At 40.1% G+C, this 141,252-nt stretch overlaps 2 protein-coding genes across 4 annotated transcripts; one reads left to right on the forward strand and one right to left on the reverse strand.

Moving 5' to 3' along the window:
- The first annotated feature begins 2,288 nt into the window (after positions 1-2,288).
- On the forward strand, positions 2,289-55,717 carry camkvb (CaM kinase-like vesicle-associated b). Its single transcript, XM_086168453.1, has 11 exons — positions 2,289-2,428; positions 41,479-41,586; positions 41,796-41,927; positions 47,840-47,914; positions 48,538-48,676; positions 50,503-50,623; positions 50,749-50,824; positions 50,939-51,075; positions 51,215-51,293; positions 52,460-52,547; positions 53,019-55,717. The coding sequence occupies exons 2-11, from the start codon at positions 41,492-41,494 to the stop codon at positions 53,337-53,339; spliced, it is 1,263 nt and encodes a 420-aa protein (XP_086024579.1). The 5' UTR covers positions 2,289-2,428; positions 41,479-41,491; the 3' UTR covers positions 53,340-55,717.
- A 6,148-nt stretch (positions 55,718-61,865) lies between these two features.
- LOC147222154 (semaphorin-3F-like) lies at positions 61,866-121,300 on the reverse strand. Of its 3 annotated transcripts, XM_086167855.1 has the most exons (19): positions 120,912-121,300; positions 119,402-119,566; positions 83,258-83,418; positions 82,834-82,896; positions 82,261-82,380; positions 80,701-80,790; positions 78,986-79,079; positions 75,992-76,111; positions 75,714-75,853; positions 74,516-74,630; positions 69,013-69,082; positions 68,760-68,904; positions 68,276-68,498; positions 67,196-67,284; positions 67,004-67,045; positions 66,370-66,529; positions 65,934-66,014; positions 64,765-64,898; positions 61,866-63,019 (listed from the first exon to the last, which is right to left on the reverse strand). In XM_086167855.1, exons 2-19 carry the CDS (start codon positions 119,517-119,519, stop codon positions 62,567-62,569), a joined length of 2,418 nt encoding a protein of 805 aa, XP_086023981.1. In that variant the 5' UTR covers positions 119,520-119,566; positions 120,912-121,300; the 3' UTR covers positions 61,866-62,566. The 3 variants fall into 3 exon arrangements, with proteins under 3 accessions (XP_086023981.1, XP_086023982.1, XP_086023980.1); XM_086167856.1 differs by lacking the exon at positions 80,701-80,790; XM_086167854.1 differs by having other exon boundaries at positions 68,760-69,082.
- Between the last annotated feature and the right edge of the window lie 19,952 nt (positions 121,301-141,252).

Below are 141,252 nucleotides of genomic sequence, written 5' to 3' on the forward strand. Positions count from 1 at the left end.
TTCCAAGCACAACATTAAAAGACTGACAACCATAGCTACATTGTATATCACGGTGTAGCTATTGGCAAATAAAGATGGGATTTATCTACAAGTTTTGATTGTCCTTGTGATTTTTTACTTAAATGTGATAGTGTTTGACACAACTGGTCACACACACATTAATTCATTTAGTTGTCTAGCATGAAACATTTTACTTTGCGGAAAGTAGACTCAGAAGAACACTTCAATATTTGGGTTTTTAAATTTGTCATAGCATAATCGTGTCACCCCACTTGAGATGGTGTTTAAGTGAACGTCTAGTCTGGAAACTAATTTACTCGTTATTTGAACAACAAATAAACATAAAGTTTTGTAACTTTCAAGATAATCTTTATGCACTTGCCTGGTTGGAGCCATGGATCTTACTTAATAACAATGTATTGTGGAATACTTTTTGCAACGGGTTACAGTAAATATGATTTTACATGCACGATTTAGAAAGAAGTGTTGGGTATGTCAAACACAATGAAAAAAAAAAAACGTGCAATGCATTGCTGATAACATTTAAACGTAAAGATGAAATACATTTTTTTCCAAACCAGGAGACAGTGACAATAAAAAGCCCTCGACTTACCTTATAAAACTGGGTGGGGGATGGGTAGTGGAAATGATGTGAGCGTCATTTAGAAACATCTTGTACTATAACGGGGAGAGTAGATTACGGAATGGTGACAAACACCAGGACACAAACACATCACTGGGGAGGAACTAAATAAATGTTGGCGCCTTTTTTTTCCACAGAAATCCGACACAAATTTGACAAGCTGAAACAAGTAAACACAGGTGTTACTAACCACAGGCTTCTGTTTGGGAAAAGAGCCTTGATTAATATCATTAGTCACATCTGTGTTTACCTGTTGTCCCATACTGTGGGAAAAATTAAAACAATCAACATTCCTGCATGTAATTATATGAAACATGAAGCATTGGAGGTTTCACTACACTAGGAGGCACACTGGACAGATTGGTCAAATGTGATTTTTCCTCTTTTTGGTTGAGCCATGATTCTGACAAGTGGCATTATTTAGCAAAATGCAAAATGTCCTCCTGTGCTTGTTGCATTTTGCCCTTTTTTGCCAAACAGAAATTAAATGCATGAAATGCAAAGCACAGATTCACAGAATCCAGACTTAATGAAGATTGTCGGATATTGCTGGACTGTTAAAATGTTTAAGACGATGACATTGGAAAGCATTTACTAATTTCTTTATAGCAGTATTATGATGGGCGGCTCGGGTTCTCATGGGTTCCTGGTTCAATTCCGACTTGCGCAGTTTGCATGTTTTCCTCCACGTCTGCGTGAGATTCCTAAAGGTTCTCGGGATTCCTGCAACAGGTTACTGGAAAAATTGGGAAAAATGACCCATATATGTGAATGAGAGAGTGAATGTGTTGCTGCGATTGACTGGCTACCAGTCCAGGGTGAACCCCTCTTCTTGCACGATGGCGGCTGGGATGTGCTCCAGCATCCCCCACAACCCTGAGTAGGATAAGCGATAAACAATGGATGCTTGGATGGATAGAATAACCACGGGATGAGAGAGTAGAGATACATGCAAGGCACACACCGGTTGTCTCCAAAGCTTGGTAAATGTATGCATGGATAATATTATGATCATTCACTGCCAGGGTTGTCATATTTTACATATAATACTGACAGCATTAATGCATTGCTTCAACAACTATGCTTAAATCTGTGTCAAATGAAAGAAATTAAATCGAAATAAGTTGCTGCTTTTTCAGGACAAATATGATTTAATGTTAAATAATGAATTTGTGACATTCTTTATTTGTATTTGCTTTTGAATAGAAGACCCCTTTATGTTTCTGTAGTATGGAACTGTTAGATGTTCATGTCCAGCAGCAAACAAAAATATGTAATGATGATCTTTATATTTTTGAAACGCTTCAATTCGAATTATCTGACGAACCACTGCCATGATGGTAAAGGCGTGTGTCTTGGTTGACGCAGCAGCAGCAGCAGGATGTGATGGAAGGCACAGAACGGGTTCCTGCACGGAAACCCATCACGGCACCTTCATTCTGCAAACTCCGAGTGTCCAGTGGTTTGGAAGACGGACAGATACCTCGAATGCGTCTTTGCGCGCCGTCCTATCCGCTGTGCGCTCTGGACCCCCCACCCTCCTCCCCTCCTTCCCTCCCTCCCTTCCCGCGCTCTCCATCTCCGCGGAGCCTGACGCACTCAGACGCAGCAGATGGTTCGGTCCTACCGGCTGCAGGAGCGCAAGCATTTGGTTTTTAGAAGTACTTTGATTCTGTCAAACTTCACGGCTGACCAGCGCCTTTACGTGTGAGGGTCGCTCCAAGGACAAAAACTCGACTTTGACCGTCCCGGATCCAACGTTTGGAGGCGGAATTTTGTGCCAAGGTAAGTTAAGATTTTTCTCGATCATATATTTCTTTGGGTTTTAAAAAGTAGGCAAGGAATGGGAAGCAACAGTACAAATACAGGGATTTAAAGTACTTTTTTATCCGCTTGACGGTAAGTGATAAACGAGTATCTTACACGGTACTTGAATTAAGAACAATTGACTTATGGAACTGCGACCGTCTTTAAAAGAAATAGTGAAGCAAAACCTTTCTAGCGCATCCTTGAGTGAGTACCTGTCAGTTGTAAGAAGTTTTGCAATATTTCAGCCTCATTGCACCACAAAGGGTGTTTCTATACGTTCATAGTGGTGTGTTCCTGTTTCAACATTAATGAGCATTTGAATTATGAATAAGCAGAACGGAACGCATCTGACCACCTCATTACCATTAATACTTACTTTAAAAAATATGAAGAGTTTATACATTACAGCAGCTTATATCAGACACACAGACAAGTCAAATGTGCTGTGATTCAGTGGGGATGCTGATGCCACAGCGCTTAGTAATTGAGCATGAAATGGTGATGTTGGGGGGTAAAATCCATCAAAACAGAAACCTTTACTTGAAAAATTGGGAATAATTGGGAACAATCTCTTAGGTTTTGCTTCATTTAAAATGTGGATCAGGTTGACAGTACTTTAAAATAGATGTGAAGGTATGTGAAGGCAGTGGCTGGTAGACATCATTTAGTGAAATTGAAAATTGCACATTAGTTGAGGTTCAAGTGAGGTTTGCTGTGACTCAAATTACACACAAGTGTGATCTGCAATGGTGCTGCATTTATTGCATTTTGGAAAAAATAGAAACAGTCCATCCTTTTCATTAAGTACGGTTTTAAAATCACAAAGAATCAGTGGAGGGATTGGATTTTTTTCTGTGAAGATCCTTGAGATAGGAACACTATTGTTTCTGCAGGCGTGCACATTCCCTCCCTGAGATGTATACAAGAGCAAAGCTCTGATGTTTAGTTCGAGTCTTACATTAAGACTGGGAACAAGTTTTAACCTACTTTAACTTACTGTATTAACATTCTCATTAATCATAGAGTTGTCATCTTTTACTGTGCTGTATCATTTTGTGCAAGTTAGATTTCTGGAATATGACATGTGTATTCATAAATGTATTCAAACAACCCCCCCAAATGCCCCTCGGGGACAAATAAAGTTTTTCTTATTCTGAATCTGAAAATAAGCAGCCTGCAACCCAAAGTTGAATACTTGTAGTGTAATCCTTACCGTGCTATTAGAAACCTAATTTGTACCTTAACCCTGACACCACAACAGTTACATATACCAAGGTCCTACAGTTTTCCATCTTGAAACATTTCACATCCTGGAGCCGGGACTCGCTAAAGAAACCCCACTGGAGCCTGCCCTATATATAACCCCAAAACAATCCACTATAGATTGATGTCATCCATCTGTAAGTGATGTCCTTAAGGACCTTAGAGATGAGGGATGCACACTCGGGAGGAAGGGAGGCACAACCAATGAGCCTAATGTACTAATGATTTGCTCAGACCCATAAGACGTCCAGACTTGCAAGAGACCCCAGGTGGGCAGCAGCATCTTGAGGAAAGAGCAGCAGATTACCACATAACCTTGCTATTTGTACACAATTAGCTCCCCTGCCTCTGCTGCCTGAAATTTGTCAAGAAGGTAGATGTAAGTCTGTGTGAGCTGCTTTGCATCATGGAGAGATTAGGAAATATGAAAAATTTCTTTAAACTGAAAAACTAATTTTGGCATATCACAAATTTCAATGAGCGTACGCTTTTCTTTTTTTCATGCCTTTTCTTCTCAGTATGCTACACATATTATTATTAATATTATTATCATTTTTTATTTTTATTTTTATTTTTATTTTTATTTTTATTTTTATTTTTATTTTTATTTTTATTTTTATTATCATTGTTTTATTATTATTATTATTATCATCACTATTATTATTATTATTATTATCATTGTATTATTATTATTATTATTATTATTATTATTATCATTGTATTGTTGTTATTATTATTATTATTATTATTGTTGTTGTTGCTGTTGTTATTACATATAGTACAGGTAGCCCACCCCCTGAGAGTATGCTTTGTCTGAAGATTTAATACATTTATTCTCCTGCTTGCATGTTGCTTTGTTCATGCTGATATATATTTTTTTTACATTTTTTTATTTAGCCTCAGAGAGTCCCCCACTGCTAGGGCCATACCACAACATCACATCATCACAAGTGCGCTGAGAGTAACTTTGCTGCAATAGGTAGAATAGACTATATATCAAATCAACGTTTAGTGGAATGTTCTGAGAGATAGACTGAAGATTGTCCAGTGTTTACATTTTCTGTTTTAAGTGAAAGAAGTTTATTTTTCGAACAGATATATGGCATCCTTTTTACAGAAAGTGAGAAGTGCACATTTTGACACCAAAGCAGAAGAACAGTCACCGAGAGGAGACAGTGCTGCCAAGATGATTGGAGAGTCAGTGATGTTTCCCATTGGGGTTGCAGGTGTTGTGAGGAAATATAAAATGGTTGGATTTTTGAATGTGGAAACAAGTACATTTTTGATAATGAAAGTGAAAGTGAAGCTAACCTCCCTTAAGTGTGTAAGGAGGAGATGTGAAGAAATAAGATATGGATAGGCTCACAGCAGTTTGTGTGCTAAGTGTAGTCTGTGGATTTGAAGAAAAAATTCAAATGCTTGTGGAAACTCAGCCACTGCTGACCATGATGATTGTATTGACTGTATGTAAACTACATGTAAGGTAGACCTCGTAAATATAAATGATTGGCATGCATTTTTTTTCTCCCAGGTTAAGATGTAATTTAAAAATCTCCACAGAAAGAATTTAATGACGATCAGTCATGCAAATGGGTTCTGTATCGTAAATAAATCTGACACTCTTGTTGCAGTGCAAACCACATCTTTTAAGGTAGAAAAGTAAATCATGCAGATATGCAGCTATACATATCATCCCTCCACAATAAGCTGATTTATCGCTGAATATTTTGCTTCGCCAGTTTTATCGCTGCTGCTGCTGCTGCTGTTTACCCATCAAATGCTGGCAACGCTGTCCTCAAATTAATCTAGCAGCCAAGTTGAAATAAATGATGCCATGAAGTCCCAGAGTAACTGCAACAAGAAAGAGTATTTTTTTTAATTTTCTTGCACTCCATTTACTATGGATCAATACTCTGCCATGAATAGTGAGTGCGTATGAAAATGACGATGAGTAAAATGTCGGTTATGGTAGTGATATAATCCTGAACTGGAACCTGTAGCTGCACGTAGCTGCTATGAAATCCATGCTTTGGGAGCTTCATCATGCATTTCAGTGCAGGTTACTTATTATCATAATGCACTAGCAAGCTTTATTACTGCTCCTACACACCACAGCCATCAATAACAATATTTCTTGTTAATATAATTATGGGTAGACCTTTGCACTCAGGGATCCTCCCATTCTGTGGAGTTAAAGTACATTATCAACTGAATATTGTTATTCTGTGGGAAACAACTTGCACTGAAGTACTGGTAGCCACTCCTACCTCTGGAGGAAACATGACAGATGTTGGATGAATGTGTTCCTGATGTCAGCATATTTTCTCTGATAGTTATAATGAATTTTGTTGTTTTTGTTTGTAACTTCATGTTGTAATATCTTTCAAGACTTTCAAAGTTTTTTTTTAAACTTTCAAACAGCAAGAAAATGACAGAAAACAAACCAAAAAAAAAAAAAAACCAACAAAAAACAAACAAAAAACCTTCCTACTATATTTTCCATCAGCTTCCTCTCAGTGATGAAAGACTTGATTTAAATAGAAATTTCAGGGGTTATTTTTGGGGATGAAAACGTATCACTATGAGTGTCCGAGATCCTGTATGTACTCTATATTGACTAAATTACATATAAGCGGGTCCTATGTTCCATGCAGGTGCGCTGAAGTGGTACCCATTGTCTGGGTGAATGATGTCTAATCTCCATCCTCAAGGAATTCTCCAGTAATGTTTGTCATATTTTCAATTTAAACTCTATTTACCAACACACATTTCACTTTGCCTGTTGAACTGTAAAGGATTCTATGGATTCAAAGTGTTTATTGTCATGTGTGCAGTAGGGAAATGTGTTTTCACGCACGAAGAAGGTCTTACTTTGCTGTTCTTATTGAAGCCGGCAATTTGTCAGGGTGTAAGTAGAAAGAAGCAAAACCGGTAGATGAGTAAAGACAAAAAAAAAAAAAAACAGGTGAGGAAAGTACAAGTTACGAGTATTTTACAATGGCAATGCCTATAGATCAATCACCACAAAACCGCTAATATTGCATTGGTTTCTAAATTTTAGCCATTGTCAGACGGACAGCTCATGGATTCTGAGAATGACAACAATTCAAAACATTTTGTGATCAAAGTTCAAGCAATACATAGAAGCTGCCAGTGGAAATTACATTGTGTGGTGGATACACAGTGTCCCCTGTTCAAAAACTGACTTTTTGACAGGGGTTTATTTGGCTTTGCAAATTAGAAAAATTAATAAATTATTAATATTTGTGAAAACTTTTTCAAATCAAATTCAGCATTGGAAAATAATTTGATGGTGACTTTATACCTTCAAAATCCAAACAGATCAAGTCCGAAAATAGGAAATAGAGGGAAATGAAAAAGAAATGAATGGTAAAAGGACACTGACTAGCAGAAATCAAATAAAAAGGGGTTTTTCAAACCAAATTGCTCAGTCCTTTGTTGGTCAGTACCAACCACCACATCAACCTAACATCAGATTCTAGGTTCCTTTATGACGCAAAGACACAACCATGGAGCCTCGATTTGTCCCGATGGAAACCATTTGCGAGATTTTTGAGGGTTTTGATGTACTAATAATACTGAATAATTCATTAATTGCCCAATTTATTAAAAAAAGGTTACCGTACTTCTTTCTTGCAAAATTCTATAACTGCTGGCATAGTTGGATTTTGTAAAGACATTCATATCAGAAAATGTGTTAAATTGTGATATACACCACTGCCTAATGTGTGAAGGTATTCACATCCAAATGGAAGATGATCATGAAATGAGATGAGAACAACTTTATTTATCCCGAAGGAAATTGTTGTGCCAGCGTTTCAAGCAAAAACATAACAGTAATAGATAATAGTAGGAAGGAGGGAGAATAAGAAATACAATGAAATATAAAATGTCAAGGTTAAGGCTATCAAGTGTTTTAAGGTCTTAAGTACAAAGATTTGAAGATTCCCTGCGGCTCAGGGAAGAGGAATTAAAAAGTCTGATATCCTCATCAAATCTTGTCATGGCAACTGGACTGGATTTTTTTCTCTTGTGGACATTCTACGTCTCACCTGAGAGGCTTCTTCAGTTCTAGAATAGTTCTGTTTCCAGGAAAAGAATTGACAACAATTAACCATGAACTGGATGGCTGAGAACATTCATAGACATCATAATGTAAGATTTATTTTTTCCCATTGAGTGTCAATACCAAACCATTTTTACATTTACAGTTTTGCTGTTGACATTTCTAAATCGCAAGGCGAACTGCAGCTTAATGCATTATACTAAATATTGACAATTCCAGACTCTGAGACCTTCTGAGATGTTTCTCCTCTTATTAGAACTGTTCTTTTCAATCACTTCATTTTGTGAGTTGTGATGATAATACTTCTGCATCACTTGAAAATCTGACATCACTGCACATGTCTGATAGGCCGGGTCAGAGGGGCCTAAAGCAGGGGTGTTGTCCTTTGCCTCCTCTGGCCTTTTCCCAACTCCTCCTTTTCTACTGATTATAAGAATCAGGGTTCCAGTTAAAGAAAGTAAGTGCTGTCACGGCAGAAAAGAACAGTACTTTGTTTTGAGCACAAGTGACTCTGCCAGTCAGTCAGAAGAATTAGGTTGTTAAGGAATAAAGTGAAGCAATCTGTTTATTGGAATGAAATCTATGGCAGCACGATTGACTGAAAATGTCTATCAATGAAACAGATGGAATTGCAGTATACAGGACTGTCTCAGAAAATTAGGATATAGTGATATTCTGAAAAACAAAAATGACTTTTTCATGATATTCTAATATAGGATTTTTGAGTTTTCTTAAGATGTGAGCCATAATCAGCAAGATTAAAATAATAAAAGGCTTGCAATATTTCAATTGATTTGTAATGAATCCAGAATGTATGACATTTTTGTTTTGTCATTGCATTACAGAAGACAAAGAACTTTATCACAATATTCTAATTTTCTGAGACAGTCCTGTATAATAAGATGGTTACATACGGCTCCATGCAGTTTCAATGAGCTGGTCTGCCAGGCATCCACGAAGAGAAATTTTTAAGGGGAATTTTAAATGAAAATTGATTAATATTTCACCTTAGCATTGATTCAGACAGCCACTGTAGACATTTTCATCTGTGGTGGTGTTACAGTGGTCTTGAGCTTGCACATCATCTCCTTTCCACAGTGCATCAGAGGTAATGGACCTCCTACAGAAAGAGGAGCAGCCTCCTACTCTGTCTCTCATTCACAAAGTGGAGGAGGCATTGATGGTATTTATAATTACCACTGTTCATATTCAGATCTATAATCATATTTATGAAAATGTTTACACTTTTCCTATCAGCACATATCCAAATGCACTGCTAACAGCAAAGTAGGAATTTCACTATACAGGGAAATGTTTCTATACTGTGCATGTGACAATAAACACTTTGAATCTTGAATCATGAATAATTAATCTGTAAAACATTCTGATTTTTCCAGCAGACATAGGATGCGTTTTCCATGATATTTCAGTGTGTGAGGAAACTTCCTCGGTAACTATCTATGGATTAATAGATGTTTGTAGAGTAATTAAAACAATGTTGTTCAAGACTTAAGTTGCAATAACAATCATAATAAAAAGAAATTAAATAAAAGTGTACTTGCTCCAACCCTTTGCATAGACCATGAGAGCCATGTCATTAGATGTATTATCCTCTCTTCTATTTGGTGTTGAACGAGATAAGCTGATGAAGGACAGAGTGAATCTATTCTGCATTAAAGTAGCATGACAAGGTTGCTGTTCCATTACTATATATGATGTTGATATGCCAGGTTATAGCAGTTGGTTACTGGAGTGACGGTAGTCTTTTTCTCTTTTTGGCTTTTCCCTTCAAGGGTCGTTGCAGCGAATCAACCTTAACCATCTAACCCTATTCTCTGTATCCTCCTCTCTCACACCAACTACCTTCATATCCTCTCTCACTACATCCATAAATCTTCTCTTTGGTCTTCCTCTAGACCTCCTGCCTGGCAACTCCAATTCCAGCATCGGTCTACTAATATATTCATTATCCCTCCTCTAAATGACCGAACCATCTCAGTCTGGTTTCTCTGACCTTCTCGCCAAAACCTCTAACATGTGCTGTTCCTCCGATAGACTCATTCCTGATCCTATCCATCCTGGTCACTCCAAAAGAGACTCATAGCATCTTCATCTCAAGATTCAAAGCGTTTGTTTTCAGATGTACAGTGTAGAAACAAGTTTCCCTGTACAGTGAAATTCCCCTCTGTGACCTCTAGCTCTGCCTCCTGCCTTTTTGTCATTATTACTGTTTCTAGACCACACAGCATTGCTGGTTTCACCACTGTCTTGTACACCTTTCCTTTCATTCTGCCTGATAATCTTCTATCGCATAGTATCCCTGACACTTTTCTTCACCCATTCCAACTTTCTTGAACTCGTCTCTAAACCTCTCCGCTGTTCTAGACTGTTGACCCCAAGTACCTGAAATCCTCCAACTTCTTGATCTCCACTCGCTTTAGCCTTACCGTTCCACCTGGGGTCCTCTCATTCACACACGTACAATCTGTCTTGCTGCGACTAACCTGGTCCACGGAGATTCCTGTCTAACCTCATCTGTCAGCCTGTCCATCACCACTGTTAACAAGAAGGGGCTCAGAGATGATCCCTGATGAAGTCCCACCTCCACGTTGGACTTCTCTGTTACCCCGACAGCGAACACCACTGTATCACAGCTAGCATACATGTCCTGCACCAAACGAACATACTTCTCTGCTGCACCAGGCTTCCTTATACAACAACAGAGTTCCTCTCTTGGTAACCTGTCATATGCTTTTTCTAGGTCTACAAAAATGCAATGCAGTTCCCTCTTGCTTTCTCTGGCCTTCTCACTCTCTAAAATCCTGTTACCGCTGCCTCTCCTCGACACTCCCATATCTCCTCAGGTTGATCATCAGGACCAACTGCCTTTCCACTCTTCATCCAATGCCTTCCTCACTTCACTTTTTCTAATCTCTGCTACTTTGTGGTCTACAATAGTCACCACTTTCTTTCAGCCCTTCCCTCTTTTTTTATTCTCCTCATTCATCACTTCTTCAAAGTACTCTTTCCATATTCCTATCACTTTTCTAGCATCTGTCAATACATTTCCCTTTCTACCCTTTATCACCTGGACCTGCTATACATCCTTTCCATCACTATCTACCCAACCGAGCATGCAAGTAACCTTTGGCCCTTGTTTTGCTTTTGACACCTCTATCTTTACCTTACACTGAATCGCCCTGGACTCCTGTCTTTTCTCACCAGTCCCCTCAGTGTCCCACTTCCTCTTTGCTAACTGCTTTCTCTGTATATACTATTGCACTTCCACATTCCTCCACCAATTCTCCTTATCTACTTTCCTTCCAGGTGATACACCAAGTACTCGCCTACCTGTCTCCCTAACTTAACATTAGCTGTAGTTGTCCAGTCACCTGGAAACTCTCCCTGACCTCCCAGAGCCTTTCTCAACTCCTCCCTGAAAACCATCCAACAGTCCCTTTTCAGCTTCCACCACTTTTTCCTCTGCTCTGCCTTTGTCCTCTTGATCTTCCTTGTCACCAGAGTCATCCTACAAACCACCATCCTATGCTGCCTGGCTACACTCTCACCTACAACTACTTTGCAGTCACTGATCTCTTTCGGGTAACCTCGTCTATATGAGATGTAGTCTACCTGCGTGCTTCTACCTCTGCTCTTATAAGTTATAAGTTTAATGTTCCTATCTTTTCTGGAAAAGATTTCCATCCTTTTTGCAAAATCTCCCACATCTGTCCATCACCTCTTCATCCCCTCTTTTGCCCCTCTTTTGGGGATATACTGCATCACTTCATCTAACTCAGTCCAGAACTCCCATTGCACCTGCGGGGCATCACCACTAACAACATTGAGCATCACACCTTCAATTTCCAGTTTCAGACTCACAAGTCTATCTGACGATCTTTTAACCTCCAGAACATTCTTAACAAACTCCTCTGCAAGATAACTCCTACTCCATTTCTCTTCCTGTCAGTACCACAATAGCACAATTCAAGCTTCTAGCCTTACTACCTTTCTACCTGGTCCCCTGGACACACTGTATATCCACCTTCCTTCTCTGCATCATATCGACCAACTCTCTACCTTTTCTTCTCATAGTCCCGATATTCAAAGTCCCTACTGTCAGCCCCAGACTGCTGCTTTTCCTCTTCTTTCTCTGCTTCCGAACAAGCCATCCTCCTCTCCTTCTTTGATCCACAGTAGCCCAATTGCCACTGGTATCCTGTAGGTCATAGGTACCAGTGGCGGTTGTTGTTAACCCGAGCCTCGTCCAACTTGGTATGAGATTATTAGGTTTGATTTGTATGTTTGGTTTTGGCAAAAGTTTTACACCGGCTGCCCTTCCTGATGCAACCATCTACATTTATCTGGACTTGGGACCGGCTCAGGGAGACACTGGCTTGTGCCCCTCCGAGGCTCGCTCAGGGAGACACTGGCCCGTTATTCCTGTGGCTGCATTACTGGGGTGAGTGTAGTAGAGGTGTGAATTGTGTGACCCCTTCGTCATTACCTAACAAATCTCTAAATGAGCTTTAATATTAAAACAAGTGGATTGTTTTCAGACAAATAAGAAAAAGAGCTCTGTTTTCATTGGATTTTTAAGACAAGGACTTGTATTGATTTCTGAAAGGTGCAGTAGTGTAGGCAAAGAAAACAGGTTGAGGGAAAACTTTATTCAGAGCACTTTACTTCTCTGCATACCTTACAAAACGAAATAAATGGTAATGGATGTCTTTGTTTACTGATGCCATGGATTTATTAACACTAATAAGGTTGTAATACAACTGCAGGAGTACTTATACATTATACATTATGCATTACATATGCACGATAAATATCATTTAAAGCAAAGGCACAATGTGCACTCACTGCACTATCCTCTTGCCGAAGCCAGATGTCATGTAGATATTTGAGTGTTAAAGACTATGTTTTTGATTGTGTTGCATTATTAGATAGATGTGATTTGATGTGTACTTAGATAGTAAAATACAGTCTCAATCTTCTTCTCCTCCTTTTGGCTTTTCTCCTCCACAGTGAATCAACCTTCTCAATCTAACTACCTTCATATCCTCTCTCACTACGTCCATAAATCTTCTCTTTGGTCTTCCTCTAGACCTCCTGCCCGGCAGCTTCAATTCCAGCATCCGTCTACCAATATATTCACTATCCCTCCTCTGTAGATGAACGAACCATCTCAGTCTGGCTTCTCTGACCTTCTGGCCAAAACATCTAACATGTGCTATTTCTCGGATAGACTCATTCCTGATCCTATCCATCCTGGTCACTCCCAAAGAGAACCTTAGCATCTTCATCTCTGAAAATACATTCTCAATAATGTATTGAAAAAATTGAGATATAAAAAGAATACTTACAGTTTTATAAGAATAATCATCATTCATTCATTCAATTCATTCATTGCAGCTGACATTGGCCAAGAGGCAGGGTTGGACATGGACAGACCACCTGTCAGTCATGAGTCCACAATTCTGGATATGTTGTATATCAGCCAACAGCTTAACCTTTTTAGTATACAAATACTACAATCATTTTCCTGTTTATTTGTTAATTAAATTATTTTCATTGTTCTCATTTCTGTGTGCCGTGAATGGCAGCATTTCTAATTGCATTGTATTCAAAGCTTGCAAAGGCAATAAACAAATTCTCATTCCAATCCTAACTAGGGATACAAACTTGGAATCCTTTAATTATGCTCATGCTTGTTTTATTAAGACTTGGCATATTTCACAATTAATTTAAACCACAATTCTAACCCTTGTCAGCAGATAAAAGGAGGCGGGAAACTGCTGAGGAAACAGGTGGCAGACATGAATGAGAGGCATGGTGCTCCAACTAAACAACAAATATGATTCAGAACAAGTGCTGCTGCTGCTTGTCAGTGAAATACACAACAGTTATTTAATGATGTACCCTAGTGTTCTATCTCCTCTTCTTGAAAAACAGAAATAAATCTCTTGGAATCTTAAAAATATAGCATCCCCCTAAATATAGAAATATGCAGCACACGACATAGATCCTCTTCTTGCGTCTCTCTGCAATGAGCAACAGTACTGTACTATAATGCCACACTAAATGACTTTGTAACCAAGGCAACTAACAACGGGCGCATAGAAGGGTCAGATTTGCTGTTGAAGTGTGAAGAGGAAGCATTTCAGATTTTACACTAAGTAAATGGGCAATCTCTTTTGTACAACATTGTTATTATAAAATCAAAAAGACTCACGTGTTCAGTCACATACACAAACCATAGCTTTTCGCTGACAGACATTGCTCAATGTCTTTGAATAAATTTAGGTAAAGGTACAAATCTGGCAATAAATTAAATGCCAATTCAGAAACAAGTTTTGGGGCAGTGAGCGCCTCCATTTGCAACAAAATTCACACCTAATTCATTTATTTCATCCCCTCCCATCCCGATGATCCCTGTGTCACATGCACAGCATTACCTGGCTCATCACCAGGCCTGATGTCTCTGTGTTCAGTGTGAACCCATCTCGTCTCACTGACACACTTAGAACACATTCATTGTATGAATGCCGAGACAATATTGGAAAACAAAAGTATATTTAGGTACACACTGCTGCTATTGACTGGAGAAGAGAGCTCAGATAGGCTTTTTCATTCACGTAGGAGGAAAAGAAGCAAGAGTCTAACTGTGCTTAGATAGCTGGTTTCTGTTGTGCAGTGTGTTGTGCTTACTGCCACATTAACTTGGAGTATATGAGAAAGGCCAAACAAGGATCACAGGTCTTTCATTATGGGCTTTGAATGTTCTGGCTCCAGCTTTCACATTAATTATTGTATTGGGACTGAGCTAAAATCATGAATTATGAATCCTATGATATCCAAATTTACTGTAATTAATATTATAATTTAAAAACATCTTCCTATTTTTCAAATCATGGTATATCAGAGAATAGGCAATTTAAAATAGTTGGGAATTCCATACTAATTGTAATAATGGTAAAATAACAATTTATCAATTCCTGTGGGGAAATTCATTCTCTGCAATTAACCCATCATGGATGAACCATAAGCAGTAGGCATACTGTCGACCGGCGCCAGGGGAGCAGTTAGTTTCAGTGCCTTGCTCAACAAAACTTCCACACTAGGAGGAGCCGAGAATCAAACCAGAAATGTTCGGTTCCAAAAACGATTGCTCCACCTCCTGCACCTCGCGCCCCACAAAATGTCCTTTTGAATATTTTTATCCCCGTATTGGTCCTATTGTGCCCACACAGCTGCATTTATCCACAAACTACTGTAATATCCTTCTAATGGCTTGCACCAGAAATCCAACTTGAAAGTTTTAAAAATAGGCAAACAACACTGCCAGCCCCGGAATCATTAGTCACAGCAATTTAACCACAAGAGCCATTTAGTCTCTGAAGTGGAAATGTTGATGAAGTTATGCACTGTTGTTTCAGACAGGTCTAAAGAAAGAGAAAATATTGGTGAGCACAGAACTTTGAACATCTATCATTATGTAGGAATCAGAAAAACAACAAAACCAAACCAAAGAAAAAATAAACACTTTGATACTGTTATCACCATCACCATCATCATCCGAGCAGCTGCTAAATAAACCCTGCTGTGACACCTCTCACCTATTTTGATCTGCACTTAACATTGATGGCTCTTAAACATCGTTCCATGGTACCTTTATCTTATCTACTTTGTTTTTGTTTTGGCAAATAAGAAAATATTAAATTAATTAAAAAATACTAAACAGGTAGAAACATAGATGGCTGAAAAAATTAAATCTTGCAGGCATAAATGAAACAACGGATGCTCCTCTACTCTGATAGATTAGATAAAGACTACAACCATTTTAACACTACCCTCTGTACTAGCACTGACCACTTAGTTTTGTATTACGCAACTGGATAAACAATGAGGCATAACAATCTGACACCCAGCCATCATATAAGTAAACCTTCACTTCGATAAAGTATTATCAGAAATGGCAAGCCACAAACCTGTGCCATTATTGTTATTGTTATACAGTTTTGTCCTATTTGATCAATTTTGCAACAGCTATATAAAAACAATATTGAAAATCTTGAAACATATCTTCGTTTGTATAAAATAGTAAAAAAAAACTTTCGCTCATAGGCCGCCATTTTTGTTTACGTGGGAATTCTGTCTGGGTAGTGACCTCACGAGGTTGACACGGGGTTCAGTCCCATTCATTTTACTGTACGGTGCAAAAACATGTCATCTGTACAACTTTTCCCATTTGAACCTGAGAGATATTTGAGTGAGGAGGATAATACTGAAGGCAAAAGTCAAAATCAGCTTCAAAATGAAGACGAACAAAGACGCGAAGAGGCAAGAGTCGGCTAAAGTCACTTGTGTGTGTACGAGAACGACGTCTGTTGTAAGTAGCTTCACTTTTAGTCATCGGCTGCTCACCGTAGACGTACGGACTGCTGGGTTGACTGACTGGGTGACTTGTGGTCACAAGTCCTCTCGTCATCAGATGCTACTTCTGCAGTAGCGTCTTGTTGACATCTACATGGGAGAACATCCAGCATCTCGTGCCTCTGGCGTTCTTGGAGCGGGCTTCACTCGTTTCCTGATTACCTTTTGTATGATTGTGAAATAAGAATGTTGGCAGTTTAAAACTAGCAGCACCCATGAGCTCTTTCGGTAGCTTAGCTTGGCTAAATGCATCAAATGTATCCAGAGAGAAGCAGAAAAACACTTGAAGGTCCTTAAGAAGTTTTGTGAGTCCACAAGCAATTTTCCACTCCTTTCTCCTCTTCTTGTCCCTTGGAAAGCTGTGTAGACTTGCATCAGTCCCTTTATTTACTTTGGACTGGAAATTGTACCCAAAAGCAGCACAATCTGGCAATATTACCGTACATACCGAGCAAAAGTTAACACTAGCTGAAAGCCAACGCTAACAAGAGCAACCTCTACACATCATCAACCTAGCATGTATTACACTTGTAAAACAATGGATTCACATATGTGTTCTAAATTGCGATTTTTAAATAAATAACAATTCTTCGTTTTTTTGTTTTTTTTTTACAACACACTCTAGTATGTAAAGTATATTCAGTAAAGTATATTCATGCCTATAAGTCCTCCCAGGTGGGGTTCCCTTTAAATGTGAGGAAGTAAAACCAAAAAAATATAGTCATCAAAGTAAGTCTGAAAAGCAGCCAATACAAACTGGTAACAATTATTGTATGTATTGACGTAAGTAGAGCAAATGACTTCTGGTTTACTCAAGGTTAATAGAAAGTGTGTTTCCTGCACGGACTGTTTAAAGTCTCCCTTGCTACAGAGTGCAAGAGAGGGAAAACTTTGGACTAGGATCTCCTTCCATTTACAAAGGACAAATGTGATCACACCATGGGTGTGAAACATGCATGAATGCCTGCAGCAAGTTAAGCACTGGCTGAAAGGCAAATGAGATGACGTTCTTCGGGCAGCTTGGTGTTTGTGCAACAGGAAATGCAGCCAGCATGGGAATAGGGTTGGTTTGGCTCGGCTGAGGAGCAGGTGGGCCTGACTGGTGGGCAGGCGGTGCTGTGATTCCATTGGGACGATGAAGGCAATATGCAGGACAGCTCAGTGGGACTGTTGTGACAGCGGGCCACAGTCCACACACTCACCCGGTTTGAGGAGCGAAAGAGTGTCACTTCAACAGGCAAAGTTCTTTTCCACACCATGAATATGTCATCTCTTGCAGAGAGAGGCAGTTCTGTTCTGTTATTTCACCCATGTGACTACAGTGTAACCATGGAGACAAGGCTGTTATCTTACATTCATACTGTGTTCAAATTTTCAAGACACTGCAGTGGTTTTCAGTCCTCTCTTCTGACTTTGTTTTACAAAATATTATCCTGGTAATGGGTACCGCATCTGTTTACCTGTATACACATAAAAATACATCTTCAGGCAGAAAATCAGTGCCTCTTTCACGAAATGACACGAGCCTAATTTTCTACAACATTCTGTCAAGAGAGATTACGCATCCTTCATCCTGCTAGGTTTTCTCCCCTGGAGAGAATTAGATTACAAGGATTGTGAGGCTGTGAAGAATATTACTGAATACATTAAAATGCAGCATGTTTGTACAAAAGAAATGGAGGGAACTGAATTCAGCATTATCTATTATTCAAAAACATATTTTCATATGTAGCAAAATGCTGCAATTTCTATAATGTGGACAATCACCTTTTGAGAAATATCTAAGATACATTTTTTTTTCATAGTAAATAAAAACCAAACACCAACAATTCATCTTACCGATGTATTTAGCCTTTTTTTTTAATTCATAATATTTTAAATTGTAACACACCATCCAAGTGTTTGCATCCAAACATCGAGCAATATATATGCCTTTTTTAGTTTATTTCCTTCCTAAGAACTATTTGCTTATGTATTGTAGTTATATATAAAAATGGTACATATCTTCATAATCTTAACTTGAAAGAGATCCCCTTATGATCCCCAAGCATGAATAGGCATGGAAAAGGAAAAAATCTGAAATTTCCCCCAAATTAGAAAATAAAAGTAGCCACATTTTTTGCAAGATATTAAGTCAAATGAAAGTTGACTATCCATCTTGGTGTTGGAAACATAACCCCTTATTTGTGTTGTGTATTTGACTCACAGTTTATATTCTCATGGAGATGCTGTAGGGTTATAAAGTATATATAATTGGATTTTTTTGTCTGTTTTTCCCCAATCCTTCATCTCTGAAATCCATGCCTCAGTCTATGATTTACGCAGTGTGATGTAAAGCGTCAACCTGTGTCTTTGTCATCATTCACCCAAACCTTATTCACATTTGGTTCATCGATAATGAATGTGGGTCATATATTGTAATGGTTGTTAAATTTAAAAATCTAAGAAAATGAGCCTCACATATTGAACAGGAAAACAGCACCAGTTTGACCACCAACATTGCTTTTAGAAATATGATAAAAAGCCTTATAAATACTCAAACCCACACATAAACATGAGAGTAACCACTTGTTTGCAGATGTGATACTTTCTTTATGCTGTCACTCACAGCAGCGCCAGAGGAGAGTGTGACTGTCACATCAAAGTACTGTACTTTAGAATGATATTACAATTCTTGTCTGCAGCACCATGCATACTGATCAGCCTCATGTCTTGAAGGCATTGATTCATAAATAATCATACATTTTGAAATAATACATTTAATATTTGTGCATGCCAGGAATAGTATGTGAAAGATAATCTACAGCCAAAGAGATAATTTTAATACCATGAGGATCCACACTTGGAGAAAGGCATTGTGGCATTTCATTAAGAAAACACTTGATTGCAGCAATACTCTTCCTGTCTTTCTGTCTTGCAGGCTGTGCAACTGTGATATATGAGTGTGTCTGTATATATAGTATACTGCTCAAAAAAATAAAGGGAACACTTGAGCAAGACAATGTGACTGCAAGTCAATCACACTTCTGTGAAATCAAACTGTCCACTTAGGAAGCAACACTGATTCATTTTGACTTGTTTCAAGGACATTGCATCAAAGTTGGATCAACCTGTAGTGTGTTTTTCCATTTTAATTTTGAGTGTGACTCCAAATCCGGACCTCCATGGGTTAATACATTTGATTTCCAAGGATAATTTTTGTGTTATTTTGTTCAACTATGTACAAAGTATTTATAAGAATATTTCATACATTCAGATCTAGGATGTGTTATTTTAGTGTTCCCTTTATTGTGTATATATATGTATATATTTGTGCTGTATGTAAAAATTAATGTGACAAAATAAATCATTGTTGATGCATAGCTTTACTCTTCTTGTCAGAAGAACACATTGAATTTATTGGGATGTCTAATAGGGAAAAAGTCCAACATCGGAAATACAAAGAAACCCATCGGGCATAACCCGAAAAAACAACATGGATCTTCTAATCTCTGATCTCTTGTCGAAATTTTCTTGTCGTGGCAACTGGATTTGAATTTCTTCACCTAAAGACATCAGCCCTCATCTGAGAGGCTTCTACAGCCCTTCAGATGTGAGCTGACGAGGCGTCTCCCCTCTGTTTGATGCAGGTTTCAGGATATTCTCATGTCACCTCTAAGTGCAAATTAGTTGAGCTGCTCCCAAATGAGCAAAAGAGATGCCTATTTACAAGTATGTGGGGAAGGTTGGAAGTGACAACGGGCGGATAGTGGATAAATGCAACTTAATGTAACATAACGTAAAGTTACATAACACACACACACACACACACACACACACACACACACACACACATACACACTTTTGCAGTTTCCATCTTGGCACTCTTCTCTCCACATATATGTTGCACCTAGAAGTTGCTAACTCCAGACTTCTTCAAGCAACATTGCCTTCTTCTGTTATTTGTAAATCAACCGATTGCATTGCCTGCCTAGATTTGGAAGTTCAACGGGAGCTTAACTTGTTTAACTCGATCGATCTCAACTGCCTAGCAAACATTGTGATGAGCCTCCTTGTCTTGATATCCATAGTACCAATCTCTGGCTGTGCTTCTGATCGATAGGGAAAAAATGATTGACCACACTTTGTTCTTGCAATTCATTACCCACCTTATTCTGTGTTGTTATGTCACTGTGGCTGACATGGAATCTTGCTCATCCTGACTTGAATTCATGAATCCATGTATTCATGTACATTCATGTTTTCATGTATATTCCATGTAGTCGAGTTGAGAAAAGGTTGCTCCACTTAAGTATTTGTATTTGTAGGGACTCTTTGTAATGGTTTGTCCAGTGATCTGAGTTAAGATGTTGGGGGTGTTAAATGACTCTTATTGCCACAAACAAAGGATAAATCTTTGTGATCAGATACAATACAAATATAAATTGATTTATTAAAATGAAAAGTTTAAACAGTTCTATTTGGGGATCAGAATGTGTTTATTCACAACACTTTCTCTTTCCTCTGTATCAGTTGTTAGTTTAGTCATAGGAAGAGGGTGAAATGTTTTGTATGAGTGATAGATTCTCTGCTGCATTTTAAGGTAAGCTTAACGTGGAAATAATGTGGAAATAATTTCTTCTCCTTTAATAAACAGTTTGGATGAGACAGTAATCCATCAGAGTAATTATTTGTTAAATTAGTGAATCCCCATGGGGGCGGCACAGTGGCACAGTGGTTAGCGCTTCTGCATCACAGCTTGAAGGACCCTGGTTCAGTTTTGACAGGGGACCTTTCTGTGTGGAGTTTTCATGTTCTCCCTGTGTCTGCATGGGGTTTCCACTGGGGTTTCTGGTTTTCTCTCAAAGTGGAAAAATTGGGAAAATTTCCCAGAAGTGCGAATGAGAGAGCGAATGGTTGTCTATCTGCAAATGTGGCAAATGCTATTGACCGGCGAACAGTCCAGGGCGAACCCCGCCTCTCGCCCAATTGCAGCTGGGATTGGCTCTGGCATCCCCCCACGACCCTGAATGCAGGATAAGAGGTAGATGATGGATGCGTTGATGAGTTGATACCTATGGTTACAGAATGGTGGATACATATGGCATAGAGAAAGGTGGATATATAACATCAGGCTCACACAAAGTTCTTTAGAGAAAGGGTGGGAATAGGTGGACTCATCCCATCCTTATTGTTCAACATGAACATAACATAGGGTCCATTGAGTTGTCTCTTTGCACCATCGGCTTGCACATCACCGTAGTTAGCCACGAGCACAGTATATGGCTCAGACACTTTGTTCCTGTTATTACAAGATAAGGAGGTAGCAAAGATGATTTAGGAACAGTGTCTTCTCAGTGTTCTCTCAAGAAAAGTCCTTGAAAGGGTAATCTTCCATTACATACAATGTCACAAATCTAGATTCGCTTAATACCCTGTGATGTCAGTGAATATGTAGATAAAGCACAAGACAGCAAAGCACCACAAAATTAACACGAACAAACATGACATAATGCCATTGTTCCATTTTCTTGGCTTCGCTGTGAAGCAGCATTAGCACGAAACTTCTCTTTATTTTCACACCAACTCGTCAGACAACAACAGCTCTGCAGCAGTTTCTATCGCATCTAACAACCTTACAACACACATCTAACAATCCGTGGCACAGTGCCTTGGCCATGAAGTCCCTTCATGCTGCCGAGTTTTATTTGCTCTCTCTGAATAAAAGAGAATTTAAATGATTATGCGGATGGCTTTCAAGACCCAGCTTGGATAGGGAGCTACCAAAATCCACACTGATTAACATTTGAACAATAAGTAGGCCCTAGCGCGTTATTAAATTATTACTCCCCAATATGTAGAACTGCACTACTTGTGATGGTTTCAGCTGAAAAATGTCTTGAAACATGGAGGCTTGATATCTAATGTGCTTATTTTTTTTCTGCCAATACACATCAAATTTAGAGGATACACTGCCCTGCTTTGCAACCTCTACTGACTCACTTTCACAAGTAGCTGAACACCTGAGTTGCCACTGTTGCTCATTTAAAAGGGAGAGGCAGTGGGTTGTTTTCCTGACTATTTAGCATCCCATTCATTCATTCATTCATTCATTCATTCATTCATTCATTCATTCATTCTCTATGCCCGCTAATCCTCTACTCATGGTCTGGTTCTGGAGCTTATCCCAGCTGTTATTGGGAGAGAGGCAGGGCACACCTTAGGGCAGGTGTCAATCACAGAGCCATGTATAGACACACAGTACAAACATTCACCCTCCTTCACTTGGGGGCTGTTTACAGTCTTCACTTTACCTTCTGCATGTCTTTGGTTTGTTGGAGGAAACTGGTGAACCTGGAGGAAAAATCCATCCAGACACATTACCATATGTAAGACGAACGTGCAAACTCCACATAGCCCCCTATCAAAATCGAACCTGGGGCCTTCTTGCTCTTGGGCAGAAGCACAAACCACTATGCAATCTAGCTGCACATTTTATAACACTTTTGTACATTATATCCTCTATCATAAAGAATATCTAGATAGCTCTGAAACAAAGCCTGTCCATCTCTGGAGCTTCAGGCTATGTCAGGAGCAAAAACATCACTTAACCGTACAGATCTCCTTGACGTAAGCAAAGCCTTTGAACAGGGTCTTCATTCTAGCACACTCAGATTTGTTGTGCTGGACTGCAGGTCTTCCTTAATTTCAACATCAGGCACAAGGTACAACCACAACGATGGTTGTAGAGACACACTCAGCCTCCCACTGACAAAAGCATCCCTATTCTCTGAACAGTGAAAAGATGGCATTGAAAATCTCTACTCAGTGCAGATAGTGCTGTTCAAAGTGAATGTAGGCACCAACATAAAAAAAAAAAAAACAACACACATATACGTTGTGTAGTGAGAGCATTAACCATTATTCGTGTATTTTGCAGGAAGAAAATAAGACTTTTTGGTCAGAAAAATATACACTTATTCATTCTGTCCTCAGGCCTCTGCAAAAAAAAAAAAGGTGATAAGGTTCCCTTATCACAAAGATGATGTCAATACCAGAGTTTGTAGTCAGACCCTGTTGCATGCTGCCATGCCAGAGTGTCAGTCAGTCACCATACAGTAATCATTTTAAGATCTAATGTCAATGGACTAAAGAATCTTTAGAAAAGAAAACGTACTAAGCTCTCTGCCCCTTTTTATTTCACTACAGCAGCAGTAGCTCAAAGGGTTTACTTGTCCAGGGAAAAATCTCACTATTTATTTTAGACTGGCCCCAATGAGTATAAACATTCAGGGTTTACAAGTTATGTGTTCTTCTAAACAGCAGAGCTAGTGAGTGCCAGAGGGAATCAAAGAATTAGAATTTGGCTTTGTTTAGGCCGATCTTTTTTGATTATCTGACTGAATTTTCTGCACAATTGCAACTGGTGGAAAAATAGGGAGGGGGGTTATTTTGAGCTATTTGCAGTTTTATAATGTAAGACATCAGGGAGGCAATGAAATAATCTCTATAGGGGAGCTATGTATTTAGTGGGACAAAATGTATCCGTCAGATAAATACAAATCATAACTGAAAGAGTAAAATTTACAATATTTCTCTGAACTCTGAAGTCAAGCTGAAACCATTGTGTATTTACATCAAAGCTATTAGTCCATGAAGGTTTATAACCCCAAGTTTTCCTTTCACTGTTGTTTCACTTTACTTTTTATAACTGTAACTAATTTATTGTACAAAGCTAGGAGGATACAGGATAACAAACAATAATAGTAAATCACATAGCAACCATGTTCTTATCATCAGACTAAATTATCCATCATGGTGGGGTTTGGGACCTTCCTTCTTTCTTTCTTTCTTTCTTTCTTTCTTTCTTTCTTTCTTTCTTTCTTTCTTTCTTTCTTTCTTTCTGTCTTTCAGAAATAGTTAGTTACTGCGTCTTAAAGTGTGACTCATTGAAATGTAGGATAATATTGTGAACTGATTCCACTGCCTTGCTTAACATTGCAATTATGTAATACCTGATATGCAAAAATATAATCAAAGTGAATATCTATGTTGGATGAAATAGAGTTGGACTGTTGTAGCCTCAGGGTGCTTCTGCTGTGGTTCAGCAGAAGTGCAACACAATTTCCCTTAAGGTTGTCACCTGAAATCATTCACCCTGCACTGAGGCAGGATGCAGCATGTAGTATGTTATGGTGTTTTGCAGAGAAAAGATGGTGGATGCGTGGGGGAGTTTAACCCTCATATTATGTTAAAGGTCAATTTGACCCATTGAATCAATGGGTGAAATGGGTCAAATTGACCCTTAACATAATAAGAGGGTTAATACTTTGATAAAGAAACACCAACAAACAATACTAAACTTGGACATCTGTCATTGCCCATATATACCCGACTTGACCACGTCCCCCAGCCCTTAGTCCCATGTGTGAGGCCACACCCTTTAGTGTCTACCACACAGTCCCTTCAACACCCAAAAGGGACATAACTAGTCCCTCACGGAGGTCCTGATAATAATAATGTATAAATCCCCATGGGGAAAGTTGTTCTCTGCAACTAACCCATCATAGATGAACCATGAGCAATAGGCATGACAGCTGGCAGGGAAGCAGTTAGGGGTTCTGTGGCTTGCTCAACAACACTTTGGCACACAAGGAGCCGAGAATGTTCAGTTCCAAAGACAATTGCTCTACTTCCTGCACCACGTGATCAGCCTGCCGAAACAGCTGTGGTGTCCCTGGGTCCTAACAGCAGGAGGCACTGGGCACTGGACCTGCGGGGATGTTTCTGAAGGCCTGGGTGGAGGGCAACCCTGGCATGGAACCTGTAATGGAGACACAACTTCCCCCGCTACCCTGTGAGCCAGCTTCAACCGATTCAGCATGACACACTCTCTACGCCCACCCATGTCCAACACGAAAGTCATGGGGCCTGCCTCTAGCACCCGGAACGGCCCATCGTACGGGGGCTGCAGAGGCGAGTGATAGCGTCATGCCTAACCAACACAGAATGCGCCGACATGAGCTCTGCTGGCACAAAAGACTGGAAGAAACAGTTCTGGATGGGGCCCGAAAAATGTGAACCTAGGGGCGCAACAGGATCCGCAAACGGACGGGGAAGTGGAGTGGATCTCTGGAACTTGTAGCGACTGGCTGAGCACCAGCTCAGCAGGTGAGGTGTTGAGTTCGTCCTTAGGGGCGGAATGCAGCCCCAGGATGACCCAGGGCAAACAGTATATCCAGTCCGAAGTAAGGTCAAACAGCATGCCGAAATGGTCGACCCAAGAAGACAGAGAGGCCCAAGACACTTCCATGGCAGTTGTGGAGGACCACAGGACCACCTACAGCCACCTGGTGATTTGATCGACCACGGTGAGCGGGCGTGTAAAGCCCTGCGAAGGGGGTAGGGGACCCACCAGGTCAACATGGATGTGGTTGAAACGCCTGGCAGGAATTGGAAATGGCTCAAGGGCTGCTCTAACATGCCGGTGAATCTTGGTGCGCTGGCACGCCACACAAGCGGCCGCCCACTGTTTGACATCCTTACGGACACCAGGCCAGACAAAATTGACACACACAAGTGACAACCTCAGGGCGAGGACGTCAGCATTGCTGAGCTGGTCGCCGGCCATAACCACAAAATCCTGACATGGACAGGGCACACAAGAACCAGCGACAGACAATCTGCAACAGGGTTGGCCATCCCAGCCACGTGCCTAATGTCTGTGGCGAACTCGTGGTGAAACCTGTGGTGAAACCGCCGGAAGGTATTGCTGCTGGCGGCCCGACCACGGCTCAGCCACTCTTGACCTGGCGAAAGTCAACGACTTGTGGTCCACATACACCATGAAGGAGCAGCCCTCTAGAGGAAAGCAGAAGTGCTGCGTTGCCAACATCTCCCTGTCAAAAACGCTGTGTTTGTGTTCACTGTCCTGTACTTTTAGGCTAAGGAACACAAGAAGCTACCGGCATTCGCCAGCCGCTATTCAACTACAGCTCCCATGGGAAGGTCAGATGCATCGATCGTCAATGCTATAGGAGCTGTGGCCGCAGGATGGGTGAGGAGGACCGCATTAACTAGGGCCCACTTGGCCCTGTTGAAAGACAACCGCATCTTTAGCCTGTCAGGACCGTAATGACCTATAAAGCAGCAGAAGGAGGTGGGCAGCGTGAGGGGGGAACCAATTATAAAAATTAACCATGCCCAAGAACACCTTGAATGATGCCAGGCGAGGGAAATCAGACACGGCCTGCACTTTCAAGAGCAATGGAACTACACCCTGTGGTGAAATGCGGTCCCCCAAGAAATCAATAACCGTAAGACCCAACTGGCACTTAACCGGGTTGATAATGAGGCCATGCTCATCCAGACAGCAGCAACCTGAGTTGGGCGCTCCAGGTGCACAGCAGTCAACGGGCCGGCCACCAAAATATCATCACTATAAATGCAGACAAACGGGAGGTCTCGCAGCAAATAGAGTTGAACTTTTGTAACATCACATTGCTTCTGCTGTGGTTCAGCAGAAGTGCAACACAGTTTCCCTTAAGATTGTCACCTGAAATAGTTCATCCTGCACTGAAGCACAATGCAGCATTTGGTATGTTGTGGTGTTTTGCCAAGATAAGATGGCGGATGCGTGGAGGAATTTAATACTCTAATAAGGAAACACCAACAAACAACATTGAACTTGTACATTTGTGATTGCCCATATGTACCCGGTTTAACCATGCCCCCCAGCCCTTAGTCCCGTGGGTGAGAGGCCACATCCTTTAGTGCCTGCTGCAATGTTGGCTTTCATATGTGAACAATTTACAATCTCCTTTTACTTGTTTCTTGAACAGTCTTTCTTGAATTTCTCATATCTGTTTTGCTCCCTGAATTTTGAGGTCAGCAATCTGAGGTCACTTGCAATGTGTAAGAGCATGCCGTTAACTGAACTTGCTTTATTTGTCTTAAGACTGTCATATTTCACATAATGCGATGTTCTGCATGCAATTTAGGTTTCTGTATGTTGAGCCATCATGGAAATCCAATGAGTTTGGATGAGCAAAGGCTTCTGCTTCTGTGTAAAGAAGGAGTAGGTGTACTTGTTCGAACAAAACCTGAACAATTTCTAAGTCCCATGTACCAAAGAGCTGATAAAAGCTGAATGTATTAATATTATTGACATATACCTGATATTTGTTAAATAACAGGACTGAATTATGTTGGCTGATAAAGGCTGCTACATCTAAGTATTGTGTGGGAAGGTACAGACTGTTGTCGGTGAGAGTGGAGTTCTGTGACTTCTTCCATCCTAAAATAGCTGGTTTCTGAATATAAAGGTCTCATTGGACAATATAATTCACTTGTGTGGGTCCTTGAATTCTAAATGTGCTTACATGTTATCTGTCTATCTACACTTATGCAAGGTTCATGACTCAACAGAGAGAAACAACACAAGTCATCAAGTAAACTAAACAAGACCATTGGAAGTTGAGGTTGATATTTTTTTTGTAAAATTACCCAGGAAAGTCATAATAAACAAGTATTGCAGTGTATTCCACTTCTAACAAATTGAAGTCGGTAAAACTCCCATGTAGTTGTGTATAGTGGGAGCGGGGCACTGCTGACCTAAACTTGAGACATTGTAGATCGGTGGCAGGAATACTTCTGGGACCTCCTCAACCCAGTTGAAACGCTTTCCAATGAGGAAGCAGAGCCAGGGGATTTTTCAGCAGAAATGTCCTTTTCCAGGACTGAGGTTGCTGAAGCAGTCAAAAAGCTCTTCGGTAGAGGGGCTCCAGGGGTGGATGAGGCTCTGGATGCTGTAGGGCTGCTCTGGCTGACACGCTTCTGCTGCGTTGCGTGGATATTGGGGACTGAGCTGCTGGACTGGCAGACCGGGGTGGTGATCCCCCTTTTAAGAAAGGGGGGATCGGAGGGTGGTCTCTGACTAGAGGGGCATTATAGTCGTCAGCCTCCCTGGTACGGTTTATTCAGCAGGGCTGGAGAAGAGGGTCTACTGGGTCATGGAACATCAGATCCAGAAGGAGCTGTGTGGTTTTTGTCCTGGTCGTGGAAGAATGGACCAGCTCTACATCCTCTGCAGCGTCCTCAAGGGGGCATGGGAGTTTGCCCAACCAGTCTACATGTGTTTTGTGGATCTGGAGAAGGAATCCGACCGTGTCCTGAGGGCAGTTCTGTGGGGGGGTACTCTGGGAATATGGGGTACCAAACCCCGTTATACGGGCTGTTTGGTCCCTATATGATCGGTGTCAAAGCTTGGTCCGCATTGCCGGTTGTAAGTCGGACCCTTTTCCGGTAAGAGTTGGACTCTGCCAGGGCTGCCCTTTGTCACCAATTCTGTTCATAACTTTTAAGGACAGAATTTCTAGTCGCAGCCAAGGCGTCAAGGGGATCCGGTTGGTGGCCGCAGGATCGAGTCTCTGCTTTTTACAGATCATGTGGTTCTGTTGGCTTCATCAGGCCATGATCTCAAGCTCTCACTGGAATGGTTCGCAGCCAAGTGTGAAGTGGCCGGGATGAGGATCAGTGCCTCCGAATTCAAGACCGTGGTGCTCGACTGTAAACGGGTGGGATGCCCACTCTGGGTCGGAGAAGAAGTTCTGCCCCAAGTGGTGGAGTTCAAGTATCTCAGGATGGGGAGGCGGATTGCTGCGGCGTCTGCAGTGATGCAGACTCTGAACTGGTCTGTTGTGGTGAAGAGGGAGCTGAGACAAAAGACAAAGCCCTCAATTTACAGGTCAATCTAAGTTCCCACCCTCACCTGTGGTCACAAGCTGTGGGTAGTGACTTAAAGAACGAAATCGTGGATAACAGCGGCCGAAATGGGTTTCCTCTACTAGGAGGCCGGACTCTCCCTTAGAGATAGGGTTGGAAGTTCGGTCATCCGGGAGGAGCTCGGAATAGAGACGCTGCTCTTCCACATAGAGAGAAGTTGGATGAGGTGGCTCGGGCATCTAGTCAGGATGCCTCCTGGACGCCTCCCAGCGGAGGTATTCTGCGCATGTCCATCTGGGAGGAGACCGCCGGGAAGACCAAGGACACGCTGGGGAGACTATGTCTCCAGGCTGGCCTGGGAACGCCTCGGTGTCCCCTTAGAGGAGCTGGACCATGTTGCGAAGGAGAGGGAGATCTTGGGCTCACTGCGATGGCTGTTGCCCCCGCAACCCGACTCCAGATAAGCGGGAGAAGATGGATCATCCATGTGATTGGGAAACTGAGATTGACGGCCTATCCAAAACATAATCCTTTTTGGCACAGCTATATCTAGTGTAGGCTAAAAAGGTGAAAAATGAAAGACAGAGGCCAAATAGTAAGACATCATTACAAAGAAACAAATCATGGAAGTTTGGTACTAATTCATCACCTTCTCGACGTTTAGATCATCAACATAATGTTTTTTTCAAAGAGCAATTTTGATGACAAAACGTACTGCTCAGTAATGATATAAGCATATTTTGTAAACTTTTTTTATGCTGCAGCTGACTGGTTCTGTCCCACCTAATATCCTTGCTTTATCTATCATCATCATACATTGTCTGATTTGCATTGATAATAAAGGCATCCAAAATGAACTATAAGACCTCATGTTACAACTCACTGCACTCAGACACACTATCGTGCCTTGCATTAAAAATGACATAAAGGTACAGGACTTTTGACAGGACAGACAACCATTGGACTAAAAATAGAAAATGGTGAATTCATTACAAATAGGAGACGACATCGATGCTCTTGGTACATTGTTGTATATGGATTCATACTGTAATGTAAGTGTGCATGTGTGCATTCAAGCATGTATGTATGCTCACACACATGATTATCCCTCAGGATGAATTGTCTGTAGCTGTTTTATCAAAACAAGCTTCAAACATATGACCTCCATAAGAAAACCACTTATGTGCCATCTTACCTGATGAGTAATGTGGAGTTTAAATACAGTAAAAGCTGCCGAGGTCACACTAAGACACCCGCTGGAAACTTCACTCTGGGCCAACCTTGGATATGCAGCTGTGGGTGGACTGCATGACTAATCACACAATTTGGCTACTTCAGCGGGACTGCACTTTTCTTTTTTTTCTTGTTCAGCCTTTGGCAATGACATAATTCTCTTAATACTGGGGTATTTAATTACACGTATTACTAGTTTGTTCAAAATAGCCATTGCTCTGGCAAAATGTATTTTGGATGCAACGCTTATCACTGTTTTAAGACTGTAGTTTCCACTATCCAAATTCCAACACAAGCAATTTGCTCTACTGTAATAATAATTAATGATGAGTCTGTCAGATTATTGTCATAACTCATGTTTAGCTCCATCAATACAGTCCTTTTTGATCCAAAACAGAAAATAAAAGCCTTTCAGAGTTTAAGGTAATGGAATTGAAAGTCTTAATTATAAACATTTTCAAAAAAACCCACATATAGCTTATTTTAAATGATTGAAGCCTCAATCTTTCTGCTTGGCAAACCAATAGCCGCATCAGCTTATTCACTGTCCGGAATCACATAAATTATTGATGTGACAAAATCACAGCATCTCATTTGTTATGCTTTCGTGACATGCAGGTTAAAGAAACAAAATGGTGCACTCTTTTTTTCATGAACACATTTTGCTTCGTGGTAGTTTACATATTGCCATGCAGTAGATTTTTTGGATTTTTTCCCCTTTTGTCTTTGAGGCATTACAAAGGCATTACAAGTCTGAACACTGTATAATATCACAACTACACAGAAACAGTCCCAGTCTAAATTAACTGTCTCGTAAATGCTTTTGATGCATGAACTTAACCATACCTTTCCTTTCATAGCACATTACTTAACAGCTTTATTTTCCAGGGAATAACCATTAAAAGAAAGTTTTTTTAAGTACAAAACAGCAGTAGACTGAGCCCATTAAAGTGATGGTGTTGATGTTGACTGAATAGATTAGTAGCGGCGCTGCAGATCAGGAGAAAGTGGACCCGGTGCACTTTGGTTGTGTCGAGTGGCATGATATTTTCCTATTTCTAACAAAGCAGCCTCAACACCCAAACCTAACAAAGCAATTTGGTTGCTTCAAACCTAGATAAGTTGTGTATTTGCTTTAACTTGAGTGAAATATACAAGTATTCACTGCACAGAACCGCTAAGCTACCAGGACACAATAACTATTCAGGATACCGGCACAAAAACTGCGGCTCTGAAACTGTTGTCTCCAGGTCTGAGGCTTCATTTTATAGACAAGCAGACAATCTAATCCTGATTAACTTCTTAATAACATTGCCCCCCTTGTTGCTTTTGTGCCATTTTGTTAGTTACATCTTATCTGAATGCAGCGTTCGAAGGTTGTGGTCACTTTACATATTTTAGTGAAATAGGTTTATATAATGCACACAGGGAAAGCAAGTGTTTGCTTTGCAATAATGTCAACATAAACGCATCTGTTATTCTACTTGCTAATTAAGGCTGTGTTTTTGCTCCCCTCTCTGAGGTAAAGGTAAGGTGAGTGGCATCTTTTGAAAGAGCGGCTGATCGTCGTACTAACTGCGGAAATGAAGGCGTCTTTAATAGTAAAGGAAATGAGAACCTGCAGTCTCACCTTCCCTTCCGAGGCCGTTGTAGGAAAGAGCTGTAATTTGCCTCGTGATACTTGTAAAGTGTAAGGTTAAGCCTGCAGTGCTGTTACTCAAGTGATACGCTACAGAGTGCCTGCAAGCGTTCCTGTCAGAGAGGGATAGCGCGGGATGACAGAGGGAGGTGAAAGTTGAAAGAAGACTTAGGGTTTTCTCAAGCTCATAAAACTGCCGCCGAAGAAGCCCATGCAATTTGCCTGAGTCTGTGAAGAATGCAAACATTTTCCTCGTGCCCCGAGCTTACAAATTGTTCTGGATGAATGACAGCATTGTGAGAGCCGTGGTGATATTTTTCTTAAGCGACTGAATGATTGGGGGTCGTGGCCCCGAGTCGGAGCTAGAAAAAAGGATTGGATTGCAAAGCCTCCAATCCTCTGAGATGTCTGGCAAACAAATGAGAGATGTAATGGATTCTTGAGAGATTTGCTGCGTGTGAGGCGGACACCAATAAGCAGTGCAGCACGCTGAACTAGGATTAGATGAGAGCTGAAGAGGGAAGGCTGGTAATTATTACTGCATTGCCAGAGCTCCCATGCTTCTGCTCTTAGCACACTATATTGAAAGTGCTCTGGCACACAGCAATGCGCATATACATGAAACACAAACTGCAGCCCAGTGAGATGCACTGGGGATAAGGACACTTTTATCCATTAATTATTAATTCAATTTTGTGTGTGCTCACGCTTTATAAACATTTCCCTCTATCTTTATTCTTATTCTAGCCTATATGACACCTGCTGCTCATTGATGCATCTTTCCGTCTCTTTATTTAATTCCTATCTGTTTGCGCCCGACTCTTCTTCCCTCATTACCAACCTCTCAGCTTTTCTGCTAGTCCTGCAGAGGGTGAAAACAGCGAATCTAACACGGCGCTTTGGAACTTTAATTAGTGTGGTATAAAAGCCCTTGGGACGGCTCTCAGAAACTTTGTCAACATTTCCGAGAGGGCATTTTCCCCTTTAAGTCAAATGTAAAAGGACATTATTCCTGTAAGTAGCAGTAATGAGGCAGCGTGATGATGTTGCTCAATGATGTTTCTGTGCCCCCTGTGAGCTTGTGAGCAGCGCGTCCGCGAATATATTGAATTTGTATTGTTTACTGAGAAATTACTCTCACTTGCCAACTGTACAAGTAGATAAAACTGCAACAAATCTGTAAACGCTTAATCATTATAAATGTGATAGAGGAACCCTTCTCCCTACAATCCAATATAGATAAACAGCACCAAAAGTCACAACCTCAAAAAAAAAAGAAAAAAAATCATTAGCTGGCTCGATCTATACAACGTCAAGTTAGTGAGCAGCCCCAGTGATATGCTTTTGGGCATTGCACCTCATATAAATTACTGTCACCAGTTAAAGCAGCTCTGATCTTGTGCTCCTGGCAAGAGTATTGCATTCGATCACACCGCACTCATGAATAGATCTACTGAATAGCTACAGAAGTGTTTTTTTGTTTTTTCTTCTGAAAAAAAAAAAAAAAAATCACCCACACTTCTCTTAGTATGAGACTATAGCAAGTAATTAGTCCTTTTCACCAGTTCTAGTTTCACAGTGCGCTACCATCAGAGAATACTATTTATTGCCTTTCTGCTTCTTGTTATGCTAATATCATATTCAGTCTTTGAGCGGAAATACCTTGACCACACTTAAAAAGTACAGAATCACATGCAAAAGTACTGTAATCACTTCCAATCAATGTTTTGTCTTCTTAATCAAATCATATGACTACTAGTTACGATTTAAGATTCTATTCAACTGTTTCCCACAAGTAATAAAAACACACCAAATATCAAATAGAAAAGCTTATGCTATTGGCAGGTTATTTTTTTTCTTCAACAAGGAGAAACATATTCATTCATGCCAATGCAAGTCATTCAAGCAATTTTCATTTCTGTGCAGCTACACTCATTCTGGAAATCGTGTTCTCCTCCCACATAAGCCGTCTGATATTGTTTTCCTAAGAATTAATATAAAATCTATATCAATATTTTTTACTTAAACACTTTCCACAACCTGTTATCAAAGTGCTGTGTTCCATAGTGATTTTGCTATGAAAATATTTTCCAATTAGGATTGTGTTTGCTGACACAATGACCATTTTCTAATATCTGATGTTAAAAGACTACTGGACTGTCTAAGAAAATTAGAATATTGTGATAAAGTTCTTGATCCTCTGTAATGCAATTAAAAAAAAAACAAAAATCACTTTTCATGATATCCTAACATTTTGAGATAGAATTTTTAAGTTTTCTAAAGACGTAAGCCATAATCAGCAATATTAAAATAATAAAAAGCTTGCAGTATTTCAGTTGATTTGTAATGAACCAAGAATGTATGACATTTTTGTTTTTGTAATTGCATTACAGAAGATAAAGAAATGTATCACAATATTCTAATTTTCTGGAACAGTCCTGTATAACACCTGACAACTAGTCCCATGTGACTGAAATATAACAATTTGAGTTTGATGATTTGAAGTTTACGGTATCTAATCTGTTGTCCATTGGCTTTGGATTATGCTCTTTCGGTTGTATATTTATATTTTGTTGTGGCCCTGACATGAAACACAATGTACGGTTACTAATATTTATTGTCCTCTTGTTTCGCTCAACACAATTGAACTGTATTTACTGACAGAAACACTGTCACTGGCATGACGGATTAACTGCATCAATAACCATCTTTCCTCAAGCCCACTCTCCATTGAGTAAATCATAGCACTAATGGATTTTCTTGACCTCTTGGTTAAGCCCTCTCACCACAAGTTCACTCAGAGTCTGACAACTTTGATATTAATGGGATTTTATTGTTACTGCATAATAAGTAATTACAACCACTGGTGCGTTGACATATGCGTCACAGAGGGTCTTTGGAGGATGATAACTGCAATTGCAAAACTGCATATTATATTATCTAAAATAATGAGATTGTAGCGCTTTGGTCTCATTTGCATCAATACTGTCTTGACTCCATATGATTAAATAAAAGCCTGTTTGCCGGGTCTTCATTAATTTAATGCAGTGAAGATGAGTGTCCTGTTCGATTGCAATACATTAGAGGAAGGTTGCTTACTCCACTTGGACTTCTCTGGCAGTTGAGTTTGGATATAAGCCACCAAGCAATTTAGCGCTTCTGTGAAATAAATTTTTTAACGTCCCCTGATCACCAAAGGTTACCTCTGTACTGATTCCCTGAGCTCAGTTGTGACATGCACGTCCCCGAGCAGACACGTTTACTTTCGATGCCACTATTGTGCTCGCATGTCGCTGTGTTGTGCAGAAAATAGTGTTCTGGACCAGTACACATGAAAACTTCAAACATAATAAGTGAATTGACTGAAACAGATGCTCAGGGACTGAACTCACTTCCATTTGCTCGATTAATTCTAACAAAAACACCATGAATCAAAAAAAAATGCTCATAAAGGATAAATGAAACCAAGGTAACGGTAATGACAAGTGAAAAAAAATATACCACTGAGTTATTGTCAATTTAAGAGTTGATACTGCAGAGTAGAAAAGTTAATGGGACAATTAAAACTTTAGTGGTTTTGTAACCTGTTAGCATTTCATGGGCATGTTGTTGTAATTTAAATCACTTTAAGTGAATTTTCCCAATGCCATTGTGAGTCATAGTTAACAGGCTAACTAAAAATGCAATATTGATACAGTCGCTAAATTAAGAGTACCTTAAACACACATACTACAATTCAAACATTAGTAATGTAGTTGTTATTACAGCTATTAAATTCAACATTTGATGAGGTTTGAAATCAAGCATTGAAATTTAGCAGTGAAATACATTAATATTAAAATTATGTCAGTGTGTGTTTCCTCTGGGTTCTCTGGTTTCCTCCCAAAGTCCAAAAACTTGTAAAAGGTTAAGTGGGAAAAAATTGGGAAAATTGCCCAATATTGTGTAAAAGAGATAGTGAAAGGATGTTTGTCTCTATATGTGCCCCTCGGATTGACAGCCTGGATAGGCTCCAGTATGTCCTGCAAACCTAAGTGTAGGATAAGCAGTAGACAATGAATAAATGAACATAGGGATTTAACTGAAAATGTTAATAAATCATCATATAATGTATTCCACATTTACAAATGTATTTTTTTGCTTATTATAAGTAATTAATTCAATCATCAATTGATACATGTAATGAATTCAGTTATTATGTTATGTTTCTCAATTTCCCCTAATGTCATCTTTACTAAACATGTAATTTATTTTCATTCTGATCTCTCATATTGAGGAAAAGTGCAGGGATAAAGTTGTTAGTACTTTGAACCCAACCTCCATTGCTTTATATTGTTCAGTTTAAACCCTGTACAATGTAGGAATTAAAAACTAAAAATCATATCTACTGCTCCCCATTTAAGAATTGTACATATTCTGACTTTAAAACCAAAAAAAAAGAACAGCAATGGGAATGCAACCAATTCAAGCGAAGAGTCCATGCTGAACCTTTTAACCTCTGCTGCAAGCATGGTACAGTTCATTGAGTCCCACGAGAGGGCACTGAGAGTCAGTGTCAATTCTAAAACACACCAGAGTATGCTGGTGTGGCTTGAAGTGAAAAATCCCTTTTAAAGAGGTTTTGGCTCATAAGATTGCCCAGAAAGACCAAGAGATTTTATTCGTAATATTCAGCTTAACAAAAAAAAAAAAAAAAAAAGCAAGAAGCTGCCTTTCTTTTTGGTGCTGCAGTGCATTTTGGATCTGGATGTCCCTGTGGTGGGGAGCATGGGACTGTAATAGTATCTTTTTCACCCCAATTTTCTCTTCTCCTTCTCTGGAAGGAAACAGTTTAGGATTAAGAATACTGCTGCGCCAAACGTGCATGACGAGATATTAACACATAATGTACATTCCATGATGTGACTGTTCAAAATCCTCAAGTACTCTACTTGAAGCCTTCAATCAATGTCCAAACCTCCTAGGAGGTTGTGCAAAACAAGAATACACCGCAATGTATTTTAAAACCCCTTTAAAGCTTGTTCAAACTGAATTCCCTTTGCCAGGAACGAAGGGTTCTAACTTAGGTTGCATGAATCTTTCACACAGTCAAGTCAGTAAATCTTGCCTTTTTCCACTATCCTGATGGGACTTCTTTCACTGGCAGAGTCTAATCAGAACAGTACAAAAAAATAAAACAATTAAATATTATGATAATATAGGATGTTAAAAGTGAAAGTATATGCCTCATTTAAGGAAAGTTTTGGTGCTGGGTGAAGAATGTAGAGAACATATAGCATTAATCCAGGATAATCTGCGGTATTGTATTGCTACAGTGATACCCTGTGTTTATTTAAAGCCTTCCTCACTTTTAAGATCTCATTTTGCACTCAAGAAAGTGTGTTTGCCAAACCCAAGTTCAACATGTCGTGCTCACTGTGATCCTCCACTCCTCATTTTTTCTATTGGTTAAATGACGGTAGATTTCTTACCACCATTTAGACACAGCAGCTACTTTCTTTATTCCAAAAGGTAGCCCATCAATAATGACCTTATTTTTTCCTTTCAGTTGAAGGGAAAGAAAGATAGAAGTCTCTCAGTGAGTCCCACGAGATCAGCACGGACTCAGGAAAATTAATGTGAAAATGTTTTATTTCCTAATAGCTGAAGGTTCTGGAGGGGCCAAACAGTTCCATAGAGCTTGGTGAGCAAGTCGGATGAAGGGATAATATTTCCATATCAGTGTATTCTCATGACTTTGGGTGTGATTTATAAAGATTCATGTAAATCGCATCTTTGGTTTGTGCTTTTCATTTTCATTTTTTTTTTATTCTTAAAAATTCACTGGTGTGATTGCTTGAGACATTTTGATGAGTCAGAAACAGTGCATAGCTCATGATAGCCAGAGGAGAGAGCAGGCACATGGAGACACAGTTGCTTTGCCTCTCGTGTTCAGTGAGTTATGGTTCCAGTATAATAGGAATATTGGATGTTCAGTGATTTATAAGACAAATATACTATCCTGGGATTATCCCCTATTGTTGATTCCACAGTTCAAACTAAAAGTATTAGTATAATATTTTAGAATATATAATTATTATTCTTGTTGTTGTTGTTGTTGTTATTATTATTATCATATTGATATTAATATAATAACATATCATGTAAACTTTACTGAGTATGATTACTGAATAAATGTTTTGTAGGATAATGACAAATGTTTTTATTTGTCTTTCTCGCTTAATAAAACATGTTTTCCACATGATGTATACGCAATATGTTCACCTTCTCCATATTCATCTGATGCTATTTTCATAAATGTTTCTGTATTTAAAACAAAGAACTTTGTGTCATGTACTTGGAATTTATGCATTTTGCCAATCCGCTTCAAATGCATTTCTCTCTAAAAATGTTTATCAATCACTTAATTGATGAATAAATACATTTTAGATTTCAAGTTTTGTATTTATTAGTCATGACCAAAAAGTTAAATTAACGGGATGAGTGTTAGACGGCCATAGATCTTGTGTCACTTCCTCATACTGTTGCGGATAAATAGTTTATAAAGATTCAGATAAAGTTATTGAAATACACTAGAAGTTTGTTGTCTTCCATTCAGAACGGCATGCATGATTCATTCCTTGACACATTTAATTGATATTGCCATCTCCAAATTGGCCTACATATATTTAACATTTTCCTACTCCAATTTTCTTCCCTCCATTTGAAATGTGGAATTTATGCCATTTCAGTTTGCACTAAAGTGACATTAATTCTCAAAGCACACTTTGTTTTATTTTTACTAAGTTGTATGTGGAAAAAGTAAGAAAATAAAGGAGCGCAGCCTCATCTTGCTCTCATGTGGAAGCTTCTTGGGTAAAATTATAGTTGGTATTGCTGAGGCTCAGCACAGTTTAGGTTCACATCAGTAAATCACCAACAAGCCACAGTCAGCACCTCATTTAGTTGCTGAGCCAGAGGGGCATCACGAGGACAAATTCACAAGTTAAACATAAAATGAAAAAAATTCTAAAAAAACCAATGATGTTCTTTTCTGTCCAATTTTAATGTGGGATCAGTGTTTGCTCACACATGCAAACAGCTTATTTCCAGGAGTCTCAGGTAAAATAATCCTCTATTTTTTTTGCGTGGAAAAACTCTCGACACATTACAACTAAGGGATGCATGTAGCCTAATCCTCAGATTTGCCCAGAACAGGATCCTCAACACTTATTTTTTTCCTGCCATTTCAAAAAGCACCAGAAAACCCAATTTGCTCCTCACCTCACCAGGCACCATGCACTCTTTAGAAGCCCAAGATCCTTATCACAGTCAATCTTACACCCTGTAAATCTTCAATAGCTGTGCAGAAAATCCTTGGTGATATATCAGAGAGATGTACTTTGGTGCTGCTGTTTGACCCAGGCCACAAACTGAGCAATAAAACATCCCAGCTATTGATTGGCGCTCCCAAAGGACAGATAAGAAGAACAACAAGAGGTGATAATCCTTGCATGCTGGTAATGGTGGTCAGTCCAAATGGGCCCATTATAGAGACTCAGTGTGCTTATATGACCAGATTTTGCTCTGTATATCAAAAAAACTTCACTCACTCACGCTTTGTGGTTTTCACTGATCGTCTCCCATTTATTGGAAGTGCTTGTTTCTTCTTAACCCTTAATTTATTTTACAGGTACAAGGAAATTGATATTCTTATAAGCTTCCAAAAGCTTTTCCAAACCCCTAAAGTTGCCAGATATTTATTGCATTAATGATCAGATGTCATCATACTTAAGCTCTCCTCTGTTTTTATTTTCACCAAATGATTTCTCTTTTATTTTACAGTGCTATGTTTCTTCTTGGAGAATGTAAATGCTCAGCTATAATACATACTTTGCCCAAGCCTTGCTCCATCTACTAGGATTTCCAGGAGTAAACATTTAAATCCAGGCCCTGCAAACTGTATAACTTCAGTGATCCAGAGCATTTATCACAGAGATGTGTATATTGAGAGCCAGGAAAGGTCACCCACTCATACTGTCTACACAACACAGACTTACGCCTCAGATAAGGAAAGGCGGTTTGTCGAGAGCTCAATATTCTTGCAGCACTTTCAGACACATCGGAGAAGAGCCTTCTTCATTCAGCTTGGATTATGAGTCGGTTTGCAGAGTCACACCGAACAGATGGCCCTTCTTACGACATTTTACATCTCATGCTGAATGAGATTTATAGGGGGGCATCCGTCACACATACTCTCACTGCAGATGGATACTGGTGGGTTAGAAAATCTTTTACCATCCCAGTCCTCCAGAGAAAGTTTGGTTGTGTAATCTTTTTCACTGATTCTCACTTTCCCAAATCAAACAGCAGAACAGTCAACAGCTCAGGACAAATTTTGGAACTGCACCTTTTGATGTTATTCTGCATTACAGCACTTCTGCATGGATTGCATAAAATGCATTACAGCATAATATCTGTACAGGATGTATCCATCATTTCAAATTGTGCAAAAATGGAAACACATCTCTTGTAACTTTTATCATTTTGTCCTTTCTTTACCTTTCACTTCTTTACAGACAATGATGTTATTACTATCACAAGGTTGTAATCATAAATGGAAAGTATAATACTCATCCGAACAAATTAGGAGCATCATGCTTTTCACTGATTATTATGCAGTTATTGTTATTGTCATTGGAAGACTGTAAGACTCCTAATTGTAATAAATGGTCAAATAATGTAGAATTCATAATTAAACAACTCCTTGACCATTTCTCTTTGATATAACAGCCACACCTCATGGAGACTAGTTATGAAATTGAATAAACAGGGGATTGAACAACTTGGAATGAGATTAATGAAAAGAAAATAGCGCAAAAGATTTAGGATGTTACTGTCATGTGGATGTACTAAATATATGTGTTAATTATAGAAAAGTTCAGGTCCTTTATATATTGGTGTGTGTATCAATATAAGGGAAGGTGTGTGTGTGTGTATGTGTGTGTGTGTGTATGTGGGTGTGTGGGGGGGGGGTGTAATTATGTTAAATATTAAGTTGGTTGATTAAGTTGACTTGTCTATTATTATAAGGAAAAACAGACCTAACTATTTAACTCAATGATATATTGGTATCAGATAATTGTCTAGAAAATAGTGACTAAGAAAATTAAACTGGAGGTGACATTCATTTTTCTTTTCATTTATTTATTTACTTGTTCCGTTCTGTTTTGGTCCTTTATCTATAATGCTTGCTCCGGTCTTTCTAAGTAAAGACTATTTTTTTATTAACATGTGAGTGGTGCATTTATTGCAAAATTATCATGCAAAGCACACCTTGCCAAAGTATTTTGGCCAAATGAGAGGGAAAGCAACAGCTTAGTAATTGCCAATGTTCCTGAAGATTTTTAGTTAGAAAAACTCCCATTACACTTAAGAGAAATCGATGAATAAAGTGGGTTTTTCAAGACTATTTTATCGACATCTAAGGATTCTTCACAAGAACATTTTTCTCACTGCCTTGACAGAATACAGAAACTCTCCCTTACCGTGCTGCAAAGAATCTGGTGATTCTTTTATCTATACATGATGGCGAATTCTATTTATTTTTTTGTTGAATTAGGTATTAATTGGATGTTTTGGCAACTTTGGCACACTTCATCTGTTCCTCTGTTTGTCTTACAGGGCAGGAGTGGCCATGCCATTTGGCTGTTTAACCATCGGGGAAAAAAAGGATTATAACAATCCTTCAGATGTGACAGACAAATATGACATGGGTCAAATTGTTAAGTCGTGAGTATAAATCTATTAGTTCACATTATTTAAGCTTTTTATTACAATCTTTCCATCATGCTATTGTCATATATGTGTATGTATGTATATTGCCATCTATGGATATAATATATATATGTATAATATGTAATTAAAGTGTGTTTGTCAGTGTGCGTGTGTGTGTGAGACCTTGAAAATGCTCTTATATGATGTACAATTTATCCTATCAGGGAAGAATTCTGTGAGATATTCAGGGCCAAGGACAAAACAACGATGAGAATGTATACATGTAAAAAGTTCCTGAAAAAAGACGGAAGGAAAGTTCGCAAGGCCGCTAAAAACGAGATCCTCATCCTAAAAATGTGAGTTGTTTTATGGCGTCGTTATAATTTACGTTTATGTGGGGTCCTGTATGATTTGTTCTATGATGACACACTTCCTCAGCTTCCCTGTGATTATTCAATTCTCCCGTGTAATACCTACCAGCACTGTTAGAAAATTTGCCTGATGGCGAGAAGAAGTACTGAAGCATAACGAAGATGAAGCTGTAATTTCTTTTTTAAATAGCTGGTAACACCACACAATTATAACTGCATAATGTTTGAGCTGTAGTTAAGAATGATGTCATTAATCATCTATGAGTCATTGATTATTTTTTACATTTTTTTAATCTATAATTCCATTTAATGCTTTAAGCTCACTGTATTTTACTTTTTATGAAACATTTTTTCACCTTTGCTGTAAATCTATTACAAAGTAGACATTTATCAGCTGTCAGCGGTTCATAGAATCCTTCAGTAAATGGAGGTAAATGATTAATTAAATGTTTAGACGCACACACGCCCTCCTCTTTTGCCTTCATGCTGCACAGAACAAGTTTGAAAAGTTGGGTTGAGCCTTCATATCTATGCTAGTTTTAATAAGCCTATATGCAAGTTGTCCAGCTCAACTTTCAAGACATTTTCATTCTGAACTTGCATATGTGATTACTCTCATAATTCCTCCCGCTTTACCTCTCAAGCAAATAAGATATATTGCATTTTACCTCAACTATCCTCACATTAACTCCCTGGCCTTGGTTGACCACGTCTTCTTCTATAGTCCTGTATCATATGTTTTCATCCCCTAACAGAACCAACCCAAGTACAACATATCGATTGTTTGTGACTCAACATTAGATAGTACACATACCTTTTTTGAAGTACTGGTCATCCTTGTTGCGAGTACAGTATTTTGACATTGTCCCTAAATACTGCATTGAGTCTTTGAAGTCGGTTTAACATTATTACTCAAACGTCAACGTAAAGGTTAACAGTAATTACATGTGAGTAACACAGGAGCTCAGCTATACATTAAAAGGCCCACGACAGAAAGCCGAGATTAGGCCAAGAAGGTTCAGGAGTGCAGAGTATTAAATGTGCCATACCTTCAGTCTCTAATACATTTACTGACAAACTCACTAACGATTTCTGGTTTTTCATGTATAAGTTATTACACGTATAAATCCATCCATACATTTTCTTCCGCTTATCCTGCACTCAGGGTCGCGGGTGATGCTGGAGCCTATCCCAGCTATCAACATGCGAGAAGCGGGGTTCACCCTGGCCTGGTTGACAGTCAATCGCAGGGCCTACATATATAAATGTAAATCTCAATAAAATATTCATCCTTGACTTGCACTTCATATGACTCAATGACAGCCGCTCTAGTTTTTTTAATGGACCCAGACATTCTGAATCAAATTAATTAAATGTGAGCGTATGAATATCCCACATAGAAACTTAATTAAGATGTATAAACATTTTATTTGATGGCTTCATTTAATTTCAGTGACATGTATTGCACTGCTCATGAATTTTATAGTAACACATACACATTTAGGATACATTCAGGAATAAGTAGTAAATAGTAATTTTGGAATACTTAAGTGACGATTGATAAACTTCTCATACTATTAAGTGTTACCAATATGCCTATGGAAACACGGACTCATTTTCTGCTATAAACTATGACTTCAGAACCTCAAAACGACAATAAGCACTCATTTTGCAACATCTAATGTTGGGGGTGGGTAGGGTGTGGGGATAATAACATGGCTATGAATAATTGCTGGCAAAACATCAAATGAGTCTTAAATTGTTTAATATGGGAATTAGAAAATGAAAGAGACGGTGATTTGAATATCAATAGTGATTCTATTTAATGTTGTAATAATGAGAAGCAATAGGAATTTTCCTTTTTTTATTGACCTTAGTTTGACTTTCACTTTGTAAAATAGTCTGTGGGCTTAAAGGTCAATTTAGACTCAGGAAGTCAAGAGCTCAATTTGCAGCAAAGCTCTCATTAAAAGACCCATAGTTATACCCCTAACTGACCGATAACAGCGTTATTGCAAAGTGTAAATGACCTGTCGGGCCTCTGTTGCACCATGTAATTTTGATGCTACTAGAAACGGATGCTACTACTTGTGTACTAGAAAGTAGATGAAAATTTGGGGTTCAGAATGTTAACGGAAATTTTGTGTAATTTAATGACACTAATTTAGCGTAACACTACATCTATCATTTCACTGATAAACAACTGCTTTGGATTCAGACCCCAATGCAATCAGTGAAAAAAAAACAAAGCAAAATAAACTTTACTTTCCTACCAGTCAAATGGTCACCAACGCTTCATAATCGTTACACTATTATATGATTTTTTGACGTCACAGTTTTTTTAAGCAAATCTGAAATGCATTGTATTTTAAGTAGATATGGTCTGCAAAACCCCTCCTTGAGTTGCCATCTTACCATGTTGGAGGTGTTTGCGTGTCCCAGTGATCCTGAGAGCTATGTTTTCAGTGGCTTTATGTCCCTGAAAAGGTCAGCCAAGGCAAGCCGGTCCCAGGTGAGGCGCCAGAAAAAAGTGTGGCTCAGAAGTCCCTCAAGACGAAAACAAACATTGGACCTAGTATTCCCTTGCCCATGTGGGGGTCACCGGAGCCCTCCCTGGAGCCAGAGCAGGGGGCAGGGCTCAATGGCAAGCGCCTGACGGCTGGTCCTTCACCCATGGGCTTTGCTGGGTACAGCCCAAAGGAACAACCTGGGTCCCTCTTCCTGCGGGCTAGGACATTGAGTCAGTTGGGCCATTGTTCTGTGCTTCCATTGTCGAGGCGGCGGACTGGAGCTGCGGCTGTAAGGCGGTCGGTGCCTGTCGGGTTGGCAACCCTCGAAACCGCTGGTGGACTCCAGCAGTGAGGTATGCCGTCAAACTGAAGAAGGAGTCCTATCAGGCCTTTCTGGCCTGTGGGGCTCCGGAGGCAGCTGACAGGTGCTGGCAGGCCAAGCAGCATGCAGCTTCGATGGTTGCAGAGGCAAAAACTCAGGTGTGGAAGGAGTTCAGGGAGACCATGGAGAGCGAGTTCCAGTGGGCGTTAAGGAAATTCTGGTCCATCATCTGGCAGCTCAGGAGGGTGAAGCAGTGCTCCATCAACACTGTGTGCAGTGGGCACTACTGACCTTGTAGATCAGTGGCAGGACTACTTCCGAGGCCTCCTCAACCCTGTTGAAACACCTTCCAATAAGGAAGCAGCACTCTTCAGTAGCGGTAGCTCTTCAGTAGCAGGGGTGGATGAGTTCTGCCCTGGGTTCCTCAAAGCTCAGGATGCTGCAGGGCTGTCCTGACTGACACGTTTCTGCCGCATTGCATGGATGTCGGGGATAGTGCCGCTGGACTGGCGAACTGGGGCGGTGATCCCCCTTTTTAAAAACAGGGATTGGAGGGTGTTCTCCTACTACAGGGGGGTCACACTTCACCTTCACTGGTAAGGTCTATTCAGTGGTGCTGAAGAAGCGGGTCCCCTGGGTCGTTGAACCTCGGATGGAGGAAAAGCACTATGGTTTTTGTCCTGGTTGTGGAACAGTGGACTAGTTCTTAACCCTCGGCAGGGTCCTCAAGGGGGCATGGGAGTTTGCTCAACCAGTTTACGTGGGTTTTGTGGATCTGAAGAAGGCATTCGACCGTGTCCTGCAGGCAATCCTGTGGGAGGTGCTCTGGGACTATGGGGTACTTAACCAGGTCATACCGGCTGTTCGGTCCCTGTAAGTTGGACCCATTTCTGGTGAGAGTTGGACTCCGCCAGGGCTGCCCTTTGTCACCGATTCTGTCCATAACTTTTAAGGACAGAATTTCTAGACGCAGCCAAGGCATTAAGGGGATCAGGTTGGTGGCCGCAGGATTGACTCTGCTTTTTGTAGATGATATAGTTCTGTTGGCTCTGTTGGCTGATGCAGACTCTGTACTGGTCTGTCGTGGTGAAGAGGGAGCTGAGCTGGGCGAAGCTCTCAAGTTACCAATCCATGTGTTCCCACCCTCACCTATGGTCACGAGCTGTGGGTGGTTACTGAAAGAACAAGATTGCTGATACAAGCAAATGAAATGACTCTCCCTTAGAGATAGGATGAGAAATTCGGTCATCCTGGAGGAGCTTGGAGTAGAGCTGCTGCTCCTCCGCATAAAGAGGAGTCAGAAGAGGTGGCTCGGGCATCTGGTCAGGATGCTTCCCGGACAACTCCTGGGGTGGGTATTCCAGGCATGTCCATCTGGGAGGAGACCATGGGGAAGACCCAGGGCACGTTGGAGAGACCATGTCTGGCTGGCCAAGGAATGCCTCAGGGTCCCCCAGAGGAGCTGGATCATGTGGCGGGGGAGATGACTGGAGCTCACAGCTACGGCAGTTGCCACCCAACCCAACTCTGAATAAGCGGGGGACGATGGATGGATGGATGGATGGATGGATGGATGGATGGATGGATGGATGGATGGATGGTGTGCAAAAGATAAAGTCAATATTTATTTAAAGGGGAATAATCCCCGTTCATTTCAGAATAGTTCAAATGTTTACTATATGCCAAACATAAGCCACTCACTTCTCCCAGGAGGAAATCTCTGAACAGGATTGAAGAATAATGTCCTATTCTACTAGAATTAAACTGATATCCCTACAGCTACTGTTAATGTTTCCCATATAGATATTGGTAAATTTACCATGAAAGTGGTGGCAGTGGCAGGGTCAATAACTTGCAACCATGACCCTTCATTGTTCCCTTATATCTGAAATGGTTCATTAAATTACAGGAGTCTTGATTTATGTACAGGCAGTTTTCCATTTATATAGTAGCTCATGTTGAAGAGGAACCATGACAGATCAAGTTTTAATTTTTTTTCTTTATGGCTGCTTCTTATCTTAGCTCCTTTGACTACTAGTGTGACTTATTCAAGATTTTTAAATCTATATGCTTTGATGACCAACCATCAATCAAAATTTGATACAATACCACATGATACGGATGATTTGCAAATTACTTATTTGTGTTGTTAAACAATAATAGTGCAGTAGAATTGCCAGGATGATGCAAAACTGAATCCTATGAACACTCCTATCTAGCAGTTCAAAACTAAACAAAGATTATGGGATTCAGATCAAAATGTGATTTAGAGAAACAAGTAAATGCATTTACTCCAGGCAAAAAAAGGTCATTTAATCATGTGTTTACATGCCAATGTGTACAAAATGTTTGCAGAGGTAGTGATCGCTCCAACTCTATAGATACATTGCAGGAAAATTAGTTTTGCTTGGTTTTATTTTATCCTGCGATATATCAATATGAAGCATTTCAGTAGAATTTGAGCTGCACATGCTCTGGAAACCAGAGAGAATTCTGATGCTCTGAACCTGCAGTCTTTAAGAAAGAAACCCCAAAAGCCCAGCACACACCATCTGCTCATATCATGGATTGGGAGTATCTTGAAATTTTCCAAAATCCTACTTCTTGCCCTTAAAATACCACATGACTAAGGTTTGAAGTACATGTCTGATCACTTGAGCCATTCCAACCATGTTGACTGCTCAGCCCTGCTGGATTAGGATTAATGGTTGATCCAAGGATTCATACTGAAGATGGCGAAGCACCTCACAAACTGCCAAAATATGAAAGAAAATGCCAGATGATCTGAGACTGTGACACTCAATCATCTTTAAATACAAGCCAAAACATTATCTTTTGAGGTCTGCTCAGCTACTATATATTGATATAATTGGTTTCTGCATACCTAGATAATATTATACTTTTCTCATTTGGACTCCTTGTGCTCTGCTTCTGCTTGTTTGTTTGTTCATTTCAAATACAGCATTATTACATCACATTATAGAATAACTCAAATGTCTTGTCCTGCAAAAAAGAAAAAAAAAAAGTCCTGACATAATTCTGTCTGTTCTATTTGCTCCATGGAGGGTGAAGCATCCCAATATTCTTCAACTGGTGGATGTCTTTGAGACCAAGAAAGAGTACTTCCTCTTCCTTGAACTGTGAGTTCAGATGTCTGATGAGCTGTGGGAACACACTTTCTGCTTGCTTTTGCGGTTACTCTGGCCCACTGAACTATACAGTGTGTGTTGATTATAGACTCATGGGGAATGAGCTGTTGTAGCCTTAGGGGCTGTATATATATGAGAACAGCTCTGAACTCCACTCACTTGGTATTCATTTAGGATTTCTTGCTTACTGCTCTATTCTCATTAGCATGTGTTCTAGGGTAACACTATGCATCTTCAGTCATTTGCAAAATATACCGTACTCATCTCTTCCTCTGAGAAAAAAATGCTTTATCTGCTTAATTATTCTGGTTGTGAAGGAAATTATCACAAAGGAAAAAAAAAACATGGATTAAATAATAGTTTCCTGAGATGAGTGTGCAAAATTGGATTCTATGTCAATTTCCTTCAGGTTGCATGAGAAACCTTCACGGCTAGATAACGTTTCAGACATGGGGCTCATTTTATGGGACTGACTTACAGCATACTGCATGTCATCTATTTAACCAGTTGATGTTATTAAGCTAAACCACAGGAAACAAATCTTGAAATGATTTCAATATTCAGGTAATGTGGCATTGCATTAATAACCGAAATGCTTTTCTCTCCTTTTCCAGTGCGACAGGAAGAGAGGTATTTGACTGGATCCTGGACCAAGGCTACTACTCAGAGCGTGATACCAGCAACGTGGTACGCCAGGTACTGGAGGCTGTGGCTTATCTCCACTCCCTGCATATTGTTCACAGGAACCTCAAGGTAACGTGCTATAAGAGGGTATATCTGCATTTTCATGTTTCTGATTACCAACTGAAATTGTGAGATATGAGATAATGAATGAAAATATTGAACCTAATTGTTAAGAATTACATTACATTACATTACATTACATTACATTACATTACAGTGCATTTGACAGACGCTTTTATCCAAAGGGACTTAGAATAGAGGACATAGGGACTGCAAATACACCTGCAAATACACGATGCACAGAAAATATACAGAACAGTAAGCTTTGGTTAGTGAGGGTTTTTTTTTTTGGACAGAGACACACAAACGTACACACACACACACACTGCATAGCCTAACTTGCTGCCAACCTGATCTGGGGCATCAGCGCAGTAAAAAGTCCTGAAAGAGAAACATTTTTACCTTTTTCTTGAAGGTTGAGAGAGATGATGCTAGTCCTGTTGCTTCTGGGAGTTTGTTCCACCACTGAGATAGTAGAACTGAGAACAGTTTTGCCTGAGATCGCTTAGAGCGAGCAAAAGGTACTGCTAATAGGTTTGAATTAGAGGAACGCAGCTCTCTGTCGGGAACATAAGGTCTTATCGTTTCGGTCAGATATGCAGGACCTGTTCCTGAGGTGGTTTTGAATGCCAGGGTCAGGGCCTTGCGCTTGATTCTGGCAGCTACTGGTAGCCAGTGCAACTGGACGAACAGAGGTGTAACATGAGCCCTTTTGGGTTGAGTGAATACCAACCGTGCTGCAGCATTCTGTACCATCTGCAGTGGTTTTATTGCACAAGCAGGTAGTCCAGCTAGAAGGGAATTGCAGTAGTCCAGGCGGGAGATGACCATGGCCTGAACCTGAAGAATTATATTGCCTGCTTAGCAAATATAGGTCAGACCATTTAGCAGGTCCATTGCTGTAAATATATCTCTTCCAAAATGACTCGCAATTCAGCGGCAATATATCATCAGTGTCCAGTACACACATTTCTGAAGAAAGCAACTTCTGGGGCGTGAGAGTTTTCTCCTTCTCCTCACTGTGGTATGTTTTAGCTCCCAACCTGTGACCATAAATCTAGTCAACCATAGACCTGCCCTAACAGGTTGGTCTAATCAGCCAAAAAATGTGTTTTTATTTCTGGCCCCATGTCTGTTAAATACACATAGCAACCTAGCTGGTGATATGTTTATCATGCAACTTTGTGAGTTGATGATTGTTTTGGTGTAAACTAATATGTTCTCATGTCTCCCGAATTTGTACCTTTGTCCCTCTAAAAATGCCCACATTAACTTACTGAAAACTCCCCACCGTCTAGTCGAACTGAAGAAGCCTCTCAGATGAGAGGTGAAATGTCTTCAGGAGAAAAAAATTTAAAAAGTTGCCAAAAAGGACTAACCGTGACCAGGATGAGCCTTAATGTTTTCCTTTTTATGTCTACATGTCATTGCATACTTATAGAAAACTTGAAAAGATCCAGGTTCACCATGCAGCAGATGCACAGTGCACATGCACCTACTTTTATCCATGCATCTTTTCTTGTAGTGAAATACTGCAAACATGTCTTTTTAGGGGAACGTATACATCAGACCAGACAGACAAATAGACACTTATTGCAAATGCTTTGGTCGCTTTATTTTTTAAATCATGTGCTACCTCCCATTAATGACAATGTCTAAAATCTGTTCTAAAATCGATTAAGTTATTCGAGTTATTTAGTCTACACAGGAAAACTAAACATCTTTTAGCTGCTGTCACTTGTTTCTGTCCTAATCTGATTTGGTTCCAAATGAATAATCTGCAAAATTAACGTTGCATTTATTGTTTTTATTGTTAAAACATCATTTTTCCACAGTTGGAGAACTTGGTTTATTACAACCGCCTGAAACACTCTAAAATAGTAATCAGCGACTTCCACCTTGCCAAGCTGGAGAACGGACTAATCAAAGATCCCTGTGGGACACCGGAGTATCTGGGTGAGAACATTAGATTCAACAATTGTTGAATCGAATGCAAATTATCATAAAGAGTGGCAAGAACTTGTTTACCTTTTTTCTTTCCTTTTCTTTTTTCACTGTGTCAAGTCTCTGTGTCCCCTCAGCTCCGGAGGTTGTGGGTAGACAGCGGTACGGTCGACCAGTGGACTGCTGGGCAACTGGTGTTATTATGTACATTCTGTGAGTTTCTGGGACGGCTTAACATCACTAACTGGCATGATAGCTAATTTCCAGTGAAAGTATATTTTGTGCATACATTTTTGGGGTATTTGTTGACTCTTTTTACTTCCTCAGGCTGTCAGGGAACCCTCCTTTCTACGATGAAACGGACGACGATGATTATGAAAACCATGACAAGAACTTGTTCCGAAAGATCCTGGCAGGGGATTATGAGTTTGATTCTCCATATTGGGACGACATCTCTGATTCAGGTAAGCAAGTCGAAGGAATACGGCGACCCGCTTAGAAAAACATTTCCAAATATCAGCCTCTCCATAGAACTAGAAATAATGTTTTTGTTCCAATATATCAGTAGAATAAACCCTCATCCGTATGATGTTTTTCTGACAGCAAAAAGTCTGGTTGCACGTCTGATGGAGGTGGACCAAGACCAGAGACTGACAGCTCAGGAGGCTATAAACCATGAATGGTAGGCGGTAAAGCTTTAATACACTGAGTTGATGCATGCCATAAATCAAAGCAGTATTATCAGACTGTGGGAGCGGAATCGGGAAGACTGGATTATAGCAGACTGTTCCCTTTGTCTGACATGAGGGAAACATCCTGACCCACTTTAATAGCCTAATTTCTGTTAGCTGATTAGGCTGCAAGTTACTGTACCAACAAACCTGATACTTGGGTTGACATGAACCTGACAGTTCGGTTAAAGCTGCATATAAGCCACATTGCACGGTCATAGAAATTAAAATAAAAACGTGAAGTTGATACTGGAACGGTATAGAAACAGGGGTAGGTGAAATTGCTTGTAAAAGAAGAACAGATGTTATAGGAAGAGATGTCTAAAAGGATTTTTTTTTTTTTTGCATTTTGAATCTATTTACAATGCTAAAGACTCCTTGTGGTATCAAAGGTCTGTTCATATTGTTGCCCCCTGTACTGTTCAATTGTTTTCACCTCTGGATACAAAACGAAACTAAAGATATATATAATACAAGCTGGTACTCCCAAGATGCATTGAAAAGCATTCACGTAAAAAAATGAAAACATGAATAAAGAATGAAAGAGGAATTGTCAATATTTGCTGTAGCCAGTGCATTCGCAGGCAGGGAATTATTAGTGTTTCAGAGGAATGTTTTGATTTCTGGTGAAGGTTATGATCTGGTGATCTTCTTCTTATGTTAACCACATCTAATGACAAACTACCAGGCAGGTCTCCTCTGTGGTCTGCGGTGGAGAGCGGCACACGCATTGTGTTTGAGTGAAATCAAAATGTGGACGCACATTAATTTAACTAAATGAGCAAACATAAATACATTGATTTCAAAGCAAAAAAAGGCTGAATGTGACAGTGGCCCGAGGCTGTAAAATAAGTGGCGTTCAGTGAGGCAGAGACTTTTGAAACCACAGCAATTTAACCGCTATCATGGTATTCAAAATCTCACTCCCTATCTATATACAGATTGTTTCCTTTATGAGAAAGTAAGAAGGTTGGCTTATAAACCTTAAACTGCAGTCCAAGTCGGATAAACTCTCAGGCACAGAAATTTGTAAACTTTCTACTTTTTGTGAGTATTACAAAGACCTTTGCTGGAACTTTTACAATTATGTTCTGACTTTTCTCATTTCATTAAACAGGATCTCTGGCGGTGCAGCTTCAGATAAGAATATCAAAGAAAACGTGTGCGCACAAATAGAGAAGAACTTCGCCAGAGCTAAATGGAAGGTAAGATCCATTCCTTTTCACCTGAAAACGGAAACTGTAGTCAAACAAGGATGGCAATTACTGTAGTATTCTGTATCTGTGACCTCAGAGAGTTGAATGCTGAAGCTGAAGGGTAAGAAAAACAACTTTTGAATAATTTCACATAATACGAATTGTCGCCAGTTTAGCAATACGTGCGAACGACGACAATATACCATGAATAATAAAACACCACCTATTTCATACGAAGGGGATGATATTCAATTCTTGTAAAATAAAATGTGACCCATATGTACAGTATCCTTTGTCTGCAAGTTTCAACTAAAAAATTCATAATCATAAGGACATTTTGTTTTGACGGCAGATATCGGAACAGGTTCTGCCTATTCTGGGATTTTTTTTTTTCACCCGGTTGTGATTCATGATACAGAATATAAACACTTGTGAACTTGTGAACTGTGTCTGGTTACATCGTTCCGCTTCCTCCCATAGAAAGCCGTGCGTGTCACCACTATCATGAAGAGACTGAGAGCACCCGAGCAGACCGAATCCCGGGCAGCCGGCGCCCCAGCAGACCCTGCGGCTCCTCAGGCCGGCACCGAGCCCTCCGCTCTCCATTCTGCCCCACCCGAGGGTGGGGTGACAGAGATAAACCAACCTGCGCCCGAGGCTATAGACCGGGCGGTGGCCTTAACTGCGGAGCCACAACAGCCGAGCCCCGCACCCCAGGAGGCCGAACCCGCATCGCGTTGTAATGGAGATGCCTTAGCTGCTGTGGATGGTGGCGCCGCGGCTGGAGACGAGCAGGGTTAGAGACCATCGACCCTGCAGCTGTGACGTCTGCAGCCCCCGCCGATCCCTGTTACACTGTATATTAGCTGCTAGCATGGTGACACTGACTTTGCTTCTCCCTCACTTGCAGCATTAACGTCATCTCATGAAGGCTCTGTGCTACCTTTTCTGAGTGCTGAGTTGCATTGGCTTTCTTTATTCATGAGTTGTATCTTCTTTTTCACTGACCTTGTGGTGATATAGGTCAAGTTATATAAACCACATCTGTCTCTGCACATTTCAATTTAAGGGGCAGAACAGATTTGCTGTCAATCTGTAGCTTACAGCTACACTCTTCACGATAAGAGAATATAAATAGACAAAATTGTGCTGAAAACAGCTTTGATTCCTTATTAGTGAGCCAACTCGGGAAACTTCTATCCACTAGTCTCCCGATAACCGTATTTGCTTTTAAAATCCGAGGCAAAATTTGCTTCTTTAATTGTTTTCTCCGGAAATTTCGACGTTTACCTCCATGTACATGTGTTTGAGTGTAAACTGAGGTCGAAGAATATTCCTAAATGGAGGTTTGGTGGTGTTTAATGTCTGTCAAAATCTGTTACCGTGCATTAAACAATGCTGAGATGGTCACCGGGCATTTTCACAGCCAGCGTTGTTTTTTTGAACTCGGCAGCTTCATACATACACATAATCGGACGCTATGTTCCTATGTTAATTTCCTCCTCAGGAAAGAACCTCATAGCTGTATATTTAAAGACTCTGTAAATAGAGACCTTTGTAGAAGTAGCCTACACAGCATGTATTCTCAGTTTTTCCTGTTCATTTTTCATTAATAGCCACTTGGTAGATAAAGATGCGCCACCGCCAGCCTTGTCTGAATCTGCTCAAGCCGTGCGATGGCTGTTGTTTTCAAACATATAAAACTTGACACTGTCACTCGCTGCCGTAAGTGTGAAGTCATATAATCGGAGCTGTCCTCATAACATAGCAGTTCTATGCATCTAAATTAATTTGTAGCTTTACTGATTTAGACACATCACAGCAGACATTTGAATTTGTCCCATCAGCCAATTTTTTCTTGTCCATTCTAAATGTGCACACTTTGATACAATATTTGGTGGTAGGATATTTACTAAAACATTCTGCATATATCATAGTTATTTTGTCACTAACTACATTCAACAAAATGTGCATTAAATGACCACATGCGGCTTTCAAAGGACTTGAAATGATGCCACCACGGTTCATCTTTGACTTAGTAGTTTTGTTGTACATACTGAATAATGTACATGACATGAGTTCAGTTTTCTGATTAAGTACGTTTTAAATCTACCCATCGATTGACATTTCTCATTTTTTGACTCTTTCAGTCATTTCCGTAACTTTTGTTACTTATACTTGATGAACGCCAATAATTAAGCTTTCACGTTAGCGGTTCCTTTGAGCAGGAATAATGAGATAGAGAAGGATTTTTATGTAATCACTCAAGAAGCAACCGAGCAATATTCGACTGGCTGCAGAAACTGTGATTCTTGGTGTCATTTTGACAAACCATGTACCTGTAAGTGAAAGTCCGATTCTTTCCAGCTGTCCAGCCCAACAGGATCAATTAACTAACACGATGACTTTGTCAGCTTTGCGCTTGTGTGTGTGTGTGTGTGTCTATTGTCTTTGAGTCCCTATGAGATTTCCTGTTTACACACACACTCAAACACGGGTTTCCATTCCAAGCCAGCAGCCATATTGTCAGGATAATCAGATGATATAATTAAAGTGGAATATGTCATGGTTTGTCAACATTAATTTCATTTGAATTTACCCAAACTTTTGTCAAGACAGTTTAATGCACATATAATTTATATGTAAATTTACATTTCATACAAGGAGTGAAGGCTCTGGAGAAAATGTCTCGCCTTTGGAATCTGAAGTTTGACTTTGAGGTTAAAGACCTCTTTTACTTCTTTACATCGTCCTGAAATAGATTGGTAGCCACACCAATCGTTTAGCTTATATATTGTTTCTCACACTGTCTAAGGTAAATGTTTCGATTTTAACAAAATGCTATATGAGAAGAATATTGAAGATATTTTATGTGAATAGATTATTCCATGTTGTATGTTCTTTTTGTTTAGATAGCAAATAATTACTGTTACGTTTTGTTGCAATGCTTTTTTTTCTTTCTCTTTTTTTTTTTTCCCACCGAATTTCTCACTGTATTTAGTATCCCATTTCGGGTTATTTTGCCACGCTCTTACAGGTGTTTTTGTAGATGTGATGTTCGCCAGGACCAGTGGTCACCTTTGGGTCCTATTTTTATGCATTCGTGAGCTCTGTAACGTAGCTACTCCTTGACTGAGTTTATGACTTTGATGGAAATAAAAATCTAATTCACCTGTTTATTCTCTGTATTATCTGTGATCCTTTGCAGCTTTTCGGGAACCTTTTTGATTGGGAAAGCCATAAAACCCAAATATTTCTAAATATTTTTGACGTATAATGTATTAAATATGTCTTACTTTTAATGCGACTTCTGGTGCTGCGTGGATTTGTTCGAAGTGCCGCTTTATTTTTGACCGTTCCATCGATGCAATTTTAAAATTGCATATTAGTCATACCGCAGATCCAAATGCAAATTTCTCTGTCCAGGCAGCCTGGAGTGCACGGTAATCATCTTTTTTTTTTTTTTTTTTCGCCATCTTTTCTGTTACAAGGGTTATAAGCAGATAAACTAGTTGAAAAAAACATCTGATAAAATTAAGTTCGTCACCTTTACAATGACCCGCACGTGCTCGGGCGCTATCGGTTCCCGACCCGACCGACGGGTCAAAACTAATTTCTGTTTACTTGACACAGCATTATGAAGAAATATCACAAGTATTTGAAAATCAGTTCCAAACTGATTTTTTTTATTCAAGTCAAAATTGTCTGGGAGCCGTATGCCGTCACCGGAAGAGCCATAAATGGCTCGCTAGTCACAGGTTCCCGACCGCTGCTCTATGCTGAAAGCCCACATCGACGAGGTTGCTGCTTGTTTCGAAGCAACAGTGACACTGTCAGGGTTATTTTCCGTTATCGGGGAAGCTACCTCCTTCTGACCTGAGAAGAGCATCCGTGTTACAACCACTTCTCGCTTCTCCTCGCAGGGTGTGAATTTGTCTTGAAGAAACCCCTGCCGTGCCATTTGATGGCACTTATTGGATTCTCTTAAAGCAGAGGAAAGATAATGCAGAGAAAGCATTTTCAGCACCCCTGGGTTTAGACTGGCTTCCTTTGGGAACATCTCTCCCCCTTTCTTCCCACTGTAAAACCACACGCAGCCACCAGTACCATCATTGAGACTCAGGGGATCCTTATTGTCAGTGGATGACTTCATTAAGTGAGAAGTCTCTACTCCCCTCGCTCCCAACAATATCGATAAAAAAGAGAGATAAAAAGATTATGCACCACAGCGTTACCTTGCTGAAGGGGAGAGAATGATAAAACGGGACTGTCTCAGAAAATGATTGTGATAAAGTTCTTTATCTTCTGTAATGCAATTATAAAAAACAAAAATTACTTTTTCATGATAATCTAATATTTTGAGATTGGATTTTGAAGTTTTCTTAAGATGTGAGCCATAATCAGCAATATTAAAATAATAAAAGCTTGGAATATTTCAGTTGATTTGTAATGAATACAGAATGAATGACATTTTTGTTTCTGTAATTGCATTACAGAAGATAAATAACTTTATCACAATATTCTAATTTTCTGGGACAGTCCTGTATTTTTCTCGAACCAACGACAAATATCAGGGATAGCAGTACTTATCAAGAATCCGTTTATGTAGCACAATCAGTTTGAGAATATCAAGCCAGCAACAGTTCATTGTCCACAGCTGTTTGAAGGAAGCTAACATTATCGATGTTTCCATTTTCATGCAAACTTTCACGAGTCGAAATGATACGAACAAAATATTGCAGTTATGATAAAGTGCTGTTTTGTTTAGCACTTATCAGCTGGTGAGCAGCACTTAAAACAATGTTATTCATAAACATCTAAGTCTTATCTTTGAAACTCCAGTGATAACACACATCTGTAATTCTGCATTTTCAAACCAAAAAAAAAGGGATGAAGGTTATGTTCGCACTTGAAACAAACAGACAATAAACAGCACAAATATAAATATAATATGCATGCATTATTCTTTATATTCATAATATTTTTTATAACATGTTGCTCATTTGACGTAGGGTGGTGGATTTTCTGAATTATAGAAACGCAGTACATACATACAGTACCTTTATCTTGCCATCTGCTGGTTACAAATACACACTGCAGTGAGTGGGAGAGCACTTAACCATTGGAGGGCAGTATTGCTCTCGTTTCAGGACCTGATAGCTTTTAGTTGCATGCTTCTTTTTTTTTATTGTATTTTCAATGTGTTTATACAAATTTTCCTTTCTTATTTCTCTCTCGTACAGTTCCAAAGGAAGTATCTTCCCATTTACCGGAGTATACATAGTGTAAAGATATATTTCTTTGATGATTTTTTTACATTACTTTAAAACATCAGTAACACGAGTAATGTCCATGAATTAAAACCTCCTTGGTGATTTTCCAGCAAACTGATTAAACAAAAATTCCTTCACATCAAAGACTCAAAACGTATCAATAAACACATTAAATTATATTACAATTACAATACAAAATGAATTAAAAAAAAGAAACAGGTAATAACAAACGTTCTCTAAATTTTTCGCCTCAAATTTTAAGAAATGTCTTATGCTTTATGGTGAAAGTTTTGAATGCAAGTATCATATATATATATATATTGATTGATTGTCATGTATTAATCAAACTTGTGTACCTTAAATACCAGTAAATTACATAACTATACAACTTTTTTAAAGAAATGGTAACAGTACTTCATTTTTCATTTTTTCATTCATTTTTTTTTTTTTTTTTTAAGTAGATAATGTTACTGCTTCCTTCAACAATGCAATATGGATACTACATTACACGGCCTGGAAGTTCATCAAGTCCAGCATAGGATATTACATATATTGTGAATAAAGCATGAATAGAATCACTGATTTGAAATTGTAAATCTTTGTGACAATATATTCAAGCTACAGGGAGCTTTAGGATGATGCCACATTCCTCTTGACATTCTCTTTCATCCAATAAGTGTCCGACCGCTTGTTGTAAGACACCGATTCCTCGCTTTTTTTTTTTTGCTACTGCGCACGAGATCAGACTCAGCGATAAAACCGAGTCGGGTTTAACATCTGAATGGACCATTATGTCATATTATATTCCACTGTGGGGACAATATGGTTCTGTTGTGTGCCGCGACGAAATGATCAGATTCTGGAGGGCCAGTCGTGTGGGTGATCTGGAATTTGCCCCAACATACTGGTTGAAACCACATTCTGATTCCAACAAAGAGTCGGCTGGATTTGATATGACATTGTCCCACGCCTGCTTTGATGGATGATGTAAAAGATAAAGTGATAACAGTCAGTATGACCCAGAATGCTTTTGCCCTTCATTGAGGACCGTCCTCGTTTGTTCCACCGCTCCCTGGCAGGGATCAGATAAGAGGAGGGAACAGTGCGCCGTCTATACTGAAGAATGAAAGGTTCGCTAAAAACTGAGACGTCTGATGCCTGGGATGCCCTGATTGGGACGCCATCCGACCTGCTGCTGCTTTGTCCTGAGTCCAGGTTGAAAAGATGGGTAGGCATTTCAGACGTGAGATCATTTCCACAAAAAAAAAAAAAAAAACACAGGTCATCTCACGGTTTGAAAAATAAAGGTGTGTTAGAACTTCAAACTGATGGTTAAACAAGCTTTCTCTAAAGGAGGAGGATCGGTTCATCACTAGTATTTCAGTGTATTAAAGAGTTGAAATTATTTTGAACAATCGGAAGGTAATCGGAAAGTATTTTCATCATTACCATCTGTATCTTCCCAATGTTAGACGTAACAATAAATGAAAAATTAAGTTATTAGTATGTTGGTGATGTTTCGTTGGAGGGACACGGGATGATATTCAGAGACCATGTGGGGTTACATTGAAATATACAACGAAAAGCAAACATGCAAAATCTTTTTGCTATGTGTTTCCTCATATTCGTATCTTTGAAATATTTATGCTCCAAGGTCATGTTGGATTGGTTTTCATTTATAATTTAGCTCCTATGATTCATTTTGAAGAATAATCTCATCAAAGTCAGTCAAATGCGTGAATTTAATTAATGGTTGCTTATTAGGTTTTAATGACAAATAGCGGCTGCTAAAAATATGTAACTTTATGGCAATCACCAACTGATATAAATTAAATTAAATGTCAGGTTAATGTGAAGTCGCTGCAACTTAGAATGAAATATTTTGTCCCCAAATGCAGGACAAAAAGTGGAAACAAAAACAAATCCCTATTGGATGAATAGAATATTATGATCCCCACCTGGATGGAACAACATGCACTGAATTACATAAATACAGTTCCTGCAAACTGCTGCAAAGCCTCTGTGTCCTACACTTAAGCCTGGAGTCACGTCCATCTAAAGTCAGATGTCTGAAGTTCTTAAAGAATCGTCAATGTAGATCAATTGGAACAGGATAATAAATCAAAATGTAAAAAAAATAAACTTTAGGTTTTTACCTGGGAGACAGACAGAAGGTTTTGGTCCAAAACCCATTAACATGCATGTGTTGTCATGTCACTAATTTAGAATGAAGGGAAATTATCACACATGTCTTCTTTCATTAGCTTAAATTCCTATTTATCCTTTGCTTAGTACATTGAAAGAAAGTCTAATTTATTTCTGGAACTATTTCCATTCACCATATTCATACTTTTAAATTTGAGTTCACATTATTTATTTCTTTACGTTCCAGTTAAGGAGAGTTATTGAAACCTCACGGTATCAAGCACTGAATCCTTAAGTAGGTCTATTAATCAAACTGCAAGTTTAACTAAATAGGGACTCAATTTTAAAATCCAGAGTTATTATACTCTAGTGAAATGACTTTGCGCATTTGTTCAATTCATTATGACTGCAAATGTCATGTGTGTATTTTATACAAATTTGCATACATATCTCTTTAACAGATACAACTTTATTCCAAGGATCCAGAAGGTTCTGGGCAGAACATGGGACACATCCAGTATCAAGTCAATCACAATGAAGGGTGGGGAGCATTCCATTCTTATAAAATATAGAACTTTAATTTATTAGTCAGCAACAACAATGGAAAAGGAAGATAATAGTAATTTACACAATTCATTACAATAACACCACCTCTGTGCATTTTGTTTTTTTCATTTTTTTCATGAAATCTGATAATGGAAAAAAGTCCCAAACAAACAAAAACACTTAAAAACCAAAGACACGTTAAAAAAAACAAAACAAACTAAAAATTGTACAACCTTTCTTTGTATTTTTGCTGCATATACCTTTTTCTCGTCGCATGGAGACGTTCAGGATCCGCGATTGATTCCTGGATTGCAGACAAATCCCAAACTGTGGAGTAGATACAGCTACCCTTGTATGAATTATGGATGCATCTTCCCAGAGGTGTTCAAGATGGATATTATTGAGCCTAAGTAGAGACTACTCAAGCTGCTTTAAAATCGTGTTTTGTCAGAATAATTTCATCTGATTTCATTGTTTTATACTCTTACATACATGTGCTCCCTAAAGAAATACATACTGTACTGTTTTTTTAATAGTTAGCGTACTGGAGAATGAAAAATCTTATCTATAGAACCGTCACCATATTTAACAAAAAAAAAAGCATTTATTTATATTACTTCTATAAATAAATGATAATCTCCCATAATATGTGCCATTTATTCTCAGGAGAGAGCAGTTTACCTAATACTCTGATTTTGTTTGTGAAAAGATGCATCACGCTTGATACTGGGGTATGCTTAGGGCTATGCCTCCGTCCTCCCAATTTTCCTAACAGCTCTTAGCTCACGCTGAACACCCCAAAAATGACGGACAGGAAAAACGACCACACAGTACCTAGCAGAATTACAGTACAAATACAGGTTCATGCACACAATGAAAGCCAGCTTCCCAATATTTTGGTTAGTGTCACAACATTGTTACAATGCTCTGTTGTGTATATGGGCAAATATATATATATATTTTTCCCCACTCATGAATGTCAGAGGAAAGAAGAACAAAAGACGTCTTGTGCTCAGAACTGCCCCGAACCGGGCAACATAAACTAGGTTTGCTTTTCACAGAGGTCAACTATACCTCCATACATCTGGATGTGCTTTTGCATTTGGCTCCAGCCAATGTCCCTTGTAAGCAAAAGAAAAATGCCCCTTGTGCAAAACTTTGACCATTTATTGCACCTCACTCTCAGTTCAAAGGATGTTTGAATTTATAAAGAATCAAACCATTAATATTGACTATATTTCTTCTTTTAACTGGCCTGTGGTTATTTAGAGGAGAAGCTGCAGGGTTACTTGGGGTACAATTCAGATAAAAATCCCTTTTCCGCTCGTTATTAAGCGAGTCAAAATCTCCTTGATTCTTTCTTTTTTTTTTTTTTTTTTCTAATCCAGGTTCAAGCATTGCAGCGTTATTTTACAATCGGCCCTCCAAATAGAGCAGGAAATAGAAGAAACAAACGAAACGGGCTAGAAACAACCAATAGTAGTGTTTCGCCACGATAACTGGCACCATACAGATGGTCCCTTGCACATAAAAGTCTCTGTCCACATGCAGGTGTTCCTGGAATGTCCAGAAATGAAACAGTCCTGGCGCTGAGTCAAAGAAAAGAGAGAAATCCCATCACCCCTTATCCACAACTCTTTGCCCCATCATCGAAACAGCTTACATGCCTGATAACACATACGGAACGGTCTCCAAGGTCATATGGTGTTGACAGATGAGTGTTGTGTTGACAGTAACAGCGACAATAAAATTAACAACATCAATAATAACAATAATAATTGCCCCAAAGAGGCGAAGAGCATGTTTTTCATCTATAAGTACAAAGAAATCCACAGAATGATACTATGTACAACCTACAATAAATACTGCGTATCATATGCCTTACTGCTGGAGAGGATGTATGTGGGGGGGGGGGGTTTGTTTGTTTTTCTCAGTTTGCTCTTTTCTGGTTTCTGGATTTATTTACTTTTTTTTTTTCAGGTTTGCTTCGCTCAATGAGTCTCTTTTCCCCAGGCGGGGGGGAAGGGGTGCGTGAGGGTGTTTTGTGACACTACGACGGGCGCCTCATGTCTCTACTTCCACCTGCTCCTTGCTCTCCTCCCCTTCCCCGTGATGCCGACGGTTGCGGGGCTTCTTTTGCTCTTTGAGTTCCTTCAGGTCCTTGAGCTTGAGGGTCCCCAGCAGCGGGTCTCCAAATTGCCAGTAGTCTTGGCAGTACTGATTGATGAGGCTCATCTCTGGTTGGCTCAGGATGGTCAAGAGGTCTTTGTATTGACCTGCACTGGGTGTCCACTGGGTGCTGCCGGTGTGCAGCGAAGATGGCATTAGTCCTTCTCCACCCTCCACCAGCACGTTATTGACGGCCCGGCTTGACAGCACAACCAGTTGCAGCTTGACGAGCGTATGTTTGAAATTCTTCTCCGTCGCCGTACACTGATACATGCCGGAGTCAGAGGGCTGTAGAGAGCGCAGCAGGAGACCTTGCTCTGTCTTCAAAACCCGGCCGTCGGAACGCATCTGCAGGGACAAAGAGGGCAGCTCAGATTAATTATTCGGATTATAAGCTATTGCACGACAAATGCAGTTGGTGCTATTTTCAAAACATCGATTTTAATCCTTTTTTTAATGTATATTGCAAAGTTTTGCAGCATTATGATGGAAACTGCACATTTTTTCATTTACAACATTTCTTTAACTTTATTTCTTTTGCTTCTGCGTCATAAATTAGTGTTTTTCTAGCTGAATGGTTTTGTACATTTCTAGTATTCGGGACTTGCAGTTCTGATGCTTTGAATTTATTGACAATTTATTAACCTCGAATCAAATGATTCATTTTTTCACTAACCTTGACATATTCTGCCACACAGGTTAAATCACAATTTATCTTTATTTAAATAGAAAGAAAGCCCGTTCCTTGAGGTCACTGTCATTTTTATCATCTTGTGTAATATCTTCAGCGAGTTTTTAAAGTTTGTGCACTTGGTAACCACAGCAACAGTCATTAGCAGACAACTATCTAAGGCAACGTTCGGGGAACATTTATTAAAGATAAAGGGACATATGTTCACTGGCTTTAATTCCAAAATAGATTCAAGATAAATCAAAATGAATTTATTAGAAATAGAACAGAGGGTGGGTGATATGAGATATGAGATGAAAAATGAAAGTCCAACAGTCAGCATTTCAATAATATAACTCAATATTTAGAAAAATACATTTTTAAACTGCACACAGAAATGTTTTCATCCTGGACCAAGGAAAAATAAAAAAAAAATACATAAAGTTAATGTGAACTTATTCATTTTCAGGCTCTATAGATAATGAAGAGCCATGCGAAGGAACACACACACACACACACACACACACACACACACACACACACACACACACACACACACACACACATACACACAAACTGAAATTATTACTGATATACATTGACTGTCCAATTAAATTAAAAAATTCTGAACGTAGATAGATTCAAGGGTAGCCTTTTACCCATTATAAACCTGTATATGCAGTGTTTGCAGGCCTGCTCATTAGACTGATGTGGTATTCTGGCAGATTATATCACACGTGTGTGTGTGTGTGTGTGTGTGTGTGTAAGCGTGTGTGTGTGTGTACGCACATGCATGTTTGTGTGTGTGTGTGTGTGTGTGTCTATAAAGCTGTGATAAAAGAGTTGTTGATAATTTTCTTGCACTAAAATGGTATTAACCATACTTCAGCCTGTTTGTTGTTTTCACACAACCCGATAAGGTGACGATGGCTATTTCGCTAGTAATAAGACATGCGAGGAGGCAGCAACGCCTGCCTAAAATACAAGAGACCATCCAACAGAATAGTCGATAAAAGGGCATCGGCAACCCTATTCAGCTTCACAATGAAACTTTAACTAGGGGCTTGGAGCTGTACATCATAGCAAAGGGCTGTTTCAGCTCCCCTTTGTGGGTCCCTCTTTTGGGCCTGAGGACATCCACAAGTGTAAGTGAAAAACCAGATATCCCTCTTAAAGAGCCTGATTTGTTTGATCGTATTTACAGACAAATGGAAGGAATTACAAGTTGAGTTTGTTTTCAATAATGGTATCCATCTGTTCATGACAATAATGTACAGAGATAGACTGAAACATTGACTGATGACTGATGAGCCTCCACAGAGAACACATTCTTCACTGGGAAATCCTCATGTGTCAGCAAAGTTAAATCCTAAATTCTTATATAACCACAATATTGTGAGCAATACGCTCGGTGGCAGCTCACCTCTTTCCTGCGGTCACTGTTATCTCTCTGTAGATGCCATTTGATGACGGCGTGTGGCGAGCGGGCCTGACATTCTAGGAAGGTACTGCTCCCCTCCACCCCATACTGCACCATCTCCAGGGTGTTCTTATTGGCTGTGTGGCAGAGAAACAGGGATTTCCATGGCAACCAAACACTCATTACCATACACTCCTCCGGTCAGAATTCTCAGGTGTGGCAAATCAAAGGCCTTTTAGGAACAGCTTCTACATATTACCATAAAGCTGGCAGAATACAGTCATTACAGCACATAGCAGTGCATACCTTGAGCTACATTGAATACCGAGGAGAATCATTAAGGTATATCATTATATTCCACCCTTTTGAACCAACTTCTTTTTCTTCTCCTTTCGGTTTTTCCCTTCAGGGGTCGCCACGGTGAATCAGCCTTCTCCCTCTAACCCTATTCTCTGTATCCTCCTCTCTCACACCAATATAAACAAAACAAAATTTGTATATAACAAAATGTGATCTGATCAGAGGCGGGGCTAACACAATATCTCAATTTAAATTCACACTTTAAAGTCAGTATTGATTTGTTTTGGATTTTTTTCGGCAAATTAATTTAGTCTGTAGGTAAGTGGAAAGCCCAATTTAAAGTCCCATTAAACACCAAAACCATCACCTACACTTCAGAAATGTGAAATGTGATTCAGAAATCTTATCTTATCTTATCTTATCTTATCTTATCTTATCTTATCTTATCTTATCTTATCTTATCTTATCTTATCTTATCTTATCTTATCTTATCTTAACTTATTATTCACAGGTAAACCTAATATTCCTTCTAGACATAAATCAAACTAGGTCTACTGTGTCTTATTACTTTTTACATAGCATGTTTGCATTTAGAAGTGGAGAGTTAAAGGATTTTTTTTTTATATCCAGATGATAAATTAGCTTAGGAATGAATGTTTGAACAAAATCTCTTGGCAACCAAGAGAAATCTAAATGCAGTCCTGTTATATCTGGGACATCTCTATAAAATTCAGATACCAGAGCAACTTAAACAGCCCAAAGAGCCTATTTAAATAACAGAAAGTAAAGACAAAAGAAGGTTTTGATAATGACAATACAAGTTTTTCATTGTAAGATGCCAAGCATGGGGGGTTGAGGAACTCGCGTCTTACCATTGGAGTTGAAGCCTCTGCATTGGCGGATGGGGTTGCCATACTTGACGTCCTGCCTCCGGCTACGTCTAAAGGGGTCAGACCAGTATTGCCGAATAAGGAGAGAAAAAAAGGCATAAAGCAACTGCAAGCCATTCGAAGCCATTCAACATTATAACTCATCATCGAAATCTCCAGTCACTTCAGCTTTATATAACCGTTGCAAGGCTGTTGTGTTACATTGTACCTGATGAAATCGATATATAAGAGTTTCATTTATTAGTGCCATTTTTATTCAGCGTCAAATGAATTCATTGTGAAAAAGGCATCGCCGTGCCAATAAAAACAGCCAATAAGCCGTACAGGCAGTCCGACACAATCGGCATTCCACAAGTCCTTGAGAAAGTCGGTTAGTTATCCGGTTAGTTTGTCACATGCAATGATGTTGTTGGTGCTCACCTCTTCTGCGATGCTGAGTAACGGGAGCAGGACTTGCCGTCCCAGGCACAATAAGGATCTCTGGCCAAACAGCAGTCAGCGCAGGCCTCGCCGTACACATCGCAGCGGTGGAGAGCCAACTGGGTCAGCCCTACCGCAGATGACACGTACAGCTGTTGCTGTTGAGAGACCAGCGCATGGAAAATGGTGTTAGGACAGGGCAGTAATGCAGATGGATAGGATGAGATAAGTGTTGAATCTAGAAATGCAGCAGGATCCGACTCATCTGGGAGAAAACTGAGCTCATATCTATCAGGTTGCCATCATAATGCACTTTCAAACTTTAATAATCAGCCAATTGAAATTCATCAGTCTGGCAAACATCATGTAACAGTAACCCTCGGTGCACTGATGTCATTGATGTAGAGGGAGCCAAGAATTTAAATCACTTTGAAAGACAACTCTGGAAGGTAATGTCTTTTCCATATCTTTCTCTTCAAAGTGTCCCTGGGACGTTTGTGCATCAAATGAATTATGATGGGGAGCAATATGGACGTATAGATGAACTGTTTAACATTTCAATTATTACTTTAACCTTCAATATCTCTTTATGGAAGAAAACTTTACATTAGTATTCGTCAGGAAATACGTACCCTTTTAGATGAGATCTTCATGGTCGTGATTGGTGTTGGGACCTTGATTTTGAGAATATCATATCGTTAATACGGCCCATTATCTTAAGATTAGATAAAAGTTACTCATTGAAAAAGAGAAGAAAGACTGAGGCTTTTTGAATAAGCTGAACTTTGAATAATCCAGATGTCAAACAGATGATAAAACTTCACCTTGAAAACCTCGACCTCCTCAAGGACCAGCTCCTCGGTCTGCAGGTCGTCTCTCGGCAGGACGATGACTTTCTGAATCGTGCCCTTGTCTGCCGACACAAAATGCACACCTGTCAAGCAAACACCTGCAACACGGTGCACCTCCGCTGTCAACAGCCCCTCCACAATCTATTTTCTTCATCTCTGCAAGACTCCCCCCATGCGATAATCCTCACGTAAACACAATTTATCGTCCTCTTCACCTTTGTCACGTGTGTCTCCTGAATGTATTTACTGTTTTGAAATTAAAAAAAAACTTTCCCTGGCCTGTTGGATCTTCTATGAAGAGTCAGGCATTCCTGTAAGCAGGATACCTGAGATTTATTGTTATTGTGCTTAGAGCCCTGGCGCAGAGGCTGAATGGCTGCCTCTGACAGCAGCTGAAAGGACACACATTCCTCCGCTGCAGCCGCCATCGAAGACAAACCCATTAGTCTCCTCCCGCTAAAGCACAATGAACAAAGAGGCATCATATGCAACATGTGGGGGCTACGTTCTGTGTGGTTGTCATTCTAGTGTCTTATTAAAGCTTCAAGGCAAGCTGACAAATAGATAATCTCTCTTTTACACCGGTGCGTGAGATTAAGGTGATGGATAACCTCACTGTACTGCCTCCTCCCCTCTTCTTTTTACCCCTTGCTTCATTCTGCGCCTCCCGCTGTTAATCCGCCACCGCCCTCCAGGTACAAATCTCCTGTTGTTTACTTCACGTGAACAGAGTGCGGCACAAAACCCCTTTGGTTGGTTAAATTTCTACTGCGGCACAAAAGGCAAGAATGCTTTTATCTAAATGATAAATGATTACAGGGGGAGACAATTCTTCCACTTACATGGGATTTATGTTCACGGAGGGACTCGTTCTCCATTTTTCAACTTCTTGACACTGGCATTTGTATTTCTGACTCCAATCAGTAAGTTAATGGGTTCAGCCTTACTTTGCGGTAAATAGTGTAAAGTGTCACTTCAAATGATCAAAAGAGCTATAAAGATGCCTCTCCCATCATATTAATTTCCAATAAAGGTTAAAAAAAAAAGACTCACCGGTTCCTAGGAAGAGAACTTCGTAGTTGCCGTCTGCAGCTGTCACCTGGTCCACCGTGATAGTGGTGAACTCATAGTCCACGTTGGTCCGAACCACCAGGGGGCGCTTGTGCACCGGGTACACGGCGTTGTACATGGCGGGGTGATTCCTCATAAAGTTTATCACTTCATCTGGATAATCCTTCGTGGACTTCATGTTAGGGGTGAACGTACCTCCGGGACACTGAGAACGGAGCGCAGAAGAAGAACCAACATTCAGAGCCCGGGGGTCAAACCTCGTGAAAACACCGCATAATCACATGAACAGAAACATATTCCAAAGCACGTCTTGCACTAATATTTTCAGTTTGGTTATGCTGACACTTGTATCTCATTCAGAGGGGGCTTCTATTTGGGGTCTCTGTCAGGGAAAAAAAAAAAAAAACTCTGTTATGCCAGCTTGCTCTAGGGTTCGGTCGAGGGGTCAGTTCTGGGTGAGACTTACCGTGCCGGGCCGGGGGTAGGGGATCTTCCCAGTGTAGGCCACCCACTGGTAATTGGGACCTTCTTTGTGGGCAAAGGGTCCGTTGAAGACCATTCGGATGTCGGCCATGGAGTACACGCAAACTGCTGACCCTTTGAAGACGGAACTACGACGACAGAAAAGAAACGCGATAAAAAAAGAAGAAGAAAGTTTAATATTCCTGCCAAAAACTTGCTTTTTTGCGCTTTTACGGTGTACATGGAAGAACACTAACCCAGAGACAGAGAAGACTCCATATATAACAGGGTTTTTTGTGTCCTGTGTTGGCTGTATGTAAACATCCCCTGCAAGATAGAAGAGTGAAATTACGTTAACGTCAATGTATGTATGAGGATAACATAAAGCTCTGCCGCAAAAGCCCTCTTCTTCACTAATATTTACACAGCTTTCAGATAATCCAACCTACCTTATCCAGAGAGACCTTGAGGCTATAATTTTCTGGAAGGTCTAACTGAAGAAGTTGAACTTTCATCTTTGTTGGAAAAACGTGCTACTGATTATCAGATTTTGGAGAATGATCAAAAGCATTGGATTTTTATCCATCTGTGAAATTCCCTGAAAATAGAAAATGCACCAAAAGAAAAGTGGTTCGGGGTTTTCATTTAGGCACTGATATATTCCCTATTTCATGGGCGATGTAAAAGGGATTTCAGATTTCATGATAATCTAAAAGTTTGCGTTGTTTGTTCACTGGGTGGTTACTAGCATGCTAGCATGATTTTTATGAATTCTTAAAAGATCTTAGATAGCGGAAAAGGAACATCAAAATGATTGTTCTCTGAAAAACCAGGATTTCCCCCAAAGAACTCACAAATTATGTATAAGAGTCTTGTAAAAAAAGAACAGATGTTTAGCAGGCAACAGGGAATCGTAACGGCTTTTGGAAGGTAAAGAGTGTGTTATTGCTTCACTGATCTTAAACAAAACAAACTTATAGAACCACAAGTTTCTACTGTATGTAAGTGTTTGATATTATTTCTTTTACTTTTTTTCTTTGACGCCATCACTAGATACTGAGAATCATAGTCGCTTTGACCTTTCAAAAAAACATTGTCTTTCAAAAAAGCCCCACAAAGATGAACTTTGGCAAAGTAAATGCACAAGGTACTCAACTATCAAAAATATCAAGATAAGCAGCAAATATTTCAAGCCAAGCATCTAATGGATTTATTGTTGAATCCTATAGACTCACTGCTAATAGTGTCACATAATTTACCAAAAAATGTATTACATCAGAGCAAAAAAGTAAGATGCAGAAATATGAAGTGTTACAGCCATTCTGCATGGTAGCATTGAAGCACAGCTCAATGCCCAACTTTGCACTTAAGTCACCATTTTTTACAATGCTATGTTTAAATGTTTAATGTTGGGGGGAAGGTCTTTTAAGTTGTTTGGCTCGAGTCCGAATACAGTCACACCGCATTACTTTTAGAGTTTTGTTAATAACTCACAAGGTTTCATACCACTGGGACATTTATGACATAATCAAGTAAGTCATATGATCCAGGGCCAAGATTATCTTGGTTGTTTCTAAATCTAAGAATGGCCACCGGCACTGTCTTACAGCGCTCTGACCACTGACTGTTTGATTAAAACGACCCTGCTGCTATTGAGGAACAAATAAGTGATAGGTTGGCAAAGAAGGCTCTTTACTATACGGTGTGTGACCTAAATAACACCTCAGGGAGGAATGCTCACTGTCTGCAATACAGTAGATACAAGGGCCCTCTGCACACAACTGTGACTGAGGTACGGACACAATCAGTTGAACATGGTCACGTGCAAAAAGAAGAATATTGCATGTGCACTTATCAATTCAACAACCAAACTCACCTATCTTTCTCTTTGGACCATCATGAGACACTAGCTGTCGCACTGCTATGTTGAAGTTCATGTTGTGACTTTTGTTTTTCAATTTAAAGTGCCAGTTTTTAGAGCAGTCCAGAATATAGGGACCTGTATGGTGGAGTCTTCCTGCAGAGATCTAATATTGCAGTGAGCTCAGTCCAGAAGAAAAGCATGAAGCTGCTAGCAGTTGCTTTGTCTTTTTTTTTTTTTCTACAGTGCCAGACTCCTCAAAGCTACACTCATTAACTCTCAGGCACACACAGACACGCACACATGCACATGCACATACACATCCAGCGTCATGCCATATTCCCCAGCTGCCGCAGCCAGAGCACAGCAACAGTCACGGGTTAGCCTGGACACAGCATGACAGGCTACCATGGATGTCACACAACAGATGATGATTGTCATGGCATACAGCTGTTACGCTGTGTGCCATGACGTGCATGATTTGCACGAATAGAGTCACTACAATCAGAACAAGGCTCCAAAGGGTGTGTGTGTGTGTGTTTAGCAGAGGGGGGTTCGGGGCTGGGAAATGTTTTGCAATAAAAACTATCCTGACAGTGCAGTTATGACTTTGCTTCTGGGGATCTTGTGTATTAATAAAAGCCAGGAAATGATCCAGTTTCTACAATTTTTTCCCATGTATGCCATACAGAGTTTCACTTTTTGTTGTTTTTGTGTCAATATCATCTCTCTTTTCCTTTTTGTGTCACCCTGTATTTTAATGAGCGCCTTTCTATTGGTCTCTGTTTTTTTTTTTTTTATCTGTCGAGTTGTGTTTTTAAATATCTTTAGTCATTTCATGGGAGGCAGTTGGATACATGGATACATACCGCCACATATGTAACATATTCCAAATGAAAAACTGTCCAGATCTCAAGGGGGGGGGGGGGCTGCCATTAGGTCTCTCTTCTTATAGTATACAGCTGGTCTGGATAATGTAGGAAATTTCTTTGGAACAATTTCAGACTAATTCTGAAAACTCAAAACTTTCACCGACATCATGCTCCTTTTAATTTTATCACGCGTAAACAGCGGATGTCATAAGGTAAAGCACAACACTCACTTATAGCTCTGTATTGATGATTTTCAGCTGGATAGATATACTGAGACCATTCCAGTTTTAGATATTCAGCTAAAAATCAGCTTTTTGCTACAGAATCAGAAACCAAATGGCAAATGGCAATGGAGATTGATTGTAAGTAAGAGTTTAAATTTCAAATAAAGTACAGCTGTTCGTCAGTACTGCTGATCAGATCACTCCCTCATATCACAATTCCAACTAAAAGAGTCACTTCAACAACCAAGATTTGATTTGACAGTTGGCCTCGACAGTAAGTGAGAATTACAATGTTCTGTGGTTCCTTTGCTTAGTTATACAAATAAAGTATGAGACTGATATCAATTTTCATATTAAAAAAAACATACTTTTTCCGTCATTTCAATATTAAAACTGGCAGTGGATTAATGCAGCTCAGCATTTTCTTTACCAGGACTGATAACATTCACTGCTTGGTGGTTCTTTGTTTCATAAATATTGAAAAAACAGACATATTTTACTCATTTGAAATTTGTTGAATTAGTTTCATATGAAAACTTCTGTTCATATTATAAACCGAAGAGGCGGACAAGTTTTGACCGAGGCTCTGCTATGTGGCTCAAGTGTAATTTGTGCAAAACTGCTCAGGTCAGAGCTGTCATAGGCAGATGGCGAGCCTCTTGTGACAATGCGCCATGGCAAATCAACATGTACACTTTCATCAGGATCAAGGGGATGAAAACTTTGGTACATCCCTGATCCATCCCATATGGCTCTTTCCACCGTCAGGATAAATTCTCCAGCAGGAGGACTCAATAAACACTCACAGCAGACGGCAAATATGAAGTAATTAACATGTAACCTAATCACATCTTATTTACTATCCCTCCAAAAGTCTTTTGCAGAGGTGAAAGCTCTTCCAACTGGCTCTTTACTACCTTTCTTTCTTTATATGCACATCTCTTCGGTCATCCTTGCATTTGGTGACTGCTACGCTACGCTACGGAGGCTGATTTTACAAAAAAAAAAATACTGCAACTGCCGATGACTCTCCTACACTCTCATCCGAGCCATTCAAAATCAACACTGACTAGTAAAAACAGAGTCTCAATTGTAAAAGGCAGAGTGAGTCCATTTGCACTTAAAACCACTTGTGACTGCAGACATAAGAAGGCCACACATTTTTCAAGTGCGTGTCACCTTTTCAGTTATTCAAAGACTGATAAAAAAAAAAGGCACATGTAAAAATGAAAAGAGTTCTACCAGAATTGCGGTTGGGCTTGGTTGAAAACAAGAAAAGTGTATGCAAAAAAAAAAAAAAAAAAGAAAAAAAAGAGAAATCCCACCATCAGATAAACCGGGCACAGCCCTTTTCATTCTTGAGATGAGTTCAAGAGTGACCACAGCCTCACATCAGTCCTCTATCACTCTTTAGTTCTATTTTAGACCACAGACTCTGAGAAATAGTCTCCCTATGAGACGCTAATAGTCACACATTCCTGTTTGGTGATTTGATATGCTGGCCATCGGGCCAAACCCCGAACAAATGCTCAACCAAACATATTTTCACATAGGACGTCTTGAGAGGAACTATATTGGCACAATCATGTGTGTTGTTCCCATTAAAGTTTGCTGCCTGGGCTGTGTAATGACATGAGGACGAGGGACAAGGCTTCAGTATGGGCCATTCAGCCAGCCGTGTGTGTGCGCACACGTGTGTGTGTGTGTGTGTGTGTGTGCGGTTGTGCTTTCAATACACTTTTGGCAGGTGCAGCACTAGAAAAAGACCCTACAGTTCTCATAAAGTTTCCAATGTCATCATACATGACAGCAATCTAAAAATGAATCGCTTTTTAATAATTTCGGTCATGTCCTTTTGTCTTTTTTTTCTGTGTAATTTGATGCTTACTGTCAAAATGATTAACTGTGAAATGAAATCGATTTAAGGAATAAGCAGCAAGGAAATTTCCTGGCTGTAAAACTGAACTTTTATAGACTTTATGAGAATCACTAGACCATTTTGGAAAAACTGTAGCATGCCCTTTGAGAAAAAAAAAACTTCGGTCTCAAGCATGAACAGTTTCATATTACCCTTTTAAACAAGCAGAATGTTATCTGATTTTTTTTCTATCATTATATTTCAATTCATGTTTTTAAGTAGAGAATATGGCAAAGCTTCAAGATCTTTGTCCAGAAAACCAGCAAATGAGAACACTTTGAGTCATTCCTGTGAATTAGGTAGTTGTGAGGCAAAAATTAGAATTTTTACAAAACAGAAATTGTCTTACATTGTCTAAAACATCTGGATCTTATTTACCTTTTTGAACATTTTACAAAGCACTATGATCTTTTTAAGTTAAGGATAATAATATTTTTCTATTTAGAAGCTATGAATGGTAACAAAACATTCTTAGTTTGTTGTTTAGATACAAATTCCAACACTACGTCCTTTAAATGCGACATTAGACATCAAACTCCCTCCACCAATATTTCATCACTGCTTAAGGTCTTTTTTTTAATGTTTTTGAGCTTGTACTCAACTGTTATTAGATTCAATCATTTTTTTTTGACTTCTCTCCTGTGGTTTTCTTTATAGTTTCTATGATTTCAGTGTGTGAGCACAGCCCTGTAGCTCGCGGCCTTTTATTGGGATTGGCAGCGTGTTCTGCTCTGCTAATTATGAACGAATAGCATGCGCTTTCAATGTTCAAGAAAGAAGGGATTCATCATTTTGAGAACATTGGGTGTAGCTGCCATGAATACTGAATGGGGTGATCCTGGGACCACGTTATGGAAAGAAATGGATGAAGCACTTTGCACTTACGGAGCTCATCAAAGTGCGTCTCCATGCCATCGGCTCCTGGCACAGAGCAGATGAGCCTGGCCTTCAGGAAAGTGCTCCACTTGTTGACCAGACAGCAGTGACCCCCGTCATCATTCTGCGCAGAAGAGTAAAGAAAATAAAGGTTTCCGCATTAATTTCTCACTCGAATCCTCTTTTCCTCCGACTGAAAACAACCCCGCTTTAAGCCACACACACCCTCACTCATTTACTATACATGTTGGTTGTATTACAAGCAAGCTTTAAAGGGGGGGTTGGTAAACACAGTCTCCTCATATTTAGTCATCCATCTGTGGTGGAGTACGGCCAGAGTCTATTCCCAGTATGTGCTTCAGCTGGCAACCTACTTTGGGGAATGTCACACTTTGATGAGAAAGCACAAATATATCTTAATATTTCATTTGAATTCTCCAAAGGGATTTGCAGGCTTACAAGTGCTTCAAGTTCCACATGCACTTCTGATTGGGTCCCATTTTGGGAGATAAGTTATTTTCATAATATCCCCTGTAATGACAGTACTTTCTTTTTTGGCGTTGCTCTGAATGCACGGACGGAGCGATGAATTTCGGTAAGAATATGCAGATGCGCGGTCATGTAAGAATGACAAGAACGGGTCTCGAGAGGCTCAGGCAGAACCCACTGAGAGTGAGATGAGTGTTTGTGTGCCGGGTCAGCGCTTGACCTCCTCACATAAATACAATGGTGAACAGCTGAGATGACGAGTGTACGTACGCCGCGGTTTTACAGTCTCAGCCCTGCGTGCTTCTGCTGTCATTTTCATGTGTGTGTTCCAACCGACACTACCAGATCGCCTGCAGACATTTTTGTGTTCATTTTTGTGAGCACGGGCCACTTGAAATCTTTTACAGGCAGCTTTTTTTTTTTTGGCTAATGCTCCGAGTATCTTCAGGCTACCAGGGAGAGGAGGTCAGGAGGTCACAGGGTTAAAGGTCAAAGGGCAGTCTCAAAGACAGAGGGATGCATTGTAGACAGGAAGGATAAAGACACGTGTGGATTCCAACGCATCAGTGTGACTCAAATACAAGCTCGGCACACATAAATATTCAAACACAGCGGGTTACTCGCCACAGGAGACCGCAGCCTGTTTTCATATCGCTAAAGGTTTGCTTTTCATTATGTTTACACCGTAGAACAAACACACGCAGCACTGTGTACACACCAGGCAGATGCGTCCTATGCGGGACTGGGTAACAGGACTCTGGCCCATCTCTGAGGACTTCTCCCGGAAGAAGAAATACAGTTTGTCGTCATTTCTCTCCGCGCTATCGGGTATGAGATGTATGTGAACAAAAGTTGGGTCTGAGGAGAGAATAGGAGGATATGCGCAAGTGTTAGAAAGCGTGAGCATTTCGTGTTGCTTTCGAGCAAATGCCGGTGTTTTATAACCTTTAAAAAAAAATCTAGACCCTGATTATCAATTCTACTTTATATATTTACCATTCAACCATCTGGAGTTGTACTGATCCGTGCGCATTGCGGTCTTTGTCCCCAATGTGCGGAAAATGGCAGAGTCTGTTCCCATAAAGTCAACATAGACACCGGCATAGAGTTCACCATCTGAGAAAGAATGGAAGGGAGACTGTTAAGTCCAATTCTTTAGCCATGAAATTAATGGCACCATGTGTGTTTGATTTCCAAAAAGCCTTATAGGAGACGATAAACAAGGACTCTTCTTTTGACAAGACTGTAACTCATTATAACACATTTATGTGATGATAAAGTTCAAGGTGCAAAACAGTGTCAAGGTTTCATAATATATTATATGTGTGTATGTTTGTGTGTGTGTGTGTGGGGGGGGGGTTGTCTTGTATCTATTATTTTTTACAACTACTACTGCTACTACTACTTCTACTACTACTACTACTACTACTACTACTACTAATAATAATAATATAATAGTAGTATTACGTGTGGTTATTGTAATCCTTAAAATCTTACATTTAAGTAACAATGCTCATTAAGTCTGCTATTAATGATAAAAATCTTCATGTCCTAAAATGTTTGGTATACTTACTGAATGATTTAATCTTTCTTGATATGATTTATTTAACTATTCAGTCATTGTATTAGCTATTTTTGTCTTTATACACCATCATATATTGCAGACCGGCTTTCCAATATTAAAACACATGTATTTACCTGCATTCACTGTGTCTGTTTTTTCTTATTATTTGCATAAACTAACAAATTGTTTTCGGGAAACTTCCAAAGGAAATCTTAAAGAAATTACGACACAAAATAAAAGTTTGACCGAAACACCTCTTCAACATGCAGAAACAGCCTTCACATGGGGCCATAAAGGCTTAAAATATGAGGTCACACATGTGTGCGGAGTGGCAAATGTACTTTTTACACCATAAGGAAGGCAAGGTGTTTCTGCTCCAGCTGCCGTAAAGGCCCCGCTGGAGAGCAGGTGTGTCTGTCGGGGCTTTGAAGCTTTTAAAGTTTAGTGAACGGCAGGGAGTCCAGCAGGGGAGACGACAGTCTTTCACCCATCATATTGAATGTCATGATCTTCAGCTGTGCTATACCATGACAGGCATTGAATCTTTTCTTTGCCCTGATGATTTCATAACATATGAGGAGAAAAGATGTGGCACTAAATCCTTGGATTACTCCTGATCAACACCATCACCGGCACTCCTTATAGGATGCTCATTGGTGGAAGTGGGTGGTGCAGTACATCCATCTTGGATGTAAGGACTGGCATCTTTCTGGTCAGCTGGCAGTGTGCTAATGTGGGAGAAGCGGGGACGCTGATTTACACCCGCCGCCTGATCTCGCGGCGAGATTACTTTTCACTGGTGGCAACTGTGTAGTGTGGATATGACAGCCTGACCTTGGGCAAAGACACTTTGTTCATAAAGGCCCAAACAAATAATAAGCGATGGGATCTGCACTAATTTGATGTTTGTTTTATAAACGTTAGATTAATAGATAATGGATGATGTCAAAGATAATATAACAATAGACAAACCTGATTATTAGAAGTATTTGTTACTAAAAAATACCTCTCTTCAGTCCCGTCAGGCGGGAAATTTAATTTTGTGCTGATTGATTTTGTTTTTCTAACCGGTGATCAGGAGATAACTTTTTTGTAGGGTTGTTTTCTTGTCACATGATGTTTTTATGGATGGCCATTAGGCAAGAAAGAAATAGACCATAAATATGTTTCCTGCAGACCTATTTAAAGAAAAAAAGAACATCTCATGTATTATAAACATTGCCATAAACATACATGGGGGGCATTGGAGGGAATACGTAAAATACTACCATACATGTGTTCAGCCATCAGTCAAACATGATAAAATATAAAGTTGTGCACATGTCACACACTGTTCCATATCATGCTATTTGTCCTGTCCGTTCTTTGATTGATTTATTTACAGCTGACACACTTTCACATTCAAATCTTTGCATGGATAAAAGAGATCGAAAAATCATTATCTCTTTTTATGACCATTTGCATTTTTCAGTTCGATGAATATTTGGCAACTGACTCAATTCTTCAATCATGTCAACTCAAGTGGATGAAATGCTGAAAAGCAAGTTTCAAGTTGAATGAAATGTTGAGACATGCACATTTATGTAACAGAATATTTTTTGTTTTAGAGTGAGATGGGGATGGCGTGTCCTCTTAGTTTCATTTCAATTACGATGCACTTTTTGTCCCTGACGCCTTACAGAACTACAACAACCGTGTGATTTGCCAGAGGGGAGGAACTGATACCGATACTGTAGAAATGGAGTTTGGCATTAAATCATTTTTAACCTGTTTGATCTTGATTTGTTAAAACTGCCTGAGGACCAAGATGTCGATGGAATCCCTTGATTTTTTTTTGTAGAGCTGAAGACAGGTAGTCTGGATCTTTGACTGTAACACAAGCTTATCAGTTTCAGATTCTATCTAGGTCTGCATAACGGGACTTTAGCCAATGTTTATTTCAATTTTCCTTAGATACCAAGTTGCTCTGTTTGTATTGAGTGCTGCCATAATGTTGTAGACAAAGGAGAGGAATGTGTTATGCGATGGACAACTTATTAGTCATTTTTGTCTGTTTTCTGAGGCAGACAGGGTTTGCGCTAAGTGATATGTTCCTTCACCTCTACTCCTTGTGAATTTATACATATTTTTTGTTTGAAGTAACTGCTTCAACGAAGAAACCTCAGCTGCGATACCATAACAAAGCACCATGCAAGATAAACACTTAAATTACAACAATCTTCTTGGATTCAATCAGAGAAAAAACTGACCCTGAGAGAGACATAAGAACTTCACAAGCTATCCACCTTATTTTCATTGTTAACACCCAGATTTACCTGATTTCTGTGGGAGGGGAAAGTTGGAAGTTTAAGTTGGAGAAGGTTTATAGTCTGAGCCTGCTGTTGCTTCTTATGCTTCTGTTCTAATGTAAGGAAACAGATACTCACTGATCAAAGCTGACACGCTGTTGAGCTTTGGGTCATAGGAACACTTTCCCTTTCCGGATTCTACTTTTCCAGGCTCCAAATGGAATATTTCTTCCTGAAATGGGAAAATCATATGAAGATGGCAATAAATTTAGAATTGTTCATCTCGTGACAGCGATTCCCTTGGGTAGGGAAAATGAGGTAGCGACTGTGCTCCCTCTTACTCCTGTGGGAACCTTACAGCTTGATGGGGGATGAAGGATTAGAATAATGAGCGTGTGTTCATACAGAAAATACATGCAGGGAAAGCGAGGAATTTCAAATCCATCGTAATGCAATTCTACTCCGTAAAACAAGACATTGTGGCTACTGCTCTCGGCTTAATAAATCGTGTGCTGAATATAGTTTCTCGGTGCCTTTGGTTGTGCAGGTCTACCAGTCACACCTGTAATCCAGAGCCGTGAAAAGAGGCCTGCGAATGGAGGCCGGGGGACTGACAGTCACTGCTCACTGCACCCGTGCACACAATCACTGCAAGGTGATCGGCAGGAATTTGCGTATGAGAGTAGGGGAAATTGAATCAGAGGCATGCAATATCATGTCCCAAACCACTGCCTCACAGGCAAGATCATGTCCAATTCAGATTTTTCACTCCCATCAGGGACAGCAATGGAGATATCTCTGTCAATGTCCATCAGCAATGAAGCAGAGGAAAGACCTTGGTGATGTGCCAAACTTTTCATTGGGTTTTACACACCCTGATGCAATTCTCTATTCATCTTTGATTAAAATCAACACTTGTGCAAATACAAAGGTGTTGGCAGCTTATGCCAGATGTTGATGCATTTAAAAAAAAAAAAAAAGGAGGGGGGGCGGGTCACAAAAATGTATGTGTGCGGGAGAAGAACTGTGTCCTGAAGGTTCTTTTTTTTTTTTTTCACAAAAAATTGCAAAACCTCAGTCACAATTGTAAAAAAAAAAAAAAAAAAAAAAGGAAACATTTTTACATCCTTTACGGGAATTACGGTGTGCTTGGTCTTTAATTTCTTGGTCTAGTTGGAACTAGTTCACTTCAAGCAGCGAGTGTTTGCGCTGGGCTAACAGAGCCTGCTCTGGGATTGGGTCCAATACTGACTAGTCCTTCTGCCTCTGTGGGAGAGACTGCACCACATTCCTACAGTAGGTGGAGGGCTTGGTGGGGTGAAGGACTCATGGGTGGGACATCCTGGATTGTCTCAGATAAGTAGCATGACATGATCCAGATATTTGATTATGGGCGCTGATATGCTAAATGAATATGCCATGCATTGAATGCCAGTGAAAGCCTTTAAATTGCATATTTGTCTTGAAAAAGCCAAATAGGTTTTATAAATACATCATAAATATCCACTTGATAACCCAGCTCATACGAACATATGACGTTTTAGCACAAAATGCAAAAACAGAAAAGAAAATGACGGCCAACAAAGGGTGCTCACACGATGAGACGAACACAAATGAAAAAAGAGGGAAGGGAAATTGTGATGCAAAATCCAATGCAATTCCACAGTGGATTCGATGTTAAAATACCCAATGGACTGGAAGAAAGGTGCATGCTTAATGTTATTGAGATAAAAACAAATGATGGCCAAGTCACAGACGATGCGGCTCAGACACAAAGAAAGGGAGCATGCTGCTTGGGACCATGAACCCAGGTAATATGCAGGGCTGTGGTGCAGACAGAGCCCACATCGCACCTTTAGTCCAAGTGTGTCGTGCACCGCGCTGGGTTCAGCTGCGCGGCTAGCCCTTCCTCTGGCCTGGGCCATCTGCAGAAACATGGATGTCTAAAATAGGAGACAGCAACACAGTCTGTATGTTACCCCTCTGACAAATAAGGATCCAGACTGACCCTCTTTGGAATCGCAAGAGCCAGTCTGGTACTCTAAATATAAGGAGAGGCTTTCCGATATATGCCTGCTGAGGTCGTTCAACTGTGGATCGGGAAAATGAAAGCGTGTGCAAGGAGCGTGCACTGTACTTGATCAGACGGGGGAAAAAATCAAGTTGTGTCAAGAAAGCTTCTGAAGAGCTGAAATGAAAATTCCAAAGAGCTTCCCCACAAAATAAACAAGCAAATAAATATTTGGCAATCGTTAATAATATGAATCCTATATGATTGCTGGTGTGACAGTTAAGTACTGTAGCATTTTAGTCAGGGAAACACCCGGGTGACGATAAAACGTCGGTTTAATAAGCGATAGCTGTTGTTGGCCACAGCCACGCCACACAAGCCTGCAATACAATTAACTGTTCCCGCCCAATGCCAGGTGAAAAAAAACAAAAAAAAACAGAATTCCTTGCACCGCGATCCACACCCACAAAATTCCCAGCAACCCGAAAATCACACAGAAAGCAAGCATCAACATAAACCCCAACATTCGTGACTCACTACAGTAATATTAAGTATGAAACTTTATGACGTTTTGGCAATTATTCTTCTTTAGCCCATGTTAAGAAAGGTGCTCACGGTCAACCCTGACCTGTCTTTTCAATGTGATGGAGAAAATAACAGCTTTCTCATTAATGGAAAGGAGCTGGAACATTCCACTGACACCCCATAATGGGAGCTCCCATTTCCAATTACCCAACTTCTCACATAGAAGCGTCTGGCGGGTGGCCTGGATTGATGCATGAAGAGGTGGATTGATTGGTGAGCGAGTGACTGGAAGTCCTGCGTTAGCAAAGGGTGATGCCGGAAATGGATGCAACCAGGGACTCATGCAAGCCGTGCCTGCAAAGCAAGTTCTCTGCGCTGTTTGCGATCTCCAGGGTGGACTCTAGAGTTAATTTCACTCCTTATTTACACATTTACTTTTTCTATTTTCTCCTATAAAAATCCCCTGGTCATCATTAGGGGAAACAGTGCGATATTTAAATAAGAGTGAGGTGTTAAAGGAGACTATAGCCAGACTGTAATGCCTGGCTCCGTTTGGGAAATTCAAGAGGTCCCATTAAAGGCTGAGACTAAACAGAGTTGCTTTAACAGCTCACTGGGGACAACAGCTGTGCACCGGTAAAGCAGTGTTGCCTCTTCTAAGACACATGGTACCACAGACAGGCTTAATGATGGAGGAAAAAGCATCACAAAGGTAGCCTAACATAAGGTGGACTAAAAGTTTGAATGTCATGACGAGGGAAAAAAACAGAAAGGTCCTGCCACGGCAAGCAAATAGGTTGAAGCTTTTCATTTCCGCTAGGTTATGTGCTATTGAGAGATCCCCTTAGTCTGTAAATCCTTCAAGTCACTTTCTAACCTGAGGTTTGCGTCCTCTGTTGACAAAGGTGCAGACTGGATTGTAAGCTCCTGTGCCGCAAACATACAGTTGAGTCCGGTTCCATGGCTCAATGAGACGGATGAAATTTGCACACTCCTCCTAAAGACACAAAGTCTTGAGTCAAATTTTCTTCGTCGTACCATAGAAAACGTTGTTCATAGACATTTTTATTAGCACATACACACTCTTATAGCATGCCGAAAGCTAAGTTATCCCCATTTGAAAATACACAGTCTATACAGTGTTTCTAAAAACTGGATAATATATTAAACTCAGCCAGTGGCAGTGTTGAGGTCGGTAACATAAACCCGGCTTCTCCGGTCAATTCCTGTCTCCACGGCTAGACAGAAGGGAACCAGAATTTTATAGAGCCAAATCCACAGGTGAGGGACATTTTAACTTTTCATTGGGCTATAACCAATAGTACTGGGCTTTGCTTTTGTTCAAAAAATACATGTATAAAAAAATGACCGTCTATCTAGCAAATGGAAATCACCTTAACCGAATGACTCTGCCGCAAAAGCTCTACGCGCTGTCAACAAACATACTTACATTGGCGTCCTTCCCGCTCACAAGGCACTCCATCCTTCTTCGTTCAGATACCGGCCAGTGGATCTGCGAAGAGTGAAAAGAGGACATTTTATAGTTACGACCCGGCCCGTTATACATCGCTGTGTTTTATGAGATTTCTTCAGTGAATGGGAAAAGGGGTATCCAACAAGGCTAATATTGGTCCTTTTGGAATTGTCATAACCAAATTATGGTGTTTTAACGACCCAACACCAGAAAGAGCCCTCTCCAACAAAAATAGCATGTGAGCTAACCTCCATGCCTGCTGCTGGGGCAATAGAACAGAACATTTTGACCTGGGGGCAACTTTTGTGGGAGCTGAGGTAAAGATCCCGGCGTAGTAGCTAAGAGGAAAGGTAAATCGTGGATCAAACACGGTGCAGGTGAAGCATATAAATGATCTTACAATATGTGGGTCCTTGTTGATGTCATGGAGGTCAAGAGACAGTATGTGGTCCTTGCTGCCAATGTACATGCGGTCGTGGTCCTCATCCATACGCAGGATTCGAAAGTCAGACGTATTGAGGAGGTAGGCAAAGTGATGCGCGGTACCAGTCGACCTCAGCTCTGCATTGAAACAGACGTCATATAGATGTCAACAACAGTCGCGATGCACATGCATATATTTGCACACATGTACGCACAACATTCACATTCCTCAAGCCAATCCTGGATACCCATAAGAGCTTATCTGATGGTTTTGGAGTAACATTGTTGTAATTTAACACCGCACATTAGAGACAAGTGCTAGTGAGTATCTGTCACTTTGTGTTGATAGCTTAATACCACCACAGTGGATCAAAAGATCAAGAGGGTCTTTCATAAATGACTATTCATGACATCAGAGGGGATAGCAGAAGTTTGGTGGAGTGAAAAAAAAACAACCCAAAACACGCAAGTGGTTTCACGGTGAGTGTAAATTTCCCTTTTCTCAATTCTTCATCGGACATCATATCCAGAGGGATATAGAGGACCTTTTTTTTTTAAGCATTATGCGATGGACATGTCCTCTCATGTCAAGAGTAACCCAATCCTCCTACAGCTCAGACGCTTGTTTGTTTGATACGTTCCTCTGGGTTCAGCAACGCTGCACAAGGAGGGCAAAGAGGCCACTGCTAAGACAGGCCCGCTACCACGCCATAGACAAACACACTTCTCCGCAATCTATAGGGGAGAGGCATTAGAGGGTAGTATTCACATACTGTTGGACAATACGGAGGTTCCACTCAAACAGCAAGAAAACACACAAGATCACATAAAATCTCAAACAGGACCAACAGTTTAGAGATACCTTGAACCCCTTTGTGCTGATTAAGTGGCCGAAATGTGGTAAAGGAAGGAAAGGATAAACGACATATTGCTGTAGGCTGTATTTCACTATGAAAATCCAGCTGAGTATAAGTGAAGCAAGGAAACCTGAAATAAGGTCAATGTGGGGTTTGTGGGACATGTTAAAGCAATTAAAGCAGTTAAAGGGTACATAAATAATCTGTTTTTTGTAAGCTATATGGGTATAATATTTTTCAGCATGTCTGTGGTTAAACGAGGTTGTGAAGGTGCTTTTGCAGAAGAGCTCAAGATATTGAGGCACGCAAAGCCATCAACATGTCCACCCGTGGGCCTTAAAATAAACACCCTCTAAAGACCCTTTTTAACTGACCCTCCGAGGAATCTGATAGTACTTATCTTTCCAGCCAAATGTAAATTTAATATAGGGTTATATCAATAAGCAAAGACGAGTAACATTAAATTTGATATATTTGTATGGTTTGATTTACTGACCATGTCCACCATAGAAATGTTTACAGGCAAGCAGACTGACTGACAGCTGTCAGAGCTTTTTCGCAGAGGGGCTGCAACATGTGGTCAGACCCTGTGATTATTTGACTTGGAGACTTAAGTTGAATGATGAGTCCCCATACACTCTTGCAATCTGCTCTGTTTATGTATGTGTGTGAATAAGAAAACAACACACACACACACACAAGTACCAACACACATGCGTGCACCCACACACATTGTAAATGTACACACATACCAAGAGCCAGCAAAAGAACTTCTGAAGCTGCCTATCAGCAACTCTTCTGTGTTTGTTGTTAAGCCAGAGCTACATGAGACCGTCTTTCAGCCGAGGAGGGAATGAAACCAGTACATAGCAACGACTCACACTACGGAGACCTACACATGGCGATATAAACAAACGTGTAATCCAAGCTTGCTATGGTTAAATAATGCAGTGGTCTAAAGGTACTATGCTGCATGCCAAAACTGTCTTACAATCTAAATATATAATTTGAAAGTGACTATACCACAAAGGGGTGTGAGACGTTGTTGTCGAGGAAAAGTAACTTTTAGGAAACTGTTTATTCATGGCAGTGAATGACTCAGAGCCTGAGTAAATCTGTAAAAAACATCTCCGTCCCAATTCAGAAGTGACTTAAACATCTGTCCTCGCTGATCCAATCACTAGTGGACACCTCTATGAATGTCAGTTGACATCTGGAATTACAATGTGTCACCTCATATGTCCAAACCGCTTGTAAATAGAAATAGGCCGCCTGTATAGTTCATTCTCTACCGTAAATGGTCCTCAAAGTGCTATACAACATCACTCATCCATTGATACTCCCATCTAAACATGCAGTTACACAGATGGTCTGATGCAAATGCCTTGCTCAAGAACACGTTGAGACTATTTGTTTGGAGTTTGTTGCCGTTTTGAACTCAAGTAACATTCGATGTATAACCAGTAAAATGATCAGGAAAAAATAATACTTACTATTTTGGAGAAGAAAAGAATGACACAAAATGGCTGTGCTACAAAGCAAAGATCATTTACCAAGATTTTTGACAGGAGAATTTCAGCGGTCTTGAACATTGTAGATGAAGCCAATTTAAACAATTCTGCACATGTGAGAGAAAACACTCTTCCGCTGATGTAGAGGATGTCCGTTGATTAGGAAGCGCTTCAATGTAGCCCAAAGTTACGGGACAGAAACAAGACCTCGTCAGGTAAAACATGGCAATTAGATAAGTGTTACACTACTTTGCAAAATGGGACTTAATGCTTGACCCCAAATACCATATTAATCAACGAAACTTGTCATTACAATTTGAGGAAAAGGAACCGGGAAATTTGTCGGAAAATCGTGCAGGCATTCCAGAGAACTAGAGAACATTCCCTCCCTGTTGTTCTGTCTGCTTTTCTCTGATCAGTCTCAATGTCAACCTCCACCTTGCAGGGTGAGAGGCCAACGGAGCTCAAATGAATTCTTGATAAGGAGGAAATAATTGCAGCAGCATGAGCTTGGCAGCTAGGCTGCACCAGAGGTCAAACCAACTGTGGGTAAAAAGCCCAGCAGGTCTCTGAGCTGAGATCAATGCAAGGCCAACAGCCCGTCACATACAGACTTACAGGTGCTGCTCTGTGTTCCATAAAGAAAGATGCGGAAGAATGCTTCTTTTCATGCCTACTTTGGAATGGCAGAAAATTACACTGATTGCACTCTAATACACAAGCAGTACATGTGTGTCTGTGTGTCTCTGTGAGTGTTAGTGTATGCATTTGTGTGTTGAAAGAGAGAGAAAGAGAGACTCGGAAATATATGGAAACGTATTTATCTCAAGTGGCACTACTGGTGCCAAACCTATTGTGAGCATATGGCTCGACTGTCAGAGCTGCACTGTTACTGCTAATGTTACACACACACACACACACACACACGCACAAACTTTTTTGATGATTTTTAATTTCATTATTTCATTTTTTTTTTATTTTCAATGCTGTTCAACTGTGTTTTCGGAGGCCATTCAGAACACAATATACATCTAAAGAAATCCTGTGTTTGCCAAGATACTTGGCCGGGCAACATTTGTCATTTATTTTGCCGAGGAACTATGATATGACCAATATGATATGATATGAAGTATGTTAAATGCCATAATCGAGCCTTTGCTTTTTCTGCAATATACAACTTTGCAACTACAAACCCCTAGTGGAGACTGAATGGAAAAGTACTCAGCAAAATGACTGTGCTCTTTGTCAGCCATATCTGAGCTGACAACATTTTTTGCAAATGCAGACTTATCCCGTGAGCAGGAGGCTGGGGGCAGTCTGTTCCTGTGTGTGTGTGCGTGTTAGAGCCAGATAAACCAATATAGTAGCCCATTACTTTATGTATGGTTGACGTTCACTCTGGGGGGTCTGCACACACACAGCAGGAGCTTTGTTACGTTAACACACCACATCCCCACCAGGGAATGCAAAGGCTCTATTAGAGGTGAAAGTAAGCCAGTGAAGGAACCAGATCCTTGCACTTAATGTCTTTTCTTCAACTCATTCATGTTTTTTCATCCACTAAAACAGTGATGCAATGTTTTTTTTTTATTTTTTATTTATACAGATATATTTATATGCATTTCTTTTTAATTTTCAAACACATACTCCCCCTCTCTCATAACATGTTGAGGTGGCGACTGAAGCAAACTAGTGATTTCAACTCATCACCGATGCTTTTTGGCTGCACAAGAGGATATTTTGGTGTGTAAGAAAAGAGCTGAGTGGTATTGGGTTGGACTGCATTGTGTTACAATATGATTTTATGACAAAGAATTAAAACAAAACAACTGGCGTATACTGTGTACTGCAAAAGCCATGTTAAATACCCTGTGAGACTTAATGAAGCTCGCATGCATCGATCTTAACATGGCACACAATGATATTAAGTAATTCATTCTGCACGTGACATTTAATATTCTGCTAAATTAAATGAACTCCAATTATATGGCTGACAGGTCTTCATCGAGGTCCACGTATATATACTGCATGCAGGTGCATGATAACATCTGCACTGCATTAAGTCTCTTAATCTCCATTATAGTCATCTTATTGCACCTTTTGCAGGCCGTTATGAATAAAAATGTAATTTTGTAAGCTTGACCAGTAAATGGTGTGAAGAAAAAAGAGGGGTGATACGTCTCGGTGTCAAACCGGGCAGGCCCTTCTCCTCCTGAGAGAATATTTGGCTGCTGACGCTGATCTCCGAGGCTGCAGGTCTACAAGTTATAGCATATCTCCTCATTTTAAATTAATAGCCAACAGGGTGAGTTTACTTTGGAAATGTGTTTGGACAGGAGAGGTATACTTCATGCAGAACACTCTCCAGCAAAAAGAAACACATACGGCTAATGCTGTCTCATATGACACGACTTCCCTCCATGTTGTCACATCAGAGAGATGAAAAAAAACAGGATTTTATATATCATATTCAACATAATGCCTGAAACGAAGCGGTGTGCTTTAGTAACCCGAGAACTTCCTCTCATTAAGGATTGATTGCTGCATTCGGCATGACCGAACAGCGCACAGCTTAGCCTTCTCATAACTTTCCTGGCAAACATACAAGAATCAACGTGGAATAACTCTGGACTGTGTTCTTAAGCAAGACTTGGATAGAACGAGACAGAGGGTTAAAGGGGAGTAAATACATCGCTGGCACTGTAGCTCACGCTTCGCTATATGACACTAATGTGAGTGTTGCACCTCACTACATACTTCTCTAAATTCAAAGGGGTAAATTAAAAGCCCAAGCTGCTGCCAGTGACACAGCAGAGCATGTTTCTGCTTGAAGGTTTCCCTTCTTGACTGTAACAGAATCGGGGATGGTACAGGGATGAGACAAAAGTCTGCGGTCTGTTTCTTTGACATTGAACAGGAGGGCAGCGTTGAGCGATTAGGAGCCGAGTGTGTCACCTGCTAATTCGCAGGCGTGCGGATTTGTGCTTTGTGGAAAATGTAGCTGATAACTAGAGACTGTCCACGACATCTACCCACGGAACGGAATTAACACGACATTACAATGGTGTTTCATGTGGTTTGATTTGGTATGTGAATGTGATATAAATATCCTGTTAGACCCCCAAGCACATCAGGTACAAGCTGCTCTAGCTCGGAGGTATCCTGAGGCAGTTTCCAACTTGTCAAAAACCGGTGTGTTAGATCACACAACAGAATGGCGGGAGTGATAATTAGGGTGTTTAAGACGGGGTGGGACAGGTTGCATGCTCTCACAGCTGAAAAGAAGACCTTGTCAAGAATGCTGTCCGAAAGAGCTGGAATGCTATTATTATAAAGGAATACCATTTCATATCATTAAGGACAAGAAAGTAGATGTTATGTAAAAATGTTTTAATGCAGCGACTAAAAGTTAATAGAATAGGAGACAGCGATGTCATGTTACGACAAAGAGGTGCAAACTGACCTGCATTTTTTATCCACCAGCAACCAGCCACGAAAGTAGATACATGCGTACATTAGTACACTAATCGCATTTAGCCCCCGGCAAAAAAAAAAAGAAGAAATTAATGTATGTATGTACTTGGTCTTGAGATGGCTATTTGGTAGAGTGGTCACTGCTGACTTCCGACTACTGGTAGTTTGGATCTTTGGTGACTGAGTTGCACTTTTTGTAAGTCGCTTTGGATAAAAGCGTCTGCCAAATGACTGTAATGTAATGTAAATGTAACATAACAACAATACATATGGCAGTGAATGAAGCTAGAAGAAGCAAGCTACAGCGACTAGCAATCACATAACCATAGAAAGTAGATTTCCACCTTGAACTTGATTTATAGCTCTATGTTGAATCAATGCTTTAGGTAATACAACTTGACATGCAACACCCCCCTAGAAATGTAACTGAGCATTGTGTGAAGAAGACCACAGCAGCTGGGGACTGATCCCCTCAAATTTCCCTTAACGCATTTCCAAACATAATTTCAAAACCATCTCCCCTTCTGGTCTGATCTCTTTTCAGTCTCTGAGTCACTGAACTCAAACTCCTGAGTGACTGATCTGTTTCAGGACACAGTGCTTAAATAACTCTTATTGTTCAGCTGCAAATCCGGGCTGAGGCGGAAAAATCCTAATCGACTTTCATGGTATAACGAACAACTATGGGAGTATTTTTTTTGGATTATATCGCACTATATTTCCCTTTCTATTCTACAGCTTTACACAATAATTTGCATTTATACAATTGAAAAGTAACAACCTCATGTGTTTATTGTCACATTACATCATGTTGATTGAGCAACCTTCTAAAAGTGATTCCTCGTGTTAGCAGAATAAGGAAATATCTAAAAACAAACAGCGCTTGGATTGACATGGAGATGAAGATTAAGGTATTTGGTGAAGTGTGTGAGCGCTTGAGATCTGAAAGAGGCACACGTGCAACTACCCGGGCACCAGAATGCCCACTGAATAAAACCTTTTTGGGCTCACGATGCTCTTTCAACAGCTCCTTTTGAACACGTCTTGTCCCCGCGTCAAACATTTACATGAACTATCTGGGTTTGTGTGGACTGCAGGCTTCAAACCCATTAAAGAAGTGACACAGTTGTTAAGGAATGCCTGTGTTATTACAGGAGATGACGTTATTATTGGGTTTGTGGTTAAGCTGTGCAGGTAAATGAAAAGGTACGATACCAGCATGCGAACACTGCAGCTGCTTGCCACCACTTGGTGACTCAACATGATGGTAGATGATAAGCGCGTTCAGGAGTTCGGCCACTAAGTCACATCAGGTAGGACGGATGCATCGCTCGGCAGATTACACACAAACAAGGACAGCGGACGCAAAGACAAGGGCTACCCGACTGCAACTGTCAAAGATTCTTATCCACAGAGAGATGGTGATATTCTATGAGCAGTCAGTGATGTGGCTGATCGTGTTTGTGTGTGTATGCATCTGTGTGTGTGTGTGTGTGCAGTCAAATTTTCTTTCAAGAATTTTTGTATTTCAAGGAAGAAAACATAATGTTTGAACCTGCTGTGAAATACTGAATGCATTCATATTGCGGGGCTTCACTGGACCAGAACGGCTTGGTTACATGTGGCTGTTTACAGATACATGTGGAGATAATAATGAAAAATTACATTAGATGAGCTTTTCAGTGCAGGCAAAGTTAATCGCAAAACCCTGCATTTGTCTGATAGAGGAAAATAATTCGTGATAAATTGATAAACAATGTTTCGTGACACTGTAATCCCTCTAAAAAAAATTAACTCGGTAAAATCGTCATTTCGAACGGAAGCCTCCGATGGCTTTGCTTTGCCTCTCCATCGGGTAGCACTTAAACCACAACAACGTGAGGTTGCGGTTATGTATATTGTGTTGTTTGTATCCCGTTGCTGTGAGCTCTCTCCCCGGGGAGCCGAAGTGACCCGCTCTTGTCTCAACACATGTTACAAGTGATCCTTCTTAATGGATACGCTGTTAAAGTGCAACCACATCACACATCATTAACCACCACTCCTAACCTCAGCACCTTGATGCTCCGTGTCTGTGAGACCTGCCTGTTTTCCACCATCGCTCCCTCGTTTCCACCACACCTCCTGCGCCCTGTTGCTCCCCTTCCGACCTGGGGGGGCTCGCCCGCTCTATAATTAGGAGTCATTCTAGTACCCCACCCCTCCTCCACCCGCTCTACCCCCTTTTGCTAATGGCACCAATTTGTATTCGCTGTCAGCTCTGATGAGCTCTCATGCGGAGAGATGGCCTTATCACTGGGCCTCTGGCTCCTATCATCTAAGCCCCTCTCCTGATGCCTGCCAAGCCCAGCCTGCTGATGGACAGGCAGACAGGGTGAGGGAATTGAGAATATAGGGACATTTATTTCCATTTTCATGTCAATTGGTGTAGCTTCTGTGAGAATGCTGTGAAACAGAACAAAAGAAAAGGGTAATGACTCCATCCATTATTTTAGATATGGACTTTCATTAGGTTTTACTGCAAGTATGATACATTTGGAGTTCATATTTGGACATTTTGGAGCTCCCATCTAAACACACGAGTACCTTCTCCTCTTAAAGCTGTCATGCAAAACAGTGCAGATCAGCTGAGGAGGATGTGAAATATGGAAAACTAGTAGGGAAGGGGATCCTCCCGGAGGAATCTCAATCTAATCGCACACATCTGCACAAACATGGCTGTATTTTAACTTACATGTTTTACTGACAATCTCCGGCAACAATATGACACACAATGCCCTATTCCCATGCCGTATGTCAATTTATGCAAACCCTCTGCAGCCTCCACGCGCTCGTGCGACTCAGCTGTCACATGACAACGTCAACCAAACCATTAGTTGCGGAATCTGTCGAGAAAAACTGTTTGATTGATGACAAACAGTGGCGTCCCTTAACCGGCTACTACTACTATGAATAACATATCCGCTCTTGCGAGGGCTAGTCAGTAGGGTTTCTGCAACCAGTGCCAGAAGACACAAGAAGATCAGAGGTCACCGCAGCATGGCAGCGCTTTATGTTCTGGTTTAATCTCAGATTAGCTCAGGGTCAGGGTTATCTCTCTTCAGCCTCACTGGAATCAGGAAATAGGGATTGCCTGAGGTAAAGTGGCATTACTGGATGGCCTTCCCAGAGTGGCAATGAGCTACGTCCAACAATGGTGAAAGGATAGTGTTAAAGGATGTGTGTGTGTCATGCGAGTCTCGAAATGGTAGCTTCACACACTGTCAGCTCAGATAAAATCCACATGCACAGAGACAATGACTATCTCATGAGCAACGCAAACCAGGTTATATCATATATGTAAAGTCCCAGTGTCCTGCATACTGCCTGGTTTACTGAGGACAGTTATCAAGGTACATTGATTTTAGTGCTAGTGATGTATAGGTGTTGCAGAAGATAAATGGCGCTTTCACCGAAATGCAGGAGAAAAACCGTGATTAGATACAAACAGAAGATAAAAACCCGGCCTTTAAGAGCACGGTTACCTTTTAGCCTCGCTTATCTTAACTCGGCGTGTCTCTGTGTCATGCCAGAGAGTAATCCCCATGTAGTGGACACATGGAGAGCTCAGGTTCTGCTAAGAAAAGGCGTCGAAGAGACCGCAACTTCCTCGATGTTACACAGATAGATCTCTCTTTTTGTCAATCAGATTAAATGCATGTAAAAAATTTGAGAAGCTCCATGGGAATGTTTAACAAAATACTGCAGTCAGGCTTAACCGAAAACAGAACAAAAGCACATCTGACAGACATTGAAAAACTGCTAAATGTCTGTTTTGTAATAAAGGCTCAAGCAAATGGAGTCCTGTGAGAGCTCAGGGGTTTCCATTAAATTATTTACTCATTATTAACAATAGCATTCCTCCATTATAGAAAATGCATTTCGATCAATGAGATACTTTTGGTTATTAAAACTTATACCAGACGAAAAGGAAAAGCAGCTTTCATGTGTCACTGGCTGATCTCCAGTTGAAGTTTTCAATTTTCCTTTTGTTTATTTACCTCGTGCAAAAGGTTTTCCATGCTGTGTTCTGGTAAACTAGACTCCCTCCTCTGCAGTCTTGCGGCTGCTTATTTCCTTGCAATTTCCATCCGAAGGGAGTAAAGTTATTTTATTTCTATCAGCTAAGGTCTTCTTGGCAACATGAAATGGCCGTGGAGAAAACCGTGGCAGGCGCCGTTTAGTAGAGTCTGAGTAAGATAATCCAGCCGCGGGTCTCCCAGGTATATCCTGACAATTCGATCGGAGATTTACGAGACGGGATACGGCAAAACAACTGCGTTTGATAGAAGTCACCGGGTTCCACTGTTATGAATGCCTTGTTTGTTGAAGAAGTGTGGGGTCTCAGTGTGGGAGTCCAGTTGTTCCAACCCCTTCCTGAGAATGACAGACAAGCAGGGTAGATTGTGACAGCAGCCATTGTGGCTCTGCTCCAGGTTTCTTCCTCCCACCAGACTCCCGCTGATCCCTCTTCCTGGATATATGCATGAGATGCCACCTCAGTGGTCATCTTCCTGTTACAATGGAGGAATAGCATTTGTTTGGGCCGGTGTAATTTGAGGAGGCTTTCTTTAGTTGTAATTTATTACATCGAGATTTTCTGCCCGCCCGTCAATCATCACAGTTGCTGCGAGGCAGGAGATGCTGACGAAAGCAGGAGGGCTGATGACCCCCTCTTTTATTCATCCCCTCTTTGAACTGTGGCAGAACAGTACAGTTCCGATGCTTGATTCCCAGGCCTCGGGGACAGGAAGTAGGATTAGAGAGCAAATCCCATTCTTCTATGTGTATGTCAACACAGTCCTTTCATTTTGCCTCATCACTTATTTTCACTATTCAAAAGGCATTCATCTGAAATGAGGGCGATTAAAAACAGCTCCGTGTTTTCGGCTGCCGTTACCTCCCTGGACCCGTCAGCTGGGGTTAGTCCAGAATGGCCAGCATTGCCAACAACACGCTCCCGTGGGAATTAAGGGTCACACCTCTAAACCCTTAAAACCCACGCGGATCTGTGAGTGCCGAGGGAAGCCCTAGGTTGAGGTCACCAGAACAAAAAGTACCAATTCCATTATGATCTCTGATGGTTTAAGCCTACCGTTCGCAGATCGCGATTGTTTTAAAGAGCCTTCTAAGGCTCGGCACTCTTATCCTCTTTCCGACGCAGAACGAGATAATGGGGAGTAATCATCCCGGTGGGATTGGTTGTCCCCAGCTGACCACATTAGTTTCGAAACACATCTCTTTTGACCAGTTTTTGACAAATAAAACACTGCGCAGTATTGGTATATTTTGCAAAACTTAAAAAAAATAAATAGATCTTTTGAGGTAAAAAAAAGGTGGGATGTAAGTCAATACATAAGATTGATTTGTGATCCATTCATAATTTCAATGAACAATGTTTTTTTTTTCATTTTGTTTTGCAACCGCTGAGATCATTCTTATCTACTATTACAACCGCCAGTGAATGAAAAATGTGAACTGATGTAACTGATCCTGATCGATCAGTCGATGTTTTTATTTAGTCGTCCATAGTTTGTAAGTGGTTTATCTGTCGTAACTTATTTTGGAAGACTATGCCCATATAAGGTGGTGTTAAGGAGATAAGGGGGGGGGGGGGGGGGGTGCGGAGGGTTGCAGGGTCATTGAGTTTGCCAAGCCGATTTAGCTATCCCAGTTTGTCACCAGTAATCTCTTTGCAGCTAACAGGTTGATAAAAGCAGCCTGATAACTACGGAGGCTGACAGAATGGGTGCGAGAGATGTGTGTGTGTGCTTTGGGCTGATGACATGCCTTCACAGGCCTCATCCTTCTGTCCCTCACACATGCACAGATAATATGGATGGCATGCAAAAACACACACGCACTTCAGTTAAGTAGCTTGTACACAGCAAGACTATGACATGAAGCTCAGACAGAAGGCAACAGCAGGAATTTGAAGTGATCATCATTACATATCACGAGAAAAACGGGAAAATACACAAAAAGCAATGATGTTTTCCTTTGCTAATAGTTTTGCAGATAATTTAATTTATTTTAAAAATAAACCAGAATTCCCATCATAATATGATTACAATTAAATACCAAAATCCTCATTGTAGGACACCAGTTTTGTGTTTTTGCAAATAATTTATTCTGACTCACTGCATCTTTAGACATTTTTGATATTATTGGAACTGCTTCAGATAAAGAAGAAAAAATTCCAAATGATGATAAAAATGGGACACCTGGCCATTTGCATATACATCCAATATGTTTGGCCTTGTATAAATTACACATTTCCATTTAATGTTTAAAGCTTTAAACTCTGAAGTTGTTTTTTTAGTTAACAAGCTACATTATAGTGTGAATTGATGACAAAAACAGTAAGATTTAGTTGAAAAAGGATATCGTTTTCTTTGTCCGGTGACACAATGCTATCACGCTGTGAAACAATGTAACAAAGCTAGATAAGTTTCACTCTGGCAATCATGGAAATGCAATAAAGCGTGCATTTGCGCTTGCAATTGGGACATCTAACAGAGGGGGTGAATTAGAATGCAGATGAAAGATGGAAAAAGAATGCAAAAGAAACGCATGCGAACGTTTCTTAGCGGGTCCTCTGAGTTGAAATATGGAGATGTTGCCTTTGGCAGCATCGACCTCGGCCTCAGCCCTTGGAGAGAAAGGAGCCACACCAAGCCAAAGCATCTTCATTCTCTTCCTCCAAGACCCCACACTGTTGCATCTTTTTGCCTGACCATAAAATGTAAAATAATAAAGTCATTCCTTCATAAGCCATACAATACGCTCGCTAAATTTTGGGTGGGCCTTTGCTTTGTGTCCACATTATCCACCATACGAATTAATAAAAAGAGACAGGAACTTGACTGAGATAAATTTGCTGCATGTCTCCATCTTCTATTTGCTGACCCAGAGGAAATACTCACTTAATTTCATTAAGAGCCTCATAAGTGATGAAGAACGATGCTGACAACATGGTAGGACTTCCTTGCGCTTGTCAAAAACATTTCGTAAACAAATCAGGGTTAATCGAGACAGGGAGGAACGTTGATGGTTATGGCGTTTCTGTGTGTTAAAGGTTCAAGCTACCTGGCCAGGCTGTATAAGCGGACAAAAGAAGCATGACGCTGCAGCATCTGCTTGTGGCAAAAACTGATTTTTTGTTCGGTCTGACCTGTTTTTGACGCACAAATGTGACGGAAAGTCATTTTTATGAATTAACCCCCCCCCCCTTGGAAGCTAGGGACAAGATAAACCTTCTCTCTTGTCCATCACTTGGTTCCCCTGCTGTTCAGCTACACTTTTAAATTGGCAAAGTGACCTTGATGAGCGAAATAACAACTGTCAATCATTGATTACCAGGACATTTTACACACTCACTTAAGGGCTCCTCTTTCAAGTTTGATCAATATCAGCTAAAATGCATTCGGAGTAACACAGATGAGAGGCTATTAAGGGGACATGTTGCGCCTCAGGGAGGAGGGCACCTTAAACAAGATGCCTTTGCAGTAGAATGTGACGAGGGATGGATCTGAAAAACAACCCATCGGATTGAACAAACAAATCCCATAAAAAGCTTTATTTTTTGCCTCCTTCACTCCGTCTCTCTACCTGCCGCCCAAATTACTGCCCCCCATGTCGAAAAAGCTTTTTGGACCCGAACATTGGCTAGACACAAGAAAATATTAATCACGCCGTATAGTATAACCACTGATTGAACAGTCGTTTCTGTGATATGACATTTAAATAAAAAGCCTGCAGCTGGTTGATGGGGGACATTTTTGCAAACACATTTCTTTGAGAGGCTAAAGCAAAAATGATCTGCTATGGTGCAATTCAGGGCTTTCACAACATCAATCAAATAGTAACGTTGGTTTCTGGTTGACTTTCTTATAAAAAGATATTCCAGAAAAAAATCCTTCTTGGTAAACATCTCCCTATCACAAAAAGAGCTTCCATGGTTTTGAACAAATTTCCTGTTTAATGTTGTTATAATTTTTCTTTTCAGTATTCTACCATAATTACTGCAGAAAAAAATATTATCAGAATTTTCAGGGGTCGCAACCAAAGCCACGAAACTAAGACTGTTTCAAAAATTTCTATTATCCTTTCAAGCACTTCAACCATTACTCTAACAGTGTGAAAACACCTGTTAAGTCTCACTTTTACCAATCATTCCCCTTTTATGATGGTGATAAATTATCTTTTCGCTGGCGATCAAAGAATAGGTTGAAGGGAAGCCATCACACTCAGCAGGGAACGCAGAATCCATAAATGTCAATTAAAGTTAACCACGTTGAGCCAATGAGTCTGATGCCTTCTCTGGCAATCGGGTGAAAATTTTGATGCCCTGTGTCATTATTCTTGGATAGCATTTCTGATGGAATCAAATGTTAATCCAGAGAAAATCCTGCATTTTTTTTTTTTTTTTTTTCCCCCAACAGGACTATCTCACTGCAAACTGGTTGCAAGCGAGAAGGTGATTGCCGGTCGACACCGAGGCTAAGCCTTGGCTATAAGCATCCAACTCTGGCAGCATTTGCGGCCAGAATACTGCACTCCGAGTAATGACTCATTGATCTGCCCCGTTCAATCCTTGCCTGCCTTATCTTAGTTAATGGGGCAGCATCATGAGCTGTCACAAAGTGCAATCTCTCCAAGAGACTGAGTGCACGTAGAGGTCAGCGCTGCTGCTTTCCAGTGCTGTAACTCTAAAGTCAGGTGGCCCAAAGCAAAAAAGCAAAAAAAAAAAAAAAAAAAAAACAGAGGTATTTATGTATTTTTGATGAACACTTGCCCTCTTACTTGAAAAGCCGAAATTTCTTCTCACAACTTACTCTGTTTTTTTTTTTTTTTTTTTTTTTTTTTTGAGTGGTATGAAAGACTACATTCTTCTATCATCTCAAAAACAAACTTGAACTTCGCACATCCATAACTCTTCTGAGCTCATGGTAGCCCAGTTTTGACCCCAAACATTCAAAGCTGACAAAGGACTCCCCAATAACTTATGAAATGAATCCAAATGCAGACATTTCTAAAAGAACTGGCATTGCAATAGATCACAACAGGGAGTGAGTGAGAGGGACGAAGCATGGCATTGGGAGTTCAAGAGTCCAAATGGAGGAAACAAGAGTTACAACTTAATACATCATACAAACACTGCAGAGCTTTGATTTGTAAAGCGTGCGGTGTGGGAGTTCATAAATAACTACGATATAAATATTTGAGATTAGAAATACTGTGTTGACATTGAGTTAGAAAATGTGGTTTCACTTCAAACAGCAAAGGGAAAGTCCTAATAATGAACTGTTCTTGACTAACGTTGGACTTGATGTAATTTAGTAATTAATTAAAAATCAATCACAATTTTCATCAGTTTACAACATTTGACATGAGAGTCATGGCAATAAATTGAGTTTGTTTGATGAATAAATCAATGCATGTGACCTTAAGCTTCAAACACTTGATTATTTTCCCATCAATCAATGACAAAGACCAATAGATAAGTGTAGAAAACACATCTGTCTGTTTTCAGCATGAGCTGTGTTACTTCCCTCTCAGAGTCATACAGCTGCTAGATTTGTTTGAACACTTTCTTTCTGGATGGCAGTTGGTAATGCTCATCAGCTGAATCCATCTGCTGGCCCCCATAACGCCTGACCATCTTCTACCATGGAAAAGAAAGTGGTCTACGGTCCACCAGTGAATCGGTCAATTTATCTGATGTGAACTTAACCCTAGAACAATAACGTCGGGTGATTTTCACCCACACTATTTTTGTCATGTGATTTTCATTGTGTTACCATTGTCTGAGTTTTATGGGTCTTAAGGTAGCTTCAGGTTGCTCATTGATGTTATTAATTGTATGTTTGTTTCCCTCCTCCCATCAGCCCATCTATAAATTGATGAAAACTGTATTTTATCCAGGATATTGTATTGGGTAAAATATACTCAACATTAGTGATGGTGTTACTTATTTTAACTTAAGTGTTCTAGGGTTAAGACAGGGGTGGGCAATTATTTTGGCTGGCGAGCCACATTTCTTATTTAATTTTTTATGCCTGGGCCAACTCGGTATCATTGTAAATTAAACAAAATGAAAAATTACAATTTAAATATTTAAATTTTTTGAGCATTTTATTTCAACTTTAAAATAATTAATGATCATATAAATATACCAACATTATTTTGTATGTAATCATCCATACAAAATTAAACAAAAGGAAAAAATAAGCAGTTTCTGAATTCAGTATTGATTGAAAATACTTATTAGACTATTTAAAGAAAATACTTTTGTAGGCTGGTGACTGGCAACCCTCTACCTCTTCCTGTCAGCAATGCCGTTGTCTTCCGAAGCAAAGCTGACATTATCAACCCACAGTGCATATAAAGCTAATATTACCAACCTGCATGTTATATCCAACATGTTTAACTCCTTCCTCCATTAAGTGCAAAGAACGGCATTTTGTTTATACTTCCATTTGGAATTTTCTTATATTCATATTTCTCTTCAACCAATGTAGTCTCATGTGCCTTCACTATAGTGATATTATCACTCTCATAATATCACACCGTGCGTCGGTGTAATCTGTTCTGCAGGAACTCATACACTGAGAAATATTCCATGGTGGAATTTAAAGTGCGACTAAAATGTGTTACTTTTCTCAAAACACAATTTTTTGAGGTAATTAACGCATTGTATTTCAGGACCTATGTTTCATAATTGTTACTTAAAAGTTTAAAAGTATTAGGAGGGCCTGCAATGCTGAGCTGCTAGGTGATCTTTACTGGGAGTAGTAAGCACAAAAATCCTCGATCTTTGTAAGATGCCATTGCCATTTTGAAAAATATCACGATGTATTAGCGTTTTCCCATTCAAAAGCAACACTTTGTAAATTTCAGATAAACAACAGTTTAAAGTTCTTGGCTTGTTTTTGCCATTCTATTTTTCAATGCCAGAAGCTTGATTGCAAAACAAATAAGGCTAGCAGTGTCATCCATGCTGCACCTGTTGCAGACTAAAATGTCTTATTTTGCTTTATTATAAAATAAAAACAGGTACAAAACATCACAATAATATGCTGTATCAAATTTCCCTCCCGACCCATAATATTCACACGTACTTCTTATGGTTTTATGACGTAGACAAGATTGAGAATAAGTAGCACAAACATGCATCTTTTCTTTCAAAGTAAAATCATGTGCAGCATCTGTTAATAACATTAAATTCTTTTTTTTTTTTTTTCGTTCACCGGTCAGAATATTAATCTACATGACCCCACTTCGACTGCAGGACAGACGACTGAGAAAGGTTATAGATAGCGATCATTTCTAGTGAAGAGCCAGATTTCGCCCACATCCTCCTCCCCCATGGTGATTCCCTCTCATTAAGCAACAGGAAACCTGCCTCTCTTAACTGTTGTGCCTGAGGTGACATCAGGCATCCAGACAGTTTGACAGCCGTGGAAATACACTCGGTTTGGACAAAATCAAAACTCAGCCTCCCTGTGAGATTTTAATGACCAGCCAGCCTTTCCTCACTTCCATATCTGACAGCCCCTGACATTTGACTGACAGGCAGGATATCCTAGTCTGTGACCTTGCAGCCCTCCTTGTGAGCGGCGCTGGAAGCCGGAAATGAGCTACAGGAGAACTCAGAAGTATAGGTTGCAAAGTGCTTTTTAAAATATGGCTATTGTTCACAGTGAATTTCTGGTTGGTAAAGAAGTCGTGGAAGAGGAGGCATCCTTGTTCAATACAAACTGGAGACTACATGCCTCCAGATATTATTTATCCGGTTTCCTTGGAGACAAAAATGAAAGACAAATTAGGGCGGGAAGAGGAGAAAGGAAAAAAAAATGTATAGGAGTGTGGAAATATTTTCAGGGTTTCATATCAATGAGATAATTGTAGTTATCTTTGCTTCATCCCTGTCTGAGCCAGAGTTCTGCTCTGAGGGATTTTAGGGGCTCCTCTCTTGTATTGGGTAATCACATCACAAAAAGCAGTGTTGAAAAACACACAGAGGTCCATTTTGGCTCCTGCGTGTTCCGACAGGTACTCGGGGGATGAAATTCAAGTCTGGTTTTACTAATAAAGGTAAAAGAGGAAGGAACTCGAGATACTATCTGCCATGCTGGTATTCATTTTGTTGATTTTTATGGGTTATAGGGTCAATCTGCGTTGTTGAAGATTGAGACAGATTTTTTTTTTTTTTTTTTTTTCGTTTTCGCTTTGTTTATTTTCAAGGAGCTATGGTGTGTTGGAACAAGTGATGGACTGAACATATCAGCACGTTTCAATCTTTATCCCTGTCACTTCTAAAGAGCCTGTATTCTTACTCTTGAAGTACTTTGCAATTAGCTGTCAGTTTGCTGAAATCTCATAATGGGCTCAAACTATTATATTTGTTGCACTTTGCCAAAATGAATCAAAATTGTTTGGCCCCACGGGTGTGCATTAAATACACGCCACAGCATGGAGATAGAATTCATACCAATTTTGATTGTGTAAGCAAACTGCCTCAAGCATTTTCTTGTGTGGAAGGACTTTCCATCCAATTCCAAATATAGTTGTTCTTTCGGTCAACTCTTAAAACCCCAGATATATAAATTAGAATTCCCCAGCCTGGTTAAAAACCTGATATTTTTTATCAGTGTGTTGAAAACCGGCCCCTTTTGGACACTTGACTAAAAAAAGTTGTTTTTGTTTCCCTTTTTGGCTTTCTATCTTTCCATTCATATCTAGATAGTGCTGTTTATGTTGTTGTCACCTCAGGGAAATAACAACACAAACCATTTTTTTGAGTGTGCATATCTTGATAAAGGTGCCTATCTTTTGTTAACTCAAACAAATGGGAACACAACAATTAATACCCCTCAACCCCGACCTCACATATTCCATCTGCACCGAGGCTGGAGGCAATACACACTCTCACAATACCTGCCCCGCCTGCATGATGTTCCTGAAAAAAAATTTGAATTGACACAGCAATTAAGTAAGACAAGTCAAAACAGGGGCTACCCGGGATCTTCGTGGTGCAGAGAGAGTAATCTGCTTCCCCAGGCAAGTTTATCGGGAGAATGTTGAGTATTCGTCAGAGATGTATGGCTTGTATCTCCGCCAGCAAGACCTCACCACAAAGAAAATATTTGAGAACAAGAGGCGTACTCGGAGAGCGCAGACCTCCTCCAAGGCAAATAGAGCACTCTTAAATCAACTTTTTATCAAGCACTGTGCAAGATCCAACACATTAATAGATCTTATCGTTTTAAATTCACCTGAATTGCTGTATTTACAGGAAAACAGATATAAAGCAACTCATGAAGACAGTTATACGAGAATCCTTTATCTGCTACTGGGATTGGCTCTGCTTCTGCTAGGTTTCACAAAACCATAATTTTATGTGAAATCATACTGACTGCAGTAAAGATAGACATACAGGCAGTAACAAAAACATAATAATAATAATGTACAATTAACTGCTGTATATCACCGCTGGGAATACAGGGAGATTAATTGGTTTACTTCAGCACTGCAGGTTCAAGCCAGTAATGTTGCATATTTTAGCCCATTAACTACAAATTGTGCAGAAAAGGTTTGGCAAGAAAAAGTCTGGTTGACTTCCAGCTTTATAAATCATCCAACCTCCAACATAAAACTTGCAGTTTTAAAAAAAAACAAATTACCAAATGCAGCAGCAGAAAAAAAAAAAAAAAAAACATTTCCAGTGTGACTTTGTCAGGCTCTCCATGTGTGACAATTGTTCAGACAGAAGTTAAACAAGCACTGATTGCTGACAAGTTGATTTTTTATGTCAAACAGTTTTCGGAAAAACAAGACAAAAACACATTTAAAAGAAAAATACACAAGGGCTTGAATTAGACCCAACAATAAAACACATCAAATTGTGAAAATACTACAAGCATACCTGTCACGTGTTTTAGATGCGGTATATTATCCAAATCTCTCTTAAGCAAAGTGGTGTCTGGTGGCAATGTATTAGAATAAGACCGTGGATAGATTTGTGAATATTTGTGCAAGTTCATATTCATCCCATGTTCATTTTACTTAATATTTATGGTTCTAAATGCTAAACACTTTCATAACAGCAGTGGGTTTCCTGTTACGCCTGAAAGGCAAATCATGAAAACCTGCTGGCATTGCAGCCCACTGAGGTTAGTGTAGATATACGGCTGGCAAGGACTCTTTTTTTTTTTTTTTTGTATAATATTTTTCACAATCAGCCTCAAGGTCAGTTTATTCTCTAAAAAAGAATATAAGGGATGCACCCGAAAAAAACGGGCACCTACGGCTTTGACTTGGAAACGATGCTGTGTTGATGCCTTTCTTTCATGTCCTTCTCTTTTGCCAGTCTCACTTTGAATGACAAAAATTGTGTCTGTCACACTGCAGACAATGAAAATAAAATAAAGAGAGCGCTGGGACAGCTTTGTATCTTACATCGAAGGCGGAAATAGAAAAAGCGCGATACAGAAAGAATGATAATGTCCGCCCTCTTATCAACAGACTTTGTAGAAAAGAAAGCATCCATGTCAGTAACTCGCTGTTCATAAGAAGAATTAAAAAGGACTATTAGGTGTGTCAGCCAGGAAGCAGACTTATGACAGCTCTTGTCATAGCTGTGATTTCACTCTGATCATCAGATAAAAATTTACTTTGCATCTCAAGAGGCGATCATTGCCAAGCATCTCGTTGCTAAGAGAGACTATTTAGTAACGTGCTTTGGCTGAGAGCAACGTGGGGGCAGAGGTTGGCCACAGCTGGGAACGGGCTAATGGCGGCACAAATCAGCCACCCTGGTTCCTGCATGTTACTCATTTAGAACATGATAGAACTTGATTCTTGCAACCTATGAGGTTTTCTCTCCTCCTTACATGTTCTAACAAGGGGAAAATAAAAAAAAAAAAACTAGTGATATGCAACTCAGCATATAAAGCAACATATAATTTAACGGTCCCATGGTGTGTACTCCCTTGCCGATTTAATTTTATTGGGCTTTCACAAGCTTTTGCCCCAGCATCAGCCAGAAGCGATACCTTCGGCTGTGTAAATCATAATAAATGTCATCATATAGTATAATCCATCTAAGTTAGGACAGAGACAAACATTACTTTTCGTCTGGAGTTAAAGAAACACGTCTGATCTTCTGCTCTGCCACAATATGACACGCGAAGCCAACGAGGTCGCATGCAACAATTATCGCTTGTCATGTAACATGTGACAAACCCTTGGAAGCCGTGATACGTTGATCTGGCAGGGAATGTGCTGACTTAAAATCTTTCACAACCCTATTTTCAGTGACACCCCCAAAACTGAAGAAGGGCACTAATGCATCCATTCTCATCTGAGCTGCATGATGTCCATGACTAAACGTGATCCTGATGCCAGTTGTCAAAACATCAGTTTTACAAGAAAACTTTGCTGAACTTGATGTCAGCACAGCACATTGAATATGTCATAACTCAACCTGAGGTTGATTTAGCTGTAAGTCTCTAATGTCCAGCCTCTTTTTTTCCTCATGTGTTTTTTAGCAAGCTCTAAAGTCCCTGCTGGTGTTTGCATTAGTGGCTGCATTTTACATTCTATTGTTGCGCACAGCTTTGTATTGATGTAATTGTCCCTAGGTTATAAAAATAGGGTAATCCAGGTGAAAACACATCCAACGCAGCTGTAAGTTGTCTTGTAACACCAATTTCAGTCCGGCTAGAAGGTCTGTTACACATCTGTAGTAGTGGAAAATTTTATACTTTGTTTCAGCTGGATGTGTTGCTTCTCGTGTTTATGAATTGGATCTCAATATACTGTATATTCACTACTTGTGTCAACATGTAAGAGCTCAAACTTTGAGTCTTTTTACTGTGACTTTGCCTATTGCGGGTGATAGCGATATTTTCCGACAAACAAAAAAATGTTTCGTGCTAAAGAAAAAAAAACTGTTAGACATGAAAAAATACATTTGTTCTTAAACAATATTTACAGCGGGGCCCGTTAGACCTTTATGATCGACCCTCAAACACATCACAATGAGATTCACCGTGGGTTTACAGCCTCAAAGAAACTTCCTGAAGGGTATAATTCACCGTACACTTTATCCCGACAGCGTGTCACGAAAAGCACCACATCTCACCTAACCATCGTTTATCTCTCTGCCGCTAATTATTTCCGATCAATTACCTTCGCTCAATGCTGCTTCCACACTTAAGAAAACAAGGGCAGCTCATTTATTGCAGCCTTTTCTGCCGGTCTTTTAGATATTCCCTCAGGTTGGCTTCATTTGCAAGAAGTTCTTTTTTTTTTTTCACTCCCTCGCATTGAGCCGCCATTAAATAGCCATCGCTCACCGCGAGGCTCATTGCGTGACAGCGGTGGGCACCGGGACCCCTTGGAAATCATCTGTGGCTGTTCACTGTGATGGAAAAAGGAGAGGTTAACTGGCTTAATTACAGGTTTTAAAATAGCAAACACTCGTCACACTTGGACTGCATGACTGAGATCCATCTGACAGAGTTACGGGTGCAGAAAGAGAAACACTGCAAGATAGGTGATGAGTCAGTTATTGTCCGACTGGAGTTAAAATGATAAAGTTCATCGTAGCGGCAGCAGTAAAAGAATTGCAGCTGCAATAATGACCATATTTGAATGGCTGATCACACAAGGCAGTAGTTAACGCTGGTAAAGTTACCGAAATATTAATGGTTCAAACAATCCAATGACAATACTAAATTAAAAGAAGAATTCGCTTTTTCAGTTTATTTTCACTCTTCTTCCCTTTCCACATGACGGCGGACCCTTAATACCTTTGAATTCAAAATTAAATAGCTCCATCACCTCCATCTTATCTTTCCACCCTGCCGCTTGGGCCCCTGAGGACATATAAAGAGATTTGCAAAGATAACAACCTACATGACCCATTGCTCTTCATCCATCCAAACAGTCTGGTTTGGATTCGGTTTTCACTTCAACTTTCACAAAAACCACTAACTGCACCATCACAGGAGGCTTCCACCAAGAAACACACTTTACTTTCTGGACCTCGGTTCATGCAAATATAGATATTAAAAATAATCACCCTGGAATGTTTTGATTTTTCAAAGTAAAACCCATCTTTGTCCAGTTTTGACAGCTTTACTCCATACGGTTTCTTTTGTTGTGTGTCAGCAAACCCAGTTAACCACAGAACTTATTTCAACCAAACCATGATCTTCCCAAATAGCTAAGCAAGTGTTCTGGACCGAAAGCAAACCTTGCAATAATAACAACCGTCCCATAATAAGGCCTTTTTATTCGAACGGCTTTGTAAGGTTTGTTTTTTTTTGTATCTTTTTTGTAGCATGCCGGTTGCTAAAAATATAAGTAAAAAAAATGCCCTATTTTGAGGGAATCAGTACCTTCTCTGGAGGAGTTCTCTTGTCTCACATTCAACAGATAAATCCAACTGATGCCTGAGCTTGCTGACGCATCAACACCATGTGACAAAGACAATTATGCTCAGGACTGGAAAAGTCATAATTTGCTTTGGGTCTAAAAAAATGCACATATGGTTCCATTGTCTCATGTCTTTGGCTGTTTTTGAACTTTAATTGCTTCGATTGTTTGGTTTTATCAGCCCATCTGATGAAAGATGAAGTATTGTCTTTAGGTTTCGATACACATTCCCATACTCATGACATCGCGGCTATTATTTTAGTTATATGAACCCTTTTTTGGCGTCGGCCTCTTTGTATATTTAGACAGGTTGCAGACACATGTCCGATCTAAATAATATGTCGTCGACATTTATCAGACAACAAATTCAAAAGAAACGTATTGACAGCACAGATGGCTGAGACAATATTGCAAACACATACGATTTTTGTTGCATTAGCCAAGCACGGTATGTCATCAAATAATCTTCTACACCTTTTGAAGCACTGTTCCTCACTGAGTGCTCTTTCTGGAAGATAAAATACAGGCATGTCCTAGGTGAGAGAAGAGTGGGGGTGAAACCTGATCCACACTGTAGCCCTTGAGAGAGACATTGGACTGATTCAGAGCTGGAAGAGAAAGTCGTAGGAGTGAAATCCAAGCTTGTACCCGGCCTACTTCGCTTATTTTCTCTCTGCCCCCTTTTCTTGGTCTTGCCCTCCCTCTGTCAGAGCGCTTCATCCCGGACTCGAGGCCCATTTGTCTTTTCACAGAAAGGAAATGCAAAGTAGGCTGCCCCAAAAACTCTGGGAAACGCCACAGGATGTCCCTAGGGGGAAATTAAATACAGACACTAAGATCTACATGGTAAAATGGCAATAAAGTATTCATTACCCCTGCTTTGAGGGACGTGAAGTGGGAAGTCAGACGGGACACGCAGTAACACCACCTCGGCTCACTTTAAGACTTAGAAAACAATGAGCGGCCGGAGAGCTCAAGAGCACGGGCATCTCATTCAGACGAGCGAGAAAATCCCAGAGTCAAAGAGCGGTTGAGACAGGCTGAAAAAAAGTGAGCAACGTTGGGGCATTACCAAAAAGTTTCAGAAACATGCCCCCTGATACAACACATCGCCTCCTTCTGGCCTGGCACCACGCCATGCCGGGTTGGAGGATAAACCGTCTTCTCATCTTCTTGACTTTCATTTACCCTTCATCAAAGGGCCTCATTTTTCATCGCCATTCTACACCTCCGTCTTCCATTTGCCGCTACAAAACAGTGCTCTTTCGACCTGGTCCGAGGAATCTATAGGACACTCAGAGAAAGACCTGCGGGACGCTGTGTGCCGTATTCATTGACAAAAAAGGCCTGATGCCAGTTTGACGCCCACCCCCGGGTCTCCCAGAATGTGAATGAACTTCTGTGAATAAGAGGCAAACCTACACAAACGCCCCTGCGGCTATAAGACCTCCGCATGGGGAAATGTGTGTGGGAGACGCCAAACAACAACACCAAAACAAGGGTATTGCATACCAGGGTTCCCCATTTTCTTCATCAAGAAGAGGCACCGCTGCAGGAAAGGGCCAAAGAGGATGGGTCGTTTGACAAAAGCAGCCTGCCAGGGGGTCACTGCTGGCCCTGACCAAGACTCAATGGATGTGAACAAGAGTCCATCCACACACATTGCAATTAACACCTACTCCAAAACAAGCAAGAGGCAGCGATCGGGGAATCAGCATTTCAAAACCGCAACACAACAAAAGCATCAAAGTGCAAGCATTGTATTACGCCTGAGGACTCTTATGGACTAAACTCTTCAACGTGTCTTCCAAACAGCCTCTTTTCCCCTTTAGAAATACTGAAATACTATATAACCTCATCATCATAAGCCACCTACATGATGAGAAGAGGAGGGAAGCAGGGCAAAATCCATGCTAAAAAGACCGGCCTGGAAAGGTGGGCGCGGAGAGCACTTTACCCTGCGCTTTCTCTAGTCTAGCCCTACTTTGCATGTTTTGTCTACTACTTCCTTACGCACATGCATTAGTCGATGATGTGTTCTGCTGCTATAAAAAACAATTTGACACTGAATGGAGGCAGCTGGAAAGCTTCTCTGTGTATCTTATCATGTTTAACTTGCCAAACTATTCCGAGTCCGGATCCTTTTTTGTTATTGTTTGTTTTCATATGTACATAATCCAGCTTAATCAACAATATGTGCTCACCTGAATAAATACAGATTAACTTCAAACAGACATTTTTTGCAACATGGTCATATTTGAAATATTTTGATACTTATATCTGTGCAAAAGATGAATATTTGTATTCTATTGTATTCTATTGTATTCTATATTCTATTGTAAGTCGCTTTGGATAAAAGCGTCTGCCAAATGCAATGTAATGTAATGTAATGTAATGAATATTTATAATGTGTGTCGTTAACTATTTTATTATCCTAAGTCAGATTAAGGTTCACACAATTTTTCTTATCATTGTTTTATCTTTCGAGATTGATATCAAACACAGCCGTTGTTATGTAAACATTTGAAAAACTTTTGCCAAACTAGTTTCACTGCACCTGCTCCAAACATGCTAACCGAGCCCCGTTTCGCAAGTACGCCTGCCACTCCTAATATAAACAATAACATCTCCCCAGGCTAAAGTTTGTAATACACTCCAAGGTGTTTACACAAAATGTTGCATAATGTTTTTAACCAAATACAACACAAATAGGAACCGCATCTTAATTTTCTATTTCTCAACACTTTAATAGTGTGACATATCTGTTCCGGCTGAAAGTACGTCATCAAACATTTCTGCTTCGACTGCAAGTAAAAGGACAGTCATGCACGACACCTTCACTTGCAGGATACTCTATATAAAAATTGAGTGTGTGTTTCTCGCATCACTTTAATTTTACAGTGTCAGGCATGGTGGATATAAGTGCCAGAGGAGTCACGTCAGTATAAGGCGGAGAGCTGCATCTGTTATTTAATTCCTCTATTGACAGAAGGTGAGAAATTATGGTGTGGCTGTAAATCAGAGGGAGGCTCTGGACTTGACCTACCCGGTCAGGATCAGGTCCTTGACTCGACCTTTTGAAGAAATTCTCATGTATCAGCCAATCTTCTGCCGCAAGTGATGGAGAACAATCAAACATCTCCTGTGTTGTGTAATGACATAACTGCAATAGTATTTCTACCACTTGTAAATAGCAATATTTTATCTTATTTGTATCTATATCATGGGAAATACAGTGACTATGAACATTACAGTAAATGAGTGGCAGGGATGAGTAAAACTCACACTTGGATATATCAAGTTGTCACATAAAATGAGAAAAGTGGGAGTTGTGGAAGTGAGGGAACTGAGACATATACTTTTTTCACTATATCATCTATATCATACATCTAATGTCCTCATTCAGACCAGTGCCATTCTTAATCCATAGCTGAAAAAAATGGAAAAGTCCATTAACAGAAACCTGAAAAAGAACTTAGAATACCATCTGTAAGTGCGACGTTCAAAGTTGTTGCTCTTTAGACTAAAAAAAATGATGACTTTTGCCACAGTTCCTATAATTTTATGTCATCTTCTTGTGTACAGAAGTATATTCACAAGTAAAAAAATAAATAAATCATAAAAATCAAGCAGGCATCTTGACTTAATTATGATGTCTGCAGTTAAGCAATATGCAGTTTTCTTGTGGCTCGTGGGAATGATACAACTTTGTCCCAGATTGCCGTGCTTTTTGAGCTGGAATCCATTGTAAGAACCCATTATACGGTGGAACGTGATTATGTGTAATGCAACTCGAGCGTTCTATACACTTCTCTCACTTCTTACAATTCTGTTCATATATCCTTGTTTCTTGTCTGGTCTTTTTCATTTCATTTTTCATCCTTCACCATGTTTCCTTTAGAAAATACGTTTTCAATTTCCACTCAATTTACCTGAGTAATAAAAGTGAGTTGAATAGAAAGAGAGTGTTTTGAGAAAGATGCATATTCTAAAGCCCAAAGCTCCAAAAAGGGAAACTCAGACGAGTAAACTTAAAGTAATTTGAAAGAAAAGAACAAGAATGAACACGTGATGACTTGAATTTGAGGAGCATAGACGGAGACGCTCGTCTTCGCAGTGCGCTGTGGGGGTGGAGAACATTGCCGGAGCCACAGCATATAAGTACAAGGGTTGCAGATCCCTTCAAAGGGAAACATTCCAGCACCGAGTTCTGAATTTGATATGAGCTGCTACAGAAAGCCAGTCGAAGGGAAGGCGGGAGGAAGGTGAGAAATTTGGACACCGAAGTCAAGGCTGTTTGATCTGTTCAGCAACTGAGGGAAGCATTTTTAATAGCACGAATACAATACCATCTCCATTTTAATAACCCAAATATGAAATGCAATTGTTGTCTTCTGACTGAAGACAGAGGCGACCTGTACAGACAAAGGAGGTCACCTTTATTAAACTTCGGTTCGAGTTGGGTCGCGCAACATGACTACTCTGTGTGAGCCGTTACTCTACCGGGCAATTTAATCTTGTATTTGCAAGTGTTATTTGCAGTCCTTATGTCCTTTATTGTAAGTCGCTTTGGATAAAAGCGTCTGCCAAATGTAATGTAATGTAATGTAATGTAATTGGCCTAAAGAATCTGCGGTAAGTATTTACTGTGTGCAGTCCCAGTGGCGACACACAAACATTGGCAGTCCTCCACTTTAAATATTCCATTTATCCACTCCCAATAATGTCCTGTTTAAATCGGTGAAAAATGACACGAACCCCCAAGGAAAGATTAATTAGTCCACTATAAAAAACAACCAACATCGGAGTTCAAAAAAAAAAAAAAAAAAAAAAAAAAAAAAAAATCATATTCATAATTACCTTCCAGTAAATAGGGAACATAAAATCAGTTTGTACAAAATAGAAAAAAAACGTATGTGTGTAGGTAAAATTGCACCTCCTTTCAACTATCAAACAGTGTGTGGCCAAAAGAAAATCGCCCGGTGCAATCTTGATATTTGGCTTTCCAATGTGGAATCATTTATTCTTCCAACATAATTGCCTTCATTCCACATGCGACATAATTGCATCAACTCAGCAAAGTGTGTAATGGTTGCTATAATTTAGCCGTTTTATGCAAATTCTGAGGAAAAGTGCAATGTATTAAATGAAAACATGCAGAACCACATGCTTGTACACTGCATGCGCGCTGAGAAAGTGATTCACGGCATTTAGACGTGTCGGCTGGTATTTTCCAGCCTTGTGAGAAAGAGTTTGTAAGAATGCGGAATCCAACAACCATCCATGAAACACAAGACGGTCGGACAACACAGGGTCCTCCGTAATTTTTAAAGAGACGGTTTCGGTTCAACCGGGGTGGGGGTGCTATTTCAGAGCCTGCAACCCGACTCAAGAGGGTGTTCCACCCGTGCAACCCCAATTTAAGAGGTAACAACACATAGTGAAGACAACCATCTTTCTGCGGATGCTAAAAAAAGGGTAGTGTTACCATGGCAGGAATCCTAAATACCCTGATCTTGGCTGCACTTTGAACACTGTTCCTGTGTGACAGGAAGGAAACACAAAAACTGCAGAAATGGAAAGACGAGTTGCTCCATATTAAGAGGGCACTCTGTCTCTTTCTGTTTCTTTTGTGTGGAACAAAAGAAACTAGTGCTTCCACTATTTCCTCACTTGCAAATGGATGATATAGCCAATAACTCCTGGATAGACGCCAGATAAAGAGAAGCTGTAAGCCATCAGGGATACCATTACCTTTTGTATCCAACATCACGACCACCAAAGCACTGTATTGTATAATACCCTAAAAACCTGGCGGCCACATGTCAGACGAATCCAGCAATTCAAGTGAATATATGAAAAAAAAAATCCATTACAATAACTTGATCCATGGCTTATTGTGAAGGGCAGTGTGTGTGTGTGTGTGTAGTTAAGAGGAAATCTAAAGAGAGACAATAATAAAATAAAATATTCCAGGCACTGCAGCTTCAGCTGTAGGTGGGAAACGCAATATTTGGCTGACAGCTTTGAAATAAAACTGTGACCAAGATTTTATTTACAGTGAAGACAGAGCTTCACATTTCTGTCCCACACACACACACACACACACCTGATGAGGAGAATGGTGAGAATGAAAAGATTCAACACGGCTCATTAGAGAAATGTGTTCTACTTGCAATTCTGACTGAGAGTCCACAAATTTGAAAGGAATTTAAAGAAGTATTGCACATTCATTCGTCACGCATTTTGGTACTGTCTGCTTTACAAGGTTGCCGACTTACTAACTCTCGAGCACGTAAGCCGTAAACCGAAACAGAATCCACCAGATGTAGTTACACGCCCCGCGTCTTGCTCAGGAAGAGTTGGACGAGGACTTGAGGATGGGCCGCTTCACTTCTCGGGCCATAGCGGCTCAAATGTAGCGTCTGGTCTCTCGACAGATCGGAATTGTGATCCTTTCGGTGATTTACCAAACCTGGCCGGGGGTTTATATCATACTTGCACATGTTTGGACAGATAATCGATCATCACGGACTGATGTGTCACCTTGTGGATACTGGAAGATTTAACAAATACGTCAGGAATGACGGTTACTGATCAACATCAGTGATCATTACCCATGAATCTGCAAGACCCGATCAGGCCGATCAGTAATTAAATTTCAGTTTGGGATGGTTTCACCTTTACTTTGATAGAAAGAGCGTATTGGCGGCCGAGCTGGAAAACATCAAGATTCTCACGACATTTGATTTATTCGGGTTAACATAGTGGTGGGTTAGCGTGCATTTAGGTTGGACTCAATGCACGAAATTAGCATCATTTCTTACAAAGATGTCCCAACTATATATATCGGTGAAGTAATTTTAAAAGACAGCACTCTCAGCTTCCTGTTCAGGCATTTCAAATGATACGCCTGCATAGCATTGCTTGCCGTGAGTTGATATTTTAAATTCAACGCGAGTCGAATTACACTACAACTCCACAAGCGACGCCGCTGCGCCTTCCGGACGCATTACTTTTCGGACCCGTTCTTCACACCCAGGAACTCCTATTGGTTCAACATCCACTTTCCACTCCACACCTATTCAGCCAATGTTTCGCATCAGGCTCAGGGTGGCTTCTCGCCAATGGGAACCTTGCAATAAAGTGACAGTCTTGACAGCTGGATCACATCAGAGTGAAAGTTGCGTTGGACCAAGCTGCGTTTGCATTTCAGCTGCCATCACCGCCCTGCCGCCTGTATTCAAAAGCTAACCACAGCGCTTCAAATAACTGCTGTGTGCCAGCTGAGAGAAAAGACTTTTACACTTAATATAACTTGTGGAGAACCCGAAGTCTGCGACATGGTTAAAGCATCGCGGTTTTTCAATTCTTTGTCAGTTGTTAATTTGAGGCCGGAGGGATATAGGCCGCAAAAAAACAGTGATCATCGTCGGCATTGCCAGACTTCTGTGGCAGTGGTTTTGTGGCTTCTGCGTGTGGTTTCACAAAGAAAAACGCATCGTTACGTTTACAGTGAAAATGTGCCGGTATATGAGGTATCAGGCAAATTAGCCCCGGAAACAAGAAAACCAAAAGAGGCAGTGGGAAAATTTCAGCGGCAGACGTGTTTGTTTCACAAAGAAACAATTTATGCTTAAATAAGCGCATATTGGGTTCAGCTCCGTTGTAGAATTTTACTGTCATCCAATCGGATCAGAAGTTCTGTGAGCGTGAGTTTCTCATGGCCATTGGTGTATGTGTCTCTCAGCACAAAAGACAAAAGTAACCACCGGAATATATTGTGTGAACAACACTAATAACTGTTAAACATTTACTATTGTAAGTGGCAGGAAGGCAGTAAAAAGACAAGCCCAAAGATGACCCAACCTCAAACTGTCAGCGTAAAGACAACTATCCCCTTGTATGGATATGTGCTGTGCCGAAGCTGAGTTGCAACTCACATTTTTCAGATTTAATCCTCCTCTGTTGTGAGTCCGAGGCTTTAATAAGACAAGAGAACGCGCGCAACTGGCACAGAACAAGGAGGGACTGACAACAGAATGCCTGGTGTTTAACCCCATAGGGGTATCTCTAACCTTTTGCACTGCCACCCATCCACACATTCACTGACATTTGATATAGACTAAAGACTTTGCAAAGGAGTAAAAATAGGAGTGTGCTGTTAGCCCATCACTGGGTGTTTGCAGATGAGAAATACTTGGAATAATGATGAGAGGGCACTGTTGGGTTTCACTGCCACCTGCTCCACCAGTGGTTAGCCTGCATATTGTGGCTAAAGTTGACCCACATTCTGGTGCCGTTCCTGTGGATTTGGTCTTCATTGTTCTTAAAGGGAGGGGCGGCGGGGAGATTGATTTAATCCTTGTGGTGTTTGGCTATTTTAGGTTGTTCCCCTTTGTGGTCACAGTCAATAATTCTGTCTTTGTTGGATCAGCCATTTCTATCCCATTGGTGTTCAGTGAGAAAAGGTGAGAGTACCACTGTGTCACACCGCCACCGTCTTCCACGACAAAAGAAATGACTCCACCCTCGGCTGTAGATCACGTCTATGTGACTTTTCGGGGCCAGAATTTATAACAGGGGAGGTTCTCGGCTCTGCCTCTTTGTTTATTCTGAACGACTTGCTTTCTCTTAATGTAAGCACTCTCACTAAAGCCCTTGTTTAAAGTGTTCAATGTCAAGAATTTATTATTAACAAAACGTAGGATTTATGACCATATTCTCACTGGTGAAACCACCTGAAACCAAAGTTGCTGTTTTTTTTTGGTCAGTCTGTTGTATCTAAAATCACCCAGAATTGATTAAATTAAATCTTTTGCTCTTTTAGAATCATAAGACAAACAAGCATCTCACTTGCACTTGCATTCCCCACTGCTGTACTGCTTTTTTTTTTATCATCATTGTGTCACACTGAACTATGCGCACCCTTTTAAACAGACAGCACCGAAGACGCCATGAAGGACTAAAAGCAGAGTGACAAGAAAAAAAGAAAAAAAGAAAAAAAGAAAAAAAGAAGAAGAGCTCGGTCGGGCAAAACGGGAGCGGTGCAGACGAGGGATCTTCTGTCGCCAAGGCGAGGTCACTGGATGATAGACGAGCTGGTAAGGTTATGGAGCGATTTGGGACCACATGGCAACAGAAGGACAGTCAAAATCCCACGGTCACTGACAGCTTTCAGAGGGTTTGGATAGATACGAGTTAGTCTTGCAATGGAAAAGGAAAAAGGCAGCTTTCATTAACAGCAGATGTTGCCACCCCAGTCGAATTCCAGTGACTTACTCCTCAGCTTTGAAATGTTATCTATGGACCTTGTTTTATATGCATACCATAGACCCACTGAGGTGTATTTATTTCAATCACCTCTCTACTAAACTGATAACTATGTGTGAAGTCAATTACTATAATACGCCTGCACTCTGTCACTCTCCCATTAAACTGTAAGGGACTTTAGTTACGATATACAATTGCTCTCTCTGAACTTCATGCTCACAATTCTAGAGAACAGCAAGGAGGCCACGTATTGGACGCGGACAAGACTAGAGGTCGGATCCTAAAGCTTGAATTAACTCCTTGGTTTTTGCAGAGTGATCTTCTGATACGTCCAAGATGCCATAAGAACTTGACAATCCAAAGGGAGTCATGCCCTTTAAGAGTTTCCTGCTTTATCATAAAAATTACTATAAATCGAATCAGCATTTCCCTGTTGGTGTTAGCGAAATATTCAGGCAAAGCAGAAAAATGTTGTCGTCAACTTGTATCCAATGCCTTTTTGCAACCATTGACAAAACCCTCTGTTTACCATTGGAAAAAATCCAGTTTAATTCTACACATGAAGTCCATTCACTATGCCAACCTACTTTGGGTGCCATGTTCCTATTTTCCATGCATCAATAAATACATTTATCTCCTTTTTTTAATCTAAAGGCAATTTGCAGATGTAGAATTCTCTGGGAGTGCAGTATTTAACTGCGGGAAGGTGCAATAGACCAGTTGAAGCAGAGGTTTATGTGTGGTTTGAAAGCTGAAACAGAAGAGCCTTAACCATGGATTTAGATTTGTATCTGCTTAATGCATGAACTCTAATATGTCATAGAGGGAATGTGGGCCAAAAACAGCAATGTTACACTTCCTGGGGTATTTGGCCATTCAGGAAATGTATTACTGTCAGTGTGTGCGCCTCACGCCGAGCTATAGGAGGGAAACTAGACATGTTTAATAGATTTAGGATACAAAAGCACATAACTAACTGAGTGTAAGGGGTGCCAGGACTCTTACGCAAGCCTTTCACATGAAGATTTCACCAGTCATCTGAGACAAGCGTTGTATTTATGGTCACATTGTAAATTTAAACTTATAAAGAAATCTAGATTAATTCATTTGCCTTATAATAACTCATACTGTGAATCCACAGTATATGAAATAGTCAGTTGTTTGGGTATTTGGTTCCAGCAGATTTATCAGTATTTCATATATTTTCAATAACACACATGTGCGGGATTTCCCTGAGAAATAATAAGGAATGACATCATATTTAAGTAAAAAAATATATATATTTTAAAATTCTTTACTTCAGTCATAGGAAAGACTCATAGTCTAGCAAAAAACATCTTAACTGAAAAGAAGCGCTATCAAGTATGTTATGTTTCAGTACCTGACAAACTGGTCACAATAACACTTTAACATCGTCTAGCTTCAAGTTGCAGGTAGACTGATAGGAATCACCTCCTGGGGTTTCGTGGCGACAGTGGTCTTGTCTCAACTAACCTTTAAATGTCAACCGATTATCTGCGGTGGATTTTTTTTTCGAACACACACTCCTCACTCCTCAAAAACACTCAGGTTTCTCATCTGACATTGATTACACCTATTTACCGTCTAAACTCGGGCAGGCTTTGCTAACTCTGCCCTTTCTCCTCAGCTTAGTGGTGCAGAATATGTGATAAGCCTGAACAAAGTCTCCTTCCAAAGTTTATCCCTACGGCTCACCAACTCTAATCTCATTGAAATGCGTATACGTAGATACGTATAACAACTTAACCCCATATCGTTTAAGCGATTTCATATTGCCATGGGTGTTATTCAGTATAATGGCGGACATAAAACCTACACTACAAGTAGCCTGGGTAACGTAATTCGGTCCCGTGATTTACTCTACCTGGATTCGTAGGAGAGCGAAGGCTTCCCAGATGGAGGTCACGGTTCTTAACCTCGCTCCTCAGCTACCAAGTTAATCAGTTTGGAACATGCAACTCAGAGAGGATTTCTTTTTTTTCTTTCAGACGAACATGGGATCACGGTGTTTGATCCCCTTGCACTAACAAACAGTCTCATAGTCCACCCGCCCCCCAAAAAAAAAAAAAAAAAATCACATAGATAAATAAATAAAAATGCCTCCTGTCCGCACTTGTTGATGCGTTGCTTTCCACTTAAGTTGCAGCTTGGATGAAAACTGCCTTCATGGGCAGTTGGAGCAAAAACTAAACACATCGCATCGTATCAGGGGACGTGCAGCCAGCTTGCCAAGGTAAGGACTACAAGGGCCTCTCAAAAAGCAATTAAGGGAGAGAAAGTCATAATATTGAATGAGGGGGGTAGATTCCTCAGAGAGAGGCAGCAGCAGCAGACTGTGAAATTCATATTGACCGGAGAGCCAAACACACACAGGTAAGCAAAAGAGGCCGGCATTTTCCACCTTGCTTCAAAACCCAAAGAATAATGCCTGTAGTCTGCTGCTTTTGAATTATTTCAGCTGAGTTCAGCCATCAAAGGTGCGCCTATTCAAAAGCACCCGGTGAGTCACCTCGCAGCGGAGCGGAGAGTAAAAACAACACACGGATGCACAAATACGCACAGACACACAAGTCTCTTGAAAACGGCACAGTGTGTGAGAGGCTGGCAAAAAAATGATATTTAGAAATAGAAAAGGAATTGCTGAGCTCTGGATGTGGTGCTCACTGATGTGTTAAATCCTTCTTGATTAAAGCAGGAAAATGCCTTCAAAAATGAACTTTGCCGGTCCACTTAATTAAGTCAACTTGTTCAAGGGAGCGGTGGGAAATGGAAAGCAAAAGCAAACAGGGGCGCTGCTGCTCGGTCCCTTAGCTTTTCTGGATGCTAATCAAAGGCTCCATCTACAAGTGAGACGAGCCTCGGGGACGTCGCTCTGCTTGGCTGATCCTGGCAATTTGCTCTTGATAATACCTTCTCTAACTCAGCACCCACATAGACCCCGGCAACCCATCTCCTTCTAATCTGTACAACCGGCAAAATACACAAAACACAGGCCCTAGAGTACACACCTCACCATGGAATAATCAAATAATGGCCATAGAGTTATTACATGCTCCTGATTATGCTTTCTCCCTATGTGGCTCCTATTCAGGGATTCTTTAATGAAAATGATTGAACATAAAGATAAAGCATCTTGATTAATTACTATTAATGTGTACACACCAAACAAAAGGGCTTCAGCTATATCACAATGTATCACAATGTTTTTTTTTTTTTTTTTTTGTATTTTCATAATAAGTGTCGGTGGAAGCATCTGGTGGTTACTGTAATGTCCAATCATAATCTTATGATTGTTTTTCGGTCATGGCAGGCATAAGAGACTGATACTCAAAGTTCTTCCACTTTAAAAAAGATTAAAAAAAAAAATTCAATGTGTTCTTTCCAAACACCGTATCATCAATATCTCATATTTGAATAAACCAGGAGTCCAAAACAGAAGGAGCAAAAAAAAAAAAAAATGGTTTGAACCAAGGAGTCAGAGGGAAAAATAAGGCTTACCTTTGAAGGAGATGAAGACGCGAGGTGTGGCCAGCGGGTCGTTGCTCATCGGGTTCCCCAGAGCAAAGCTGGACAGTGCCAGGAGGGTGTGGATCATCCACAGACCGTCCAGCTGCATGGTCGACCAACCAGCGAACGATCGCAGATGAAATAAAAAAAACAAATCTGTAGAAACAAACAAAAAAGGCATAAGGAAATGTATCCCGTGATTTCGAAAACCGTCTGTATTTTTGCAAACTAGTTACATAACATGCCGAGAAGCCCACCCGGCCAGGTAAAATTAGTGCTAATGTGGGGATTACACCCACCCAGATGGGTGCAAGTGTGTGTGTGTGTGTGTCTCTTTTCCTCTCCATGAATTCGGACACATTCCTGCCTCATGACACTGAGCACGTGGGCTAGTTTGCAATTATGGATTCATCTCGAACAAGATGATAAAGGGCTGTCATTCTTACTTGAAATTTAAAAAAAAAAGTTTGGACTGAGAAACAACCCCAACAAATAATGGATGATTCAAATCTTTAGATGTTTTTTTTTTTTGAACAAAACAGTTGTGGTCAGCTGTCAAATAGCAAGATACAAAAACTTCAAATGTTGGGATGCCCAAGTAGCAGGTAACCTCTCAGACAACAACTGTTCCCGTCATAACAACAACAACAACAACAACAACAACAACAACAACAACAACAACACTGGCTTCTTCACAACCTCCTTCTCTTCTGCCAGACGACCTCCTAAACTGCCACTTCTTGCATGCTTGGATCGAACATCCATCTCGAATGTATCTCTATCATATTCGGGCTGAGACGCCGTCCTCTCTCCGAAAAACTGGCCGTCCGAAGTGGATTTATGACCGTAACCAGCTGTTTAAACCTCTACTATTTACTGACAATTTGTTAACCAACCAGCTGTTTATTCTGAAACAGAAGCCAAGTCACACAAGCAGATGAAATTAACCGAAATGTGGCTGGTAAATGAGCAGCGTACGAGACAAAGAGACACAAACCATGTAGAGGGCCTGTTACTTCTGCATTACAAATCTATAAATATCCACTTTTATGACGCCATTTAGTTCAGTAAAAGGGGTTTTATCAGTCAAAATGTGCTTCAGGGGCCACACATGGAAATATACACAGGAGAGAAATGAGATGAAAAATCACATTTTTAATTAATATTAATAAGTTGCTGAACATAATGGTGGCTGAATAAAGGATTCCACAAGACAATTTTGATTAATTCTGAGCGAGAAATATATGAAACAATGTAGAGGCTGAAGCCAGCGTGTGACAGACTGGCAGCGTTGGCTGCGTGCACTGGAAACGGTCTGGTGTGGAACTGGAGCGCACGGCAAACTGGAGAGCAAATAGTGGTTAAGGTTGGTTATAAATGGAAATGAAACATGTCGTCGTAAAGAGGGGGTGTAACTGATTGTAGTCATTTTCAGAGAGGTAAGCTTGTATAAAATAAGACGAGATGAGTTGAGAAAGAATATAAAAGTAATGTGACCAACCTTGTCCTTACAGCTTTACGGATATAGACCTTAGTTTAGGTCCAAATCACTGATCGAACCAATTCCAAAAGACCGGTCACGTTCGGCTCCAGATTAAAACCATTTAGAAAAATAAATTAAAAAAAAAAAAGCAATGTAAAATCCCGGCGCAGCTTCTCCACAGTCCGTGTTCGATACCTGTGCGCGCCGGTTTATTGGCCCCTCCGGACCTGCGAGCGCGCAAAGACGGGAGACAAGCGGTCGCTCCCGTTCGGTGCGGAGAGATGAAACCGACGACGAGGAGTTAATCTGACTCGATCACGGTCCACATCCTGTTGGGAAAATAAAAAAAAGTAAATCAAATTAAAAAAAAAAAAAAAAATGAAATGAAAGAAAAAAGAAAAAAAAAACAGCTGGAGACGAAATTTTTCCGTTGGTTGGAAAGAAAGGTCCAGACACGCTGCGTAAAGTTAGGCGCTCCTGACTGACTGTGGGGAGGCAGGGCGTCAGCAGGTGGATGCAGAGGCCGGTTTGCCGTGAACACACCCACGGGGCGGGCAGCAGCGCGCCGGGCCGCCCATCAGCCGAGCGCGGAGGCGAGGATTTACTCTGGCGGAGGGACCGGAGGAACAGAAATGTTTTGTTTTTTGTTTTTTTTTTTGCTGAACGTCTATGCTCTTTTTACGCACAGAGGAAGAGAAAGCACCATCTATGACTTCCTTTAGAGAAATCCGTTTATGTGCGCCTTAATGATATTTACTGGCTAAAAATAGCATGAGATGCCAGAATAATGTAAATGATTGAAATGAATGTGAATGTGGACAAGACCCCCCCCCCCCCCCCTCCTTCCACCCCATTTTTACTGGAAATTTACTATCTCAGCTAATGTATCTATATGTCTGCATGAAATCGGTGCTGATCAGTGAATACCGTGGGTATAATCAGTGGGCATTAAGAGCACTTTTAGGAGGATAAATCCAGAGAAAAGCACTATTGAGAACTGGTTGCACGAGTCTCCAATTGACCAGTGTGTATGAGTGTGTGTGTGTGTGTTTGGGAAAGTGCAACGATGAAGTTTAAAATGTAACACACAAGAAAAGACATTTCTCTCTGTTGTATCTTCTTCTCCATGGTTTGATTATGAAAAGTTTTTGAACCCATGACTTGTTATGAGGTTAAAAGTCAACTTGATGTCAAAGTCCAGTTACATTTCCACAAGACGAGGTATAAATCAGCAATTAACTGCTGAATTATTCAAACTATCCTCATTGATCTGTATGATGAAACCATACGTTGTACTTTGTGCAATTTGGAATCCTTTCACATATTTGCGATTGATGTGTTTCATGCCAAGGAGATGTGTGATGATGTGCGTGAGTTTCAGCATCACAGAACCAGGCGAACATCGACCACTAACTAGTGGCGTAAAGTCAGTCATATCATGTTGCATATTTTAATATTGAATAAACTCCTTGAGGTCAATCATCTTGTTGTCAAGGATACGCTGATGCATGCATACCCCATGCACCAAGGTGACCCTCGCCATTATCATGGATTTGTGCCGTTGGAATAATTTGAATCAACAACAGGGGTTGTGTTTTGGATAGGGTGATATTATGTAAAAAGTCAAAACACTTTAAAAAAAAGGCCCCCGAAAAATCAAATAGTAATCAATTCCAGCATCTGACAATGGTAGATTTTTTATAGGCTACTGCAAAACACATCAGCACATTATGAGTGTTTACATGAATTATCCGGTCATTAATACCTGAAAATAATAACCCGTATACATGAAAACCAGCATTCCGCCACCTGCCGCCTGCACATAAGGCGTAGATGGAGATATAAGACGGGATTTGGATTAAACAATAAAATGTCTTTCTCTCCCTCTGTAAGCGCTTTAGTATATATTTCTACCAGCTCATGCAGTTCCCATTTACCAGAAAAAAATACTTCTTTTCTAAAGTGGGTATTAAAGAGATAAAAGAAGTTGTATTAACTTTACCATTCATTGAGCCAAAGTTTCCTCCGAACACATTCATTACATTGCTCCATAGATTTCCTCCTGTTGAATGATTGTCCCGTCAAGTCAATTTTAGGAACTCGGAGAGCAGACAATGTGACGATTGGTGGCTCCAACTTATCAGAAATTAAAAGTCTTATCTTGGTTATGTACGGGTCGATTTGAAAAGGGGCGAGAAATGTCATTCATGTGATGCTACGCCGAAAATGTCGATTAAAATTGCTAATTTGTACCTCTATTCAAACTCTTATTGGACCTTTTAAAGCCACAGGGATGTGTCCTAAAGCCCAGCGAGAATATTAAACATTGTTACATTTTTAATCACAGTCCATTCACTGTCGTGACACACCTGAATTATCTGCCCCTCATTCAACCCAGATCTTTAAATTGCAAACACTCGCTTCACAATTTAGCCTCTCTAATAGGACCCAAAGTTGGTCAGTTGTTGAACTGTTGGCTGAATGGATCAGAAGGAACTTGACTTTTATTCTGTGACGTTTTTTTTTTTTTCATGTTATATCGCAGAAGTCAAATGAACTGTGGAAGTAACACAGAAATGACTTAGAGTTCACTTTTTACTTTTTAAATGAAGAACTCCTTGACTGATTATTCCTAACACTTGAAATTCCTCAGTTTTTCTCAATTCTCTCCAGAACGCTGTTATATTTTAAAAGAGCCATGGCTCATTTCACATTGCACATACATCTAATAAAAAGTAAGTGGCTAATAAGCTGCTTCTGCCAAATGACTATTGATTCCAGCTCTCATAACACACTTGAATATCAAACCACAAAACTGCATGTTTTAATTGCCAAATTTAGGTTTTTACAGTTAAAATCTGTCCCCCAATTGAAAGTGATGTCTTTTTCATGATTAACAGCTTGACGGCAATTAACAGACGACGTCCCTTCTGTCTGATGTCCTTTTCTCGCATAACAATCACTGAATAATTTGGCAGATACTTCTAAGCACTTGATATAAAAATTAAAAATTGTTTAGTTGAATAGAATTAATCTGGGAGAATAAACATATACAAGAAAGCATATACTGACTAATAAAAACCGAGCATCCTATTAATGTTCATTTTAATTGGCAAGTTATTATTATTATCATATATTCAACGCTGGCAACACGTGTCCTCCATATTTCCTATCCAGCCCATCTCTCATCTCCGATGGCAACCTCAGCTCTATTCAGTTGACTGCAAATCTTTTGCAATTCTACTGGAACCAAGTTGTTGGTTTGTCTGCTTGATGGAAATGCATGCTCAGTTGAGTACATAATTTTTTGTGCAATAGTGGGACTGCAGTATAATATCTGATTAGTCTTAGTAGTGCATGACCGCATCCTGCTGTCGACACCGATGTATGATCTATGAAGTAATGTACATTCCAGCTGAGGTGTGAACAGCACTTTCTACGGGACTTTGCCTGCGGGGTATGAAGGGATGCCAGGTGTTAAACCAACTTGTGTGATTCTTACACAGTTCAAGGATCATCAGGAACAAAATCCCGGTTTCCATTCGCGTGAAAAGATGTGACATGAAGTAAGAAAGACTGCAGAAACTGTTTGCGGTTTCATTTTTGTGCTGTGGTGAAGTTGGTTCAATTTCAGCTTCTTATATGGTGAGCAGGAAATGAGTTGTCAAATATGTCTGGTGTTACTGCAAAATCCCAATGGTTACTGAATTTCTGCATACAGTGTTTCATGTTTTTTTTTTTTTATGATAGTGAGAAGTAGTAGTAAGGAGTAAAAGTATTCATTGTGCATGAGATTTTTTTTCGTAAATTTAATGTATCACTGACATGTCAATGTTGTCACCTGAGAACTAATTCCAACACCTTATTCTGAGGAACTCCCAAGCAGCACATAACTTTAATATAATGCCAGAATAACCCCAGAATTTGAGTTATTTTAAATTTTAGCGACGATAAAAAAAAGACTGGTGTTACTGCGGTAGTGCTGTGTTCTGCGCTTCAGCTTCACAGCACAAGGGTTCCTGGTTTGATTCCAACTGGGACTTTCCAGCGCAAAGTTTACTTGTTTTCCATGTGTCTGCGTGGGTTGAGTCCCAGTACTCCGTATTTTCTCCAACAGTTTATAAACACACAGGGGGTTAATTGCAGACTATAATGGTGGTATGACTCCATTTGCGGCCCCATCATCTACTGGTGAACAGTTAAAGGCGTTTCTTGCGTCCTGCCCGGCATCTGCTGGGTTTAGCTGAGACCAGGATAAGTGCTTTAGGCGATGAAAAAATAAAGAAGATTTATACGACCCTAACAATGATGCTGAAGCCAATGAAATTTTATTTAAAAAAAAAAAAAATTGTAAAAATTTGCATGCTCGTGACCTCTTGAAGTTTTCATTTAGCACATCTCAAAGCAATAAAACAACCAAATCACATCGGCATCAAGTGTTTTCTGTACTCTAAGTCAAATATGTTTCATTATGCATCTATGCAATTTAATAGTCCGTCCTTTTGATGTAAGGGACATGTAAGTAATCTTAAAATGTTAAAATGTAATATGTAAAATTGACAGTGTGCATCTGCCAACATATATGCAAAATCATTTCGAAAACATCTTTCAACATCTTTTTGATAACCTTAGAACTGTCTGATTTTTGTATTTTTTTTTGGCACTTATGCAGGTTACATTGGTTGGACCGTGTTATTAGTAGCCACAGTTACCGCAGACATGTGCTCCAAAAATAACGTGAGAATTTTTTTTACCGTAACAGAGCTGAACAGAGACTGCCAATGCAGTTCCAATAATTTTTAAATAAATTAAATATACAACTCATCATTTCTCAAACCCAACTGTAACCCTTTGAGACAATCTTCTCCTGTGGAATCCCGAAGTCTCTGAAATCTCATTCCTGTTATAACAAATAGATCTTTGGCAGGTTGAACCAAACTCCGACAATTAAAATAGAAAAGTAATCGAACTGCTCGCCCGTGACACGTTTGGCCGCAGAGAGTGGCGGGTATGTCACTCCTAGAAGAGCTGAGCACTTTTCTGGAAGCAGTTCCCCCAAAATTTGGACAGAAAAGTCTGACTCAAAACCTGCCTCAAAAGGTTTACACTCCCCTGGTAAAGTTGTAAGCTCGAGTCAAGACAGTGCTCAGGGGGAAAAAAAAAAACAATAAAGGTGAGCAAATATCTGTCAACATGTCTTGATGCTGTCAAAGGCGCAAAATCATCAAAAAAACTTGAGGGGATCCCAGGACTCTACGGAACTCGAGGTCCAAAGCTTCTCATTGTGCTGTGTATCAGCATTTGTTGGAAAATCTGTAAGAAATCACTGGTAGGATCTTTTGCCTGTGCTATTTTTGAGCCATATTTGTGGGCGTTCCGAGTATGAACATGCTAATTTTGCGCCAGGTTTGTAACATATCACAGATGGTGTTTAGGTATGGCTCTTACATTTGAGTACAAGGTTCTTATGCATCATCCAACATGACGCATACATATGTCAACAAACTGCATGAGCATAGTATTAAGAATATTTTAAGACTGTCAGTTGGTTACATGATTAAATGCATTGCAACATAACCCTCTCCCTACATGATAAACCTTGATCAAAAATTTTAATGCATCATCATTATCATTCAACGGCTTGCGTGTTGGTTTGATTCGGCGATACAAATCTTTCTATTTTCGGGAAAGTTAATTCTTTTTATACCAGAGTCTATCACCATTGCGCTGTATAGGGACCCCTAGCTTTAGTTACATGGATAGAAAAGAAAAACACTAAATGATTGTAGATGGTAGCATTTTAGCTACCAAGCCAGAATGAGCAGGTCTGCAATTACCATTGCCCTAAGCCTGTGAAAATGAATTTAAATAACAAGGTGCTCCTTGTTTCACATTGGCCATGAACGCTTCATTGCCAGGCATCCAAACTTAGGGCGAATACTGATTCCTGAAGGTATTTTCTCTGAAACACACACATTCTTTTTCATACACAGAAACACACACACACAAATACAAAGAGCTATCGAGCAAAAAGCCGAAGCTGCCTTGCCGTACAGAAAAGTGTTTATTCTGTGCTGCCACCAGATAGGAGAAAAGCTTCGCTCACAGTGCTTTCAGACGACGACGTCCTCAATATTATTAGCATTTATATGGGAAAAGAAAGCACTACATCTAGATCGCAGGAAAACTCCCAATTCAAGGGTTGAAACTTTCCACTTTCGAAACGGACAATAACTTTGCGGTTGAGAAAGAGTGAAACAAGCAACACACTAATGAATGAACATATTAAGTGAAGGATGGATGAGGATTTCAGGCTCGGTGATTTAACAGAACACAAGGGCGCGACTTACAATTCGATTCCTGCGCCAACTTCCTCGTGCTCTACCTGGGTTGGTGCCTTCCAGCAATGGTTTGCTCTGTTGTTCTTGGCAATGCGTGGAGCTTCATACACTTCTCAGAGTCTGCAAGCTTGAAATGGTACTTCGCTGCCAGTCCCCGCCGCCCCAGGGAACCACAAGCCACAGCGGCCAGAATGAAGGAAATGGTTTTGATTTCCTTCCACTTTTCACACATCAAATGGGGTGGTGAAGGAGGGCCATATGTTGGTCTTGACCAAGCTGGATAAACAAACTCATGCCACAGTGAGCGTGTGTGTGCATATAAGTCTCTGTGTCATTTTAAATTATGAATGTACTGGAAACAATATAATGTGTGTGTCTGAGACACAGGTGAGTTAATTTCAATCCACCACTGCTCTACTTCAATGTTGATGTTGTGCGAAATGTAAATAATATCACAATCCGAGGCATCGGTCCTGGAAGAAATAGCGACACCCACTTTGAGATTCTCAATACACCTCTGTTCTCCGTGGCTGGCCGTCTTGGATGGTTCTGTTGGACGTCAGCGTAAAGTTGAGTGGCAAAAAAATGAACAAATAATCCACCTACCGCCATTTGAATGGTCATTTCATTCAGCAGAATGCTGGGTCTAATTTGGAACAAAGTAGACGAAACCCAAGTTCTCTAGGAGGGTTACATATGAATCACACATCGCATGTGTCATACTTCCTCCACACACGGCCATTTTGGGAGTTACTCAAACCGGGCGGTCGATTTTCGGCCATTGAAAGCCTAGGAGAGTTGTAAAATGGATTACATCATTAATGCAACAAAGACTTTAGGTACACAAACGGCAATTTTTCTAACACGTTTAGTGCATGGGTTCCTTCATTAGTTGTAAGGGAGGTCCGGCTGCCTTCCCATGATAACACAGCGCACAGAATTTGGATGGTATAATGCTCATTTTGACACCGGCTCCATATTTGACAGCAGAAAGCATCACTTTTCCTTTTTCACCAATTTTTTACTCAACGTTCGCATGTGAATGAAGTGAATTGACACCAGGTTTGACATGTTTAATACCAATTTTTGTTTCATGTTTCAAATGTAATATCAAAGTGCGCTTCTACCCGGAAACAAGAAGGTCATTACAAAACGCAACTGGTGACCAAACGGCAATTTTTTTGTCATCGGGCTGACGTCCTTCCTGGCTGACAGTAAAACAGCCGCACAGTCATCATCATTTGATGATGAAATGATCTATAATTTGCATGAAAATTCCCCCACAAAGACTTTTAGGATGGTAAAGGGCAGTGATACAATCTGTACACACCCCTTTTCTCTTGCTGCAATATCCTTTGTGCTGTGCATTTGGCTTTGTGTAGCACCGTGGATGCTTCCTGAGGATGTCATAGGACACAGAGGGCAAAAGTGAGATACCTCCCTTGGCTCTCTCATTCACTTCCTCTCTTTCGTTAGAACATGAGGGTCGTGACCCCATTAACAGTTGGAACGGGAAGCATATTTGTGTTTACACCTGTGAGGTCCGTTATATCGTTTACTGCGGAAGGATAATCAAAATAAGAATTCAGATTTAGTTTTCATTAAACTTTTGTTGGATGAAGAAGAACTCATAAACTCCCGAGTCTTAAAATGCATCTCGGTGTTCCGAATACAAAACTCCGCCTCGGGTTATTTATGACCACTTTGCAGGAAGCACAGCAAAGATCTACACCTTTTATATAATTAAGTACATACACGAGTGGCTGCGCTATTGTTTTTGCGCGTCTCTATTTCCATGCCAACCAGTCTTGTTGAGATTTTGGGAGTTTCCACTGCCAGGGCTTGAGGGTTATCTCCAGCTCTTCATGGAAACTAATCTTGCAGACTCTCAATATTGGCCTATTGTTTCTGCAGGGACAGGATACTCCCTTCCTCTCCCACACCATCACCCATCCCACCCTTGAAGTACTCAAGTACTAAAAAACCCCAGAACTACAAACTACCACCGGTGACTTGGTTATGGATTCACATTGGCGTATTTATCTTAACTTCAAGCTAGCCCACATTATTTCTATGTTAAAAAGGATCTTGTTAATGTGGAAATGAAAAATAATTAAGTATTTCTAAAACTATTTTTGACCCTTAGCTACCACATCCAACTTTACATCGGAATATGACGAAATCTCTCGTGATGAAAAGTTACGGGGTCGTTTAGTTTTACCATGCATTTAAAAGAAAACAACTCGAACAAGTTAGCCTGCTAACATCGGCACAATTTCCCTCTGGATCATTAATGTTATTTCAGCACCTGCTGAGTAATCAGCATCTTCCACACATTAATTGCTGTAATTTATCTTTGTACAAAAAAGGGAGAAGGGTGGTAATCTATTTAAACAACAAAAAGCGCATGAATATGCAATTTTGTCTAACTTTTTTTTTCGAGTGTAAACCCCCTTTGATAGGTCCTTGGCTTCCCTCCCTTTGGAGGTTTACAATTTACCCTTCTGTACTTTTTTTAATTACATGTCACTTATATATCTCATAAACGTCAATGTACTCGTGTACATTTCTCAATGTCAGAAATTTTGGTAAATGGATATATGCCTTTTTTTCTGGGCGTGCAATCGGTCCAGGATGTACCCGCCCTCTGGCCTCATTTCGGATGGAGTCGGCTCAATTGTAATCTGTAGACAAGATAAATGGGATGCACAATAGATGAAATAACGTACTGAATGATTAAAATGCAGCATTTTTATGAGCAGGTCAAATATTAGGCTAATTTTATATTACTCACCAATTGCTTCAACTATTTATTTTGTGAAGCTTAATGAAATATCAGTGCAAACATTTGCAGGGGTTTTCCATTCAAGGCTGATGTCCACCTCTTTATTGTTGCAAAATGTGCCATAGTTACACATTTAAGGGCGTGCGCTGTACTTACATTAGCAGGTGACATTAAAACTACTTGCACACTATCCCTTAATGGAAACTCATTTGTCATTACAAAGGATAAGCCGCTGAAACATTATCCTTAAACAATCGTCTCCTGTGCCAAACCCAAGCATGCTGACTCATGTTATTTTGTTGCTGTACTACTGGGACTCAGATACACTCGATATGAGCTCGATGAAAAAAACAACACACTCACGTTGCCTCCTCGGTATTATTGATAGCTCCGGGAGATTAAACTAATGAAAGATTTCCGCAATTACCTCAAAATTATCCAAAACAATCTCCAATAACAGTGTCGGTGTTTGTTGCTTGTACACTTTATCTCCCTTACCTAGAGCCCAGTGACTCCATATCGCTTGTGTCCTAAGTATACTTTTACCAAGTGTATTTTCCGAGTGTATGGGAGTTCCCAGGGTGACAGGAAACTTAGTAACATTGTTTTAAAATCCGTGAAAAACCCCTTGGTTTCTGTGTGAGCTACTTATGTTGTCTGCCATAGCGCTGGAGGGGCCAGGAGCCGTGCATGTCTGGGCTGCTCTGCTTCTTAGTTTCGAGACGTCACAGTGCCAGCTCTGCTAAAGGCCAAAGCCTGGATTGAATTATTTTCTCTGAAAAATGAGAAATCCTGTCAGAGTTGCTTAATGATTCACATAATGTAAACTTCAAGTTTGTGTTTAACTCTAATCACTCGAACGATGATTAAAGTTGTATCCCTACTCAGATACAATCAATCCATTTTGATAAAAAGTACCCTCAAAACAGTGTGTTTTGGGGTTTGAACTTAACCTACAGGGAGAAAATACTTTAATGGCTGTTGTAGTGAACATCGTGTGACCCCAGATGCATTACGCTCCAGCAATTGGACCAAAATGCACTAAATCCTGATCAAGGCAAGTTACAACATAAAGGCGGGATAAATATTCAACAGAAATTAGATACGATAATTAAACCCATTATTCGGGGTAGAAAAATACCCAAATGATCGTGCTGGATAAATTGTCAAAGACAAAGTGTTGGCAAAAGTATCCAGTGGAGGGTGTGACTGTTCATATTCAATGCAAACCCATTCATAGTTTTTACATAATTCCCCCAAAACAACAACTCTCAGCCTTTCATATTTACAGCCCAGGTCATAACAATTCATCATGTATAAATAAAATTGAATATACATACAATACTCCCGCTATTGTGACTTTTACTACCACTACAGATACGCCTGCTATAGATATTACTGGTACAAATACTGTAAGTGGTAAAAATAAGTTGTTTTTGAAATAATCGGAATTGAATTGTATTAATTCAAATCAGATAACAACGTGATTTCCATCAAAATTCAATGTGAGAATAGCATTGGCTAAATGTTTTGAATATAGGTGCAAGTAGTGATCTGTTGTTAGTTCTTCATGGGAACACAGAGAACTACCCTTGTTATTTCATCAAACAATGCACACCATGAACTTTTTTTATGTTTCTATTTTTCCTTGTAGGACCTTTTGTTACCTTAAGAGGGATTTCAACACAGACCTGCTGCCTTGGCATCAAATATTAGCGCAATGCACAAAGCGTAAAAAGATATTTGGCACATTTTCTTGTGACAGCTTCTTTGGTTTCATTTGACAAAAAAAAAACATTTGTGCAACTGCTTTCTGTGTTCATGTCTAATTATGGAATACAGTTTGCAGGAGTTTTGGAGACAATGAATCATGTCATCCAGTCAGTGCCAGGCTGTTATGAAAGACAAAGGAACACACTGGTTAAAAACAGCTTATCTCCATGGGTATGATATTAATGACAAATTACCCTTTCCTCATAAATATTTCATAAAAAAAAAACAGCAAAATGAATTCCATCTTCAAAACTTAAGACATGACGTGATTAATGAGCGGGTTCCCGGTAGCACAAGCTGGCACCAAATAATCTAGAAAACAAGGAGGAGATTTGCATTTGCATGTTAAACGTTGCGAGTTTAAAAGGTCTTTTTAAACAACACTTGGGACATGACTTTAACATATCTGATTTTAATAATTCTGCAGTTGCTACTCCTTGGTGTTTTATTTGTCATCTGGTTAAACTCGGCTTTTAGTGGGGTTACCACCGGAGGAAATAGCCCACTACAGGAATGTCTCCAGGGCAAATATACAGTAAATTGAATAATAAAGGATGAAAGAATCCTTTGTCGTCTTGAGAAAGGAACTCGAAGACAACTCTACGAGACACTACCTTTATGTCACTTTTTCTCGCGGGAATCACCTGGAGGGATACATGCAAATTAATCTTCATTTGTGTCCCTTTAATGGGGTGTAATTGGAGAACTGTTGCGAGATGAGAACTTAGAGGGGATAAAAATTTGAAGGAGGGTTGTAGAGGAAAGTGCAAACTGTAAATCAAATCTGCGGCTCTTTCAGACAGAGTGAGATAACGCAGGATAAAGCAGGTGATCGGATAATCCCCGCATCCCAGCGGCACACTCGGGTATTAGCAAGGACCTCTGAGACTGATGTCTGGATAGCGACACGGGGCTGGAGAGCAGCGATTGGCAACAAGTAGATTAGGCCGACTTTCTAACGGAGAGAAATCTCCAAGCCTAGTTATTTTAGGATATTATTTTTGTGCTTGTTTTCCATGAAATCACTTCACCGTTTGCATTTTCCGTAAAGCAGCGTGTAACTTCCGAACGGTATCGAAGAAAAATAGACTTTCGGAGCCAGGTAGCCATCCTGTTTTCGAAGCCACTAATTCTGCGCCAATTTTCCTCATAAATACATTTTAAATTCGCCTTATTCGGAGACGAGTGCTTCTAATTTCTATACAGCGAATCGTATTGGTAGAAATTTGTCTCTTTAATAATACAGGACCTGTCACTGTGACAAACTAATAAATTAGCATCAATAATTTGCCTGCTGTTGAGTGATGGCCTATGGGTGGATAAAGACTGAGCCAAGAGGTTATCTTGATAATAATTTATCCTTTATTAAAACCCGTGGGGAAATTTATTCTCTTCAATGAACCATGAGCTGGACGCTGCCGTCCACCAAGCCAGGGGAGCAGATAGCGTTTCAGTGTCTTGCTCAACAACACTTCGACACACCCGGGAATCTAACCGGGAATGTTTGGTTCCAAAGACGATTGCTCAACCTCCTCCGACACGCCGTCGCCAATTTAAAGATGAAGGTTCAAACAGGGCAGGTGGGAAAATCACAATACGATAACATTTCAGTTCAATTTGTTGCACTTTCATTTATCTATACTTCTGTCTTAATTGGCTATAATGCATTCTTGTAGGATTTTCGGGCTTGATATGCAATTGTCTGCGTATAATGTATCACTAAAAGGGCCCTACAAATATTCAAGGTCAGACTCATAATAAAAAAGCAGAACAATATCAAAGAACTTAAAGAATCAAGGCAACCAGTTACCTGAAAGGCAACGCTGGTGTAACTTGACGACGTGATGATAGATTATTATTATATTCTTCCCCTTAAGAGTATAATAAAAAAATAAACAAAAATGATCGAAGTAGGTTTTAGCAGCTCAAAAAGGGCGGCCATATCGTCCATAGTTTCAACTTATTGAAGCACGACCTCTGTGTACCCTGCAGTTATGTATGCATGCATGTATGTACTTGTGAACGCGGCACACTTATAACATTGGGTTATGCTTTTTAGATAGAGTTACATATCCTTGAGTGAAACCCATGATTTAGAACTGAATGGTGAAATTCAAGACACTGCGCCTGCAGTCTGTAAACGGATACATCGAGTAATTTGTAATATCATCCAAGGATCTGAAATCCCGCCGTTTAGTTGCATTTCATACTATTGTAAACATTGAAGTAAATTAGAATTTATTTTAGATACAGTTGGTTTTTTTTTTTTTAATCACTACTTAAAATCATCACCGCAGGATGTGGTGAGTGTGCTGCTCTCTGAACTCTGAAAAAAAGCCAAAACAGAAGTATTCCTCTGTCCCCGTTGACTGATTTTTTTTTTTTTTCTGTCTACCCTTTTCTTCTGTGCATTCATGCAAATAAACAATTCTACAAAGACCCCCTCCCATAATATGCACACAACCATACACACACACACACAAACACACACTCTCCTTTGACCACTACCTGTACATCACCCTCGGGTTTCCCCGCTGTGTGGATATTTACATCACAAACAGTTGCAGGACTCCGGTGGTCCATTGACACGGAAATGTGCCTGTCACTGGTAAATGCATTATTTACAACGACACGCTGAGAAGTGGCAGTGTCAACGTCTGCCAGAAGAACTCAAAATATTCCCTCACAATATTCCTCCTCTGGATGGTTTACGATGAATTTTAAATCATCAGTACTGTCGTCTTCCATTGTTTACTGAATTTTTATTCACCTGCTGCAAAGTAAGTCTCACCTTGAGGAAAGCATGTAGCGAAGAGAGATGAAGTAAAAGTTTTGGGATGGTCTCCGGTGTACCATTATTTATGATGCCTGGCAAGGAGACACAACAGTGCATGTCAGAAGCCAAGACACACAGAGTGTAGTTGTGAATTTCCCCATGAAATTGCATGGTAGATCTACCTGTCAGAGTCTCCGGGGTTTAATGAGAGTGCAGTCCAACAACGTCTATAAAGTTAATAAGCTTCCATCCATCCATCCATCGTCTACCGCTTATCCAAGTCAGGGTTTCGAGGGATGCTGGAGCCTTTCCCAGTTGCCATCGGGGAGAAAAACGCAGTACGCCACGGACTGGTCGCCAGTCAATCGCAGGGCAACATTTATGGACTGACAATCATTCACTCTTTTTCATTGACATATCTAAGCAATTTTCCCAATTTTTTGGACTGTTGAACCAAAAGGAAACGGACACAGACTTCATGCAAAATCCACACGGAATCGAACCAGGGTCCCTCGTGCTGAGAGGAAGCACTAACCACTGCACCACCCTAGTTAACAAACTTCATTATTTATATTGTATTTGATTTCAGAAGTATTACATTTTTTTTTTAAGGAACGGGATGAGTCAGCTGGTTAGTCTGTCAAAATGTCTAGTTTTTTTTTTAGCCTGTGCTGAAATATGTCTTAACTGATGGGTTAATGTTCCCACAAAAATGAGTCCAATAAAAATCTTGTTAATACCGAGGATAAGTGAAAGCTAAATGCAATGCCAGTGGCATCCAGTATGGATAATAACTCCAGTTCATGAGAACTGAGAATTGTCAAAGCATTTTGCCACTGTTCTGGAAGTGATTAAAAACTAGTCCCCACTCAATTGCTTATGACTGCTGGCTGTGTTGAGAATCCCTTTGCTTGTGTAGAGGATTGTGGCTATCCTGATGGAAGCAGGTACACTGTTTATTGTGGAACAAGTGCCCCACATGTGCTTTTTTAACAACCAGTTCTCACCTGCAGACTTGCACCAAAACAGAAACCAAATTATTTTCTTTGAACACAAAAAGCAGTGAGTAATGGAAACAGTTTGTCATCCAGGCTCTCAACACTTTATAGAAAATTATCCAAAAGAAAAGAAGCGCAGGATCTCCATCTTTGCCTGGGGGTACAAGCCTTTGGATTCCATGAAAGTGCATTACTGTGCCCGGGAGCAGAAAGCCCCTGCATCTAGATGTCATGCCAATTATTTTCTTTTATTTATGATAATTCATGGTCCTGAGTAATCCTCTTTAAACTCTTATTTTCAGCCATGAATGATTATGTGTACGGACTGGTTCTCTGATGTCACATTGTATATTTCTATCCTTAAATGTCGCCTTTCCTGTTGTGTCACCACAAAATCACATGTGCACGGTGCTCATCCGTGAATAAGTCTGTGAACTTGTAATTTTGTCACAATACTTCAACAGCGTGAAATATCAGGAAAAAATGCCAGTGTATTAAATTACATAAGCCAGACATTTGGGCCCACATAGTCTGCTACTTGTATACTTTGTGTTTCAGATAGCATTACATCCCCAATACCGCTAAGACTAATGCTGTAATCTTTATAAAATGATCGAAAGAGTGAACACAAATCTCAAAAGCTTGAAAGATCAGTCCAAATTACTTCGGTCATCACTTTCTTCTTTGTTTTTTAGACACAATACATCTGGTTGTATTTCATCATGAACCAAATACTGATCACCCATAAACTATACATTGTATTTATTGTTAATTGGGCCTTTATACAGCAGATATTTTGACATGTTATGGCAAGGTAAACATAGAGTAATTAATGGCAATAGTTTTGGCCTCATTCCATGCAGGGAACCTCAGCACTGATTTTGTGTATACTGGCTTACTGCAATGGATGTGACACACTAAAAGGAACAATTCGAATATTTTCACCTGTGTTTTCCCTGCTATGGTATGTCAAGATGTCTGTTATTAAAAAGGGCCTACTGATCTAATTAGTTATGGTCCTGTTAGACTGAGTGTGTCAGCATTCCATTGAGCCAAAAGCAAAATACCAGGGCCGTGGACGACAGAATAACAGCTGTGTTTACACTAAAATGCTAATTCAAAATGGCTGCTGTCTAATGGTCTAATCTCTTATTGGAAACTGTTAGTCCATTAACAAGTAATATTAAAATGTGAGCGCGGTTGCAATATTAATATGCGACACAATCTTGTGCTAACATTGTTTGCATGACAAAATTAACATTAACAGCATGCAAAGAGAAAAATTAATGGATGTCTATCCAAGAGGCTTCGAAAAGAGAGAAGCAGAGCTTTACCATCTGCAAGTCCTGCAATTGGCTGCAAAGAATTGTATTCAAACATATACAACATTGTTACAATACAAGAATGTTACAGTAGAAACAAGAGACCTTAAACTAAATGGATTTGGTCCCTCGCCATCCACCTATGGGAATGCAAGTTCCACCACAAAGCATGTCATAGTCAAAATGACATATTAAAATGTATCAGTGTTCTGTGTTACCACTTGGATCAGCAGATGTACCTTCACTTAAAACTACATTGTGGACATTTTTTTTTATATATTACAAAGATAATACTGGTGAAACATGGTGAAAAAGTTAGCATTGCTCATTTGTACGGCTCTTTTCAAAGGGACCTTATTGCAGGTTAGTTTAGAGGAAGCCAGGAAGCTGCCATCAATCCATCCAGACTCACAATTGATGAGAAAGAGAAAATGAATAAACCAGAACAAAATTCACTTGCCTGAGCTATGTTGTTCTCAGGAGAGAAGAAAAACAAAAGGAATGGCTGATAACAAAAGCAAAGTTCAAGGAAAGAAAGAGAGGCGTGAGGTTTTCAATTATAGAGCTACTTTGAGGTAGGATGTGCACATTATTGCGTTAAAGTTAATTTTCACAAGGGAGACCCCATGAATAAACATATGAGTTAAATTGGTAACAATTCTAACACCAAAGACATCCTATTTTCAAAGTGTGTGATGCTTTTCAGACACCCCATAATAATTTTGATCCTTCATCTTACAAATGTATTTGAAGCCATTTATTCGACCAATGCATGATGATGAGGAAAATCAAAATAGCCTCAGTACTAAGACACAAGGCAAGAATCAGACTTTTCATTTCTGGTGCTTTGAATTTAATTTCTAAGGTAAGCATGGCCTTTACTTGGTGCCATGTGGGGAGTAAAAGAAATCAAGTATGAGTATGTGGTTTCCATGGCGACAACCCCATAATTAAAGTGAAGGATTCACTGCCAGCATTATGTTCCATGTAAGCTTCACCAGTTGGGTGAAGCTGAAGGAAGATTGGCGCATCTTACTTTCATGTGTTAGATGACAGCTTTGTTAATGTTACTCTCACCCGTGCATCAGCTTCACTTTGCTTGTCTAGTATCCATAGCAACCAGTGATTGTAAGTGACATTGTTGGCTTTGTCTTTATATGGTGAAAGTAATGCCAGAAACGCCAGAGAAATAAAACTGCACCTTTGTTAAAAATATGAAATTAAGATACCCCATTTGCTGTACATTCTAATTTGATTACTGAAACATCAAATGCTGAAAATGTGTATTTTAGGAATATTTTCACATTGAAAGGAGTGACTTAGATTGAAAAATAATTCAGTTAGAGTGGCATCTGGTAAGGATGCCTCTAAGACACCTCCCGCTAGCTGTATTCTGGGCATGTCCACCTGGCGAGTCTGCGGTCGCCCCAGAATAAATTGCAGGGATTATATTGACTCAAGCCTCTGAATACCTTGGAATCCCCAGGGGAGAGCTTGAGTGTGTCGGTGGAAACAAGGACAACAGAGTCGACCGGTGGGAAAATGAAGATGAAGTTATACGGGCTATAGATAAGCTTTAAGAAGATTTCTATTTCCTAGAGTTTTATCAAAACCTTCTTCGATAACCCTCAATGATGACTAGACCGGGGATTCTTCCCAGTTTCGCTCCTCCTATCTTGCCACTATAACAGAAATATATAAATGTATAGATTATATTTTCATAATAAGGAGAACGATTGTCAGTTTAATTCCATTGTCAGTCACACACAGAAATTTGCGACATTACTCGTATGGTTTTAATCCTCCATTGTGCTTTATATTATGAGATGCAACGGATTAAAAACACATTGGACAGCAGGCCAGGTGATCAGGCCAGAGCGTCATCGGGAAGCGAGACAGTGAAAACTCCATCAAAGCTTAGAAACTAGTTTCCCATGACGATGTGTTGATGTGGATCGCTCATTCCCCTGCTACTTGCCAACAGCGAGGCTTCTCGGGTGAGGTTTTATGGCAGTTGGCGTCCACAGTTGCGTTACCATCTTTCAAGTTCAAATTCTGCCTCAGTGTTCATCAATGTCAAGATGTTTTTCAAGTCCGGTTGTCCCTCTTTTCTTCTTGAAGCTCCCTCACGCCAAATTTGTCATTTCTAACGGACGCGATGATCATGTTCCCCGGTCTTTTAAAAATTCAAAGTAATTTTTTCCACTCATCACATTCTCCAAACCTTAACACACTGCAACTCTGCTATTAACCATCCCGTTGTTCGTAGGCGTTGTCTGTCTTTCGCATACATTTTCTGCACATTACAATAATTTACTTCCCTGTCAAAGCCTCAATTCATCTTATGACTTCCTTCAACTATGGTCTACGCAGTCATCGTCTCTTCTTTATATTTCTTTTTTGATGATGTATTCTGGCCTGCACACCGACTCCTCGCTTTCAGTGCACCATCCCACTGCAGCCGCCACGTACGATTTAGCTATGTGGCTCCGTGATCTTTTCATTTTGACACTAATATTTCTCCTTTATTTCAGTTCACCTCCTCGTCAACCTTACAAGACAAATACATGGAAAAGTCATGGATTATATATCAGTGCCAGCAGCAGGTGATGCCAATGCATGTGTTCATCATTTTTTACATTGAACAAATACATATATATTTTCAGATATTAATGAAATCATGGTCATCCAACAATTCAGACATCTCCGTAGGCTGTAGGTAACTATTAATGAGAAGAGGGAGTTATGATAATTCAGCCGCTGAAGTTGTTGCAGTGGTCATACAGTTTATTATCCGCAGACGTTTGGTATGTGTGTTTGTGTGTGTGTGTGTGAGAGAGAGAGCGAGATGAAGACCTGATGAGCATTTTCCACCTGTTCCCCTGAGCCAATCAACATGCCTTTGCTGGTATTTGGCAATGTGATCAAACCCAAAGATGATTACCTCCTTGTCACGCACCCGTATCTGACCACCCGACGACACCACAGCCGGGCCGAAACCAGCAGCAAATCCATCGGCCAGAATCAAACCCTTAATGAAATATTGTATCCAAACATCCCTCTGCAGGCAAGAATCTGATTAGCACTCCGGTTGTTTGGTATTTGGGGCAGCTGGGCAGCCTCGCTGCAGATGCTGACTGACAGATCCCTTTATCTCAGGCCCAGACCTGTTCCTTTTATGTGTTGCAGCCTCACATGGTGAGAGATGCATAGAAAGAGATGCAGACTACATAATATTGCATGTCATCTGGCTGACCGAGAGCAAGATCTTTATCGAAAAGTATTGTGATGATGGCAAAGTAAAAGCGCGCTATTGATTTGTTGGTTAAGCCCTTGGGGTATGCACTAGAAAAATAAAAATCTATTCATAGGTCATGCTACATGCCATGAAAAATATGAAATGATGTTATAAGGATAGGAGGAAAAAATAATATCGCATCCAACAGTGATTTATGAATGTGCAAAACACAAGAAGTCACATCTGGGGCAATCCTTCCAGTGTTAACATGTACTGTCTCACCTACAGTGACCCCCCCCCCACCACCAAACACACACACTTTTTAATAAATAGATTAAATAAATAATAATATTAAATAAAAGAGACACACATGCTTCAGAGTTCTATTACAGCGTCTGTATGGCAGATAACCAGCTGTGAAACAAACGCAGTAGCTCTTCCACTCATGAATATGAAAAGCTGTGCTCTGCAGAGTACATTAAAAACACTTTTATTTCGATGTTTACGGAACACACCAATCTCATTGTCAGAGAAAGCAAAACAACTGTTACAATAAACTGTCCTCGCTGCGTTAATAACTTCCAGCACAATCCTGTTATGCAGCGAACAAAAGACTCCAAAGCAATGCATAACACGATAAAAAAAAAATGGAATCAGTCATTGACGATGAAAAAAAAAGAACAACAAAACACAAACAAAATACTCATCTTGAACAGAACTGGACTCGAGTGAAGATGAGCAAGAACAGAAGAAGCAGAACTGAGTAATTGCTGCACTGGTCCACATTAAATCTCCAGTTATTACACCCAAGCCCCAAAACAGATGAAGGAAGGCTGAAGCAGGCAGGAAAAGTTCCCATCGAACCCTAATTCTTACTTACTAAGTGCATTTCTGAGCCAACAGAACAAGAACTTGAAAAAAATGAAACATTTTTATAGAAAGGTATTTATTGATAGGAAAATTGTTTAGTTATTTTTGGTGTTTTCACTTCTTAGGAGGCGGCGCTGGAGATCGCAGAGATGAAGATGCCGATGTTCTCTTAGGGAGGGACGAGGATGGATAGGATCAGGAAGGAGTCCATCAGAGGGGCAAGTTAGATTTTTTGGCGAGAAGGTCAGAGAAGCCA

The sequence above is a fragment of the Fistularia commersonii genome, chromosome 21 (genome assembly GCF_037954325.1).
Source record: "Fistularia commersonii isolate RoL2024-O1a breed Wild chromosome 21, RoL_Fcom_v1.0, whole genome shotgun sequence".
Classification (NCBI taxonomy): Eukaryota; Metazoa; Chordata; class Actinopteri; order Syngnathiformes; family Fistulariidae; genus Fistularia; species Fistularia commersonii.

Coding starts and splice junctions, on each gene's coding strand:
- camkvb (XM_086168453.1), top strand. CDS start 41,492: ATGCCATTTGGCTGTTTAACCATCGGGGAAAAAAAGGATTATAACAAT. Junction 41,587..41,795: donor ATGGGTCAAATTGTTAAGTC/GTGAGTATAAAT, acceptor TTATCCTATCAG/GGAAGAATTCTGTGAGATAT. Junction 51,294..52,459: donor GAGGCTATAAACCATGAATG/GTAGGCGGTAAA, acceptor TTCATTAAACAG/GATCTCTGGCGGTGCAGCTT.
- LOC147222154 (XM_086167854.1), bottom strand. CDS start 119,519: ATGCAGCTGGACGGTCTGTGGATGATCCACACCCTCCTGGCACTGTCC. Junction 76,112..78,985: donor CAGCGTGTCAGCTTTGATCA/GTGAGTATCTGT, acceptor ATTCTTTCTCAG/ATGGTGAACTCTATGCCGGT. Junction 63,020..64,764: donor ACAGTGACCGCAGGAAAGAG/GTGAGCTGCCAC, acceptor TTGTCCCTGCAG/ATGCGTTCCGACGGCCGGGT.